The sequence below is a fragment of the Mytilus trossulus genome, chromosome 1 (assembly GCF_036588685.1).
Source record: "Mytilus trossulus isolate FHL-02 chromosome 1, PNRI_Mtr1.1.1.hap1, whole genome shotgun sequence".
NCBI classification, from domain to species: domain Eukaryota; kingdom Metazoa; phylum Mollusca; class Bivalvia; order Mytilida; family Mytilidae; genus Mytilus; species Mytilus trossulus.
In genome coordinates this window covers 66,880,724-67,024,902 of record NC_086373.1, presented here as the reverse complement: position 1 = coordinate 67,024,902, position 144,179 = coordinate 66,880,724, and the positions used below count along the sequence as shown (strand labels likewise).

At 31.2% G+C, this 144,179-nt stretch overlaps 3 protein-coding genes across 8 annotated transcripts; 1 reads left to right on the top strand and 2 right to left on the bottom strand.

Moving 5' to 3' along the window:
* Nucleotides 1–51,664: 51,664 nt before the first annotated feature.
* Nucleotides 51,665–56,585, bottom strand: LOC134690828 (uncharacterized). The gene is made up of 2 exons (XM_063550966.1): nt 56,554–56,585; nt 51,665–52,742 (listed from the first exon to the last, which is right to left on the bottom strand). Exon 2 carries the CDS (start codon nt 52,733–52,735, stop codon nt 51,665–51,667), a length of 1,071 nt encoding a protein of 356 aa, XP_063407036.1. The 5' UTR covers nt 52,736–52,742; nt 56,554–56,585.
* Nucleotides 56,586–74,273: 17,688 nt separating this feature from the next.
* LOC134682914 (EGF domain-specific O-linked N-acetylglucosamine transferase-like) lies at nt 74,274–111,772 on the bottom strand. 4 transcript variants are annotated; one of them, XM_063541855.1, is made up of 17 exons: nt 111,638–111,772; nt 102,025–102,202; nt 99,326–99,423; nt 98,595–98,703; nt 96,178–96,278; nt 95,458–95,562; nt 94,950–95,050; nt 90,025–90,128; nt 88,785–88,877; nt 86,708–86,779; nt 85,832–85,918; nt 84,606–84,674; nt 83,737–83,795; nt 79,934–79,961; nt 79,195–79,286; nt 78,734–78,836; nt 74,274–76,352 (listed from the first exon to the last, which is right to left on the bottom strand). In XM_063541855.1, coding segments are annotated over exons 1-17 (1,566 nt in total). In that variant the 5' UTR covers nt 111,640–111,772; the 3' UTR covers nt 74,274–76,187. The 4 variants fall into 4 exon arrangements, with proteins under 4 accessions (XP_063397925.1, XP_063397914.1, XP_063397905.1 ...); XM_063541844.1 differs by lacking the exon at nt 111,638–111,772 and adding an exon at nt 111,196–111,345; XM_063541835.1 differs by lacking the exon at nt 111,638–111,772 and adding an exon at nt 110,400–111,002.
* Nucleotides 111,306–137,093, top strand: LOC134682895 (orphan steroid hormone receptor 2-like). 3 transcript variants are annotated; one of them, XM_063541822.1, is made up of 13 exons: nt 111,306–111,432; nt 115,550–115,817; nt 116,292–116,399; nt 119,772–119,895; nt 120,552–120,731; nt 121,541–121,677; nt 122,547–122,688; nt 123,458–123,702; nt 126,401–126,566; nt 128,039–128,195; nt 128,665–128,804; nt 129,633–129,770; nt 131,917–137,093. In XM_063541822.1, exons 2-13 carry the CDS (start codon nt 115,566–115,568, stop codon nt 132,693–132,695), a joined length of 2,568 nt encoding a protein of 855 aa, XP_063397892.1. In that variant the 5' UTR covers nt 111,306–111,432; nt 115,550–115,565; the 3' UTR covers nt 132,696–137,093. The 3 variants fall into 3 exon arrangements, with proteins under 3 accessions (XP_063397892.1, XP_063397885.1, XP_063397877.1); XM_063541815.1 differs by having other exon boundaries at nt 116,292–116,453; nt 126,416–126,566; XM_063541807.1 differs by having other exon boundaries at nt 116,292–116,453.
* The last annotated feature ends 7,086 nt before the right edge of the window (nt 137,094–144,179 follow it).

The window sequence follows — 144,179 nt, the reverse complement described above, 5'->3', positions numbered from 1 at the left end:
AATTCTACCCTTGTTGAAAACCTGTGGAGACCTCTACAGTTCCTTAAAACATCAATTATTTTTTTGTAAATTGAGGGCCGTCTCCGGTCACATCTTATAGAGGTTGAAATTTCAAATAATCGTCAATAACTTAAGATATAGAGCAATTTTGTCTTCAACATTTCAAATGTTAAAGAGTACATTTGTATTTTTTACTTCGATTTGAAGGAAACTTATTTCAGTTTTTTCTGTGACAAAGTACAAGCATGTCGGTATTGCAATCATGATGAACATAATCCCGGGGACATAATAAACAGATAGGTATGAAAAAGAAGAGATATGGGGTATTCTGTATCAGACGAAAGTGTAATTACAGTGTTGAATCCCATAAATATTCATAGTGCAAGCAGTATATAATATCTACATTGAGCAAATCGATGAGGTCATATTTATTGTAGAAACGATGGATAAGGCATGTTCAATGAAAAAAATATTTTACTGTGTTAAAAAAACTTCGACTTAAACAATGACTGAAACAATGAAAACTTACACGTTGGACATGAAATATTTTGTCGATGAAGAAAATTAAATTATGTCACTTCTGAAATAAGTTTGTCGATAACGTAACTTATTCTGACAGTAAAGAAACGCGAATTCGATCACTTCTCTGTTACGGGCTGTATGATCATTTCATATTTATAATAGTTGCAGTTTTAGTTATTGTCTAAATGTAGAAACATATATATGCGGAAGATTTGGAATCCTTTAAAATATTCTCTGGATCAAACACTTTTACAGGAACAAACAAAAAGTGATAAGGTATGAATAGAAATCTTAGCTTGATCTGTAGACTAGACAGATGATTGTAATGTTTATAATCTGCTGTTTCACTTTCTCAACTATTAGTTTCACCATTCTTAAATTCAGCAGTGCAAAAAAATTTCAAGCAGAAGACAACACATTTTTTTTCAGCTGCAGTGCAAAATATTTTTTTTTCGGTCAGTTAGGCCATCAAAAATATTCCAGTCCCCCTCCCCAGATAAGAAAATGGTTGTTGCCTTGACATGCTGCATAGCGACTTTAGACTGACTTTTATTTCTGCTGCATTGATTGATTGTTGGTTGCTTAACGTCCAGTGTCAAATATGTCATGCATATTCAGGACGAGAACAAGTTCACAATAAATACACTAGGTAGGTTGATACGAGAGAGGCCATCTGGGATGATGGTCGGGGAAATTTGGACTGCCACTGGAAAATGAGGATATCTTGGAAAGGGACAGAAATTTTGCCTTGCAACAGGCCACCTACGGACCCCTCAAAAGAGTTGTTGCAAGGGTTCTTTACGTGCAAAGAGCGTGGCACTCTCTTTACACGAGGCATTGGATTTAACGTCCCCCTTCTGACTGGACGTGACTGCGAACTTGACACATCCCGCACAGCCAAACGGACGCCCCACTTCGGCAAGCGTTTTACTGCCGGTCGGGAGAAGACCAAGCGACTATATTTCTATACCCCAGTCACCCTTGGGGACTTTCTGCAGCATAAAAAACATATTTGAAAAAGGTAACGTTAATAGCAAACTGATGATAACATGTTTATGGTTCTTAGGACAAAAACAATTATACGTCAGATCTTTAAGCTAGAGAAACAAAAACAAACGCACAGTTTACAGCATCTATATAAACGACTTTCTCTAGAAAGATCATTGTAACGACCAACTGCAACATTTAAGTGTTAAACAAACACTTTTGCTTTAGTAAGAAATTTGTGTCAACAAAAAATTAATTTGAATTTACTATAAAAACAAGTTTTATCACTTTTTTGAACAGAGGTTTATCAAATCTACAGGCGTTCTTCTGTTATCGGAATGTTTTTACCATATAATTATCATAGTGTGCTAGCATCTTAAAATAACAATACATATTTTAACCCAGGGTCATGAAAAACATCACGTATTTTGTTAATGAAAAGGTAATATGTAATTGTTTACAAATTTAAAACCCAGACATACGGTGACCTATAGTTGTTACTGTCTGTGTCATTTGGTGTCTAGTTGAGAGCTGTCTCATTGGCAATTATACCACATCGTCTTTCATTTATATGTCATATTACTGAACTACAAGTGGTTACATAACCCTTTTTATGACAATTGAAACTGTAGTCACAAATAAATTCACACCCTTCTGAAAATGTTCATCACCTACTATCGTTATTCCTTTTATTTATTGTTTGAATGTGCTAACAGAAACGTTTAAAACAACTGTCATATTTCTGACTAGGTCTGTGCACCCTGTTCCTAAATACAATTTGGTAGGTTAAAACACTCTAGTATGACAATTGTTAATAATTTAATAGCATTTTCCCTGTTAATTTCCCTAATATTTAAGCATTAGAAAATAAACGATTTTCTCTGTTTCATAAAAAGAAGTAATACATACATGTGATATAATACTGTAGACAAATGGAGGTTGTTCAAGTGAATGGTATTTTCAAAAAGAAATATAGATGTAGATAATTGTGATTTGTAATTTGATAAAAGTTAACCTTTTGCATGAAGTATACATAGTTTTGTGTGGATAAAATGTCAACATCATATTTAAAGGTTAAATTTGATCTTTAAATTTCTTTTGTGAGACGTTATCTTAAGTTAACATCAATAGAGTTCTTTGTTCAACGCTTTTTTTTTACTATACTACTATATCAATCGAAATGAAAATTTTTGCAGTGTTTTGAGAAATGATTTTACTTTATAGTCACTTATTGTTTGTGAAACAGTTTATGTTTTAAAAGGACGAATTTTCTATATAAAGCCAATAAATATGTGGACTTTTGAAGCCCAAACTTTGTTTTGCCTTACATACATAAATGAAAGATCTAAAACTGTATCAATACAATACGACATGTTTATGAAATGATGGCAAAACTTTTAGTCGACAAATTTTTACTCGTTATGGCAAAAAACTGAACTGTTAATATCTTCATTTTCTCCCTACCCAGTTTACCCCTATTATTTATGATAATGTGGAGCGGTCATTGTTATTGAACATAACGCCATTTGATTGGATTAAGTTATTATTAGTTTACCTTAAAACTGTTTATGCTTTTCATTCTCGACTATTGATTAAATTAGAACGTGCATGAATGTGACAATGACTAAAATGACCTCCAAACTGGACACTGGATGAGTCCATGTTACGTAGATAGTAGATGTTTTTGTGTCCTGTTAAATTGTTCCTTTTAAAATTTTTATACGATGATGACTGGTGTACCCATATTTTGACTATTTTATTAATTGTGACTGTTTATTTAACGCATCATGTAAATGTAGCGGAATTTGATGAGACTGTTATTAAAGTGAGAGGGTTAGCGCTATAGAACCAGGTTTAATCCACCATTTTCTACATTTTAAAATGCCTGTACCAAGTCAGGAATATGACAGTTCTTGTCCATTCGTTTTTGATGTGTTTTGTTTTTTGATTTTGCCATGTGATTATGGACTTTCCAAATTGATTTTCCTCTGAGTTCAGTATTTTTGTGATTTTACTTTTTATCAATGAAAGTATAGATACGAAAGGTAAAAATTGCCAATTCTCCTATTTGCACAATAATTCCCAAATACACAGCAGATGGATCTTTCTTTTCAAATGACAATGACTATGATTGTCCTGAATAGGTCAGGTCATCGTTTTTTTAATCCAGAGTGAAACTGTCGACCAAAAACGATATTGCAGGTTATTATTCGTTTGTTTTTCTGTCATATAATTTCTCCCATTTATTTTTATTGTAATGTTGTCATGTAACATTGTCATTTTAATGTTATAATTAACATTGCCATTAAAGCGGGAGGTTTGGCAGGCCACAAAACTGGGGTCAATTCACCATTTTTTTTTCTGAAATTGCCCTGTACCAAGTCCATTGACCATTGTTATATTGTAGTTTTTTTCTGTGTGTGTTACATTTTCATGTTGATTTAATGTTAATTTCTGTTGTGTCGTAGTTCTCTTATATTTGATGCGTTTCCCTCAGGTTAAGTTTGTAACTCGGATATGGTTTTTTTTCTCTACCGATTTATGAATTTTGAACAGCGTTATACTACTGTTGACTTTATGTTGTATACCAATAACATTATATTACATAATAAGACAATAACAATCAAAACAAAGGAGAAAACAAACGCTCACAAAATCAAAGGACAGTTATAGATAAATAATTATGAATTCATTCAAATCCTGTTTTTTATCTCCATCAATGCAGCAGTAGAATAAGAATAATTGCAAGAGTATATTTCTTTTTTTTGCGTTGGCTTGTTATTTTGAAAATGTGAAACGAATATCCTTAAGGTGTTTTAGAATCACTCTTTGTTACAAACAGAAGATCTTTAATGGTCCCAAAAATGGCTTGTAAATAAACTCATCATAGATACCAGGACTAAGTTTTTTTTATATATACGCCAGACGCGCGTTTCGTCTACGAAATACTCATCAGTGACGCTCGAATCCAAAAAAGTTAAAAAAGCCAAATAAAGTACGATGTTGAAGAGCATTGAGGACCAAATTCCTACAGGTTTTGCCAAATTCAGCTAAGGTTATCTATTTCTGAGGTAAAACAGCCTTAGTATTTCAAAAATTCAAAATTTTGTAAACAGTTAATTTATAGATATAACCATATCAATGATAATATATGTCAGCACAAAAAAGTACTGACTACTGGGCTGGTGATACACTCGGGAAATAAATCTCCAACAGCAGTGGCATCGACTCAGTGGTTGTAAATAAACTGATCATAGATACCAGGACTTTTTTTTTTTAATTCAACCCTAAGAAAACTGAAACCATGACTATTTCCTGTAAAATTTCAAAACCTTATCACCCACCTTTAAACATGAATAACGAAGAACAACATGTAGTTAAAAAGCACAAGCACTTAGGAGTCTTTTTTTCTAATAATGGTTCATGGAATGTCCATATTGATTATATTGTACAGAAATTATACATATGACCTAATATATTAAGGAAAATAAAGCACACTTTAGATAGAATGGCCCTGGAAAAAATATAATTATATCGTTTATAAGACCTATCATTGAATATGCTGATGTTATCTGGGATTCAGGAAATCTTTAATGAAAAAACTTGAAAACATCCAGGACGCCGCTCGTATAGTTAGTTACATGGGGGACTAAGCTCACAAGTACGTTGATGTTAAAGAAACCCAATGGGAGAAACTTTCAGATCGAAGAAGTAACAACAAATTAATATTGCTTCATAAAATTGTAAATAATAAAACTCCAAATTATTTGTAATACTCTAATATAGGTTAAATCACGTACAAAATTTTATTCTGATTGTCATCTTCCGTCATTTATCAAATTATGGAATCATTCACCGTTAAGAGTTAGAAATTGTGAATCTATCTCTGTATTTAAGAAACAGAACGATCGCGTCCTTTAATACTTTTATGCTGGATGTCGAAAAGGCCAAATTCTACACGCGCGACTTAGAGTGAATAGTAGTTTTTAAAACTGTCATTTGTTTCCAAGAAACTCAGTGTCTTCCCCTAAATGTCACTGTGGTGACTAAGAAAATACCTCACATTTTTTTTTATTATTTTGCCCATTATAAGTGGACATAAGACAAGAACTGATACCATCATTTAGAAGCCTTAAATTAACGGCACCATTGGACACCGAATTTCTAGAAAATGGCTCGGATAAAATTTCGAATGAAGAAAACATTAGTTTATTTCTCATGGTACAAATGTTCATTATTAAAACTTAACGGTTTACAAATTAATAACTCACACAATAAATCTGTAAGCATTTCGTCTTATCAGTTGCATTATTTTTCCTTTTCAGTTCATTGTGTAACTCAACTGATAATATCAATAATTTTATCATGAAACAGAGCATGTAGTTTTGAATTATTTGTGTATATTGTATTTGATTTACCATGGGGACAGATTAATATAAGCAATCGTAACATAAATTGGATTATTTCCTCTGATGTTTTTATGAGATAATTTGCTTAAAAAGTGTGTTGAGGGAAAACCATGGTGTATTATATGCAAATTGATGTTGTACCATGATACTTTGCTAATTAGATATGCAACTCAACTAGAATCCAAAGGAAAAAAAGACTTAGCTTCAGCCATGGTATAACATAGTCATTTTCATGTTATTCCATGGCTGAACCTCCACTTTTTTTTTTAAATGTATCCCCCTCTTAAATATTTAGGAAACTGTTAAACGTACTAAAAAGTCAAGATCTTCATGTGTTTTAATTTTATAACAAAAACCAATAAATTATGTGTACCCACATCTTAAAAAACGTTTTTCAAACTATATAGAACTGTTACGAATTCCCCTAATTTGGGAAACAATTATTACTAAATGTTTTTTCTTTAAGTTGTGAAAAAAAAAATGTGGAACTATCATTTCCTTTGCAAAAATCCAATTAAATTTCGATTTAAAAAAGGGGGTACCTATAAAAAAAAAAAAGGGAATTAATATCGGCTACAAATGTCTGTGAAAAAAATATCGATGATGTCACCGTAGAAAATACTGATGTTCATGTTTGTCTGTTATCAGGAAGCTGGTTTAATTTTTATTCCTCAAAAGAAATGTTTAAAAGGTTCATACAAAACTCGTCAAACTTATCAAACTTAGTCCGGCAGTGGGCGGGGCTTTAAAGCGTACAACATATATATACAGCAAAGGGATATATGTAGGGCTGTATCTGTATAGTAAGACACCCAATTGCTTGATAAATGATAATAAAGCAGTCATGGACTTAATTGAAAATAAATGCTTAAATTGGCTTTCCGCGGAAAGACACTTGCATGCTATTCAACGTGAAACTTTCGATCCAAAACGGTTTACTATCGGGGCCTGTTATAGCTGACCATGCGGAATGGGCTTTGCTCATTGTTGAAGGCCGTACGGTGACCTATAGTTGTTAATGTCTCTGTCATTTTGGTCTGTTGTGGACAGTTGTCTCATTGACAATCATACCACATCTTCTTTTTTTTTAATAGTGTATGCATAATTGAATTAAATTAATTTCTAAAACAACGCTGAAATTTAGATGAACATATTTATTTATTTTTCAAATTAGTAAATATGCAAGACACATTTTTCAAAAAAGATTTAAAAAAAGATAGATTAACAATTATTGATGATTTTCATTTCAGGTTTCTTTCGAATAGTATTCTCCTTGTTCCGTCATACCTACAACCTGGATTGTCCTTCCTTTTCACAATGGAAACTACGTGGTTTTGGACGTTGCAATATATCATACGTATACACATGTTTACTGGATGCAAATAAAAACGAATACAGCGAAAACTGTGCGTTTGGTTTAAGTTTACTAGAACCAGGTAGTAACATTTATAAATAAGATTCAATCAGACTTAAAACTTATCTGCTCATTCAATTATCTCTATTAAAGCCTAACATGGGACCTTCATGGGGAGTCGCAGTTAATAATTTTTAATACATTGTTATATAACATTTTACTGTTAGAAAAACAGAAGCAATTGTGTGCGAAAGAAATACGTGGAAGCCTTGCTACCAATATTTGGACAAAGAAATGAACGCCTTTCAACACTTTGTAGATAGCTTAATGCAATTTTACAATAGAACACGATTCGGTAGAATAGATGATTGCATAATCGAAATTAAGCGAGTGTTCCTGACCGAGTACCGATTGTCATTCATTTGTCAATATAAAGTGTTTATGATAAGTCCGTATCTTTAAGGGCGTACGGTACAGCTACAGGGGTGGTGATGACGTAGCTGCGGAACCGTAGCACAAAGGTCCTTATGTTATTTGTATGCCCAACCTACGGTAGAAGAGGGCCATTATAATTTCTGGTCTTTGGGTCCGTTAGTTCTTCCGTCCGTTCGTCCGTTTGTCCCGCTTCAGGTTAAACACGGATGTCATTATGGTTAACGAGAGAAATGATCGTTAAGAATATATAACGGCACCCAAGTATTGAGAGACAATCGTGAAAGTTCTGGTAACGGATCGTGAAAGACATTTAATGTAAATTCTTTGGAAAAATCGCTTCATTTTCAAAACGCGGAACAAATTCAAACAAAAAATATGTCTGTCAAAATGGTTTAACTTCCTCAACATAACTGTGAAATAAGATAAAGAAAACATGCAGTACTTAATGAAAGAACACAAAAGGCGCAATGCATGTCTAAAAAAATATTACAAATAACACGCTTTTTGTACCTACAATGGTCATATTTCAGATTATCATGATATATTTGAAATTTAATCTTTGATGTATCTAATATTACAATAAAATTAAAGTATGTTCTTCCCTTATATGAAAACCTTGAAATTGTTGAATTTCCATCAAACTTGATCGTGACAGATCAGGCAACGTATTATTTTAACGTCAAAGATAATACGTGACCAGACTTAATACTAGTAATCAGAAAGCAGTATTTCTTTTACCATTTGATAAACCTGCAACTGGTTGAAGCCTGTAACTATTTTGATAAGGTTGAACATTTTTTTTTCTTAAACACTTTACCTCGAAAGTTTAAAAAAACAACAACTTAAAACGTGTCTAAAAAGTATGAGGGATTCAGATAGATATTCAACGTTTAAACCAAAATGATATCCATCAAACAAAAATTTACAACAAAACATTTTGTGCAACAGTACATCCTTAAGTTCTTTATACACAACGCAGATACTATAGACTTTAGAATACAAGATCGCAAATGCTCTAATTTCTCGTCTTCTTTACTTATGAAAGTATATTTGTTGAACATCTATAATATCTAGGGTTTTACTAGAAGTGTCAAATGCGTTTAAGATTGTCAATGGTTCATAAAAAGAGTTCAAGGTTAGATGAACCATGCCATACAGATCTCTACAAATATCCCGTACACCAAATCAATGGGTTCCGATCCTTACAGTGCCTTAGAAACCGACAAATATAAAATTATGCTTGGCCAATTAATTCGGAAAATAAGGTCAACATAAGTGTATTAACCCTGATCTCTTACTATCATTCAATATATCAAATACAATTGACGTCATCATGGTCATATATGAAACATGCAGACAGACATGTACACCATACACGAAATACCTTGGCGCTATAACATACAGATATATATCCAAACGGCTAAACAATATAAAAAAATCATTGCCGAATGATGCATGATAATGAGTTCTTTGTTATCTAAAACCTTGCAGAAGTCGAAAATCTACACCTTACAATCATAATAACAGATAGTTAGCATAAAGCTTAACGAATCCGCGATACGGACCTGACCACGACAATGAATCTTCATCCATGAAATGAGGCAAATTCGAGGTCAGGTGAGTTTTGTCTGTCGGATATGTAGCTTATAGGATCCAATATACAAAATATTGGTATCCTTTAACTCGTGATAGGTGAGTACTTCACATGACAATAAAAATCTTCATTCTATAATCATCCAACTATTTTACATTTCATTTTCTGAAAATATTAATACTTTGAAATGCTTAACTCTATTTAGGATGTTGACCTATCTAGCTTTTCTCAATACCAACAACAAGTATTAATTATGATATAGTTGAAGAATAATTTGAACGTTTTCGTAGCATCAGATCTTTCACGATCCTTTTCACGATCTTCAGATCTTCCTCGATCTGAAAAATCAATTTTTGTGTAAATAGTTCTTTATTTACCAATTTTCATATTATGTTTTTACAAAATTACTATAAGAACTATTTGATCAATTAAAAAAGAATGTCCTTATTCGGACAAAAGTAGTTTTTGTAGTCAAATTTCTCAAAAATATGTTTGTTTACATTTTTTATGTCATTGAAATGTTGAGAAGCAATCTGCCTTTTGTTGTTTTGTAAAAACTATGTACTTTTAAAACTGGATATTCTCACATACTGATCATAGTGTTAAACCATTTTGACAGACAGTTTTATTTTGTCGTTAATTGGTCTGTGTAATTGATTAAATTATAATATTTATTGACCTTTCATATGTCTTCTCGATTAAATGTCTTTCACGATCCGTTCTCAGAACTTTCACGATCGTCTTTCAATACTTGACCTCCGTTAGATACTCCTTCACGATCATTTCTCTCGTTAAACCGAATGACACCCGTGTTAAAGTTTCTGGTCATGGTAGTTTTTGATGAAGCTAAAGTCCAACCAACTTAAAACGTAATACACTTGTTGCTTATGATATGCTTTTTCCAAGTTTAAAGCCAAATTAGATATTTGACTCAACTTTCACAATCCACTGAACATAGAAAATGAAAGTGGGAGTTTCAGGTTAAACTTTTTGGTCAAGGTAGTTTTTGATTAAGTTGAATCCCAATCAACCTGAAACTTAGTATACATGTTCCCTATTGTATGATCTTTCTAATTGAATGCCAAATTATATTTTTTACCCCATTTCACGGTTCATTGAAAATGTAAAATGATAGTGCGAATGGGGCATCCGTGTACTTTGGACACATTCTTGTTTGACTATTGTTCGCAAATAATAACATAAGGACCTATAAGCTATGTGTATGAAAACATTGTATTTCAACGAGTTTTCATCAAACTTGATAGTGAAAGATCAGGCAATGCATTGTTTTGATCATGAGAGATAATGCGTGATCAGACTTCATCTTAGTAATCAGAAACCAATCTTTCTTTAACCACATGATACACATGTACCTACAACTGGGTGAAAACATGTAACTCTTTATGAAGAATTAAATTTAAAGCTTTCATTTTTTTCAAAATTCATCACTAAACCTCGAAAGTTAAAAAAAACAAAAAAAAAACGTGTCTAAATAAATCAGTGTGAAAAATTCAGCTCTGAGAATCGGTCTCGTACAATTCAGATAGACCGCCACTATTTAGCAATTAATATGGGTATGCAACGTTGCAACCAAAAAGTTAACAATGCATAAATCAAAAACTTATAGCAAAAACAGAATCTTTCATGAACAATTTGAGATTGAAAGAGAATCAACTTTTGGTGCAACAGTACTTTCTTAAGTTCTATTTAAATTTATACACAACGTAGTTTAATTTATTGTTAAAAACAAATGGATTAGAAACAAGTTTTTCAACATTGTTCCGTCTTCTACATAATATACATGAATATTCAATTTACTCAGTATTCATATAGCACATTACATAAATTTTTAATTTTTCAATAAGCATGAAGACATGAAAAATAGTTTAATAAATCACAACTATTGTTATTATAATATTTATACACAAAAAAATAAAAGAAACGGCTCAATGGATATCAAACGTTCTTATTTTGAATCATCAAACACACCCAAACGATAAGTCTAAAGGGAAAACACCTACTGTTACTAGTGTGTTTTTCAATGACGTAGCAGGTGTGAATTGATTTGCAATGAGCTAACTACTTATTACAGACTAAAGAGTATCAGAGCACAAATGCGTTAATGTGTCGTCAGCTGTACTTATGATATTTGTTTAACGTCAGTAATATTTTGGGTTTAACTAGAAGTCTCACATACGATTAAGATGGTCAATGATTCATAAAAGATGTCAAGGTCAGATGAGCCATGCCATACAGATCTCTTAACATCCCATTCAACAAATATAAGTGATCCGATGCTTACAGTACCTTAGAAACTGACAAATGTAAAAGTTATGTTTGGCCGATAAACTCGGAACATAAGGTCAAAAGAACACGAACCCTGACCGACAGCCAGACACGGATATCTTACTACATTGTATTATTTAATGTATCAAACACAATTGACGTCATATATGAAGTATGCAGACATGTACACCATACACCAAATACCGTGGCTATATAGCATACAGGTATATAAGCAAAAGGCCAAACTACATAAAACGAACATTGCCGTGCAATGCATGATAGCGAGGCCAATGTAATTTGAAACTTTGCAGTAATCGAAAATTTACGCCTTACATTCATAACAACCCACAGTTATCATATAGTTTACCGAATCCGCGATACGGACTTAACCACAAAACTACACCTTCATTCAAGAAATGAGGTCAGGTGAATTATGTCTGACGGACTTGTAGATTATAGGATCTAATATTCAAAATATAGTTATCCTACTGTGGATTCATTAATTATTCGTTGAATACTAATTTTCGTGGATTTCGTGGGTACAGGGGAAACACGAATTTAAATGTTCAACGAATGACTCATTTTCCAAAGGAATGTATGCAGATTTTGTCAAAACCAAGAAATTAAATATCCACAAACATGCAAGTTTTCCCCAAACCACGAAAATTGGTACCTACGAAAATAAATGAATCCACAGTAAAACAAGAAGTGTGATAGGTGAATAATTCTACATGACAATAAAAACCTGCAATCAGCCCAACTATTAAACAAATGACATGTTCACAAATGCACAAATAAGAATGTAATGCAAATAAAAAAAAATATTTGTACTTGTACAAATAAATTCCCCTATTCCCCCGCTTATATCTTAAGTAAGCAATCATATGGATTGTCCTATTGCAGTTTATTTTGGCTCCTCTTCGAGGTCCAGGTTTAAACAAAAGTTTTAAGTGCTGCTTGTTAATTGTAGGATAATAACACTATGCTGACATTTGTGGATAGTATAACACACAATTGAACTCGCCACCAAACAGGAGAAAAGCTCGGCGAGCATCGATTTTCGTCCTGCTTCCAAAGCTCATACAAATTGATTTAATATGTTCCGACAATATACAAAATTACATTGTATCTATATATATACTTTTCATCAATTTCATCAAATAGCCCGCATTTTGTTCTTGTATTAGTTTCATTTGGCCATTAAATTTCAATAAAACCAACTATGTATGTAATATAATTTAGATATATTTGGCAGTCTGACATGTTTGATTTGACCCCATTTTCAGTATTGGTCTTTGCTAAGTGATCGTGATTATGTACTTTTCTCAGATTATTCATTGAGTAATAATATATCAAATGATAAATGGTACATGTACAAAAACGCCTCTTTATTGACAGATATATAACAGTACTGTTTCAAATTATTCATAAAATACATGTACATTTGTACATTAATGTATCATGCGATTGTGTTTTAGGATATGCATTTGTTATACGAGGAATGCTTGATAGAAAGACATGTGAGGCAGAATGGTTTCAACCCTTCCCATTGTTATCTAACATAAGCAGTAGATGTGTATCGCAAAAGTCTCAATGCAAAGGAGAAGGACAGATTGTGTACAGAAATGGAACAACAACTTATGATAGATCATGTCGCTGTAATTATATAGACAATTTTGTATTTGTTACAAACCCAAAAGCAAAATGCTTTTGTATTCCTTCTGAAGAAGATTGTAGCTGTATAAACAAGTCCTGCGCTGTAGACCACTATCTTACACCAGGTAATTACAATATACAAACAAAACCCGCTATCTAAAGCCAGGTTATTATACTAGCTAATTATGAACAAAAGTCACAGAAAATGTTAAACTATAAAAAAGATTTTTCAGACTATTTTTTCACTGAGTGATATTTGTACAATACTGTATCTATGATGTAAGTAAAGATGTAAACACTCGGGGTGTCCAATTTGACATTATTGTGACAATAAGAAGTGAGCAGCTGATAGATTTAGTACCCTATCCTTTTCATATATTTTGAATAACACAAAATCATATCCTATCAAAGGAGTAGGTCCGGTAAGACCCCTTATTGGCCCCAAAATATAGCAGTTTTACAAAATTGTTAAAATGTAATTTTTTTGTTATTCCTTGGACAGTTGAATGCTTCTGCCTCATAAATATGGGCTGTTTTTTACAATACAATGCACATATATCGGGATGTATCACCATTAAGTCATGCTAAATTACTGAAATCTTCAAAATTCTATCATTTTAGTTAAATTTAAGACAGTTTCCGTGTAAAACGAAAGTTGCCGCATTCGTGTTCATCCTAAATATTAAAATGTAAGTTGTATTTTAAAATAATACATAACATATATAAAGATTGTGGGTGAACACGGTTGCGGCTACTTTCATTTTTGACAAAAACCATCAGAAAATTTACGTTTTTTGAGAGATTTTTCATATTTGAGATTGAATCGGATCGTTTTTAATGACTAAATCAGTTAAAATCTTTCACATACACTAATTGAATCAAGTGAAATAGACACTTAAGTGTTTAAAAAGTGGTCAAAAACTTTTGTCAGATGAAACTGAAATTTGAGGCCAAAATGAGTCCTTACCGGACATACTCCTTTGTATAACAGAAATTCATTTATGTTACCTGCGTTATGTAGCAACCTAATAACACCCCCTATATATAGTATAAATTTGATATACGACTTCTGCTGGAAACAACTGTACAAAAACTTCTGACTTCCATCTTTGATGGTAATACTTTATCGATCACGACCTAAAAATATATGCTTTTTTTTTCTCAGCTGCGACGAATATTATTTATTGATTGATTGTTGTTTTATTAACGTCCAGTGGCAAATATTTCATGCATTTTCAGGACGAGAACAAGTTCACAATAAATACAAAAGGTTGGTTGTCATAATGGAGGCCATTTGGGATGATGGTCCTGAAATGTGGACTACCACTGGAAAATGAGAGTATAGTGGATAGGGACAGAAACGTTGCCTTGCAACTAGCCACCTACGGGCCCTCAAAGAGTTGTTGCAAGGGTTCTGAACGTGCAAAAAGCGGGGAGCTCTCTTTACATGACATCGGATTTAATGTCCCCATTCTGACCGACGTGACTGAGAACTTTAAAATACATCCCGCACAGCCAAACGGACGCCCCACTTCGGCAAGCGTTATACTGCCGGTCGGGAGAAGACCAAGTGACCATATTTCTATTCCCCAGTCACCCTTTGGTGGGGGGCGACGAATTAAAAAAAATATATATATATTGTGTGTAACTATCAATCGGATAGTGTTTATCTTACTTCGGCATCTTTTTAATATCTCATTTATCGATGTAACAATGCAGCTAAACATAATGATCAGTTTCTTCATTATTGTTACTCATAAATATGGTGTAAAAATGATTGAGAGTGTACCTGGCCTTCTGACTATGTTCATTAATCATTAAATATATAGTTACCTGCAACCTTAGCATATTGTCTCCGAACGAGTCGTTGCGGGGGACACAGAAATACCATATGTCTGGCTGGTCCTGTTAGAGCTCTCATGAGTACAATCATTGCAATTTTGTTTTGAAATTATCAAGTAAATGGTGTCTATCAGCAATGTCTTAGGCGAGTTTGAAAATTAGTGCAGTTGAATTATGTTCTGAAAGACTTCTGCCCAATGAATACATTATTTGTTTAGAAAATTGTATTTGTAGCGCTTTCGTTTGTTCAATTCTTATCTGAATTTTATAAAACTTGTGTTAAAAATTTATATTAGCAATGTAATTGGCGAGTTTAAATATCAGTACCGATCAATTTTGTCTACCTTAAGAGTTATGCCCTTAACACATTAACTATGACAAGTTGCATCGTTAGGCGCTCTCATCTTTTTTTTCTATTCTGGCTTGATATTTTCATGAAACCTATATATCATCGTTTCATATCAGTAATTTCTGAAACGAGCTCGAAAATAAACAAAACCATCTTTTTTTTTTTTATATCATATACGTTTAAAGAGAAGGAGAAGTTTCCCCTTTGAATATGTTTCTTCTGGTCTTTATATAAGGTTTTACTCAAGTTATGAAATTAAGATGGCTAAATATCTATCTTTGACGTTTACATGCGAGTAAACTATTTGCCCAGTATGCATCAGGAAACATCCTCAAGACGACTTTTGTATGGCAAACAAAATTGCAGAACCTAAAAACTTATACGGATCCTCCAGTTTAAATAAAAAGTTATCACAAATCTATTATGAATCATATTTTGTTTTGCAGATTACCAGTGTTTCCATTTTAGTAACTGGACTGGTACCTTTCAATGCCCAGCGATACAACACGAAGTGTAAGTCAGTAAAACTTTAATTTGCTTAAATTACTTGTAAACTATTTCATGGCAAATAATTTTCATTTGTTCAATATAGGATAACAAAAAGAAAATAAATGGAGCAATACGGGTTCGGATGATGCCACTTATTGTCCCAAAATTTCGCGAGCATCAGAATCGAGCATCATAATCCCTTTCCCTGATATTTAGACCCTTTCTGCAACTTTTAACATGAATCTTACAATAGTTTAAATAACATTCAAATATTTTTCGTGAAATAATAAAAAAAAACAAAAAAACCCAGAGTTTATTGATGTTATTTGATAGGTTTATGATAAATTTAGATTTTCAGTGTGGTCTAATTGGACTTTCTCTTTAAATATCTTGTTTTAGCCTTACTAGAAGAAAGGGGAAATATACTAAACAGATATTCATACTCATCAAATTAGTTATCAAAAGTACCCGACTTATAATTTGATACGCCAGACGCGCGTCTCGTCTTAATAAGACTTATCAGTGACGCTAAAAAAAAAACAAGTATTAAAGAGCATTGAAGACCTAAAATTCCAAAACGTTGTGCAAAATACGGCTAAGGTAATATATAGTAAACGCACTGACAATGTGATTGCAAAAACACGAAAAGACAAACAGTATACAAATCACCAGATGAAAAACTGAATATTGACCAACACTATATATATAGCAAAAAAAAAATATCTTGGGATGTAAAGCAGACTCTGTTCCTCATTTTGGCACTCGTCCTGGTACTCATGCAAGTGCAAATCCACTGATAGGTCTTATCTGCAGTTCACAAACGTTAAAAAGAAGAAGGGATTATGGTAACGACAAGTGGAACATATTAATTGCCTTCTGTCAAACAAATATCCCATTACTGTCATCCAACTTGTGTCCTGGCTTTTTACATTTCGATTCCAAAAAGATTTCAAATAAAGAATAATGTCTCACCTGATATTGATAACTTGTATTGTACAATCGATTTTCATTAAAATTACTAAAATAAATATAAGAAATTTATGTCGTTCCTAGTTGGAATATGATACATGTAAGTAGCAGTCCATATAAAATTTTCTATAAAATTTGTTTGAATTCTCTTTATCATGGAAAACTATTGTATTGGCTAGCTGCATATCACTATTTTATTCGTAAGTTGCATAGCAAAAACTAAAAAAAAAATGTGTTTGTTGAAAGTAATTAGATATTCTGTCTTATTCGGTGAAATAATTTGTGCGTTTTGAGAACCCTTCATTGTGATTGTGACATTAGAAAATTATAATTAACCATCCCTGAAATATAATCAATCTAAGCAATCTTATCTCGGATAAAAAAAAATTATGTTACAGGTGTGACATTTCTTATTTAAGTTAAATGTTTATTATTATTTTGTACACAATTTCTACCTCATTATATAATTAAGGGGTGAATTTACTCTAACTATGCCAATGGTCTTACCACTTTGAAATGACTAGATCAAGTACATATGATCATTATAAATAATGTATTGTTTTACAGGAAGCAAAACATTGTCGTACCAAAAAGAACATTTTCTATTACGGAATCAGTAACAGGTACTTTTAAACATAAGTTGATGGATTTTTTCAAATCATTTTAAATAGCAGTTGGGTTCGGTTTACAAGAACATAAAAATCACCCCTTTGTTGTGACGTTATTTCTCGTATATTGAAAAAAATTGGGACAGTCCTTATCTATCAAGTGTACCGAAAAGAAAAATAGGATTTACAGAAAAACTTCACAGCATTATAACAGCATCTAAACATTCGCATCATTATAATAGCGTCTAAAAAGCATCTGCCGATTTATGTTATATTCTTGAAAGGATTTTTTTTAATGAAAAGTAATCCCCCCCCAAAAAAAACTAGGTTCTTGCAATACATACATCTTCTTAATCTTATTTTGGACATCTCAATATGTGAAACGTTTAAACGCCAATTCGTTAAATATAGACTTTTCAAAATGTAAATTTTCTTATGTAAATGAAGTCATCACTTCTTCTTTTACTGTGTTAATATTTGCATGTTATAATACTGTAGTCTAAGCATACAGTCATGTCTTCATACTTTAATTTTGTTTTTGTGATTTTTGTGATACTATATTAAAACAGATAAATTATGGCTTTTTTAACAGTTATCCTTTTAAATAATAAAACTCATCAAAGTTGCATACAAATATAGATTTACTCAGATATTACAGCCATGTGATGTGTATCTCCATTGTTTAAATATGAATCATCAGTAGTGTTCGATTCTAAACATGTTTAAGCACAAATCAAATCCACTTTAAAAACACAGAAATGAGAATCATCAAAACTGCCTTATCTGGTTAGGGTCTATGATTAAAACAACTTGATTGTTATGCACAGTTCAAAATTTTATAAAGACTAAAGTTATCAATGTTCATTACAATGGTAATTATCATTAGTATCGACTTTAAAATTAAATCAACCAAATTACTTAATTGAACATAATGACAATTAATATACAATCTTTCAGATCCTACTAAAAAGATGAATACAATAGTATTATATTTAGTATCTATAGTACTAGTATTTTTACTGTGTGCAGGCAAGTACTTTTTTTAAACTTAAAGAAATCAATTCCTGATTGCAAAACAATAGCAAAAGCAATCATTCAGCAATCGTGATGTAGAACAGTTTACACATGGCTCAACGACCATCTATTTATTTCGTTCATTTAAAACATGAAGAAAGGAAAACCTGTTTATATTACAGAGTTTCAGTATCCTCTTATAATGCTGAAAATAAATGAAATAGAAACACTTGCTATAGGATAAAAAAACACATTTCTCATGATTTTGATCCAAAAAAAATTAAGTGGGGAATTTTGTTTTGCAATAAAATCTTCTCAGCTTGTAATTTGGTCAATTGCTGTGGTACTGCAAATGTTGTTTGATTTAATTAAAAAATTGAATTACTTTGGTTCTTTGATATGTCAAAACTTACCATGCATTTAGATTTTGATTTTGGTACACGTTTTCGAATTTGTCTGCATTAAATCCAAAGGGTCATAAATGAAGTTTAACAACCCTTTGGTTTCTCGCTGCATTGAAGACCCATTGCTGACCTTCGCTGTTGTCAATCCTTTGGTCGTGTTGTTGTCTCTATGACACAAATTAATAAATAGCGAATACTTGGGGTTCTTTAATTTGCTACTTCTAAACATATATTTATATTTTCGATTTTTGGCCCAGTTTTTAAGTTGGCACAAACTGGGGTCCACATTTTCTTTTGAATACTACAAAGATCTAAAAATTTAAATCCTTTGATATGTTGATTGCAACCATGTTGGTTTTTTTATTTTGGATACTTACTTCCAAAGTTGAATGTCCAATGAAACGTAAATTCCATAATCAAATGACAAAATAAAAGCTCAAACAAATCAAATGAATTGAAAACAAATGTCCTATTCCTGACTCAATATGTAGAAAATGGTGAACTCAGCCTGGTTTTATAGCGTGTTAAACTTCTCACTTGTTTGACAGTCGCATCAAATTCCATTATATTGACAACGATGTGTAAGTAAACCAAACAGACATGATATGTAAAAATGTCAAAAGTAGAGGTAAAGCAGTGTTTAAAGTGGATCTTTGAGGTCGTAATAAGCTTTGCCTTTCGGATATATTATGTATGATAAACCACTGAACATCATGATGATCATAGAGCAAATCAGGAGGTTAACAACGATACTATAACATGATGAATCCGTGAAATGTGTATGAATTATGGGTAACCCCAGAAATTATTCTAATTATTCTAATGAAATTTTAAACAGTAAAACAGGTGGTACACAATGGCATAATAGTAGGACGAATTCTTGAACGTTTAATTGAAATTCATTCACTTGATAAGAAGGAGATGCGGTATATCAATTCTTTTAAATAAAAATGAAAAATATGTTTTTGGTGTTTGAAACCAAAGAATTGATTCTGAAAAGTAAATGGGGAAATGTTCAAGTACATTATTAAATAAACAATTTTGGTTGTAATTCATTTTTTGAAAAAAAAGGAAGAACAAATGAAGAAGCATAATCCTTTTCCCTATGTATCACCACAATGCTTATCGGGGTATTACAAGAATCATCGAGCTTATTCAAAAACAAAATCCTTGTGTGCATAAAAGAAACAATACTATATGTTGAAACATCATCTTAAGGGGGACGAGGTTGAGTACGGTACAATATTTAAACCCGATGAATATTTTTTCATTCAACACAGAATATGTAAATCTCTTGAATCAATCCGCAAACCATTTCCTCAATAGCTTACACCATATTGTCTTGTATCAGTGTATTGATGAATAAAGGGAAGACCCAAAAGATTGTTTAACGGAAGGTCCGATTCATATTTCAATACGAAGAAACCTCTTTTAAGGTCGAGAAAAAAGCGGTCACATGCGACATTTGATTTTTATGTACATGTTAAATCTATATAAAATGCAATACAAATAATTGTCTTATAACGCAGGGTTTTGCTTAATACATGCGATCTATTGAGAAGGTTTGAATGTATATTTGATGAACAGTTATCTGCTGCTGATACACCATATGTGAATTTTACTTCCTTAAATATTTTTGACGTTCCATTTTGTTTATGAAAACGGTCATATCTTAATTTTAGATTTTTTTCATGAAACCTCCTTGCATTCATACAGTTCCGTCGAATGAAGGTTAATCGTAGCTGTCACTTCTATATCAAATCCGAACAATTATTGTCCATTGAGACTTTATATAGTAGGAATTGTTTTCATATTTGTTTGTTTTTATAGAAATTCAGATTATAACAGAATTTTGACTGATTTACCCCTATTTTTTTATTTTTTTCCCTAAAATGTCCTTTATTTTGTTTACACGTCGTTGTCATTATAATGGAATTTGATGCGTCTGTCATACAAGTGAGAGGTTTAGCTAGCTAAAAACTAGGTTTAATCCACCATTCTGTACCAATCAGTAATATGACAGTTAGTATCTATTCGTTTGGTGTATTTGAGCTTTAATTTTGCCATTTGATAAGAGACTTTCCGTTTTGAATTTTGTTTTGAATTTAGTATTTTTGTGCTTTTATTTCTTTTAAGAAAGCTTTGTGAAAACTCGAATCATTTAAAAAAAAACACAATACGAAATCTGACCTGCATATTTTGTTGGATTTAACCAACAACGTATCTTAGATGCTTTCGTAATACCTTTAATACCAGAAGATTATTTACGGTGGTCATAAAGATCATTCTGTTGCAGTTATTTATTATGTTTAAAAATCCACAAAACGTCCGACCATCGAAAGAGTTTTTCTGCCGTCATATACAAATATGAAACTCATCGAAGTTGGAACTTCAGCAGTAATAAATAATAATACTTTTATATAATAATGTATTGAATGTGTTATAGATTTTTTAATCTAGATAGCTCAAATTGGATAAGTTTCGTTGTGACATCTTACCTTAATCTAAGGCATAATGGCGGCATAAACTGTCATATTAACGACATACATTTTAAACTTTCTACCGCACTATAACTTAGTCATGATGTATGAAGGTAATTTAAATTCATTAAATTATCACCCCTTCAATACACTAGAAATACACTATTTATAAGAATTTTGATACTTGTGTGACGATAGTTCTTATATGGAACGCCACATCTGCCTTATGTGGAACCTGGTATTATGTTATGTTGTTCTATTATTCCTTGATTCCAGTTTGTCTTTACATAATATGGTTTTGATGTTTTATATAACCTAAAATAGAATAGTCATTATATAATGATGTTTCGATATTACATGATATGGTTTCGTATTGACTTGATACAGTTTTGTCATAACCTAACGTGGTTTTGTCATGAATCGATGTGGTTTCACTATAACTTAATGTGGTTATGTCATTAGGCAATATGATTTTAACATTACTTGATGTGTTTGTGACATAACGCAATGTAGATGTCTCATTACATGATGTGGTTTTGTTATTTCGTAATGGCTTCAACATAACATAGTGAGGTTTCAAAATTTGACAACATTACACTACATGATGTGTTTGTTTCATTATTTGATTTGGTCATGTCACTCTTTGATGTGGTTATCCCATTAGTACTACGAGGTAAAACCACGTGACCATTTTGGAAAAATATGTTTTATTTTTTTACCGATCTCCATATGTTTGTTAAATGCGCTTTGGATGAGTATCGCTATCCATTAAGTAAAAGTTCAAATTAAAGTACAAGTTGTTGTTCATATTTTTTGATAGAAAAAAGGGGAATGACAGACAAAATTAAGAAAAAGTACTACAACTTTTACAGTAGTTCGGACATAAGGGTGATATCCCAAATCCGCTTGCTTGTTTTTCTTTAGTTCTTAAATGGAAGCAGTATGACTAGTAGAGTAAGTTCGTAAATGATTCCAATGAACACTGTTTATCTTGGTTTTGAAGAATAACTCCTATACAAATTTTTATTGAGTTTTACAAATTTATCATGTCAAAATAGTTTATTTGGCAATACATGTATTCAATGCAAAAAACACCTTATATAGAAATTAAAAGAATATAGTATGATTGTCAATGAGACAACTCTCAACCACATACCAAATGACGTAGAAGATAATATATATGTGTGACTATATGGTCTTTAAGAATGGTCATAGCTTATACCACATAGTAAGCTTAAAAAGGTTTTTGAAACGAAACATATAAACTATTTAAACTAGAAAACTAACGATCTAAATGACGAAGACGCCGACGATACTACCGACGAAGACATATAGTTTTGTTGTATCACACTGTCGCTACAATAATGTCTCAGTTGCGACACCAATCAAAAGACTTGTACTGTATTCTACAAATGAGACACTTTAAATCAACTCACACTTAAGTTAAAGGGAAATAGGGAGGACTTAGCGACAAAGCATCAATTCTATAAAATAATAATTGTCCGGGTTATTCTCTACCGTGTATGTTAATTTGAACATATTAATATTAAACTTTTATTTTTACTAATTGCAGTTTCTGATATACCCCCCACTAATTGATAAAAAATCACTTTTTGGCAATCTGTTTCACAGGTGACGACGGATAGGTTCCAGTTGTCGTAACCACAAACCTGTCATCTTTTCCGCGAATGTAAACTGCCAAATTAAACCAAATCACTGGATAAGTACTTTCACAAATAACAAGACGGGTGCCACAAATTGAACAGAATCCTGCTATTATACACTAGGTTAGGTTAGGGTTTAGCGCTTACATGCATGTTAAACTCCACCGCGTGCACTTTCTTTATTTGCCTGCCCAAGTCACGAGCCTGTTGTTCAATTCTTGTCATTGTTTCATGTTTGTCCTATTTGTTTTTCGTAGATTGTTTAGTTTCATGTATAAACTAGACCATTAGTTTTCTCGTTTAAATTGCTTCACATTTTCACGTGGTGGTCTTATGTGGTCCACTATACGGTGTGTTGAAGGCTGTTCAGTTGTCTATGATTGCTTGCATCCACTGCATTTTAGCTATGATGGATAATTTTCTCATTGGCAATCACACCACATCTAACGTTGTTTCAATTTCTATGTTGTGTTTTGTATGCTGTAAATTTGTTTATCTTTTGTACGCATACCTTACCCTGAACCCTCTTTTCGGAGGCTCGGGCAAAAGCCCTTGAACCCACGATTAACAAACATAGAACTCATATTAGGTAACTCGAATTACAACTCTTAATCGTAATCTAAATGAGACTCAAATAACGGTTTACCTCGAACTCTACGTCAAAAGGTGACTTAAATTCAAAGTTGAAGTCGAATTGAAATTCGGAACTCTATCTTTCAATGTGACTCAAACTCGAAACTTGGTATGTGGTTGAGAGTTGTCTCATTGGCAATCATACCACATTTCTTTATTTCTATATAATGACGTTTTATTTAATGCATTAAATATTACCAAATTAAACTGTTTTGACATGGTAAATGTGTAAACCTCCATGAATTGTTATAAAACTTCTATATAAGTTATTCTATAAGATCAAGATAAAAGAATATACAGAAAAACATTTTTTACCCGTTAAGTGTATCGGTTAATGTACAGTCAGTCAAAATGATGCTTTTAAAGTTTGAACAGAGTTACCAGACCGACACAGGGTTACTAAAGCCTCGGTCACACATTACCGGATAGCTCGAACGGAGACCTAACGGATAAATGTTTTTCAATCCGTTCATGTCCGTAAGACCTCCGTTCTTATCCGTTGAACGTCCGTCCATATCCGTTACATGTCCGTTAAGCGTACGTTTTATCCGTCGAAGTCCGTTCTGTCCGGTGGAAAATTTTGAGCATGTTCAAAACTTTGAACGGACGTCCAACGGATAAAATGTCCGTTAGGCGTCCGTTTTGTACGGTATACGTCCGTTTCGTTTCCGTTTTGTTTCCGTTACGTGTCCGTTATACATCCGTTGAAGGTCTGGAAGATAAATTCACCAACGGATTTCTACCGGACGTTTAACGGATAAAACGGATGTTGAACGGATGAGAAACGGACTTCTACCGGACGTATAACGGATAAAATATGCCAGATTTCTTAAGGTTCATAAATTCTTATTATCCATAACCGATCTTAGAATATAGGCACATCTTCACAATAAAGCAGTTCTTATTCAGGCCAGACACTGCCCTTTGGCGGAATTTTGAAGAACAAACCAAAATCAGTTACATAAAAACATTTTGAATATTTATGCGATATACATGTATAATCATTGTCGCCTTTGATTTTTCCGTATATCTTGTTCATCCGTTTTATCCGATACGCTTCAGTTAGATGTCCGATTTATGCGGTACTCGTCCGTTGTGTATACGTTCGACCTCCGTTCTGTCCGGTACGTGTCCTTTTCTAGTACTTTGCATATCCGGTGTGTGTGCGTTATGCATCCGTTACACGTCCGTTTTATTCGTTCAGTACATCAACGTCTCCCAACGGATAACAATTTTGTAAACGGACAACTTTTATTTTCATCCGTTAGGCATCAGTTCAAGCTTTCTAGTAAGATGTGACCGAGGCTTAAGAATCTTTAATTAATATATAAATTTACAGCTTCCATAGGGAACTAAAAAATAAAACATATTATTTCCATGATGGTCACGTGGTTTTACCTCGTAGTAGTAATGAGATAACCACATCAAATAATGACATGACCACATCAAATAATGATACAAACACATCATGCAGTGTGAAATCGTCAAATTTTGAAACATCATTTCGTAATGTTAAATCAATACAAAGAATTGACAAATCATGACTAAATAACAAAGCCACATCATATAATGTAACAACTACGTTATGTTATGTCACATACACATCAAGTAATGTTAAAATCATATTGCCTAATGACATAAACATATTAAATAATGATGAAACCACATCGAGTAATGACAGACCCATATTTAGTATTATTATACTTCACGTTAAAATGCCATATTTTGATTGGCTAATACGAGGGTGTCATTTTACTCTATCACATAGCCGAGAGGGTGACAATTTTTTTGAATGTTACCCTCTCGTCTCAACCAATCAAAAATCGACAATTTAAAGGACAATGGATTGAATTTACATCAAGTAGTTGAATACAATGCTTAAGTTTGACGTTTTGGATCAAATTTTATTATTTAACTGTCAAAATAAAAAAAAAAAACATCTTGTTGTTTATTTCTAATATTTGTAACGTTGTTATGTACGTGACGTCATAGAAAATCCTTTTGAAATAAAATGTATCTGTAAAAGACAAAAATGGTAGGACGTTCAGTATAATAAATTAAATAACACATAGCTGAGAGGGTGATAGAGCAGATTGGTACCCCTTGAAAAAGCATTGTCAACCTTGGCTTCGCCGCGGTTGACAATGTTTTCTCGGGGTACCAATCTGCTCTATCACCCTCTCAGCTATGTGTTATTTATATAATGACAAAACTATATCAAGTCAATACGAAACCATATTATGTAATATCGAAATATCATTACGTAATGTCAAAACCACATTATGTAAAGACAAACTATCATCAAGTAATAATAGAACAACATAACGTGATATCAGAGCTCAACATAAGACAATGGCGTTCCATATTCTTACATCCTTATAATATCAATTTCGTTTTTGTTTCAGGATTTTTCATTTGTGGTACATGCTACATGTATTACGTATACGTACTTGGGGTCAAACATAAACAAGGAATTAAATTACGTAAGTATAAAGGTCAGAGCAAACACTTTAAATAGGGTCTGAATGCAGCCTCAAGAGTACATTGGTTTTTATAAATTTACAATATATAGTGATACATTTATTATACATTTAAAGTGTTTAATGCAATTTATACGTTTCAGTTCTTCTTTAAATGGAGTGCGGTTTGCACAATTTTTTTGTTAGATTTCAATCCTTCCCTATATCTCTAGCCACGGTAGAATAAACCAAAACACAACAATACAGACAGTAAAATTCAGTTTAAGGACATACAATACAGTTTTGATCCCGTATTAACATTTTGATAAAAAAAAATCCATAGACTATATTTTTTTGACCTATGTAAATCAAATATGTGATAAAAAAAAATATACCTTCATGTGCTATTTTTTTAGTACAATGAGGTAGACATTTTGTATATTTGCTCAAAAATCAGATTTGTGGCCGTATTTTCCCTTTCGAAAGAAAGACATAACTTTTGGTTTTAAAATATACACACATGTTTCTTGTTAGATAATTTGTAATTTCTGTATTTTATAAGTATTCTAAAAACGATACGTTTTTGTTTTATTCAGAAATTACTCAGATTTATCAAATGTGCATATATGTAGACAAAAATATCATTTTTTTCTGTATATTAAAAGTTTCAAAACAATTTCACTATTTACGTTTTTATGAAATGATTTACTGCCTCAATCAAACCAAATTGTATTATATAAAAGGAGGTCCATGAACTCGTTTAAAAGTTTGAATGATAAAAATCAGTCGAAAACTGAATCTTTTCCAGATAGGTCACAGTTTGGCGTCGCGAAAATAACAATTTTCGTTAGCAATGTCTTTACCTCCCCTGTAACTGTATCGTATGCCCTTAAAAGAAATCCGAGACCATTTATATAAGGTAACAGAATAAACTAAGCAAAATGTCAATGATACTGGAAAGAATTTTTAAATCATATATGGTCGCAAATAACGCGAGGTTAGCCAAAGGGGAATTATAAAAAATAAATTTAATACACAAACTAAATTTATCGAACGCGCCTCCATACATTCAGAATATGGCAGTGATGATTTCTGAGTATAGACAGGTTATATTATTTTTAAAAATTTATTTGTCTATGGCATCTTTTGAACAATTAAGAAATTTCTGCACGATTATAAATCACTATGTATGTACAACGTCAGTACTGTTATTGTCATTTGGTGCTAGTATCAATAACCTTTACGTTTGCCTTAAATGTTGCTGGTGGTCATGGATATTGAATATCATGACGATGTGACCTTCATTTTAATAATAAGGTACTTCACTCTCTTGTTGCTAGTACATGAATGTTTGCTCAACATTAGTTCTTTTCAGTTTTAAGGTGGTTTGGGCGTCTTGATTAAAATCCTTAGATTTTTTTTTAATAATTTGGCAAAATGTAGTTTTTATAATGCATATTTCAAATAATATAATAAAACGAATGGGTCACCGGACACTATTTCACGCTACAGGTTGTGCAAAATTGTCAGATTTTGTACAGATAATGTATTGGAATCCAATTTTATGTGATTAAAAGAAAATTGCATCATAGAATTTTAAGATAGAAAATACAGTCGAAAATATGATAAAACAAATAATTTTCTATAGTCATATAAACAGTCATACACATGAATTACATACTGCTCTTAAAATTTGCAAATTCCATTTAAGATCGAGGTCAATTGTTACTTGATATCTCAAAATGCAAGATGGAGGACACCAGATATACCTTATCAAGAAGAAACTCAACTTGAAACTATTATGCCGAAACATCTGGTTTTCAAATATTTTGGTTCGGTTATTGGTGTATAGGCATCAGGAATATCAGAAAATCTGAATCAGTTAGCTACGGCAATGTTTTGTAAAAGACGTTACCAGATCGACAGTTGGTGATTCTGGAGATAGAAAAAAAACAATGTATACAAAAAGAAGAAGGCTATTATATTCAATTATGTTTGTTGCAAATCATCATTTGACCCTTCTCTTCGTGGCACTTAAAATTACTTAAAATGCAAATTTGAACCAAATGATGAAGAAAGAAAAATGAAAAATAAACTTTCTTGTATTATATGCATAATATTTCAGAAGACCAACAGTTGAATATATCAGTTGTGATATTCCGTCTTCAACATTTTCTAATACAAGACAACATTCTTTATTACAAGAAACTTTCAAATAGAAAAATATGAACTGAAATCATTGGTGATTAATTGGATTTATATTCACGAAGGAAAGGGCTTCTCAAACTTAAGTTTGAAGTCAACTTTCTACAAATGGAGGTTTATTTTATATTGTTGTTAACTTTGTTTTATTAAAAAACTTTGACTATATTTGAATGTAATGAGTTGTTATGCCAATGATTAGTATGGTGTGTGTCCTTGTTTTGCTTTCAAAATGCTCAAATGAATCTACAATGATTTCCTACAATGTCGTGTCTAGTTCATATTTTAAAAAACTGTATCAATCTTCAGAATGATTGTTTCACACTTCTTACAAAATATTAATGAACGTTTGGTTTCTGCTCCTGGAATGGTGAATAGTTCCTACAGCTTCGTATACTGCGAATTGTACAGTGAAGTTTGATTAAAACTGTTTTAGAATATAAATATCATGAAGGAAATCAATAATATATAATTCTGCGCTTAAATGTAATTATGATTTAATTATATTATTGATAAAAATAAGGTCAACATATTCAAGGTTGATACGATCCGCAGGAGAGCTTTTCATATATCCAGCACAAAAGAAGACAACATAACAGTAAAGAAAAAAAATAGTGCTAATCCTTGAATACGTAATATGAAAATAAACTCATTTTTATATATAGTAAGAATGAAGGTGTGGTAAAATTGACAATGAGACAACTCTTCACAAGGGACCAAATACCACAGAAATTAACAACTATAGGTCACCATACGGCCGTCAACGATGAACCAAGTCGGTACCGCATAGTCAGCTGTAAAAGATATTAAAGCTATAAGAGCTTAGATTACTACAAAGATAGATATTATCAAAGGACAAATTCGAGGAAACATAAGCTTGACGATGTTGTTAGACCATAAAGAACCAGAAAGTCGTTTGCATTCAAACATTGAAGCGTTTCTGATAAAAGTAAGCTAAAAAAAAATTGCTGCCGAATACAATGTATAACACGTTCTCTATTTTATAGATAAAAATAATTTAAAAAAAAAAGGATGGCATCATATTAATCACCTCTGCAATGCAAATCCAAACTCAGTAAAATGGCACAATTGGGAATAAGACCCAACAGGACATGTACGGCATAAATCAAAGATTCTTTATATACCAAAAGGATATCTAAAACTTAGAAATCGAAGATAATAATACCAAATCATGGCAAATAATTCAAAACACGATATTTGCTAAGCCGATCCTTAACAGCCTAAATAGTGTACCCGTACTGTATTGGGTTCATACATTATATTATCATCCTTATAAACAACTTAATAATGAAGTTGCATCGCATTCTTGTTTAAAAATGATGTAATCCCCTATATATTTCAAGGTTTAAAGACTTAGTTGAACATATATATCGAAAAGAACCTCACAAATTATACCACTGGTAGAGTTAGGTATGCCTGTTTTCTTGACTCTCTGTCGAAATCGACAATAACAGTCTGCAGCTAGTGACAAAACGTATGATTTCAGCTTCTATTTTGTGAACTCTCTATTTCTATGAAGCAGTTTTTAAGCATTGCGTGTATAATTGTAGATAAGGTAACTCAATATAGATACAGCTTGCATTTCTTTTTATAATTTCATTTACAAAGGGGTGCTGTTGAAATGGAATTTGTTTAACCGAGAATTTGATTATCTATTTGATAGCGTATGTCTCCCTTTTAAAACCGTATTTAAGTCAAATTAAAATGGCTTATTGCCAATTGATATTTTATCGTGTGTTTTTCTATGTTATGATGTTATGCTATTGTTTTAGAAAAAGGGAGAAGGTTTGGATCCATTAAAACGTTTAATCCCACTGCAAATGTTTGCACCTGTCCTAAGTCAGGAATCTGATGTACAGTAGTTTTCGTTAGTTTATGTAGTATATACGTGTTTCTCGTTTCTCGTTTTTTTAATATAGATTAGACCGTTGGTTTTTCCGTTTGAATGGTTTAACACTAGTAATGTTGGGGCCCTTTGTAGCTTGTTGTTCGGTGTGAGCCAAGGCTTCGAGTTGAAGGCCGTACATTGACCTATAATGGTTTACTTTTTTAAATTGTTATTTGGATGGATAGTTGTCTAATTGGCACTCACACCACACCTTCTTTTATCTATTAAAGAAGAGGGACGAAAGATACCAAATGGACAGTCAAACTCATAAAACATTCCAGCAGCACCTGCATACGGGGTGGTTTAAAATGAAAAAGACAAAAAGACAAACAATATTACACATGACACAACATAGAAAACTAAGAATAAACAACACGAACCCCATAAAAAACTAGGGGCGATCGCAGGTGCTCCGGAACAAATACGGTAAATAGTCTAATTCGGAAGGTCACATTCATGAAAGGGAAGGGGATTGTAGTTACGACGTTAGGAACATATCCGACATCATTTTTAAACGGTTATTCCATAACAGTCAACCAACTCCTGATGGTGTCCTTAAAATTAACGAAGGGATGATTTTAAATCACCATTTGGAACTCTTGGTTTAATAGCTCTATCAAGAAAATCATGTTATGAAATGCAAGCACGGGAATATCGTATCAACTGGGAGATGTATACCCCGTATACAGGTGCTGCTGGAATTTTGCTACTCAGAAATGGAAAGTTCACAATTAGAAAAAGTTTGGAAAAGTTTTGTTTTCAATCGACCCTCATTGTCAATTTCTAGATGTAAGGCAAGATATGAAGCCGACTTGTCTGTATCTGTAGTATCCTTTATCTCTAATTCAATGGGATAGATGCGTTCCACATAGTCGATCACCAAACTTTGAATTATTTAGTGAAATAACATTATCTATATAGCGGACAGTTGAGTAAAAGGATATTGCTAACTTCTAAACTTTCTTCCTAAGAAGTTCCTGCATGAAGTCAGCCTCATAGTAATAAAGAAAGAAGTCGGCTAGTAGAGGAGCAGTTTGTTCCCATTGGAATGCCGACAGTCCTTTGACAAACACGTCCTCAGAACGTAACAAATATGTTGACAATCAAGAAATCAAGCATCTTGATAATACCACTTTCAGAGAATGTTTTGTTTGAATCAGAGTGGTCCTTTACAAAGTAGGATTTATTCCTCCCTGAGACAAGATACTTGAATCTACGTTGGCCATTCTTTGTTACGAAGCAAGGCAATATTATCGCTTTCAATTTGTCTTTTAGTTTGATCAAATGTTTTAATACTGCTACAAGATGAAAGAGAGTTAGATTGTATGTACTCTAAAAGATTTTGGAATTTTTAAATATCCACATCTGATTCACGCCACCTCTAGAATAGGCAGCTTCACAATAACTTTGAAGCCCATATTTGATTGCTGATAAAATAGATGTTAATAATTTAGAAAAAGGTTTCGTGGAGCACTTGGAAGACCCAGCAATATACCGTTGTTTTTTAGGACACGTATGTAGTTTAGGTCTACACTGGCTTTAACATATCAATAATTGTTCAAATTAAACATTGAAACTACAAGAATCAATTCAGTAATATGTACGAAAAATGAAGGAACCTGCTACGACGTAACTAGTTATAAAAAGTCCGTATCAACTATATGTTGTTTTTGTACCTTTGATGATTTTCGATAGAGGTTATAATTATACTGTTTTTTTTTGTGTTCAAAATGTGTACAAAATAAGTAACCCATTGCCGTTTTCGCTTAAGTTAATAGGAAGTTATCCGGGTACTGAAAACTAATGTGCACAGGGCGGACGAATATATTTTTGATAAATAATGAAATCGACGATGATACCAACAGGACAATTTACGAGTATCATCTGCAGCGTGATAATGTTTTGAGAAATAAGATTTTGTGTACCGGTGGATACATCAAAATTTTCATAAAACGCTATAGAGTTGAATGTACTCATGGCTTTTTGCCAAGAAAGGCTAGATCATAGTTTGCAGGTAGACTTTTTCAACAAAATATCGGCATCCCTATGGGAACAAACTGTGCGCCTCTCATTGCTGACCTTTTTCTTTTTTGTTATGAATCAGATTTTCTTCATACACTTGTCAAAAGCAAGAGCATTAAAGGAGCCAGATTATGTAATTTTACTTTCAGATATATTGATGATGTTCTTTCTATAAACAATCCGAACTTTTCTGATTGGGTTCGATTAATATATCCCTCATATATTGATGATGTTCTTTCTATAAACAATCCGAACTTTTCTGATTGGGTTCCATTAATATATCACTTTGTTAAACTTCATCAGTGTCTGAGCAGATATTTGATGAACCTCTCGTCCTTTTTTATTTGTCTTCCGATATCATGGCGACCCCCACGTCCCAAATGTGGCAGATGACTAAAAAGGCTTAAAAACGAGAAATATGGCTGAAAACACACGAAAAGTAAATTTTATGAACTAACCCAAAACACGTGTTTTATATTATATATATATATTCAACCCTAGACGTCACAATGGCATCAAATTCACCTGAAGCTCCGAGGTCCAGCAAAAGCCCCATACATCAAATTGTAAGGCGGAAATCACAAGCAACTTTTAAGCTTAACAAGGACACTTAACTACTCTGGCGACGAGCATTGCTTATCCGATACTTTAAAATATTGGGTGACAATCCAAATCACGACGTAAAATGGAAAGATTTTGACATTTAATCAAAATCAATTAAATTAACGATGAACAAAAGCCCTTCCAGTGGAAATCACCAACAGATTTGCTGTACAAATCAGCTGTTGAAATATCATTCAATAATAAAAAGTTGTTAGTAGTTACTCTCTTTTCAGCACGACAAATGCAATGATTCAGTGTAAAACTATTGACACATGGTTAGAAAATGAATACAAAGAGATAAGGTTGGTAATTGACAATTTGGTTAGCCAACGGACAAAGGGAGATAATCCGAATGTGGATGAGCTATTTGCAGAGGTAACACTTTATGAACCTTTCAAGGACGAAGAACAAATTAATTCCTCAAACAAGGTGACAGTAAATGTTGATCTTAGCATGAAATCTGATGAACAACGAAGAAACTAGTTATTCAAAAACAGTGTCTGAAAACCTAGAAAAAGACAAAAAAACTTCAAAAACAATGTCTGATAAAGAACAAATAATCATAGTGTCTGAAAACCTAGAGAAAGACAAAAAACACTTCAAAATTAATGTCTGATAAAGAACAAATAAATGTCCAAGCTCGAGATGAATCTAAAGAAAAAGAGATAAGTGATATAAAACAAGTTTTGCACTCGATCGAACGTAACTTAATAGAGAACGATTCTAAAACAAATGAGGTCCTTAAAGTATGTAATGAAATGAATGAAAAGTTCTCAGAAATTACAAAACTTAAATCTGACGTAGAAAAATTAGAAAAAGTTGTTCAGAGTTTAAATACCAACATAAATAGTGAAACTATGTCAACAGTAGCCAGGCAGTTAGCACGGTTCGGAAAAAATATTAAGATGGATTTAGACAGATGTGAAAATTCACAGAAAATATATCAAGATTCATTGGTTGTTCTCAACAGAATAGAAGTAACTCACAAACTATAAGCACAGACTTCAAATGCCGTGAACATGAACCGCGTTGTTGAAGAGTTAAGAGTAAATCAGGCAGAAACAAGAGAAACTAACAAAAAAATAAACAAAAATGATTCAGATTTAAGGAAAAACCCAATGTGTCACATGACACACCAGTATCTCACAATGATCAATCGCAAGATTTTAGAAATGATGAAAGTGAAATTGATCATAAAAAGCTTGAAAATTCTCAAGAAAAAGGAGAAAGTGTTAGAAGTACACAAAATGCAACAAATGAAAATACTCCCAAAGCTAATCTTTGGATAATAGGTTCATCAATAGTTAAAGACTTGAATGGCAGAAGGATATACAGAAATAAAAATACACGAATTAATACACTGAGAGACAAAACAGTATTTAGCGCTACACAATTTATCAAATTAGAAAAAAGTAAGTGCAGAAAATGTACTTTTTCAGGTAGGATCAAATGATCTTGAAAGAAACAAGCTGATTGTGTACTAAAAGAAGTAGAATATCTAGTAGCAAAAACACACATAATACAACCAGCAACTAAGATCATTCTACCTCGTTTTTTAAGAGACCGAGATCAGTCTAAAGAATTTGAAGAGAAAACGACGTCAGTTTAATACTTTACTTAAAGATTACTGTTTTGACGAAAACATACAACTGGTAGAATATAGTAATATGAGAACAACAAACTATACTGATGGAATTCATCTTAATGAGGTAGGAGTAATAAACATGGCTTAATGACTGATAAAGATGTAGTTTTGGGGTGTTTAAAAATTGTTTTTTTATAAATAATCTTTTGTTTAATAGAAGTATACCATAAAAAGAATATGGTGCTTGATAGATTATTATAAGCTAGAATTTAATTTTTGCAATACTGTAAAACAGTAAAATCTTGAAATAGTCGGACATTATAACAAGATATAGTGATATGTTATCACAGTAAAACAAAGAACGAGAAATAATGCTTTATTGTTTTCTATATACATTTTATTTCTTAAAGATTCATGGTTCTCTATATACATTTTACTTTAATAATAATAAGAATATACATGTATATTAAATACTATAGTAAAACTTTATTGTCAAGAAACTTTCTGTATATTTATCTTAAAGTTTTCTCCCATTTAACATGTAAAGTGGTACTAAATTTGTATTATATTAGTTATATTCTTCTTCATTGTATATTATATTCATGCATCTATAAATCCTTTTATTAATATGTCATAAAAACCAGTAAAGATAATGCGTTATACACAATTAGAAATAGAGATTTTTAATTTTTTTCTGAAATACTACAAAAAACCTGAAGGAAAAGAAATAAAAAGGGTTATTCTGTAACACAGTATTATCTCTCTAAAAGATCTGGAATATTTTTTTTTAGATAGAGTTATCCCTCTTTTTATGGTACTTAGCTTAAATAAGTTTAATGCCTTTTTATTTTAATGCATACTTTCAAACAGATGTATGATACTACTATGTGTTTATAAATGTAGAATTACACATGATTATAATAATGTTATAGATATATCACTATGCTTAAAAGCTGGTTTTCAGCCATAAATTTCAATTTTGGATTTATAATGAATCAGAACTCATTAATTAAGCAACTAACTATATCTGCATGGAATATACATGGTCCTGGTGATAAATCAAATGATGATTTTTTTCTAAACAGTATAAAAGGTGACATAAATATCTTCTTAGAAACCTGGAAAGGAGAATGTAAAGAATATAATATCCCTGGCTTTAATACCTATTCTAAAATAAGAAAAAAAAAGAATAAAGCAAAAAGACATAGTGGAGGGATAATAGTATACTATAAAAAAAAATATACTCCAAAGGAATTTCCCATATTCAAGAAGGTACAAATTCACAAAACAGGCTATGGCTCAAATTAGACAAAAATGTCTTTGGCCTTACATAAGACTTATACTTGTGTGCTGTTTATATCCCCCCTGTAAATTCCACTCATTATGAAAATGACTATACCCAGTTAGAAAAAGAAATAAGTACATATTCAAACAAAGGACAAATTGTCTTAATAGGAGATTTTAACTCCTGCACTAGCAGTAATCCAGATTTTATAGAAAATGATGACCCAGATCTATTTAATCTATATTCTTAAAATATGTTACCTCAAAATTATGATGTGGATCAATTTTTAAAAAGAAATAACCAACTTTGATAAAATACTAAATGCACAGGGTAACAATCTTTTAGAATTATGCTTGTCATCAAGACTACGTATACTTTACGCGTCTGGCGTACTAAATTATTATCCTGGTACCTTTGATAACTTTTTACGGCAGATACATTTGGTAATGCAACATAACAGTGTGTGTTTGTGTATGCGACTTTTTATGTTTCGTTGTTCCTTATAACCTGAATCTGTACTTTAAAGGATCCAATCAGTACGTTATTGTTCTATAATATATCATTATATCATATTTCCATTATATATTAGAAAATACGTGGAACCACAAATGTCAAAATCACGTAATCAAATGAACCATTTTGTGGATTCTTAGACTATTTTAAATCTCGGTCTATTTCTAATTAATTCTTACATACATTTGATTTTTTAACCCTGTATGCAAACATTGCCCACGTGAAATTTTGAAATTGTTTGTATAAACATTGAAAGACAAAAAAACCTGTGACGTTTAAATTTTTCTGATGTCAGACACTCGAAACTGTTTCTTTTTATATTTTAACGCGATGATGACTGCTGTACCCATGTTTTGACTATTTTATCTATTATGTCTGTTAAGTTCACGCATCCTTGTAAATATATCGGAATTTGTTTCACTGTCGTACACAGGTAGATGGTTAGCGTTATAGAATCAGGTCTTATTCACCATTTTCTACATTTGAAAATGCCTGTACCAAGTGATTTGAGACTTTCCGGTTAGAGTTCAGTATTTTTGTGATTTTACTTTTTTTCAAATTTATGTTTCATTCAGCCACAGAGCATGCATTTCGTCCGTATATCTCATTTGTAAAATTGTACACGAAAGACCAAACTGTGCATTAAATGCGTAGACCAAGTTACGTTTTACAAGTATTGAAATCTTTGGTATCTGGTTCAAGGTAATGATAATCAACCGTGCTTAAAGTTAACTTCAAAAGTGAGGCAAAGAGAGGTTTAAATAATTTTTAAATTAGAGATGACAGGTACCAAAGGAATATTCAAACTCATTAGTCGAAAACAAACTGACAATGCCATGGCAAAAAAGAAAAAAGACCAAACAACAATAAATAAAACAAAACTAAAAAAAGACTTAGCAACACTTACCCCACCAAAAACCCATAATTGTGAATGAATGAGTCATAAAACTGTGAAATAAAATGATTGTTATATAACAGAAATAGACGAAACTGTTACACTACACGATACATGTAGGTTGATTAAAAAAAATTCAATCGATATCTAACGCTTCGCTACCAAGCACAAACAATTATATTCCGAGTAATCCACAACAAATTCATTTGAAGCAGTTAATATAATATTCGCTTACTAATCCGTTTGAATTGAATTACGTTTGTCATTTCGGGGCCTTTTATAGCTGACTATGCTGTATGGGCTTTGTTCAATGTGGATGGCCGTACCTATTGTTGTTAATTTCTGTGTATTTTGGTCTTTTGTGGAGAGTTGTCTCATTGGCAATGATACCATATCCTCTTTTTTTGTAATATTATATCCAATTCCTTTAAAACAACTTACTGAGTTTTACCATGCAATGATTTTATAACAAACTCGGATGCTGTTTTTTTTAATCAATATCGGCCAAATGAGCCATTTTGTAACTAATAGCGCCCGAAATATTTAATACTAGACTCAATGAGTTTTAATATGTCTCAATCATTTAAGTATTTTCTAACAGCAAGTTTTAATTTTAATGTTTATAAATGTAATCTGGGCAACTGTGGACAGCTTTTCTTGTTGATGTGAACAGGGGATATATTTTTCAGTCGGAGAGGCGGATTCAATTTGTATATCACGGAGTAAAAAATATTTAGTATATCATTGTTCTTGATCTTCTTTAAAGTAGAAATAACTTATGTCAAGTAACTGCCATTATATGCATGGTCATTTATATACTTTCAAATGGAGAATACGGGACAGTAATCATAACCGGAATTTTGTTGAAGTTTTCTAGGAGACCGGTAATTTTGTTATTTTACTTCTTGAAGCATGCTTAAAGCCTTAAATGTTTATTTCCAAAATACCATACTTACATTTAAGAACTGGCAAAAACCTGAAACCCAAATACTGAACTCCTAAGAGAATCTAAAACGGGACAGTCTTTTATCAAATGGTTGAAATAAAAGTTCAAAAAAATTAAACGAATGAAAAATAACTGTCATATATCTGACATGTTACAAGCATGTCTTGTTAAGAAAATTATGGATTCAACTAGTTCAATAGCTAGCTGAACTTCACTTGCATTACAGTCGCATGAAGACACATTATTCGTCGAAATGCAAATTGTTAAAAATAGACACCGCAATTAAATTCTTTATTTGAATATGAAGAATTAAATTTCTAGTATGTCTTTGTATCTTAGGTTCCAGAACTTCACTGTTTTGTCCTGATGTTTTAGAATATTTCATGAATAATAAAATTAATGTAGAAACCTTTTCCACATTCAAATACCATTTTAATGGTAAAGATAACTATTACATGTATTTGAATTGTTTCATGACGTATGTTATTCAAGAAGTAAGTGAATAATTAATTTCAATTAGTGTGCATACCTTTTAATGACCTTTTTTTTTAGACAGAAAAGAAATAAATACAATCAATGTTCATTTGTTTAAGACATTATTTTAAAAATTAATATATTGATAATATGTAACAAAGGCATACTCATAATTTTCTTGATATTCTTTTTAAATGAAAACTAGAATAATAATAAAAAAAAACCAACAAACACAACGTTTCAATGACAAGAAACAAAACCAACATTTCTTTTAGTTTAAACATATTTATTCATCATGAATACAAATATATCATCATACAAAATAGCTTATATTAATCCGTTTCCTTGAAATACCAACTCCAGTTAGCTATTACATAAGTATAGCATGCAATGTTACAATAATATAGAACAAGAATAAATAATTAACTATATAAAGGAAAAAGAAAAGAGAAAAACAATTTATTTTAAAATAATAAAAAAAAAATACAACGAAAAAAGAAAAAAAAGTATATTAAAAAAAAGGAAAACTACACTGAAATACTACACACATGTTTAGATGAAATGCAACTTAGTGAGAACATTGAATAACAATTTAACTTGTAAATCTCTTGCATTTTAGTAAAAGAAATTGTACTTTTCAAAACATATCTTTTATCAATATTCACCGACGGCATGGAACCAAGGTCTGCAATGTGTTCATAAGTGCATGTCTCATGCGTCTGTTTAAACATAGAAACACGAGTACAACAGCTGTGATGTTGATGATATAACAGACGGTTTTTAAAGGGTGACCATAATGTCTTGAAATACTAATAATGGGACTAATTCTGTCGTACTGAGCGAGTTTAATACTAGGATTAAGTCTAATACAAAAATTGGTAAGCTTGTAATGATATAGACAACCGAACTGAAGAAAATTGCCTTTGGTAAGTTATCAAGACTTGTATCCGTGTTTTGGTTGTTTTGTAACTGTTGTCGTTCAGCATTTCTCTTCTTAATTTGATACGACAGACCAGTTACAAATTCTATATATATTGCCACTGGTAGGAAATCTTTTACAACAAATTTAATTATATTCCTATATTCGCCCAATATTTGATAAGGTATAATCCTGCAATAAAATTCTATATCACCTGTTTTAGTATTTTTTTCATAATCTTTAAAAAATGTATAGTCGATTTGTGTTACAAGTATTAAAGGAATTGATAAGCACGACACCGTAGCAATACATGAAATAATCTTTGCCTTGGAAACCACAATAAAGGATCTAACTGAAAAATAAAAGATGGCAAACTGTTGTATTGTCATGAATACCTTCATCCGTTGAGATATTATATACAATGATTGTGAAATGAAAACGGTAAAAATGCGGAAAACTTCACAGAATTTAAATGGTATATAGTCATTCTTTTCAAAGCTTATAAATACCACCCAAAATGGAATCATCTGAAACAGGATACCAGTAAGCTCAAATAGTGCTTGGCATATCAAAAACATATAATTATTGAAAGTCTTCTCTCTTTTGACAATTAACACCATACATATAAAGAACGCAACTGAGACAGCTACAAGTAAGGGAAGTACATAACTAACGTATATCAGTTCTGGTTGTGTCATTTGTTGTTTTGGAGCGTACCATACTCTCTTGCGTAGATCTTTGTTTATTTGCAAGTGTTCTAAAAGCTTCTTCAGCCCCTGATTAGCTTTATCAACTGATCCCATTTTTAATCTGAAAAGATAATTATAAAAATAGTACAATAGACAATGAGAAAATCCTCAACCAGATATGAGACCAATAACGTAAAAGTTAACTGTGACGAAACAGAAAATTTCCTTCAAAATATAAGTTTCAAGTGGAAGAAATATTCTGTAATAAATTCAACTGGAACACATATTAAAGTATGTGTTCCTTACGGAGTAAAAGGTATATAATATATGTTCCAACATTATTGTATGATATGACACTGTTTTAAAAAAAAATGTCACGAGGATCTTTCGGTCATTAGGAGGAACAAATAAACGTTGACAGTAAACCGTCATTAACGAACAATAACCAATCCAAACAAGAAAACTTATGACCTAATTCATGGAAAAAATATAATGAACAAAATATAGATACATCCAAGATCATGATAGTGGTTATTAAACAACTTGTCAAAATCAATTCTATTTTGAACAGCTACCACAATAAAGTACATAACCTTTTGATGTTGATGAAATTGTGTCATAAAACTATTATAATTTCAGTATACAAATTACATTTTTTCGACTACAATCGCATGCCCATCCTTAACATAAAGGACATTTGATTAGATATAACTGATGGATTACCACGCCTTTAGTAAACTGAGGTCTTATGAACTTAGCCTTGCGTCCTGACTCGACCAAAAACTTCGTCTACCGTCGAGCAGTGGGCCAGCATTACCGGCTACTATGAACTGACTTCCGATAGCTGTCAATATGAGGGAAAACATGCCAGATATATTTAGACACTCAGTTGGGAACCAGTATTTGATATTTAAAAAAAGATATATATTGATATCTTTAATTGTTTCAGTATTAATAGTGTTGAGTAACTAGCATGAATTGTAGATTAAGTTTGTAGTCATTCCACCTGAAGAAATACAAAGAACTCAAATTATCATACAGGATGATTTTTCTTTTTAATCAACATTGCCTGGTGAAGAGAGTGTGAGAGAGGGGTAGGAAGGGTGGCATCCATAATTCCAAGTGGAAAAGCTGAATTCCGAAATCCCGTTTAAAATAAAGCATTTTATATCGAATTACGAAAAAGTACTCATCCATTCCTGAGTCCCAGTAAGTGTAAATCGAGAATTCACACAAAAATATAGATTTCAGACTTCTGCTTAGTATTAAAAGTAATATGTCATGTTTTTACTAATGAAATGTAAAAATGCGCACGTAAATATGCTCTTCGCTTAATGATAATTTTGAGTTCTAAAGAAAACATATGTATACAAATATTTGGCAATTGAACATGGCAGTCGGCAGGATTTAAGAACATCAGTTGTTCGACCTGTTAGTGAAATATATTTTTTCACTCTTTTGATTTTTTGAAAAATGTTGTTTGTGCTGTACATGCTGTAATAAGACCACTCTACAACAAAATATGTAACATGCACACGTATACAAAAATAGACTTATCTATACTTATTTCGTTTGGGCTTGATTTATATTTTCCCTCCGGTTTATATAATCCGTTCATCCTATTTTGACTCTTTAAGTTTCAATAGTCTATCCTCCATTGAGTCAATTACTTTCTCATCCCTAACATCAATGAAGAGACACTAATTGTTGAAATCCGGATATGGTGTAAAAATTTAGCACCTCATGTTGTGGTTTACCATTTTTGCCACAACTTTATTGTTTTCTACTTGGTATTAAATTAATACAGAACTCCATTTTGTTGCACCTTATGATCCATTTATTTGTCAATCGTTAATGGCAGTCAGAAGGGTTTAATTACATCAGCTGTTCGATCTGTTAGCTTACTGTGTTCAAAAAGCTATAACTTTGTCGTTTAAGAGATATTCAGGTAACTGTAGTACCATTAACTTATCATAGATTTCATTCTCAAGATTGTGAACATCATACGCGTGTTTTGCCTTCAAAAGAATCAACCATTCCGCCCGAATAGGAAAAAATAAAAGCATAATGAAGTTCGGAGTTTATCATTGAGAGCCCAATGTTTTGTAAATTTGACGATAAATGAATGTTTATTTCATCATACAGAGTATAAAAACGCTGCAATAGTCTGTCTCAGATATTTAATAGAAGGTTAAATTAATAAAAGAAAACAAATCGAGCCATTATTGCGAAATAGGTCAAAAGTTCGCGAAGGGTTACCATTTTGTTATTTTTTTCAACAGGCCACACAATTCTACAATTTCATATAGAAATAATAATGATATTACTATTACTTCAAAATAATATGTTTGGCATAATGTAAACCTTGTCCAAATTTGTCATACAATAAAGGTATCTTACTATTTTTTAATTCTGTAAAAGAGAGACGAAAGATACCAAAGGGATAATCAAACTCATAAATCGAAAATAAAATGACAACGTCATGGCTAAAAATGAAAAAAAACCAGACAAACAATAGTGTACATGACACAACATAGAAAACTAAAGAATATGGAACATGAAACCATGCACGTATCTATCCTCATTTACAAAGTTGAGAGCCTTAAGAAGAAAACTGTAATTAATCAGAAACATATATGATAAACGCGTGTGACCCATATAATTTTCGTACATCTCGTATATCTCATTCAACATTAAATTTGTTTATTCAAATGAAAATTCATTGAAATTGCGGTAGACACGCGTTATAAAAAAATGAAACCTAAATACAAACCTGCGATACACCTTTTCCCTTGTAATGTACTTTCGATTAATCATTTCGGATCACCTGGTTATTTTCGTCTAATATCAAGAATGGAATTTGAAAGGATGTGAATAAGAAGATTATGGAAAAATGTTATGTTAAATTATTTTTTACAGAATAGCCATTGTGCAATATTACTCAAAATACGAATTAGTATTATTGATGATGGTGTTCTCCTCTGAAATATACATGATCTGTTTGACACTGGATATAAAGCAAACCACAACTAATCGAACATTTCTTTTTTTACAAAATCTGAACCCCATCACAAACGATAATAATTATTTTCATTTGTGTATTATTTCTGTGCCTCACACAAACAATTTTAAGCTTGGCCTTTCTTGAACTGTCAATTTTCTGATTGTACCTTGAAGTTCTTTATTTTATGTATAAATAGTTAGGAGCTAGTAGCTATAATTCATAACTGTCAAAACCGATTGGCACTTTGATCTTTAATCTTCACCACAACATTGTATAACAGCTGATGGAATGATTTGCAAAACCATCATTCTTTCACACTACTTCAAAATGAAAACTTACAGAAGAGATTTTTTTTGTATAAGAGATTTAGTATATTTTAAAGCGTTTTCCAAGTTTATGCATATAGTTGGATGTTTCTATGACAATACTATCGCCTACAATGCCTGGAATATTATTAATATTTCCTAAATACAAGAACACTTTTATAATGTAAGCAAAATTGTATACATTCATTGCTATATATATCGAAGTTCATTAAAACGAATTTGTAAACATTAGCAATTTTGCAAATGGGTGGACTACTTGTTTCCGTGGCAACACATTCAATGGCAAATATTGCAAAATTGAATATATAATTTTTAAAAGATTTTATTTGTTTTTTTCTAGATTGAGTCATTATTTTTCTTGTGTATTTTCATCATCATGAAAACAGACTGAAATTTCTTCATAGTCAGCAGTTTTATCCAGATAAGAGAAATAGTAATTGTTTCTTTCAAGTGGTAACACCATTATCGGTATACTATACCAGCATAATCATTTACATATACACATGTGTGTATACAGTGCAGCTAGATAAGTGTGTTTTTTCCTACTTTTGTGCACATGTAAGAAACTAACTTAAACTTTTTTTAAATTGTTTTAAACTTGTGTATCATCATGAAATTGTTTCCACAGCAACACAGTTTAAAAGTATTGTTCCGTTTTGTATAAATATGTTAACAATTTTGAGGATTACAATAATTTATTCATTGTTTTCTCTCTGCAAAATTAGGTTTTAAAACATTTATTTTTTTTAAATTAAAAAAACAATTTGATCAAAAGAAAAGTAAGCATTTTTAATCCATGGTAACAAAACAATCAGACCCAATAACTTTTTCGCATCAATAATAAGATAAGAATATGGTATTTAGATATTATTGGTTGACTTTAACTCAAATGTCCGCCAAAAAAATATAGTGAGCGTTGAAAACTGTCATCAAAAGAGTATTTTTTACCTATTGAAAGCCACATAAAATGGAAGGTATATGTGATTATGATTGAAAATGGATATGAAAATATCAGTTATCAAATTCCATTAATAAAATGCATATATTTAATAAAATCATAAAAAAAATATTCTTTCTTTAAATCATTTATTATGAAAAATATGTTGAAAATAGCCATCATAGATATTCAAAAGAGGTAAAATTGGTTAGCAACCAAAATTTTGCCATTTTTTGTTTGTTCCATCAAGACTAGTAAGTGTGTGAATTTGAGGATAATCCATGATCATGCGTGCCACACTCTCCATGTACGTGTTTGAGTACTAACAGAGAATTCCAACCAGTGTTAATGCACAAAACATGAAAATGAATTTGTAATGAAAACGGTTAAATCAAACAACAAAAATGTAGAATATGTTCCATGTGATCTGAAAAGTATGAATATACATTTGTAATTATCATTGTAGAATTTTCGGTTTATGACCACAAATATATTTGGTAGTCATATAAAAGCAGCTTTACAAACAACACATTGATGGCAAATAGTTTAATTTCAGACAGTCGGATCATAAACTTGATGATTTAGCCATATGAATGTCCAAGCGATTGAACAAAACCACTGGATTAGTGCTCTGCTACAATTTTGAGAAATCTTTTGGATAAAGAAACTAAATGTTCTTCATTCAAAGTACTAGAGGTTTGATAGTAGTGCTTCTTTTTATTAGAATTTGAAAGAAATAAAAATGTTCGCATCTAAGTACATACAGTTTTTAGTTATTTTTGTTTTATATGGTGAACCATTTTCGATAACAACAACCTTTAAAACTTTACCTGTGCTACTGAGGATTATTTTTTCATATATCAACGACACTGGTTGGTATGTTGGTAAAGAAACACGCATGTGGTGTGCCCAACTATAAACTTGGTAAATATGATGAATTTGGCACACATTTTTATAATATTCTTTTATATTCGAGCGCAACTAATGAGTTACATTGATATACAATTGCGATTTGCGTAATAGTATTTAGTCTGGTTACAGGTATCTTTGATTAAGTATCCTACACAGTATTTCATGCGCAATATTCACCTTGGATTTGTACTTGTATAATCAACACGTCCAAACAACACGACGAATGCCACAAGTTGTGTCATGTTTGCTTGTAAAACACATCAACAATGTCAGAAAAGAAGTCCTTATTAAGAGTGATTTGGAATAAAATGCTCTCAGAATTAATGCTTATTAATTAGATCTGATTAAACTTTGTACTAGATTCAACGATGTTGTACTTTAAAACTGATTGACAGGTGTAACTTACATTTGTAACAAGGATTGTTAACATAACAATGTCTGTAATGTCCATAATGTCAGCATGCTTGCGATGTCTTCTATATAAGATTTACTTGGGTTAACGTCATGATTTCTTACATTGCTTTTCATTTAGAAATACAGCTATAATTTAAGGTATAGCTTTGTCGTCCGTAAAATCGGTGTTTTACGGGGGTCCTCTACATATCCTTTTAGAATTCGCACATATATAGTCTTCATTTTATTAATAGAGTTTCCTTAATATTTTCGTGGAATTAGCGAGAGAAAAAAAGCTGCTTCAAAAGCTTTTAGGTAAAGATTTGTCGTCTGTGAAATCGTAGTTATACAGGGGTCCTCTACATATCCTTTTCATATTCCCACACGTATAGTCTTTATTTTATAAATAGAGTTTCCGTGATAATTTCGTGGAATTAGCGAGAGAAAATACTGCCGCAAAAATATCCCTGTTTAGAGCAGGAAAATAAGCTTCACCTGTATCAAGATCTTATTTGTATATGTGACAAAAATGTAAACTAAGTTTCCTCCTTGCAGTAAATTTTTGTAATTCCTATACTTGACACGATAAAGTTTTTCTACGCTAATACATGTGTGCCCTTCACTGTACTTGTTCAGTATTAATTTGCAATGCCCTCACTCAACACTATTTTTGATTTAACCTTCCATCCGTTTGGATATGAGCGTCATTTATGAATCTTATATAATAGTAACACGGGTCTGGGGTAACGCATTATAAGTATGGTATTTTTATCAGTTTTGAACTACTTGCTCGATGACACTTTCGTGCATGACAAATGTCCACGAGAAACGTTCACGACACCATAAACAGGTTAGTTGTCCACCAATTTCAATGGTACGTTTATTTCGAGTGAATTTTCCGTTGACAAAATCTGAAATGACTCGAATAGCTATCTAGGGTACCAGGATTATAATTTGATATGCCAGACGAGCGTTTCGTCCTCATAAAACCCATCAGTGACGCTAAAATCAAAATAGTTCTAAAGCCAAACAAGTACAAAGTTGAAGAGCATTGACAATTTAAAAAAATGATCATATAATCAATATTCATGTCAAAACCGAACACCGACATGCTGACTACTGGGCTGGTGATACACTCGGGGATGGAACGTTCCCCAGCAGTTGCATCGACCCAGTGGTGAAACACTATGATTTGTTTACCACGGGGATGATTAAATATTCTGCTGTTTCGTACTTGTTTTTACCTTTTAAACAGTTTTTGATTCGAGCGGCAATGATGGGTCTTTGTGTTGACTCTTAAAAGCGCATCTGATGATCACAACTTAAATCCTTGTATATAAACTTGATGAATTTGGCACACGTTTAAAAAAAGATTATTTTTTATCCAAGGGCAACTTGTGAGTATGATGAAGACAAAAAAGCGCGCGTGGCGTAAAAAATGTTAGCCTAATATTTTTAATTAATCCATGTGAGATATTCACCTTGGGTTTATTTTTATATGAAGCGGAGTTCCTTCAGATATCTGACTAAACCAAAAAGACTAAAGAATCCAGGTCATTTGATTTCACATTCAGATATATGATGATCGTTTTTCCATTAACAATTCAAACCTTTCTGATTCGGTTCATATATCCCATAAACTAGAAACAACAGACACGACTTTCTTCGTCAAATTTTAAGACCTCGAATTTGACATACACGGTCATTTCAGTACCATAATCAATGACATACGAGAGGATTTGATTTTAATTTATTAATTTCCCCACCTTAGCAGCATTATACCAACCTCACCTGAATATGGGATATACATTAACCAACTTATTCTGTATTCAAGAGCTTGCAGCTGCTAGTCAGACTTGGTTAAACGTCAATAGTGTCTGAGCAGAAAGTTGATGAACCAGAAAAGTCTCGTCCATTTTTCTAAAAAGTATCATCGGAAGGTATGAAAACCTTTTTAATAAATATTCTGTATCAACTTCACAATTAATTCACAAAAGTCTCAAAGTATACATTTTGGGTACTGACGTTGTTTATTATCTAAATAACGTGTTATAGTAGTATTCTTTTATTTGTCTTTTTGAATATTTCTTTGACCATTCAGTCTTTTTATGGTTATATCCCTTTGACGAGACTCGGCACTCATACTGCCCTTCGTTGTGTTATTATACTATGATAATATTTTGTATTCTTGTCTTTCATTTGTACTTATGTGCTTTGTTTGCATGCGGTTGCCTTTTTTTCTTTGTTACATATTTATTTGTTTTATCGTATTCAAAATTACATGTATAACACAATGTGATATTGACTGTTGTACCCCTGTTTTTACATTTTTACCAATTATATAGTTAGTGTTTTATTTAGGCATCGTTGTCAAAATATGCAACTGTTTTCAAAAAAGAGGTTTAGCTAGCTATACAAACAAATTTAATCCACCATTTCCAACATAAGAAAATGTCTATCCCAATTCAAGTCAGAAAAATTACAGTTATAACAACCATTTGTTTGATTTTGTCATTTCATTATGGACTTTCCATCTTATTTTTTTTAATTTATTTTGGTGCTTAGTATTTTTTGTGATTTTACTTTTATAGCACTAACATAAGATACACGACGGGTAACACACATGGAGCAGGATCTCTTTACTACTCCGGTGCACTTAAAATCCCCCAATATTTTGCAGGGTTCTTGTTTCTTAGTCATTTTAGTTTTTCTCTATGTTGTGTTTTGTGTACATTTTTTTTCTGTTGGTAAATTTTCTTTTCTAGCTTTGGCGATGTTTTTATAACCCCATGCTCGATTGTAACTTTAGATCATTCACATTTGGTTTTGGCAAAGCGATGTCAGTTTGTTGCTGACAAGAAAATCATTTTGCAAAAAAACGTACAACGAACAATAAACAATGACTTTATTTATTATCAATTACAACATATGACAATAGATTTTAACGTATCATCTTATTTTACATGTTTTATGAAACCAATGTGGAACAATCTGTGCACATGATACACAATACAACTTATATCATTTAACGTATAACAGTATATAATTTAAAGTTAACAGTAAACATTTTCTATATTATAGAACATACGAACATCATTCTGATGTGAGAAACACGAGTCTGTAGATAGACATATGTTAGTTCGTGTCTGTGTGTGTTACATTTTAATTTTGTGTCTACATTCTCTTCTTATATTTAATGAGTTTCCCTCGGTTTTGGTTTGTGACCCGGAATTGTTTTTTTCTTTCGATTTATGAGTTTTGAACATCTGTATACTACTGTTGCCTTTATTTATAATATACACGTTTTAATTAACAGGCAAAATTAATATGACGTACGAGTGTCATCAGACATTATGATATGACATGTGTTAGTATGTCTCTAATTACTATTAAGGAAAACATTTGTAACTGTATATCATTCGAATATGGTTTGAAGAGTTTATCAACAAATCATGAAAATCACTAGCCTGCTCCCACAACAACAAAAAATATTATTAAAAATATAAAAACAGTCATGACGCTTTATCTTTTGTCAAGATTTTGCTTGAACCAAAAAGGAATGTTTATTAAAAACCCTTATAGTTTGATACCAAGTTTGGTGTTTTACTTCATAAACATTTGGCAAAAAACAAGTAATTATTTTCATGAATTTAAAATCAAGACACATATGACAATAATGTATAACAGAAAAGAAAAGAAATTACATCACCAAATTATGTTTTAAAAAATTAAAGAGGTGTGCTATTAGTAGATGTTAACATTTTTGTACCTTTATTTTTGACATTTTTATCTACTATGTCTGTTTGTTTTGTTCAGACATCGTTGTCAATATAATGGATTTTATGCAACTGTCATACAAATGAGAGGTTTAGCTAGCTATAATACCAGAATCCATCCGCCATTTTCTACAATAGAAAATGCCATTACCTACTCAGCAAAATGACAGTTGTTTTCCATCCGTTTAATGGGTTTGAGATTTTAATTTTCCTATTGGATAAGAGACTTTACTATTTTAATTTTCCTAGGATTTCGGTATCTTACTTTTTACTTCTTATTGATCTTTTTGGTGTTCAGACTACAGTGCATACTTACATGTTTACAACACATAAGTGAATGATATGACTTATATGGCATTCTATTACTGTTGGTATTATGCGAATAAGACATAGTTAAACTTCACAAGTTAATGATATAAATACTCAGTATATGATACATCTTAAGGATGTACACCTCTGAGGAGCCAAAAATTTCAAGAATTAAACTTTTTTTCTTAACCTGATTTTTAGGTTTATAAGACTGTAACAAAACAATTGGTGAAGAAAAAATCATATGGTGGTGTGCTTCTTTTTTTGCTACGGCCCTTTGAAAATGCCCAATTTTGATGATTTCACTTTTCATCGATTTTTACCTATTTTTGGGCTATTATCGTGAAAAAAATCACAGTTCCACAATTAAACTTTTTTTCATACTTTCCATAAAGATGAAGTGGACCAATCTGAATAAATTTAACTTACAAAAACTATAGGTAGGTGTTAATATAAGAAAGTTTTATCATATTTTGATGCTTTTTTGTGTAAAATTTACCATACTGCCAATTTTGTATTTTTATGATTTTTCTCATTTTAAAGAACAAAATGCATATTAATTCAACTTTTTTGTTATAAATGATTGAAAAAATACATATCTAAGAAATTTGAAAAGACCAAAATGAGATGGGATGTATATTATTCTTGTAAAATCATTTTTTTGTATCCCTCACCCATTTTCTCAAAATTTTGACTAAAAATACTGACTTGAATGGTCGTAAAATTTGAAAACTGGATTATTCAAAAACCGTTCATGGTAAATACACAATTTTTTCACAGAGTTATGTTTGATTATAATATTTTTAAAATTCATTGATATTTTCCACTTCTATCATATGTTTTGGAAATAATTTAAGAACGAGATTTCAACGAGACTGAACGAGACTGAAAAGTCAGAAGAATACATCCTCAAGAATACTTTGGAATACATTAAATATATAATTATATTAAAAATTAATTTAAGGTGGTACCTAACACTACAGGGAGATAACTCTGTAAAATCAGCTAAACGTTTAATTACGTTGTGTTATTAAGGTAATATTAAGCTTCTCAATGATCAAAATAAGTGTTTGTCAAACTGCTATATAACCAGTGTATTTTTTTTGATAAAACGGTTGGTTCAAATGTTTTGAATTTTTTATATTGTTGTCAAATGGTCAAAGTAAATACTTTGTCAAAATTTTATGAAAATTAAACGACCCAAATTAATTTTAGTTAAAGTGTTGGGTACCACCTTAACTGAAGAACTTTCATTAATACCCTCCTCCCTCCCAATCTGTCGACAAATGTCTTGTGTTTGTCTTTAGAAAGATGTAAATGTTCTAATATCTCCAGACGTCTTTTAAACAATTTCAGAAAAGCTTGCACAGATATTTATGTCTGTTTATTTGCGTGTTCTTTTCATAATTAATGTAATACTTGAATACAGTAATTTAAAACTAAGTTATCAAAGTTCAATTCACCAAAAATTACGCTGTATTTATTCAAAAGTATTTTAACTCCAAAAATTAAATAGCACAAATTAGAAAGCTCTTTCCAAACTTGTTTTATTTCTATACGTTCAAAAAATGTATGCTCTATAGTATTTATTTCTTTAGAACTGGCACTTCGGTATCTTTATTAAAATGCTTTTTTTGTGTAACAAATTGAATATCGGCATGTCATGCATCAAATTGATACCAATATTATTCTTTTGAATACTATAGTCATATTTCATTTGATCAAGAAAAATATAAAAAAGATAACGCCATGATGTAGTGTTTCAACGACAAAAACAAAACATAGACGCTCATTTGTTTAATTTTTCTAATTCACCGAAAGCATCGCATCAGTGCACGAAATTTGTTTATAAGCGTTTGTCTCATTGCTCTGTTTAAACATAGAAATACAGGTACAACGGCCGTGATGTTCATGAGCTGAAAGACGGTTTTCAGTATAGAGAGTGCAACAAAAGTATCCTCAATTTCGTAGAATGATACAATTTCTGTTCCGAACGAATTGAAAACTGTAACAAGATCTACCACAAAATGTGGTAAGCATGTAAAAATAAAAATAAACGAACTAAAATTAAGAGCCTTTGCCAGGCTTTCAAGACTCATATTTGTACTTTGGTTGTTTTGTAACTGTCTTCTTAGAATCCTCCTCTTATGAATTTGATAAGAAAGTCCAACACCAAATCCTATATATGTTACTAATGGAAAGAAATCTTTTACGACAAAAGTAATTAAAAATCTGTATTCCCCAATTATGTGATAGTGTATAATCTTACAATAATATTCTATGGCGCCTGTTTCAGTATTTCTATAATATGCTTTGGCAAATTTCATGTCAAATTTTGTAACAACTATTAACGGAATTAATAAACAAGGGACTACAACAATGATAAATACAACTCTTGTCCTAGACATCAAGCTTTTAGCTCTCACAGAAAAATAAAAGATTGCAAACTGGTGTATTGTCATGGAAACCTTCATCCATTGGGATATTATATATAAGGATTGTGGAATGAAAGTTGTCAACGTGCGGTAAACTTCACAGTATTGAAAGGGTATATACTCATTATCAGAGATTACAAACATAATCCAAATTGGAATAGTTTGAGCTGTTATACCCAAAAGATCAAACAAGGCTTGCAATAATAAAAATATGTAAGAAGGTAAATTTTTCTCTTCTTTAACAATTGCTATCAGGCATATGAAGAAACCAAGCGATACAGCTACCAGTATTGGAAGAATATAAGTTATATATGTAATTTCTATGTCTGAATGTTCTTGCTTTGGAGAGTACCACATGTATTTGCGTAGATCTATTTTTGATTCATATATTTTTGCCTGTTCCATGTATTTTTTTAATTCTTTTGACATCCAGTCTAGGGATCCCATCCTCAATCTGAAAGGATAAAATGACTATACATAAAACTATATACAGCAAACATTAGGTTTTGCAACACAAACTCTACGCAATACATAATTGTCTTCACTAATTAACAAAATTTGGATGGTGTGCATAAAACATTCTATGGGAGATATTACAACTAACATTTGGAAACCTTCCTTTAAGTTATAACACGCTATCAAGAAAAATATAATAGGAATTGCAAGTCTTTGAATTTTGTATAAACTTGAAAATTAAAAAAAAATATCATGGAAGCACTGCTTTAATTAAACGAATCATAAATTTTGTTGTTAAATTTAGTTCGTAAATGATCTGTTAATGCTATTTCTTATTGTTAGTCAAGATGCAAAAACCAATCAATAACTATAACAGTATGCTAAAAAATGTGTACGCAAGACGGGTGTATCGTCTTCAAACGACTCATCAGTGGTGCTTGAAGCAAAATACTAGTATGGGGAAAGTCGAATCCTATGCAAAGATGATTAGCATCCAAAATCGAAAAGTCCAAATACGACTGTCTGTCCAGTATCTTTATGAGATCCATTTCAGTGAGATTTGTATGAATAAGCGTGCTTTATTTACAGGATACGATTTGTATCAATTTATCTTTCATGAAGTAAAGTTGGATGGAGTCAATTTTAATTTTCTTATTGGCTTTACATTTGGAACGTTATGAGAAGAAGCCAACGCGTCATTTAAACAGTATAAGACCAATAAAAAAGGAAAACACAGTGAACAAAAAAAAGAGTAAAACGATCACAAAAGAAATGCAGCAATAATAATACACTACACAGAAACTATGTTCAGTAACGCGACCACCTTAAACATTAATTTCGTTCCGTTATCAGTTTTATTTTCAGTCATATACAAATAAGATTGACATATTGTGAGGGACTATTCCTTAGCGGGCAACAACAGATTTGTCATGGGTGTAAAAAAACACCAAGTGTTTGTACTTATTGAGGTGTATTGTTCAACAACGTTAAGATGTTCATGGTTCATTATAAACTGGTTGTTCTCACCTAGTCATTGATTGTGAGAGATGACTTCAAAATTACCATCGGTTTTCTATTATTGTACAACTGCAAGTATTCAAATGAATCTTTTTTAGTATCCACATATAATCTATATCGCTCTTTAATTAGAAAGTGTCGCAATAACTATAATACCCGATTTTAGTTGGTTTTGGAGATATAGACACCTCACAAGTTTCTAAAATGCTCATCCGTATGAGCAAAACTAGTAAAGTCAATGCTATGTTTTATAGACCATTCGTCAGATCCTGTAATATAATGTTGTTTGTACGAACTCATTTGTAATATCAGTATCACCATATGTTTCCAATCGCTCCTATAATATTCCATACCAAATGTTGATACTTAAGTGACATAACAAAATCGACCTATTATTTTTTTCTCTTAAGTAAGCGTCAAGGAGAATATTATTGTTATGGCAGTAAATTGTCAGCACTTAATTATTTCCTGAATTACCAAGTAAATGCGATTTACAAACAAGACACCGGGTTTTTTCTAAAGTGAACATTGATTGTTTAAATATTTCTCAGTGATGTCCTGTGTTTGAATTTGTTGGTTAGCTTTTTGGTCATGAATGTTTGTCTCTAATATTTAATTAACTGTGCATTTGTATTCAGATATCATACGTTTTTTGATTGAGTTAAGTCTGCCAATTGATATTTTATCGTATGTTTTTCTATGTTGTGATGTTATGCTATTGTTTCAGAAAAAGGGAGAAGGTTTGGATCCATTTAAACGTTTAATCCCGCTGCAAATGTTTGCACCTTTCCTAAGTCAGGAATCTGATGTACAGTAGTTGTCGTTTGTTTATGTAATATATACGTGTTTCTCGTTTCTCGTTTTGTTTATATAGATTAGACCGTTGGTTTTCCCGTTTGAATGGTTTTACACTAGTAATTGTGTGGCCCTTTATAGCTTGTTGTTCGGTGTGAGCCAAGGCTCCGTGTTGAAGGCCGTACTTTAACCATTAATGGTTTACTTTTTAAATTGTTATTTGGATGGAGAGTTGTCTCATTGGCACTCACACCACATCTTCCTATATCTATATATAGAGCCTATACTTTAAAGAACTATGTTTGATTGGACAGTAGCAATATATCACTATGTTGCAACATGTAAAGATTGTCGTTAGAAAAGCTTGTTCAAATGAGCAGTTATGATTAGAAATTGTCACAGTGTGTGTTCGACCACTAATGTCAATTGAAACTTTGCAAACTGGTTTCATGAAGGCGTCTTGACCGGATTAATGTCTTTTTATAATCTGATATATCATTTAATAAAAGAAAGGTTTTTGAAACAAAACTGTAAATAGTTTTATGTGTTGTTGTAAAAATTGAAAACATCACGCTAAATAATTTCATGCGTTTGGAGCGCTTTTCTGAAGTAAGTCATCATCAGGAACGCTCAAGCCGATTATTTAAAAACCGAAAATATATAAGAACCGAAACAGTTGAATCTCTCTAAAGTCAAATTTGTCTGGGGGAATTGAACCCTGAGTTTCGGTGATTGCTGTCTTGTCTAGATGGTAACTCATGCAAATAAATCCAGAGTTGTGTATCGAATACACTGCATTTGGTACGATACGATATAAAGTATTTGGGGGCATGGACATTCTTTTTTCTTTTCTTTTCTTTCTTTGAAGGTATTTTTTTCTATCAAGTATTCTTTCAAAAGTCGTTAAACAGCGGATTCAGTAAATGTTACTGTGCTTCATTTGATTTGGTTTTGATGTTATTTAGGAAATATTCTCATTAATAAAATAAAGGGAAAAATAATTTCTGCCAATGAACTATTTGGGTAATAAGAAATACGACATGTATTCTAGTATTATTTATCATGAACGAAACTATAATATGTGTTGGTGATCTATGTATTTGAACACAGCTTATTAGATTTCTCTATCGCGTTGTTCATTTAAGTTTTGAAACATCGATGTTCTTTTGACCTCTTCTTATGGTGTTTTTAATTCTAAATATTTATTCGCGTTTTCCGTGTAGATTTGTAATTGTTAATTTCTAATTTGTATACCACTTCTGTTGGTGTTATTTGTGGACAGCTGTCTCATATGGAATAATAATACATTTCGTTATTATAATGTTTTGTTTAGTTTAACGGAGTTTCATTCCTGTGGTCAGTTTCTTTTTTACTTATAATTTGAATGGCCCTTTTGGTATCTTTCGCCTCACTTTTACAATCCCATGTTGTTTCACCATTTATGGCATCCCCGAAACCGACTTATTCATGTTATTGTCAGACTTTTCATTGATACATAAAACAGTTTGGATGCCAGAATTTTTACAGGAACACCTACCTCTTCTAGAGGATTTAGCTTTATGAATCACAATCTTCGTTGTAAGTGCAAATGTTTAAATAACTGTTATAGGTATTTTGTTTGTCCGTTTCTTTCTTTTTGTCATAAGGATTATGACTTTTTTCCTTTTTTTTTTTAAATTTTTATCTCTTAAAAGAGGGGCGGGCAGTTCGATGGTTTTTGAAGACTATGGATATTAAATTATCTTTTTCTGTTGGTTGATTCTAATCAATATTATCTATAAATCAATTACATGAATGATATCCGAATTTTGGCAATTATATTATATACATTTGAAATTATTACAGCTTGTACAATGCGGAATATTTAAAACATGTTTAAAACAAAAATGCATTTATAGAATTGACGAGGGGTTTTACTTTACTTAAAATTTAAAAAAAAAATCTAAATAAATTCGGGTGTCAAAAAATGTGATGACTTATACAATATTTGCACAAACCTTTAACTGCGTTTTTTCTATATAGGTTCTTTTTGATGGCGTTACTAAACAATGGGTCACTTTGTCTTTTATATCATATTTAGGGCAGATGTTCATTTGATAAACGAATAGAAAATCACTAGAAATGTTATATACTTTTAAATCAAACTTTAATACTTATATCACACCTCTAAAAATCGTGAAACAGTTTCGGATGACTTTTATACAACACACAAATGTATTAGTCATTTTAGTTTTCCTTATGGGAAAACTGCTCTTTGGTTCATAACCCAATCGTTATATTCACTCCAGTAACTGGTGTACTCTGACCGTAAGAGATACCTATTTGAATTGAGTTATTTGATCCATGGTCCCTCGACGGGATGAATTAAACACATTTAAAAGAGGAAGTATCATTTTTAATATGTCGATATGATAATTATTTTATTCAAATAAAGGATCGTTCAGATTGTCGACGTGTGGAGACTAGATCAGGGTTCTTTTTAAATCAAGTAATATACATGTATAGCTAGACACATATAAAGATGTATCTAGTATAGTCACTAGATATTCATTTATTTTCAATTCAGGTTTAAAATAATGAATTGACTTATCGCGAATATCACGAAAATCCAAATTTATCCTACAAACACATAAAGTACAAGTTTATTTTTTAAACAATGTCTTGCAAGGGGACTACAAACGAGCAAGAATGAAAATAACTCTATCATTACCACGTTGGGTTGTTTGAAACATACTACACATCTGCGTTTCAAGACACAATCTATCAAAATGAATGGATGAATAAATGGGAATTTACAAAGGTGTGTTAAACAAAACAACTAAATGTTATAACAACATGATAATAAAAGTAATTTTGGGCCCTTCATAGCTTTTTGTTCGGTGTGAGCCAAGGCTCCGTGTTGAAGGCTGTACATTGATCTATACTGGTTTACTTTTATAAACTGTTATTTGGATGTAGCGTTGACTCATTGGCACTCACACCACATCTTCCTATATCTTTAATTGTATTTATTGACAAGTGTCTTATGCAAACAATTAGCCGTATTTGTCAACTCCTTGGAAATGTTAATTTGCAACTCTTTGTATCTCCTATTTGATTCGGTATTCAATCCATCTCGGTTATATTTGAACGCCTTAGGGTATTCCTTTGTAAACGAAACACGCGTCTCGGGTAGCATAAGATAACTATAGAGTATCGGTGATCATCTCGACGAGATTGTTTTTTTCGCTTGAGTCGGGACGTCGAAAGACAGAAAGGCAATCGAGTTGAGATAAACAATGATAATCTTTTTATCGCTATTTTACCTATGACGACGTTGGAAACTTCATGTTAATTTCATGTCAATTTCGATACCATCGGTACGTGCATGCTAAGTTTCTTGCGATAAATTTCCATCTCATACAAGAAGCATGACATGAAAATTATCACAAAAAAAGATCAAAGGAAAAATGCACAATAGCGATAATACATGATATTTTTGATAAATTAAGAAAAAAAAACGCATGTGTCGATACCTCTGCTAGTGAAAGTATAATCATTGAGAAACCAGTGTTCGGCAGGCTAGTTGTCAGAACTTCCGCTGTCGATATACAATATCAAAGATTCGTTTATTTCCAGTAGAGATTCCGTTGACAAATCCTGAATGACTCGAAAAGATAAGGTTTTGAAACCGTAACACTAAATCGGTTAGCAATATTCAGTCCACATTTTCAACATTTTTGTTGTTTATCACTCTCTAACTTCGTATCTAATTTGGCTTTCCATCTGTGTAGATTCTTTCAAGTGAGATGTTAAGCTAGATATAAAACCTGGTTCAATCCACCATTTCTACATAAGAAAATACCTGTACCAAGTCAGGAACATTACAGTTGTTATCCATTTGCTTGAACTGTTTGAGCTTTTGATTTTGCCATTTCATTAGGGACTTTCCGTTTTGAATTCTCCTCGGAGTTCAGTATTTTTGTGATTTTACTTTTTCGCCACTGATGAGTTTGATGAAGTTGATTAGCACAGTTGGCCTTATTATCAACAAGTATGGTATATTTGATTTAATACCTACAATTTTGTCCCTAGAAGAATTTTACCTCTCTTTTTCTGATCCAAAAACAAATAAATTTGAAACAAACTAATTTCGGGGCCTTTTATAGGTGACTATGCGGTATGGGTCTTGCTCATTATTGAAGGCCGTACGGTGACCTATAGTTGTTAATATCTGTGTCATTTTGGTCTTTTGTGGATAGTTGTCAATCATACCACATCTTCTTTTTTATATATGATCCAAAATACTTAATGTTTATAACCTTCCTTTCGAATTTGTGAGATAAAATTTCTTGACTTCCACTATATGAAATATTGTCTCATTATACACAAATTTATAACATTGAATAACCTCCCTTTAATTAACAAAACACATATTAATACTATCCATCTATGAAATATTATCTGTAGACATGTGTCCGTTTCAGGGCATTGTTTCACAGTCTGGGAAAATATTTCATGATGCAAAGTCATAAAATATATATTTCATTGAACACTATTTGTCATTTGGTCTCTTGTGGAGAGTTATTTAATTGGCAATCATACTTTATCTTCTTTTTTTTAATGTTATTTTTAAATATGAATGATACCTTTTTAACCTATTTTTGTCAAACGATTCACAAAACAGCTTTATCATTTAACATATAACTGTTTATAAAATCAAATAAATAGAATTATTTTTTTAAGATTCAATAGTTAACGTCTTCTATATAAGATAGGAGATGACAATCTAATATGAGATATATCTTTATATCGACAGACAAAATGAATATGAGATACACATGTCTTCAGACAATGTAATACGAGATATATGTGTGTAATTTATCTCTTTGAAATGTGTGTTTTAAAGGGAAACACCTCTAGCCTGCTCCCCTCCCCCACACAAAACAAAATACCCAACTGCAGGATGAAAAACATATAATATTTTATACATAGTTGATGAGTTTCCCTCGATTTTGGTTTGTAACTAAACTAATTCGTGTTAACTACTGTTGCCTTTATTAATCAACTAAACATATCTTGATATAACTATATATCTGGGTTCAATTTGGTGTTTGCACCAAAGAGTAAGATTGTTTGCAAAATAATGTGGAATCAGTGCATTATTTTATAAACATTTAGTAACGGGTGCCACATGTGGAGCAAGATATGCCTACCTTCCTGAGATCACCCCCAATTTTGTGGGGTTCATGTTGGCTAGTCTTGATTTTTCTTTGTTATGCCTATGTCATGTAATTTTATGTGTCTGTTTGTCTTTTTCTTTTTTAGCCATGACGTGGTAAGTTAATTTTCTATCTATGAGTTTGAATGTCCCCCTGGTATATTCGCCCCTCATATATTAAAAGTTAAGTAGATCTTTCTGAGAATATTCCTGAATTGAGTACAATATGTAAATATTGCAATATATATAGTTGTTTTCAAACTTCGAAGCAAGACGAATCATTAATATTTTTAATTCAAAACGAGTAAATACGTAGTGTATTAAAATAATGAAACACATGAAAGAAAACCATATAAATCAACCAATAAAGTCTCACAATGCAAATGAGGTAAGTGACTACCATACGTGATAACTTGTTTTGTCAGGAGCCTGTTATTCAGTGGTTGTCGTTTGTTTATGTGTTACATATTTGTTTTTCGTTCATTTTTTACATAAATAAGGCCGTTAGTTTTCTCGTTTGAATTGTTTTACATTGTCCTATCGGGGCCTTTTATAGCTGACTATACGATATGTGCTTTGCTCATTGTTGAAGGCCGTACGGTGACCTATAGTTGTTTTGTTTGTGTCATTTTGGTCTTTTGTGGATAGTTGTCTCATTGGCAATCATACCACATCTTCTTTTTTTTAATACCAGTAAAACACATATATCGAGCAAATAAATAGTATGAGTAATACTCGTGGATCTCAAGTTATATTCAATATAATAAAGAAGAATATACAATAAAACCGACTTGCTACAACATTTAAACGACATGAACGAAAAATAGACGTTCGCTAGTTTATTTTCTTATCGTAGGCACGGTACCAATGTACGAAATTTATTCATTAGTGTTTGTCTCATGCCTCTGTTTAAACTTAGAAATACAAGTACAACAGCCGTGATATTCATAAGCTGACAGACGGTTTTCAATACAAAATCTGCAACAAAAGTGTTCTCAATTTCTAAGAATGTTACTTTTTCTGTTCCGAACGAGTTATAAACCCCAATCAGATTTGCCGCAAAAGATGGTAAGCTGGTAATAACAAAAATAAACGCACTAAATGTATGAGCTCTAGCCAGGTTTTCCAGACTTGTATCTGTACGTTGATTGTTTTGTAACCGTCTTCTTAGAACCCTCGTTTTCTGAATTTGGTAAGATAGTCCAACACCAAAAACTATATATGTTAATAATGGGAGGAAATCGTTTACGGCAAAAGTAATAAGACTACTGTATTCTCCGATTATATGATAGTGTATAATCTTACAATAATATTCTATGGAACCTGTTTCAGTATTTCTATAAAATGTTTTGTCAAATTTCATGTCAAATTTTGTAACAACTGTTAGCGGAATCAACAAGCACGTGATTACACCGATGCTTAATGCAATTCTTGTCTTAGACGCCATGCGTTTAGCTCTTACAGGAAAATAAAAGATTGCAAACTGTTGTCCTGTCATAAACACCTTCATCCATTGGGATATTATAAGTAAGGATTGCGGTATGAACACGGTGAATGTGCGGAACACCTCACAGTATTGATAAGGTATATAATCATTCTTGTCAGAAATTAAAAATAACAAGTAAATTGGAATACTTTGAATTGTTATACCCAAAAGGTCAAATAAGGCTTGCAATAATAAAAATATGTATGTCTTGAAATTCTTCTCTTCTTTGATACCTGATACCAGGCATATGAAGAAACCAAGCGATACAGCTATCAGTATTGGAAGAATATAAAGAATATAAGTAATTTCTTTCTCTGAATATTGCTGTTTTGGAGAGTACCACAAATATTTGCGCAGATCTATATTTGTTTCATATAATTCCGCCTGTTCTATGAAAATTTTATTTTCTTTTGTCATCCAGTCTTGTGACCCCATATTTAATCTGAAACGATAAAAAAAGACTACTACATGTTATCGAGTAGTCATATGAACGTCAAATACAATTAAAATGATTTGTTTTCCAATTCTTACACGAGCAACGCCTTTACAAACCTGTTGACTATATTTACTTAATCAAAGTGTGCTTCTTTTAATCATAGTTTATTTTTTGTTGAAATTCGTTTATGACCTCGTATCTTTGCTTTTCTCGGAATTGCCTATTCTGACGTCTTTACAAAATGCCGAATATGCCCAAATAACGTCACATACAATTCACACATGTTTTGTAGACCAATTTGAATAAGGAATGAATTTGTTTGCATAGTGAAAGTCATTATAGATAATCGGCTCTTCAGCTTGTATAAGGTTCTGGGTTTTGAACATGTGTACCACAAGCATTACTGAAGAGTTATTCTAATTATCGAAATACGCAAATAATGCCATAAAAAAATTGAAACGGATTACAATATTTTACCCAGTAAAAAGTTAAATAAGAAAATACCGAACTCCAAAGAAATTTCAAAACGAAAATTCCCTTATTTGAATGAAAAACAACTGTCCTATTCCTGACTTGGTACAGGCAATTTCGTGTGTCAAAAACGGTAGACTAAACCTGGTTTATAGCTAACGTAAACTATCACTTGTCTGAGAGTTTCGTAGAATTCCATTATATTGATACCATTGTATCAGCAAAACAAGCAGACATAATTGTTTGAAATGTCAAAAATCGGAGTACCGTCAACATTATGTTATAATCTTAAACACTATAAAAAAAACAATTATGTCACCAAAGGGAATCAGAAAAGTATATATGCACTTTATAGACGAAGCACTTAAGGGTGTAGACCTTAGTTCAGGGAGATAACTCTTTAAATCAGTTATGCGTTTGTAAAAGTCAAGTATCATCAATGTTTTTTTAAGCATTTACCTGAAACCGATTGGTAATAATCTATGTAACCTAGAAGCTTAGAATATATTTTGGAAAATGGTTGACACAAACGTACTGATGATTTTAAGAGTTATTTCCCTTAACCTAGTTCTAACTCCTTAAGCAAAATGTAAAGGCAGGAATATGAACAGTGATACACAATAACACTTCTATAAACCAAACCACGCCAAAAGGATGGTACCAAAAATTGACTTAACAGTAAAGGTATTAAATTGTTTGTAAGAAAACTTGTGTAATTTTGGAGTCTACATATAATACCCATAGAATATCCATATATTTGTGAATACCAGTGTAGTGAAGGGAGATCCAGTTCTTCATCTTTGGTTGCAATTCCCAAGGACCATAAAACATTATATAATAGTTCTTGAAAAACTGGTCATTATCGTGATATATGGACTGCCCACAGAAAAGTGGCATTGACTAAAATACTGATAATGACTGAGCCGAAGAACTATTATGTTTATTTCATTGAGAAACCATGTTTTGGAAAAATCGCATGATTTCAAAATGCCTTAAGCAAACTCGCTTAGTTTTATTATTTTTATGGCAAAGAGTGAAGACCAGTCGTAGTAAATTCTGCCATTCATTTTAGTGCAATTTTCAGTTCATAAATACTTAATCAAGTTTTCTAAATTTTATAATTAACGAAAACATATAATAAACAATTCAACAACTTAAATATAATATTGAAAACAGGAAAATGTTTTATTAAAGGGACATATCTCTTCTAAAAAGAGAAACCACGCCCCACCGGTCATTAACAGAGAAATCAAGCCCAACGGTCATTATCAGACGTAAACCACGGCCCACCGGTCATTATCATGTAAAAAATTGTTAACAACCGGTTTTCTGGTCCGTTTTGTTCTGTTTATGACCGATTGAATATATTACTGAAGAATAATGAATGTCATGTGGCCCCTTTTTATCCAATAAAAGAAACTTATTCTTAACCGATATGAAATAAACATGTTATGTTATGATTTACTCTCAAGTAATCGTCATGGGAGTATAAGATGGGATCAAATATTTACTTTCAAAACTTGGTTCCGTAGTTGATATATAGCAGTTAATAATATGATTTACAAACAAGAACAGATTTTCAGCATAAGTTAGAAAATAATTTGAAAATAAACTATTGAGGAAAACAAATAACAAATATGAGGTCTGTTTATGTACTTTTTGAGTTGTGCACGTTATTAATTTTTTTTCTAATAGAAAATAAAATAATACAATAATCTATAAATATCATGCGTTTGAAGCGTGTTTCTGGTGGATTTTCATCAAAAACGTCTTAAAAGTCAAATGCTTTAAAGCCAAAAGCTGAGAACCGTAACAGGTTGTATGACAAAAAAGACTAAAGAATGACAGACGAATCAATATACGGTCAACCTTGCCTCAGAGAGTAAAAACTTTAGTTTCTTAATTAATAAATTAATAAACGTACAATTTACGCAACGTTTGTTATTGATCATCTCACTACCATGGTGATGATACAGTCGGGTCTAATAGTGATATAAATATTTCGTAGTTGTTAGTTTCGTCACGTCTAGGTGTGTGTAAATTTCTTAACTTGTTGACTGTGTCACTACTAATTCTGATTTACTGATTGATCAAATTTAACATCATTTCCTCAATGTGTTTGTGTTTTGGTAAAAAAAAAAAAACTGTCACTTTGGCAATAATACTTCATAATAGTGGTGTAAGAATGTGTTTCCATCGGCGTAACTCCATTCCTGTTCTCATTTCTCAGTTAAAAGAAACATTGTTCGTGATTGACAATATTTAGTATGATTTGTAAATGTACAGATCCCGGTAAAGAGTAATATTGGTTGTCTGTTTGTTTTTCTATTGTCTCTTTGCTTGAAGTGATGTTTATGATTGCATCCTTGTTGATTATTCAATTGTTATATCTTTTAAAAATCAGACAATTTGGTGTTATTTACGACTCTCGATTATCATAACTTTCATTTTATTCTGGTTAACAGATTTATGTATTTGTAAGTCCGGTTACATGTTAAATATCCGTATTTTACTTATACGGCAATAAGTGCAATTAGACATTAAGCTTAAATCATATGCAAAAAGCTAACGCCTAGGCAGTAAGTATATTGCCAAAATATTGCTAGTCATTAGTCTTAAATCCTAGGATTTAAGCTTAAATCCTAAGAAATGTGTGCAGGCATTAAGCTATATGCCTAAAAATAAATGCGAGTAAGTTAAAGACATTTGTTCATTTAAATAAAAATATATTTGTTACATAATAACATTTAGAGAACTAGGTTTATCAAAACTGTCCTAAGATTGGTCCTTTAAATTTATATTCTGAGGGCAAAAATTACGATAAAGTAAGGACCGACTTACGACATGTCTCGGCATGCACATCGAAGATATCTGAGCTTTATCTTTGAGGATAATCCTTGCTAGGATGTTCTAACCGCTGTCCTAAGTATTGGCGTAGAATAAAATAATTTTGATAATATAATTGTACATTTTTAAAACTATTTGAAACAAAAAATACGTAAAAAAATAACTACGTTTTATATATGAATTTAATTGTAAATAGTTAAAATTAAATATATAATCGTACATCTTTTATATAAATACTGAGTACTTCAAATATCTTATTTTATTACTGCAAAAAAACAACAAATAGTTTGTTGATGCAAAACTACAGGGTCCAGTTTCATCCTAGATATAAAAAAAGAAGATGTGGTAAGGTGCCAATGAGAACTGTCTACATGAGAAGGAAATAGAATCACACTAATAGAATATTTAAACGCATCAAATAATAATTTGAAAATATGAAAACTTGATAGTAATTAATATGTGTTGAAATCATTTTGTTATCACAAGTTATGGAACTGTTAACCCAAATTTTTTATTTATCCAATATAAAAAAATGGATAATGGTGTGAGCAAAAAATCATATCTTAATGCTATCTACTTTTGAGTAGTTCAAACCAGCTCGACTAGTGAAGTGTACAAATTTTCAAATAAATATTATAATTATTCAATAGAATCGCCCCCTTTTGTAATTGTATACAATGGCTTTTTTAATTTTAAGTCTTTTTCATTATTTTGGTATACCACAAAAACATGAAAAAAGTATGAGTTAATTCTGTTTTTTCTAACTGTTAAAATTACTTTTTAAACATACTTTTAGAGATCTGTCAAATGAATGTATATTTATATATGTAATATTAGAAATATAATTTAGAAACGACTTTATATCAAGAATAAATCACTATATATGCATAAATTCCACATTTTACTTCTTGCATAAAATTATGTTCGGCAAAGGGATAAATAATCATCATCTAATTTCAGGAAATAAGCTTAATGTCTGAAAATTTCAGGCAATAACTTAATGCCTAGGCGTTAGCTTATTGCCTAGTCATTAAGCTTAAATGCCTAATTTCACTTATTGCCGCTAACATATATACATAGTAAGTTAAGTAGGTCTTACATTTATGATTACTAAAGTATCTACTATGGGAAATCAATGTCAATTAAAAAATTATATCGCTCTATCGAAATATCGGATGAGTCGAAGTTTTCTTGTGGTTCCGAATTTTACTCTAAATAAATAAATGTATTTCGACTCTCGATGAGTTGAAATTGGAGAAGTTTCGAATGACTCGAACAAAATTAACTGACCAAAGGTAAAAACATTCAAATTGGATTATTGATCATGAACTAATACACAAACATTACCGCGTTGATTGAGATGAATTGACTGGTAATTATGTAGTTGAACAGATGTATTGACAGATGAATATCTCACTGTATTACAGTGAAACATGACATTCAATAGAATCTTGTATAAACCGAAAACCTGTATAAACCAAACATGTTCATGAGCACCGTCATATCAAATTATGTGCGTTGTTAACCTGATAAAAACCAAACATCTGCCAAAACCGAACAAAATCTTAGGTCTCGAAAAGGTTCGGTTTAAACAGCTTTCACTGTATGTATTGTTTTATGTCATTTTTTCCACGGTTGTTTACCTAAAATGATCTTTGACCGTAATTATAAATAAGTAGTGATACATTGTTACATGTTATGACATTTTGTTTTAATTTTTCTTAAAATAATCAGTCACCGTAATCATACACTAATGAATTTCGTTTTTCTTAGCTATGACGTTGTCAGTTTATTTTTGACTTTGATATTTGGATGTCCCTTTGATCTTTGATAAATATGTTACGTCTCTCAACGACATAAAAGAAAATGAAAGAATTTTAAATTTGAAAAAAAAAAAAATTGTATACGAGAATAAACAATTTTGTCAACTTTGATTGGGAATTACTCTCTCGGCAAAAAAAACAAAGGAAAACTTGCATACTGAACAAAAAAGATATATATATGTGACGAAAAATCATATAATTTAATTATATTTAAAACGCCATTACATTCAGATACATCGATCTCAGACCAGTATATCGATCCCTTATCCATATTCATCTGAATTTCTTCTAGCCTTGACCAAGGTGTTCAAGAGTTGTGTCCCTTGGTCTGTCAAACTTCCAGTTTTTGTTTAAGTCAAACAACGGGTATCTCGAAATATCTCACTTATCTGCATAATTTCATTATAACGAGAGTCGATTGTATTTTAATTAGTTGAAATTCAGTTATAATTTGAATTTGAAAGTTTGATTTGAAAACATTATCCAAATAAATGTATCTGCCCTTATACCTAACCATTATATGAACAAACCTAAACTATGTCTTTGAATGCCTCTTCGTGTGTTTCCTTTAATGGTACACCTATATTATTTGATTACCAGATCTTTTATATTCTATGTTTTGGGCGGATATTCATTTGATAAACAAATAGAAATTCAATACAAATGTATTTCCAACAGTATTTGAGAACCATGTGTGTATTTAATTCATGATTAATGTTATACTTATATATCATATAACTTAAAGTCGCTAGACAGTTTCAGATTACAAAAATCAAATCCTTCATTTACGCAACAAATGTTTCATTTGCGAGTAAAAAGTAAACACTATATTTGCACCATTTACAGATAACATATAAAATTGAGAATGGGAATGGGGAATGTATCAAAGAGACAACAACCCGACCATAGAAAAATACAACAGCAGAAGGTCACCAACAGATGTAACGAGAAATTCCCGCACCCGGAGGCGTCTTCCAGCTGGCCCCTAAACAAATGAAAGATAATGATTTCATCATATGAATATCAGGCACAATCCTTCCCGTTAGGGGTTTAGTATTATACCATCATAACATATATGAGAAAAACTTAACCCGTGTCATGCCAACAATTAACTGGTTTGTTAATAAAGATGTTTAGTTCCGATGCAAAGGCCCTATAAGTGAATCAATATTAACGCCAAAATATGCAATCTTTAATGACGTGACAACAGGTGCATAACTATATCCCTTCTTAATAATTCTATTTAAAGGTTTTGTTAGTTTCTGCGGTGAATACTGACATTTTTGTGCTTTATAAAGAATATTTCCATAAAAAATTGGATGTGAAATACCTAAACGTATTAGAAGTCTGCATGTTGAGCTATATTTACGAATGATGTCCTTATACCGATGAAAAAATTTAGTGAATGTTTTGCCAATTTGTCAATATGCGATCTCTGTCACATCAATTTAAAGCCAGTTCAGATACAGATACAGATCTCTAACCTGTGGGTGTCATTTTGCTCATATTTGAAAAAATATAAGTTTATATGTTTAACTTATAAATTAAAATTTTGAACAAAACCAATCTGACACTGGTTAATAGGTTAGTTGCAAATTTGTTTTTGAATGCCTTTAACATATTACATAGATCTTCTCTTGTGATAAAAAAAAATCATAATAATTGTGTAATTGGTGTTTAAGGTAGATCTTTGATCAGATCTAAATAGTCATCATTACAACAAATTCACAGTAGATATGCTGTTTATTCTTAGCTGCTAGATGTGATGTTATTAGTTTTCATTCAAATGTGTTTGGAATGTCATATTACAAAAAAGAAAAAGTCAAAAACAAAACAAATGCCTCTTGATACTGAACATAGTAAGAAAAAAAAAGTGCATAAAAGTGGCAATAGCATAGAAATGGTTAAAACTGAAGTATTACAAACTTTGAAAAACCCAAATTGTACAAAACCTCATAACCAAGAAATGTAGAAATCTAAATTGTATATAAATCAAATGGAAGGTTAAAGTTTCCACCAAAGTACTCATAATTAACAAGGGCAATATTTATAATCAAGCAGGGCAATATTTCATAATTAACAAGGGCAATATTCATAATCAACCAGGGCAATATTCATAATCAAAAGGGCAATATTCATAATTAACAAGGGCAATATTCATAATTAACAAGGGCAATATTCATAATGAACAAGGGCAATATTCATAATGAACAAGGGCAATATGCATAATGAACAAGGGAAATATTCAAAATTAACAAGGGCAATATTCATAATTAACAAGGGCAATATTCATAATTAACAAGGGCAATAATCATAATTAACAAGGGCAATATTCATAATTAACAAGGGCAATAATCATAATTAACAAGGGCAATAATCCTAAATAACAAGGGCAATAATCATAATTAACAAGGGCAATATTCATAATCATCCAGGGCAATAATCATAATCATCCAGGGCAATACTCATAATTCTCAACAGTAATATCCTTTTATTGTGTGGCAAAACTTTCATAGTGATAAAAAAAGTACATACATGATTAACATACACATTTCTCATACTAAAGAACAATGTCATACTTTTTTTTGTTTAATTTTCATTAAATTCTCATTGACAATTAACTGGTTTGTTAATAAAGATGTTTAGTTCCGATGCAAAGGCCCTATAAGTGAATCAATATTAACGCCAAAATATGCAATCTTTAATGACGTGACAACAGGTGCATAACTATATCCCTTCTTAATAATTCTATTTAAAGGTTTTGTTAGTTTCTGCGGTGAATACTGACATTTTTGTGCTTTATAAAGAATATTTCCATAAAAAATTGGATGTGAAATACCTAAACGTATTAGAAGTCTGCATGTTGAGCTATATTTACGAATGATGTCCTTATACCGATGAAAAAATTTAGTGAATGTTTTGACTAGTTTGTGATATCGAAAACCCTGGTGTTATAATTTTTCAGTAATACATAAATTTCTCTCGTTAAAATCTAAAACATTATTACATATACGAGCGAATCGTACAAGTTGAGATGTATAAACACCGTAAGATGGTGACAAGGGAACGTCACAATCTAAAAATGGATAATTAACGATAGGAAATGAAAAATCATCTCTTTTATCATAAATTTTAGTATTAACATTTCCGTTAGTGATCTAGATATCAAGATCGAGGAAAGAGCAGTGGTCATTGTTAGTATTAGCTTTATTTAAAGTAAGTTCAACAGGATACATTTCTTAAGTATACACACTGAAGACGTCATTATTGAGAGCCAAAATGTCATCCAAATATCTAAAAGTATTATTAAATTTGTTTATCAGATGTTGTTTCGATAGGTCTTTGCTGATTTTTGTCATAAATTGTAACTCATAGCAATACAAAAACAGGTCCACAATAAGTGGTGCACAGTTAGTCCCCATTGGAATTCCGATAACCTGACGATATACGAAATCTCCAAAGCGAACAAAAATGTTATCTAGTAAAAATTCAAGGGCATATATAGTATCAAAGCATTGTCCAATTGACAAAGTTTTTTGGTTTATTGCTACTATAAAATGACCTAAAAGAGTTTGAACATATATATTCACATTCTGACTTTTTTTCTTAATGAGAATGTGAGGCAATGTGGTATACAAGGTAGAAAATCACCAATATAAGCATGCAATGTATCAAGTACTTCCAACGAGTTCTTGACACTCCAAAAGTAATTAATTCCACTATTTTCGAAAGCCTTATTTGAACAATTTATTATCAAGTTTTTTATTGTACCAAGTTTACTAGTAAGAAGAATAGACAATTTAGTTGTGGAACAATGGCTTGAAGACGAAATAAATCTACATTTGTAAGGTGTTTTGTGGAGCTTCGGAAGCCAATACATAGTTGGGACTTTCATTGTATTTGGTTCTGCTGGTAAAGCGGAAGCTAAAAGTTTATGTTTGTTACAGATGTCGTTTTCTGAAAATGGAGTCAGTTGGAATGTTGGTGAATTGGTAATTTCTTTTTTCAGAACCTCAATGTAAAATTTACTTCAAACAATAATAATATTATTAGCAGCTTTATAGGCCGGGACATAAACACATTTTTTGGCTAGTTCTTTTAGTTTAAGTTTGATACGAGGAATAGATTTATTGTGGTTATTGTTATTAATAATAAAATGTTCTTTAAAATGTTGAAAACGTGTATCAACTATGTTCATTACTGAATTGAAAAAAAAGTCCAAAGATTTTTTGTCAGCTTTTTCCCGTTTTATCCATTTCAAACAGTAAGTACGGATTAAGTCGTGAATGATATTACGACACTGATTCCAATTAATAACTGAAGGGTGACGATATTTATGTTCTTTACTGAGGAATGAATTTAACTTTCGGTCTTGAACGATGTTAAGATCTCCTGTTATAACATGGGAAATGGGTCCATAAATGTATGCGGAATTAATACAATTACATGAAGTAGGTGTATTTTCACTGATATTAACATCTTTACACAATTGGTTATAGTTGAACACAAATTTTCGAGTAGATTTCTAGTAAATATAACAAATAAGAGGGAGCTCAGTATTGTCAAAATATCCAGGAATTTGGTCTTTAACAGAATGGTCGTTAAATATACCGGCAATATTTACAAAATCAAAACCTTTATTGGCATACTTTATTTTAATAAAATGTTATGATCTTCAGGGCGATCAATTTTTGGAAATAGTTTAGAATAACAATATGCCATAGTAATTTAAACTATTTCATACTTAGAACTGTTATATGAAATTGTGTTGCAATTAAACTTATTGAAATTTATACGTATTGAAATTTAGATATAGGCAAATAACAATCCAATTTATTTTCATTTTCATATAGTTGATTATATATATTAATGGTGAAATGTTATATGTCATCTTTAAGATATTCTGTTTGATACATTATTTTGGAAGAGTGTGTATACAGAAACTAGAGGCTATAAAGAGCCTGTGTCGATCACCTTGGTCTAGGTGAATATTAAACTAAGGACACATGGATTCATGACAAAATTGTGTTTTGGTGATAGTGATGTGTTTGTAGATCTTACTTTACTAAACATTCTTGCTGCTTACAATTATCTGTATCTATAATGAACTTGGTCCAGTTAGTTTCAGTGGAAAATGATGGTGAAAATTTACAAATTTTATGAAAATTGTTAAAATTTGACTATAAAGGGCAATAATTCCTTAGGCGGTCAATTGACCATTTTGGTCATATTGACTTATTTGTAAATCTTACTCAGCTGAACAATATTGCTGTTTATAGTTTATCTCTATCTATAATAATATTCAAGGTATTAACCAAAAACAGCAAAATTTCCTTAAAATTTCCAATTCAAGGGCAGCAACCTAACAACGGGTTGTCTGATTCATCTGAAAAATCTAGAGCAAATAGATCTTGACCTGAATAACAATTTTACCCCTTGTCAGATTTGCTCTAAATGCTTTGGTTTTTGAGTTATAAGCCAAAACTGCACTTAACCCCTATGTTCTATTTTTAGCCATGGTGGCCATCTTGGATGGTTGTCCGGGTCGTCGGACACATTTTTTAAACTAGATACCCCAATGATGATTGTGGCCAAGTTTGGTTAAATTTGGCCAAGTAGTTTCAGAGGAGAAGATTTTTGTAAAAGTTAACGACGACGGACGACGACGGACGCCAAGTGATGAAAAAAGCTCACTTGGCCCTTCGGGCCAGGTTAACTAAAAAAGATCTTACATCCAAACAGAAAAAAACCTGTTTGAAATATCGGTTTCTGAATTTTTATTTGAACCTTGAATTACTTGTGTGTGTTGGATAAGGTAAATGCCTCTTGAAGATAGTGGCTAATGACCGGTTAAAAGCTTAACTTCATGTTTTCACACCTAACAGAAGTGATGAAGCTCAGAACTATTTATGCTGATATTATGAAGAAATTTTATCCCATGACAAACAAATTTCATTTCGGTATTCAATAAATGTTTAGCAATCCGATACCTATGAAGTGTTGGTATATCAATTAGTAACATATCTTGCTGCCTTTCTTTGACACATCTCGTCAATATGCGATCTCTGTCACATCAATTTAAAGCCAGTTCAGATACAGATACAGATCTCTAACCTGTGGGTGTCATTTTGCTCATATTTGAAAAAATATAAGTTTATATGTTTAACTTATAAATTCAAATTTTGAACAAAACCAATCTGACACTGGTTAATAGGTTAGTTGCAAATTTGTTTTTGAATGCCTTTAACATATTACATAGATCTTCTCTTGTGATAAAAAAAAATCATAATAATTGTGTAATTGGTGTTTAAGGTAGATCTTTGATCAGATCTAAATAGTCATCTTTACAACAAATTCACAGTAGATATGTTGTTTATTCTTAGCTGCTAGATGTGATGTTATTAGTTTTCATTCAAATGTGTTTGGAATGTCATATTACAAAAAAGAAAAAGTCAAAAACAAAACAAATGCCTCTTGATACTGAACATAGTAAGAAAAAAAAAGTGCATAAAAGTGGCAATAGCATAGAAATGGTTAAAACTGAAGTATTACAAACTTTGAAAAACCCAAATTGTACAAAACCTCATAACCAAGAAATGTAGAAATCTAAATTGTATATAAATCAAATGGAAGGTTAAAGTTTCCACCAAAGTACTCATAATTAACAAGGGCAATATTTATAATCAAGCAGGGCAATATTTCATAATTAACAAGGGCAATATTCATAATCAACCAGGGCAATATTCATAATCAACAGGGCAATATTCATAATTAACAAGGGCAATATTCATAATTAACAAGGGCAATATGCATAATGAACAAGGGAAATATTCAAAATTAACAAGGGCAATATTCATAATTAACAAGGGCAATATTCATAATTAACAAGGGCAATAATCATAATTAACAAGGGTAATATTCATAATTAACAAGGGCAATAATCATAATTAACAAGGGCAATATTCATAATTAACAAGGGCAATAATCATAATTAACAAGGGCAATAATCCTAAATAACAAGGGCAATAATCATAATTAACAAGGGCAATATTCATAATCATCCAGGGCAATAATCATAATCATCCAGGGCAATACTCATAATTCTCAACAGTAATATCCTTTTATTGTGTGGCAAAACTTTCATAGTGATAAAAAAAGTACATACATGATTAACATACACATTTCTCATACTAAAGAACAATGTCATACTTTTTTTTTGTTTAATTTTCATTAAATTCTCATTGACAGATTTTCTTTTTTTTTTAAATTTGCCAACAATTCTTTCAACTATACTTTGGATATGCAAAAGATAAAATTATCAACCCAAATTTAAAACTCATTAAATATTTCATTAACACTTTATTACCTGTAATTGCAAACTAAATTTGATGTCAAAACAACCTCATAAACTGTATTTGCAACTATAGGGAATGGAGGCAATATGGCACTCTATATTATCTTGTGATTACATTTTATTCAGGAGATATTATCAAAATCCGTCCAATCACTGTTACATTCTAATTTCTAAGCAAATGAACCATGGAAAAACATAACATTAAATTTCTAAAACCTACATAAAACTATCAAAGGAAATCATTAACAAATTAAAAACAATTTTTACATGTAAATAAAATATGGCAAATAGTGTTAATAGCACCTTTGTTATACAAGCTGAGTTATTTTGTAATTAAAATCTTATCTAGAATCTGTTCAAATTGTACAGTAATAATGTTAGCATTTAGATCACATGATTCAAATTATTCAGCTAATATCTCATCTTAATTGGGGTCTCATTGGGGGGTTCTGATTCTGGATCCCACTTACTGTTTTGTCAGATTCCAGTATCCCTCTCACACTATGTACGTAAGCAATTCTCATATTTTTTAATTTCACATATCCCGCTGGACTTCATTTCCTGTTTTCAAGGCACAATAATTTGACTTTCACTTGTCACGTTTACAAATATCAGCAATCCAGCGTCACGCTTAGATTCCAATGAGACCAACTTACATAAGTAAGTTCTACAAACTCTATACAATAAATCTAACAATTAATTATCTAAATACTGAAGGTTCGTATATTTTTCTATGGCATTTTTTTTTGGATTGAGGAATATAATATGATATAATTGACTGAATTCTCCTAATATGTATGGAGATAAAGAATGTGTCATAGTAACATTGCTTTTGTAAAGTAATGGCAGATCTAGACATTTTGAAAAGGAAGGGGGGGTCCCATACCAGGATAAAGGTGGGGAGGTTCCAACTATATGTTCCTATTCAAATGCATTTATCATCCAAAAAAAGGGGTTCCCACACAGGATATTCCCCCTCTCTGGATGTGCCTCTGTCAAGGAGTGTGATGTTAGTTTTTTTTTTATTGTGAATCAAACTAAATGTTTTGCAATATCTGATTTTTATCTCAGAGTTCTTTTTCTTGACTCATTTTCACACTCAGGCTCCATTTTCGTCTCTAATAACCCCTCATTTAGATTATCAAAGTAAACAATCTGTATGTATGCAGGTGGCCATTCAGTTTGACAACTTGAAATTGCTACATCAATCTTATACAAAGCCCTACTGAATTTTTTACATTTTCCTTATTACTTGAATAACTTTTAAAATTCTGTGTATACACATAGCGATATAATTTAAAATATTTTGACCAAAAAGGGCCCATAAAGCTCTAAACCATTAGAATATATGTATAACATACAACCTCTTAGAATAAAATATGCAAATATGCAATATTAATATAAAATAAAACAACAATAAAAAAGTCATATGGTCCCTCACACATATCCAAGGCAAACACTGGTTATTTTTAAGGCACTGGTAAATTTCATATATATAAAAAATGACACTAAAAAAAACTAATAAATTAACAAATGCAATGTGTAATTTTTCCTTAAAAAATTATGTAAACATAGTTTAAATTTTTATATTTAAAAGCACAGGTGAAATGGAATGAAAAATTGCACTCTAGACCACAATACATTGCCTTTAATATTAAAAAAAACTGCAGTAAAAGATATATTTTTTGTATACTTCTCTTTATCGTCCGATAGATGTACACAAACTTAACAACTGTGTATTGATAACTGTGTTTTTGACCACATCTCTTCTTATCTTGAGGTTTTTGATTCTGTTTTCTTTTTATTTATTTTATCATAATTATTTTTTTTAAACTAAAAAAAACTTTGATTCAATGGTTTAAATTTAAAATTTCAGACTTTACTTATATCAACTCATAATATGTGTTCTTTTTTTTTCATCAATCAAAAACATAACAGATTTTCCATAAAAATGGTTCCCACAAATAATAATACTTAAGCAAAAAAGTCATATACAATTGATTGTACAGTTTGGTCATAGTTCATCTTTAACATTGCTGTATTTTTCCTTCCTGGCCTGGATAAATGAAGGATGACTTCTGACATGGTCTGCTGCCTTGGAAACCAGTCTCATGAACTCTGACACATCAAATTCATAATTTGTAAACTTTGCATGGGCACCTAAAGTAGGATGATGACCCTGAAAAAATAACAAGCAAACTATATAACTTTTAAAATCTTAGTTACGGACCAAATTGTTAAAAAAATGTTTTAAACATTACAGAAGCTCAATCCTATGCTTTTCTCGTATTCTGTTTGTATACTATAATCCAACTTATTTTGTGAATTTTGCCAGTAGAAAAATATCACAAACATAAACTGTTCCGAATATGTTAAAATTTCATAGTTTCTTATTCAACTACTTCATAGAAAGGAGGCATTACGGCCTGGTTTTGGCCCATGTACTGTTTTCCCCAAAACAATGCAAAGTGGAAAGGGATTAATATAAGTTGCAAAACTTGTTTCCCAATCCACTATAAAACAAATATGTTTAAACTAATGAAAAATAAGAACTTATGCATTTTTCTATCTACATTTCCATCTTGGAAATATCATGTGCAGCCCAGAAACAACAAAATGATTTAACTGAAGCTTTATTTTAACTATTGACATAATCTAACCAAATATGAAGATGTTTCTTGGGTGCGCACATACTTTTTCAATCTAAAATATACTTAAAATATGATGAATAACGGGGAAAATCACGAAAATTTACCAAATATGCAATTTAAGTCTTGATTTGTTGCCATGGTAACTTGTTAAATGTCAAATTTAATTAGTTTTTTTTAATACCTTGTACCTTAGTTAAGTTTACAGTAATTTAAGTATATGTATGATAACTTTTAAATTTGCAGTATTTTTGGGTCAAATAAGGGCCTTATTGCCACTAATCCTTAAAAAAATCACAAAATTAAATTGCCTAGAAAAGGGAGAGATGATAAGTTGTTTAACAGTAAACCAATTCTATTTATCTGTGTTTAAAGGACATATAAATTACATGGAATGCAGTGTAAAAATTCTGTCAGGGGAGATAATTCAATGAACTCCATTGATTTTTCTCCTATTTTCCGGAAAATATTCTTCAGTAAAAAAGGCAGTACAGTAGACTCCACCTAATCGGATATCGGTTAAACGAATATATCTGCTATTGTAATATTATTTCAAAACACCGCACCATTCCCTATACATTTCAGTCAAAATACATCGGTTAATCGAATATCGGTTATTAGAATATATCGGCTAATTGGATAAGAATATTCATGAAATATGTGTGAAAACCATGTACAATCGAATATTTTGAAATAATTTCATATTTTTCTCGACAGGAAATGAAGCCGGAAGTTACGCCATTACGAAGTTTAAGAAAAACAAAAACTTTAGTACAGAAATGTTTCATTTTTATTAATAAAAACGATCTTATATAGTGAAATAAAACATATTTTTCTTGTTGTCTTGTTTATTTTATGAATCTGGTGTTTTTATTTTGCCTAAGATGTGTTTGTTATGTGTTTATCCAAATGTGATCGTTATCATTTACTTCACAAACAAGACACGACAGAAATGATAAAACTGAGCGTGATGTTCATCAATGTTTATTAAATATGACTGAAATGTACCTCTTCTCAACAATTTATTAAAATATATATAGAAGTCCCGTGTAAAAATGAGGAATCATGTGTCAATAGCATATCCCAGGTGAAATAGAAAGTTTATGTAACTTTTACACACGGACGCCATTTTCCTAATTTACATAATATTCAGCCTTTTATTTTGAACCACGACAGAAAAACAAATTAATTTTACTCATCTTGATTTCCAATTTTATAATCATAAAAGTAGTTATACATGTATTACATGTACTTGAATTTGAAATGTGTTTCATAAATGACAAAACTGTAGAAAATTAGATCCGAGTTCGATTATAGTTAGAAGTAGCTATTAATAGATTTACCTGTGGCCTACTTCCGAGAATTCATAGTTATTTTTAGCTTTTACCTGTTTTAACACACACATGTAACAAATCACACAAAAACAACAAGTCTCATTATTTAAGGGGTACATATTTTATTCAGATAATCAACACATAATTAAAAAATCAATAATAGACTGACAGATAATCAAAATACATTATAATCAGCTGATTTATCTATTACTCAATCAATCGAATTATCCGAACTTGTACCTGAAAAAACATCGAGATTAGTTAGAAATTTCCATTAATACAGCAGCTATGATAGCTATTGGTATCTTAGGGTTGTATCTATCAATTTTGAAAAAAAACTTGGAGGAATATACGTTCATCGGCTAATTGAATATATTGGACAAGCGGATATTTTTAGTTGACATTTTGGGTATCCGATTGGCCGGAGTCTACTGTATAAGAAAAATTACTAATTTTATGATTTCTACCCAATAATAAGCCAATATAGAAAATTAAATGTAACTGATAAGAAAATATGTTTCTTGCACCAATTCAACTAGCAATTATCTTTAAAACTGTATTTTGGGTAATTTTTTTACCTCATCTTCTTGAATTAATTTGTCTTTTTTCTCCCATGTCATGTATTTGACACCTCTAAGTCTTGCCAAGTCACTGTAACATCCATCATCCTCACAATTGTATCTAAAAAATATTTCATAAACAACATCATCAATCATATAAGTTTTTAATAATAATTTATTTTATAAATACATGTTTCATTAGAATTCATAAATTGGCAGTCAAAAGAGCAGCAAAAAATCCAGAGGCCACCAATGGTTCTGCAGTACAGTTAAAGCTGTATGGTTGCCTATAATTGCTTACATCCACTTCATTTGAACTTTGGTGGATAGTTGTCTCATAGGCAATCATACCATATTTCCCTATTTTTATAGATTTTTATAAAGAAGGTTTGTATGAACCTTGCACAATAGAAAATTTCCAGCTCAATTCTCACCCCTAATGGCCATTGTAAAAGCTCATGAATTTATACCATACTTACATTTCCATGACAACACCCCAGTCTGGTTGAAAAAGGGCATGTGTAAGACCTGCACCATGCATACCAATAAATATATCACTGTTGTGGGAAACCTATTAGAAAACAAATATCAAATTAAGGAAATGTAAACGAGTTCAAGGTGTTTTTAACCCAAAATTTAACATATCAAATTAGTCAATTAATACTAAAATATGACTTAACAATTTTAAGATGTTAGTTTTAAGAAATCTGGGATGAGACACAAGTACGACAACCTAGTAACACACACAATCAGAATTGAAGATTTTTGGCTACTTTTTTTAACTTGACATATATTTAAACATATTGGGAACATATAAGAACTAGCAATTATTTTCTTGCAATAAAAAAACAAAACAAACACAAGTATTCATTCACTATAAATCAATGCACTAAGTATTGTTAGATGCATTTGTTTGAACTTATCTACTAACTGAGTGGCCAAGTTTGGTTAGATTTGGCCCAGTAGTTTCAGAGGAGAAGATTTTTGTAAAAGCTAACGACGGACGATGACAACTGACGACGGACGCCAAGTGACGAGAAAAGCTCACTTGTGCCCTTTAGGCCAGGTGAGCTAAAAATTAAACAAATATCAATAAAACACCTTTACATGCATGTAGATTTCTTTTAGTGATTTTTTGTTGGATTGTGTCTTACACATGGTCTTATATTCATATGTATTATTATTCCTTTAATTATAATAACTAAAATATAATTTTACCTTAATCTGATCCAGGAATGATAAATCCCTGCAAAATAGAAGTGTGATTTTTTTTTTAAATGTTTCACATACAATACTAGTGTTTCTACTTCCAAATTAGTTTAAAAATATTTCATTTGCTAAATTAGAGCAAAATGATTTATACACAAGTAAATTAGACTTATGAAGTCTTCTCCATAATACAATATAAATAAATACAATAAAAGTATAATGAGCATGCATAGTATATAGCAAACATTTATAGAATATAAAAGGTAAACACAAAAAGAGAGAGAGAAAAAAGAAGGAAAGATGGAAGTCATTTAATTCTTTGATGATGATGTTCTGTGCCAGTATGGATATGGCTGTATGAAGGTAAAAGAAATCTGTTAGACCTTTTGATGAAATTTTGAACAATATGTTTGTGAATTCAGGTATTCTTTCTGGTTAAAAAGTTTGAAGTTTAGAAAAGTTAATAGTTTTGTACATTGTACATGTATCTAAAACAAAGTTTTCAACATCCTACTACTAATTATATTTACATAATGTCTTCTTTTTTCATCCGTTTAGCAAACAACAACCATTTTATCCTTATTTAAAACAAGAGTGCACACACTGAAATGTCTCGCCTTCTTTACTTATCATTGATATTATGTTGATAGTCCTAATAATAAAGCTTTATTACAACTGTCACATAAACTTAACATAAACCAAGAAAACTAAACATTGACCTTTGAACCATGAAAATGAGGTCAAGGTCAGATGAACCATGCCAGGTAGGCATGTACAGCTAACAATTCTGCCATACAACAAATAAAATTGACTTATTGCTTATAGTTTAAGAAAAACAGACCAAAAACACAAAAGCTTAACACTGAGCAATGAACCGTAAAAACTGAGGTCAAGGTCAAATAAAACCTGTGCGACTGACATGTAGATCATGAAATATTTCCATACACCAAATATAGTTGACCTATTCGTATAGTATTAGAAAAAAAGGCCAAAACTCAAAAATTTAACTTTGACCACTGAACCATGAAAATGAGGTCAAGGTCATATTACACCTGCCAGGGAGACCTGTACACCTTACAACCATTCAATACACAAAATATAGAATACCTATTGCATACAGTATAAGAAAAACAGACCAAAACACAAAAACTTAACTATGACCACTGAACCATGAAAATGAGGTCAAGGTTAGATGACACCTGCCAGTTGGACATGTACACCTAACAGTGCTTCCATACACCGAATATACTAGACCTACTACTTATAGTATCTCAGATATGGACTTGACCACCAAAACTTAACCTTGTTCACTGATCCATGAAATGAGGTCGAGGTCAAGTGAAAACTGTCTGACGGGCAGGAAGACCTTGCAAGGTACGCACATACCAAATATAGTTATCCTATTACTTATAATAAGAGAGAATTTAACATTACAAAAAATCTGAACTTTTTTTTCAAGTAGTCACTGAACCATGAAAACGAGGTCAAGGACATTGGACATGTGACTGACGGAAACTTCGTAACATGAGGCATCTATATACAAAGTATAAAGCATCCAGGTCTCCCAACTTCTAAAATATAAAGCTTTTAAGAAGTGAGCTAACACCGCCGCCGTAGCAGCCCCTGGATCACTCTCCCTATGTCGAGCTTTCTGCGACAAAAGTCGCAGGCACGACAAAAACCGGGTATTTTTTCCCATAGCAGTCCCACGACTAAAGTTATTTTATTAATTCTTTTGAATAATGTAAATATTTTACAGACTTTTAATGGTCAGTTACAAGCTTAGTACAGATAAGGGAGGAATAGTACATACAAAGTGATTCAGGTTAAAAACCAGTCTACTGTGGAGTCATTTATTTTGGTGGGCACCAATTATCGTTGGTTGAAAACAAATAGTATTTTTGTGGTTTTGACGTAGTCTGCATGCCAGCCTTCAGAACAATTATATTTTACTGAACATTCACATTTTTGATTCACATATACCCACAAACATTGGTATCCCACAAATAATAATTAATATGGCACATGTACCATAGTATGTGTGAATGCAAGTGATTTTAATTGTTCACTCAAAAATATCTCTTTGTATATTTAATAAAAAATTACAGGATAGAGTTGTTAGACAAACTGTGAGTGCCTTCTATTACCAGGAAACCAATGCTTTACAGTGATGAGGGGGGATAGGACCTTTATCGGGACTCCGGGATTGGGTATTTTAAAGCTCAGGATTTCGGGATTGACCCTTTCGGGATCCGGGGATTCTTTTTTCGGATATCGGGACGTCAGGATTTACTTTATTTAAATTTCGGGACCTCAGGATTTTGTGTTTTTAAGCCCGGGAATTCGGGATCGGGACCCCTCCTATCCCCCCTCAGTGATTCATTCAAACAACCATTTTTGACAGGACCACCTTACCTTAACTAAACAAATGCTGGTTTAGAAAGAATATATATATGTTGTTTTTTTTTAAATGTTTCATTGCTATATTTGACAACTAATGTCATGAATGTTAACCAACTAATTTTCGAGTGCAAGTTATTTCGTGACTTTCATGAGTAGAAAAATAAATTGTCGTAAATATGTAAAACAGTGGTCTTTTCTAATTCAACTACATCAAACAAGGTTAAGAATGGTGATATCAAATCGCCGCACAATTGGATAGTAAGGGATAAACACGAATAAAAGTATACACGAAAATAAGTTGGTTTACAGTATCATGACAAATAATTTTATTGGTGGACAAAACTTGTTTTAGTAATAAAGAATATGAGTCTTTTGTATCATTATAGAAGTGGTTGATCTACTACAGACTTGACCTCTCTAGATCTGTGCATAAGTCATTATAGACTGAATTTTTATAGTTTGTTGAAAAGTCTTCATCATATTCCATAATGTTTTTTTTTAAATTTTTACAAATATGTTCAAAAGAAGTACTGAATACTACATGTAATTTCACTAAAGTATGAGCACAAATTAAAGGTTCTACATATAATGACTCATTAAAAGTTGTTTCCTTATTATCCAGTCTCAAATATTACAAGCATATACAGGACAAGCAACATAAGAATAACAAATAATAGATATGTGATCATATGCGAAAACGAATAATCACATTTTACATTAAATTCTGTAAAATATTACATATTATATATCCATCCTATCTAAGATGAAAAACAAAACATATGGCTGCAGCCTGCATGTCAATCAATATTAAAACATGTAATGAAGAAAATTATTGATTGATCTACTGCAGACTTTTTTTTTACTGGTGTTTAACGCCATTTTCACCATTCTTTGTTACATCATGGTGGTAAATTTTTATTGGGGGAGAAAGCTGGAATACCCAGAGAGAACCATTGACCTGAGCATCCCTGCAGGAAAACTGTGTCCAGTTGTGTAGGCTTTTTAATCAGTGTTTTTTTATGATGATTGGTCTAGATAGGCAAAGGGGGCTTACATAAATTAGGCTTTTAGGTTTCTCGTTTGAATTGTTTTACATTTGTCATTTCAGTGCCTTTTAAAGATGACTATGTGGTATGGGCTTTGCTCATTTTTAAAGGCTGTATGGTGACCTATAGTTGTTTATTTCTGTGTCATTTTGGTCTCTTGTGGAGAGTTGTGAATCATACCACATCTTTTTTTTTATATTTACACAAATCTGTTTGAAAGCTACTATATTTTGTTTCTTTACCAAGACAAGCTATCTGAACCATGTGTTCATTGTTTTTGTTTTTTTGGTGTTTGTATGTCTAATTTTGTTTTTAGTAATCAGTTGGTTGTATGGTCTATTGTACTGTCCAATAAATACTTACAGATTAAAGTCAACCTTTCTCACATCAAATTCACCTACAGTTTTCATGGCCTTTACTAACTGTCAAGAGAAATGTAAACAAATATTTTTATTCCATTATGATTTATGTTAGGTAAGTTTTTCTGTATGAATTTGAATTTGAATAAAACAGCATGTTTTCTTGCAGGAGAATTATATTCACTGCACAAAAGTCACATGCTTTTACATGTATATATACTGCAGCTGTGCTATTTGAGCAGTCAAAATGCATTGACTGTATATTTATATGCGATATACAGTCACTGACTGTATATCAACTTGTTTATGACTTTGACAATTCGTTTCCATAGAGTTTTAATTATGATGTCAATAAAAAGTAAAATCACAAAAATACTGAACTCAGAGGAAAATCAATACGGAAAGTCCATAATCACATGGCAAAATCAAATAACAAAACGCATCAAAATGAATAGACAAGAACTGTCATATTCCTGACTTGGTACAGGCATTTCTATCTGTACATTATAGTTTTAAGATATAAGGCAAAAAATGCAAAAAAATGGTCAAAAACATCATCAAAGGGTTACAACTCTTATAAGGAGTCAATTGATGGTTTTGAAAATATTATTTAATCCTTGCTATTTTTTGCACAGTTTTAGAAAAAAAAGAAAAAAAGAAAAAAGGTGCCAAAATCAAACATATGAAATATCTAGAGAGAAACAGTTCTTGTCAAGTTTTCAATGGCTTATATCTTGAAAACAAGCACACAGACTCCTTCATTTTTTTCGTCTTTTTTCTATCCTTTATTTATATAACTTTCTTGTAAAAAGCTGGTTATTTTGAACAAAAGTATTAAACAAACATCCTTCAAATATTTTTTTTTTAACTTACCTGGACCTCATTTAGAATCTTCCTGTATTTTGTACTTCTTGATAAAAGTGTAACCCTTATTTTCTCTTCCTGAAATAAATGAAGTGCAAATGTATTGATGCTGCATTCATACCTTTTAGAATCAATATTTCATTTGTAGGTGTAGAAGGGTGGAAAAAGATTACAGCTATAAACGATTAATTCAACTACTGCGGAATTCATTATGATTAGTGGGATACCAATTTTATGGATTTCTCAGTTGATGAATCCACAGTAAGCTAAAAGACCACAATAAGGTGGGTTCAAAACTTATATAGTATCCTTTGTTTTTCAAATTTTTAATGCTTGTTGACCTATTTATATTTCTTTATACTGTGGATTCATTATTATTTGTTATTTGTTGGATACCAATATTTGTGGATTTTGTGGGTATTAGTAAACCAGGAAATTAAATGTTCAACAAATTACTCATTTTCTATAGGCTTGCATGCAGACCTCAACAGAAAAACACAAAATCAAATATCCATGTCAGAACATACAAGTTTTTCTTTATCCACGAAAATTGGTACCAACGAAATAAATGAATCCATAGTATATTGTTATTTCTTGATTTGTGGTCATTGTGGATGCTGTTATCACATTTCTTATATTCATTTATATTCTTCTTAACAGAATTTGAAACAAAATAATAATTTCAATTGACTCAAAAACTTGTTTTATTTACTTTTACAGTAACATTTGAACATACAACCCAACCAAGATGACATTTCATGTATAATTGGTTCATTTATTTAACACTTCCAAAGGTCTATGTTTGGTGTCATGGGTCAATACTGTTCCTGACCTGAATATGCATAAATATTTGCAATTCGCTGTTCAGTAAGCTTAAAAAATCAATCAATTACAGTGGATTCCATTGAGTGTGTAGCCAAAGGTTCTATCTTTGGTTACCTTGCTTGTTAGCTGAACCATGAAGTCATTATAGGGTCAGGTATACTAACCTCCTTTCAAAGTAGCATAGTCCAACAGATAAATTGATTGGTTTTCTGTCCGACTAGTCTATTTATAAAGTAGGGTAGTTTACCTAACCTAACAATGACTTCACGGTTCAGCAAACAAGCTAGCTAACCAAAGATATTACCTTTGGCTACACACTCAATGGAATCCGCTGTAATGCTTTTGTAAATTTTATATTTCCTAAAAATACAACACAATGCATAGAGAACAAATCACTGCCTTATACTTACCAAGGGACCCTCTTGTTGGACATCTAGTCTGTGCATCAAATGCTGATTAAATGCTCTGAAAAAACTGCTACTATGGCAACCAGGAATCTATAAAAGTATGAAAGAAATTTCTGACAATCACATTAAACATGTCAAATGCCTAAAAAAAAATCAAACAGAACTCCAACCTCTTAAAATTGCATAATTCATAGTTGAAAACTCAATTATTTCCAATAAAAATGTTTTCTAGTGCATATGTAAACTTGATTCACCAATATAAATAAAGCTGATTGTGTGCCAAATTTTTCTCTGAAATCAATTCATTTTATATTTTCTTGAAAGAACAAATCTTCATACTTTGAAACAATGCATTGCACATGAATGTGAATGTAAGCATGATAATCTACATTTGTGCAGACATCAATTATTCCATAAACAGCTGTAAACACATGTGTAAAAAATAAAAGATAATCAAAACGATTGCAGAAAATGTTGTGCTATCAGACAATCATAGTGAATATATACTAAAAAAAAACCACTTAAATGTGATGTGTGCCACTTGTAGAGCAGATATTCTGCTTTCCCTTTCAGGGCACCTGAGATCAACCCCAGTTTTTGGTGGGGTTTACATTGCTCAGTCATCACTTTTCTATGTTTTGTTTTGTGTAGTTTTTTCTTTCTTTTTCCATGTCATTGATTGTCTGTTTTCCAGTTATGAGTTTGGATATTCCTTTGATATCTTTCAACTCTCTTTTGTTATTATTTTTGTTTTTGCAATTTAGAGAAATTTTCAGGTAAAAATACCTCTTAGGTCAAAGAATAGATGACAGTAGAAAGCTAAACAATAATACGTACCAATGGCATATTGTAATATAATCCATATCTAAAAATACATACCAATGGCATATTGTAATATAATCCATATCTCATTCTAGGTAATAAAGAAAAAACTGCATCTTTGAAGCACACCTGAAATAACATAATTGAAATTTAGTAAAATAATGCAAATGCTTGTGTACAATGAAATCACAGGTGATTCATGCATTTTTGTTGAACTGGGTTATCTATTTACAATGAAGTCCTATTGCTCATATAATTTAACAAGCAAGGAAAAGAAGAAAAAAAAATCATTCTTATTCCTAATAATAGAATAAATCCATGATGTGTCACCCAGTTTTCACGAATGAAATTAACAAGGGGTAAACCATTCTGATTTATTGATGGACATTGAGTTTCAAAAATAATGTTGTTCGCTGTTGAAATATATCTACTGCTACAACAGAATTTTATTAAAGAATTGGCATCTTGAAAATATTACAATTGTCCTCTTGTGAGAAAATCTGTCAATAAGTTATGTTTTAAACTAAATACAGCCCTTTTCCACATTAAGCCCTTTTTCAGCTGAAATTTTGTTGCCCTATTTAAAAAAAACACATCAGATGCTCTGTTTGACATGACCGCAGAAATCGAAACCTGAACAGCAAGTATGGACACAACATTCAAGCTTGATATGGCTCTTAATTTGGATTGTGATTAAATAGTTGACAAAGAATAGGTTTCTGAGACAGAATGAATGTGGTCTAAGAACTTAAAAAATTTAAATTGGACATTTACCTATTATGGTCCAATATCCAAAATCTAAATAAATGGTTAGATTAAGCAAATCAAAGAACCCAAAGAATTAATTTTTTGATGAATTTTTGGACCCTTTAGAACTCAATGTGGACCAAGTTGGTAAAGGTCTCAAAATATCAAAAATCTAATTACATGGTTAGATTCAGCATATCAAAGAACTCCACATATTCATTATTTGTTGAAATCAAACAAGTTTAATTTTGAACCCCAATTTGGACCATCTTGAAAACTTGGCCCATAATCAAAAATCTAAGTACATGTTTAGATTCAGCATATCAAAGAACCCCAAGATTTCATTTTTTGTTAAAATCAAACTAATTTTAATTTTGGACCCTTTGGACCTTAAAAAAGACTAATTTGAACATGGGACCAAAATTTAAGAATCTTAATACACATTAGATTTGGCATATCAAAGAACCCCGATAATTCAATGATTGATGAGATCAAACAAAGTTTAATTTTGGACTCTTTTGGCCCCTAATTCCTAAACTGTTGGGACCAAAACTCCAAAAATCAATCCCAACCTTCCTGTAGTGGTTATAAACCTTGTGTAACAATTTTATTGATTTCTATTTACTTATACTAAAGTTTTTATCCAGAAATCATCCCTCTTCAGACGACGCTGAAGGTGATGACGACGACAACGACGATGAAATACCAATATACGACCATTTTTTTTTAATTATTTTTGCACTTGTATACAAAATGTTGAAGATCTAAACTTGACATATTCTAGCTATATCTTATCTAATGAATATATATACTAAATAAATTGCTTGTGAAACTTATTTTTTTACATAATATCTTTTAACTATTTTTTTTAAAAGCAACTTCACAACACAAGTCAAATGGCTCTATACCTATGTATTTATCAAAGTTGTACAAAATCGAACATGTAAAGTTGTTGTTTATAGTTAACACGTGTTTGGTTAATTATAGTAAGGTCGGTTCGATTAGGATATTGAGTTCATGCACGAGTGAACTCAGGTGGTTTAAAGTCATTCGAGCCATTGCAGTCAAAGTGTACAGTAGCATTTTGCAAAATAAATAATATTATTAATCATATTATTTATTTTCAGATTTGTGGACCACAAGTATGGGGAAACCAGTACCAGCTGCTTAATAGCTATATATTTATATGAACTTTCAACAATATTATACTCATATTATATTTATAATAAAATGTGCGCTTGTCTCTGCAAGTGGCGTCTCCCATGTAAGAGTTTGTGGTTATTTGATAAATATTTTATGTTCGTTTGAGTTTACGAATTAGAATTTAAATATAAATTAACAAGATAAAACAAATACTGGGTAACTGATTGATTATATTACAACTAACCTTCTTACCATCATACTGACTTAGACGAAGGACGGGATAATCTGTAAATGCCTTCCATGTCACATCAAAGAAATCTCGATAAATTAAATCACTCTGAAATATAAACAATTGCCTTTCATGTTACATCAAAGAAAACTAGATAAATTAAATCACTCTGAAATTATAAATCAACTAATCATGCTAATAGAGAAAAATTATCGTCCTCAACAATTTTTATTTATAATATATTATAATAAAATGCTTCGCTGAGGGCAGCCTGATATGACTGCAGAGGTCAAATCCTGAACAGTTTGGGCAAATTTGGACACAGTTTTCAAGCTTGATACTGTTTAACTGGATTGTGATCATTTTTTGGTCATAATATAGGTTTCTAACACAGAAAGATCCATATACTTAATCACAAGTTATTGTCTGGAAACTTGAAAAAATGGTTGTTTTAGGCCCTTATTTTAGTTACCCTTAATTCCTGAATGTTTAGGTCAATTACCCCCAAACTCAATACCAGCCTTCCCTTTGTGATATGAAACCTTGTGGTACAATGTCTGAGAGATCTATATCCTGACAATCAAGTTATTGTCCAGAAACTACAAAAATGCTTGTTTTTGGCCCTTTATTTCTAAACTGTTGGCACCATAACCCCCATAATGAATCCCAATCTTTTACTTGTGGTATTAAACATCATGGTGCAATTTCAGAGCAATTGAAATATTTATACACACTTTATTATCCTGAAATTAGAAAAATGCTTGTTTTTGGCCCCTTCAGGACCCCTAATTTCTAAATAGTTCGGACCATAATCGCCAAAACTAATCCCAACCTTCTTAGGTGGTAATGATCCTTCTTTAAAAAAATCATAGATTCCATAGCATTATACAACACCCCCCCCCCCCCCCCCCCCCAAAAAAAAAAAATTATGACCAAATTATCTTTTTTCACAGGGAAACAAAAGGAAATGAGCCAGATACAATACTTTTAAGGAATGTAAAACTAGTGACAGAGTGTGTCAATTCAATATACATAAAAGACCTATATGGGCTCTCAAATCAAGTAATCTAGTGACAGTTGAGAATTTGAGTGTATAGCTTAACCTTACACCTCATGTATTGCAAGATGATATATAGTACCAGTGTTATTAGATATCTTTTCATTTCATCATGCAAATCTATGCATTAAAGAAAACAGATGTTTACATATTTTTTCTTTTGTCTTTTCATGGATTTATATTAGTACATGTACTTACAGTATCCCACATAACAATATTTACATCTGTAGAAAATGAGTTGTTTACATGTTGTGCTGCATAAATATTCACAAAATCACAGAAATGATGATAAAGGTTCACTCCTGGAAATGAGAAAAAAAATAATTTACAGACTCATAAATGTAGTAAATTAAATGAGGTTGAGCCTTTAATTTTTACTGGATCATTTAAATTAGAAGTGGGATAGATAGCATGTACAGTATTTGAAAACATTAGCATGTACAATAAAAAGTACATTCACAAAAATACTGAACTCAGAGGAAAATCCAATCGGAAAGTCCATAATCACATGGTAAAATCAAACAACAAAACATATCAAAAACAAATAGACAAGAACTGTCATATTCCTAACTTGGTACAGGAATTTTCAAATGTAGTTTCAAATTAACAATATTTGCAAACATTATAAAAGAAAAATAAGTGTTTATCAGTTGTTAGAACAATTTTTGGCTAATTGCTAGTATAAACTAATATGTCTTTATGACTCAAATGACTTTTGGTGAAGAGAAACAAATTCAACATATATGTTGGTCACCTTGAACCAAAATAACCCTTCACATTTAAATGTGAATTATGGGATAAATTCAACAATTCTAATACATAATAATTCATGTAATGGCCTCTTTCATTCTGTAATATTTTTAAGAACTCTCCAATACATTAATTTAAATGCAAGGTTAAATGTATCACTCAACTTTTGTAGGTCAGTCACTGGAACCTTAAAGGGAAATCACACTATTGTTTATACGCATCGCTATCGGCGCCGCTATAGTGTCGTAACTATATTATGACGTCGCCGTTTTCGTGTCCGTCGTAAATGTTGCTAATTTAAAAAAATAGCGAGCCGCTCGAATGGACGTTCCACTAAAGCAGGAGAAATGATAATGAATATATCATATTTTTTACAACTGTTAAAATTAAATTAAAAATACGTGTCCATAAAAGAGGGTCTGATTGTATTAGGGTAAATTTACGGAATACAGAATAATGGGCAAATACTGCAGAATAAAAGGCAAAAAAACAGAAGATTAGAGAATGAAGCTTAAATATGAAGAATAAAACATATTGGTAACACAAAATAAATATTGATAAATGAATGACCCTCTATCCAGACCCTTATGATAAAAAGAACATATCAATACAAAACACCTAATCATCATGCATGCATAATCAACACTAAGAACAAAGGAAACTCATAGCATATTCAATATAATTTAGTACCTTCTCGGACCAATTTCTCATTTTCTCGAAAACGAAGTCGGTGAAAAATATTTTTCTTTGGCAGCGATCGTCGCGATGCGGTATGTAGAGTTCATGGTATATTTTCGGAGTGGAAAGGAGGTACAAATAGACTAAGAGTAGCAGCATGTAAGCGTACAACTTTCGGAATCTGTAGTTTTCAGTCCAACAGAGGGTTGTAAATAGGAACAATGAGTTTCGACAGTTTTCATATCACATGCATGAAACGTCATAACTATAGTTTTCTATACTACATGTATAAATAATTCATCAAAAATCTCATTTCACATTTATATTTATCCGGCGCAGCCTGTCGGGTTAATACAAAGCAGGGTCAAAATTAATATGTTCTAGTTCTGAATACTTGTATGCATTAAACTTGCCACTGGACGTAAATTGTGTGTGAAGTACTATTTGAAATCGTTATTTATTTCACATGTGACGACAGAAATTATTCAAATGTCGTCCATCTTTCACGAATGTTTCTTTAACATCTAATGTCTCTCACTTTTTTTTTGAGAGGGGAAGGGGGGTCAATGAAAACAAGTGATTTGTAGAGTCATCATATTTATTGAAATATTCAATTCAAAACGTTAATAAAATAACGAAAATCATCCATATTTTACATCGGTTGCTGGCTGTCTAAATAAAAGAACATTTAGCACCGTATAGTATTGTACATGATACCAAATCTCTCTTTGATGCTTTGTTCAGGCTAACATAATTTGGACACTAAAAACATCATATTTTGTAGTATTTCTTCAAACTTTCATTAGCGAACTGTAGGACCAGCAAGTTAAAAATAAGGCCGCTAGACGTCAAATAATCTGGGAATATCAAACACTATGCATAGTTATATATTTTGGTTCTATTGATCACCTACACCAAAAACAATAAAATGCTACGCTGAGCGCCGCCTGATACGCCCGAAGAGGTTGAACAGTTTTGGCACGTTTGGAAACAATATCCAAGCTTGATATATATACTAAATTTGGACTGTGATCAAATTTTTGACATAATATAGGTTTCTGACACAAAATAAATATGGTCGAAGGTCTTAAAAAACTATTGTACAATTGGAGATTAATTCTTCTTGACATATTTAAAAAAAAAAATGAAATTTCAAAAATGTGCAGTAAAAAAGTATTGGAGCAATTACATGTACCCCCAACCTCAATTTGTGATATGAAACCTTGTGGTACAATTTCAGAGAAATTCATTACTTCTCAATGTCATATAAGAAATTAATGAAAATCAAAACGGAATTTACATCAATAGATAGAAACAAGTTATCAAGTTGTATGAACAATGATAAAAGCATCTAAAAGTTAGCGTACGAAAACTGGAAAATCCCCCCTTTTTAATGAATAAAACCCCATATCTCGGAATCGTAAAATCGAAAATCTATAAAATTATAAAGGGAGCTTACATCAATCGATATGAACAATGCACTAAAGTTTCATGAAAACTGCTGAAAGCACTTATTGAGTTATTGTCCTAAAACTGAAAAAAACACCTTTTTAATTGTAAAACCCTATAACTCGGAAACATAAAATCTAAAATTCATAAGAAACGAAAGGAAGCTCACGCCAATAGATACAAAATAATCACCAAAGTTTTATGTCAATTGGTTAAAACGTACGACATGTTGACGACGGACGGACGGATGGTACGACGGACGGACGGACAACGGTATACCATAATACATGTACGTCCTGTACACGGGGGTATACAAATTTAACACGTACTATACATTTGGCTTTAATAGTCACACACACACACACACATGAATTTGTTTAGAGTTACATGTCTCACAGAGTACTGCTTTACTGTAACCAACACACTAATGGTCCGTCTGGAGAAGGAATATTCCACTCATATAGACAAAAGTTTTGTGCTGATGATCATGTAATGTTCGCCACTGAAAATTTTGCAAAATTCGTGAAAACAATGAAAAAAAAAATTAGTAATGCTAGTTCAGATCCAAATGTGATCACTTGCCTGTCGATAGTGATACAGTCAGATTGTCGGATTCCGACCATGACTGAAAATGACAACTAGTTTTGTAATACAAAGGTAGCTGATTAACCCCTCAATTTTTGGTTCTTTAAAAAAAAGACAATATGATATAGCAGAGAGTGCTTAAATTGACACACCGATTCAATCAGTTATTTTCAAATACTATCATTAATCAGTATTGGCAAGAAAAAGTACATATACCATAATGAAAGATAAATGTGATAAAAGAATATACATTCAAAGAAAGAGAGTTGCACCTACAGAAAATAGAAACTGCAATATTTCTTACTCTTTATTTAAGCGGATCTCAAAATGTGTATGTACTCTGTCCAGAAGTTTTACTCTATTTAACAGTATAACTCGGAAGTTTCTAAGAGTAACTCTAGCTTTAACTAGAAATCAAACTGGAATAAATGCGGACTCAAAATAAAACTCGAACTAAAAATTTACCTGTAAGTCGAACTTAATTTGGTTTGATTATATATATTTATATACATTTTTAGCGTTATGTAATTACGGAAATGTTAAACAATTTCAAATTTCTTCCGAAAATGGTGTCATTAAGGGCTATTTTTTAAAGTGTCGAGTCTGTGGATTTTTAGACACGGCATATAAGGTTTTATCTTCCCGGTGCGAATATACAATTTAGTGAATTTATTCTGTTTGTAGTCTAAATGAAATGTGTTACTTTCAGTCCGTTCTTCAGTCTTCCGAAGTAAAAGATTCTTTTTTCTACAAGCCGTAAAGTATTTCTTTAATACGGCATGAGGCAGACAATCGGTTTCCCTATACAACAAATGCAATAAAAAAATGTAGATGACTTCAACTTTGACAATTACTTTATAATAAAATGTTACTGTATCTAATGTTAAACGTTTCGATAGATTGATAAGAAATGCTCCTGTGCTAGCAACGTCGTTCTATAACGTCAGTTATAGTTCCCGCCAAAAATCGATAATTAGATTGTTTCCGATTTAGCGGATTAAAAACATCGGTGACCCCCCATTTTTATTTATGGTTTTAAAATCTCCCCTGAACCTGCAACTTATGCAGAAGTTTGAAGGAAAAAACATTAGTAGATTTTTTTTATTTAGAGAAAAATCTTTAATAAATCGAAATTTAAAACGGCGGGAAACGTTCAAAGGCCTTGAAAAATAAGGAAAATGAGAAAAATAAATGTTTATCATGTAAAAGTTACAATTGACTGTTTTAGTTTTACCAGTAAAACATAGTTTTTCAATAATTTTGCCTTCAATTAGCAACTTAGAGCGCTATTTCTATATTTCGGTATAACGCGATTCTTTACTTTTTGATGACGTCATATCTCGAAAATAACATCGGTGACCCCAATTTTTTTTTCGCCTAAAATATTGTAATAAGTATGATCTTTCTACATGGTAAATTTCAATGATTTATTATTAGTAGTACAAATAGTGTGATTTCCCTTTAAAGAGGGTAATACTTTAAAACAGAGGCTTAGAATGATCCAATGTATTCATAACTGGTGTGACAATATCAAGGATTGCTTAAATCACACTTTTAAAGAAAAGGTATTTTTTCAAATGGTAAACAGATTTATGAAAATATACTTCTAAAAAAATATGAAAGACTTAAAATACCCCTTCTAAAACTAATCCAATTCGTACCTGCGTCTAATTTAATGAGTATGGATGGTTTATCTATGGTAATATCACATTTGTTTTCTGGATGGAATGGTAAGGACGTATAATGTTCTAATTCTGCATACCTGAAACAAGAGGTACATTGTTTTATATATTCTGGTATAAAATAAAAGGCACAAAGAGTCTGTAATATTTAAAAAAATGATTGATGTGTTCTCCTTACCTAAGAAATATAGTCCACATATATGTTGAACACATTTCCTAGTTTGACAAACTAGTGTCTCATCCCTTAAGCATATTTCATCAAATACAATATGTTTAAATTAATACAAAATTAAAAAAATTAAAAAACTTAAAACTTGTAAGTACATTTAGTCTATAAACACAATATCAACTGGAATTCTCAAGTAGTCAGGCTGCTGATAGACTTGCAGTTAATTTAATGTTTTCAATTGAATGCAAAGAGTAAAAACAGTTTTTGAAAGCATTTTTATTTTATATGAAAGGCATTTTAAAAAGAAAAACATTGTACCATGATTGTAAGGGACTTTTATGTTCACTTTGCTCCCTCAGTAGAGCTTGGTTCAATTTACACTTCCCCCCTATCTCTCCATCTTTGAACACATCTTCACGAAATCTAAAAAAAAAAGCAAAACAAACATTTAATTATCAATTAAAAAAAAAATTTGACTACCCTTTTTTTTACTTTTTCCAACGAAAGTCTTTATTGCAACTTCAAGTTGTTAGGATTCTGTCTCAATGACAGACCCCACCCCCTATTTTTCATGTTGTGAACTTTTAAGTTTTGATATTGTGTTTTGTAGTCTGTTCAGATTGTTGTTTGAATTGTTGTTGGTTTTTGTTTTGCCATGATTGTGTTGGTCAAGCTTTCTTTGACTTATGAGTTTCTTCCACCTTTTATTTTACATATATCTCTCTATCTCATTGTTTATTGTGGGTCTCATTGGGGTCTAAGCGTGATCCGGGATTGCTGATTTTTTGTAAGTGTGACACGTGAAAGTCAAATTATTGTGTCGTGAAAACAGGAAATGAGGTCTAGCGGGACCCGGGAAATGACAAAAAAATGAGAATTGCTTACGTACATAGTGTAAGCAGGATACGGGAATCTGACAAAACAATAAGCAGGATCCGGGATCAGAACCCCCCAATGAGACCCCCTTTATTTATTCCTTTTAAATTGCATAAAGGAATACATCTCATTTATTAGTTTAAATACTGTCAAAATATTTACCTTTCATTTCCCTGTTTCAGATGAGCATTGGTAAAATCAAGGTAGAGGTTTTTAGCTCTACAGTAACGCGTATATCTTGAACATTCTAAGAGAGAATCCTCCTAAAATTGATAAAATACCACACATAAGCATTTTTATTGTTTGTCCAAATTTCATTGAAGATGCTTTTTTTATGAATGTTAAGACTTTTGTGACTGTCCCAAATCTGTAATTCATTGTCATTGTTTGCTCTCTTCAATACTGGTAATTGTTTTTCTGTTTATTGATGTAGTATAAATAAGAAGGCTGGTTTTTGCTTTGAATTGTTTGCTATTATTTTACAGTTCACTGAAAGGTATGGGTTTGTTCATTTGGTTAGGTCATACAGTGACCATTAATGTCAATTAGACTTTATCATAACTTGTCTCATCCATAATAACATCACATCTCAATATATCTAAACTAGTTTGTTTTTTTTGCTAAATTTTATTGAAAATTTTGGATCCAGGAAAATCATATCCCTTTTCACACTGGCATTTTCATTAATTTGAAGACAATGAAGACAGAGCAAAATTTTTAAGAAAATGGTCATTCAAAAATTTCTTGGTCCTGATTTAGCAAAAGAACTACGGTATTTTAATATGTCACAATAATTTTAAAACATGTATAGGTTAATGGGAAGTGGAAATTCATAAGATAATCATGATAATAGACTCCATAGGCTGAATAAGTGTTAATATTAATTTTTTGTCAATAAATTGGGTGAAAATCTAAAATGTCACAGAAAATGTCTCGTCTTGTAAAGATGACGTGAATTTCAAAATTTAAATTAGGTCATAGATTTGAAAGGCCAGGCCTGGTTCAACATTTTCATAAATCTATAAAATATACTTAACATAAAAAAAAAAAATTCAAGAAATATAATTAGTGCCCTTGTTTGATGGAAATAAATGTTATCTAAACTTAGGCATTGTCAATGGTTGCAGCCATCTTTAAATTCACTTGGAATGTTTTTTATATTTTTTATAGCCACACCAATGGCAGATAGGGTTCAGGGGTTTTGTAACTTTGTCACTTTAAAACCCATCAAAACTAATGAAGGTGATACTTGACAAAATTATAAGCAGCAGCCAGCCCCCAATAAGAATTTCCATAACATTTTCAGAAAGAAATCAGCAGGAATATAAGGATATTTTTACACAATGTATTAACTCTTTATCAAGGATGTTGAATGTCACTGACACAGTTCTAACAATAACACAATATTAAAGGTCTTTGAGCTTTTTTGAAACAGAAAGTTTACCGTCTCATAAAGGTTAATGACCATATGGTCAGGATTATCACATTTTTTTTTTTCATTTAAAAAAATGTTAAAGTATTTTTACAAAATTTATCACTCCTTTATAAAAACTGTTGAATGTTACTGGCACAGTTTTAAGAATGACATAACTAAAGGTCTTGAAGCTTTGAAACAAAATCTTTCAGCATTATTCTGACCTATTTTTTTGTATGCAACGGTCTATTCTGACTTAACCCTTTATGTACAAATATATCAAATAATATGTGGTATGATTGCCACATTTCAAACTGAGACCAAATGTTATACATGGTAGATGTACGAAATTATAAGATGCCTGTTTTGTACATATGTCTTCATTTATTCCTTGCCAAGATTTTTAAGTGAGAACGACGACTGACTTTTCAGAGACCTATTGTTGACCTTTCAGTAAGAAGAATGGTTGACCTTTCAGTAAGAAGAATGGTTGACCTTTCAATGAGAGGGTATAGTTCACACTGCAGTGAGAAGAATGATTGACCTTTCAATGAGAATATAATTGACCTTTCTGAGACCTATTGTTTACCTTTCAGTGAGAGGGGAAAGTTCAACCTACAGTGAGAAGATTGACCTTTCAATGAGAACAATGATTGCCCTTTCATGGACCTATTGTTGACTTTTAGGTAAGAAGAATGGGTGACCTTTCAGTGAGAATTATGGTTGCTTATGTTTGACCTTTCAGTGAGCATGATTGTTGACCTTTCAGATAGAAAGATGAGAAAACTTGTCAACAGTGCTTTTTAACACATTTAATTCAGTTAATGTGAATCTAGAGAATTCATTATCAGGGAAAGTGAAACTGTTGTAATTATTATCTGTTCATGGTCTATAACATCCAATAGTGTACATTTACTGCTGATTCATTATCATTCATTGGATACCGATTTTCATGGACTTTGTTGATACAGGTGAACCACAAAAATAAATGATAAATAATGACACATTTACTACTGGCCTGTTTGCGGATTTTGACAAAACCACAAAATTAAATATGTAAAAAAAACAAGATATCCTCTTAGCCAAGTCAACCTCCCTATTTGGATGTACATTCTACTTATAATGACCTAAAATTCAAGCCAGAATATTTACCGAAAGTCAGTACCTCACTTTCAGGCTGACAGATAACTTTAAGCTCATTTTTCCTCTCCTTCATGTAACCAAAGTCTGCTGCCTTCCAAAACTCATGAACTTGTGTTGCTTTATCTTTTGCCCTGGAAAAAAGTAAAAACTTTACAATGAATAGTTTCTTATGGTACCAGTATATTGTACAGTTTCTTATGGTACCAGTATATTGTACAGTTTCTTATGGTACCAGTATATTGTACAGTTTCTTATGATACCAGTAAAGTATCTTAACCTCACCACTAAAAAATATTCATCACAATATAACTATGATATCTAAAGGTTCACTTGTGGAAATAATTTTAATGGACTTTGGGGGTGAAGGTCAACCACAAACTTAAATGTTTAACCATTTTCTTCTGGCTTGTATACATACTTACACAAAATCAAATATCCATGAAAATTGCAATCCCTGGGATATTCTTTACTTAAAAAAATAAAATTGATTAAATCTTTAATGAGGGGGGAGTAGGAGGGGTCCTGATCCCGAATTCCCGGATTTATAAAATGAAATCCTGAGGTCCCGAATTTAAGTAAAGTAAAACCTGACGTCCCGAATCCGAAAAAAAGGATTCCTGGATCACGAAAGGGTCAATCCCGAAATCCCGAGCTTAAAAAGACCAGATCCCCGAGTCCTGATAAAGGTCCTATCCCCCCTCTTTAATGGAAGAAACAAATAAGTAATCTGATGTCACAAAAGTGAATACCTACCATCCTCGACTTCCTCCTGGGCAAGATGGAGCAATCATTCTCTGATTTGAGGGACATTTCTCCTCATATCCCCAACACTTCTGAATCAATAAACTGTCCTAAAAACATAACAGATCACAAATTAATTTGTTATACATTGTATATTGATTTCTTTACAACTAAATAAACAAGAAAGCAGAATATGAAGATATATCCCAAAAATGAAAAAATAAAAAAGATGGCTGACTTGATACTGACACAACATGTGGTGTGATTAAACCAGACTGAGTGCTAGGTGCATGTCAGTGATCTGTACAGAACTCAATAATATTAAATATATTATCTTTCCTTAAAACAGAAGCTGAGAATTATACTGCAAAAAATTCAATCCTCAGTTGGTACTTGTATAATTAATTATAAGGTGTTTTTTTTCCAAACAGACTAAGTGACTGCATGCCGGATCAAATCATTCAACAACCCATACAACATATATTAAATAAAACATTAATAATTACAAGCTGATTATTTGTTATGGAAATGACAGACAGACAGACAGACAGACATTCAAAGTTTTTTTCATAAAGATTTTTTACTCTATGCATTTTATTTACATGATTTAAGTACATGTCCCCAAGTATAATAACAAATTGTCTTAAACACTGTGAGTAAGCCAATACTGTCAATATTAACCATGACCCCTTGAGAGAAACTAGTAGCAGTAGACATATCAAACTTTATTGATATTCAACTTACTGTTCAGTGCTATATATATCCTGTAAGATCAAAACCACATAACAACTCCAGGTATAAATAGGACTTTTTGTTGTTCATGTATATAAAAATCATCATTTTTCACTTATATATTTCAGATTATCAGAAATTTCAATTTCCCACCAAGTTCAATTCAAAAAGGCCAATTTAAACTGTATAGTTTTTAGGACAGGGTACATAGCACATGTTTGCAAGGACACAAAAGTGTCTTCAAATTTACATTCTATACGTTAATTATCTAAAGTATCCTTTCAGACTTGAACATGTGCACCATGCTCAAGCTCCATGTTTCCTGAACCTAAATGGTGCTTGAAGATTTTGTATAAATTCACTAAAATTTCTGTTTTTGGCCATCTATTAAAGTCTCTATGTTTTAAAAAAAAACATTCTTTTTTTTTGTGTCACTTTTTCACTTGTTTATGCATCAACTTTAAACACTTATCATTTAGAAAAAAAAGTTTCTGAATATTAGAGGGGCAAACAGGGCCCTACCCATTTAGACAACTCCTTTTATATTTTTAAATGAAAGAATTTATAAAGAATCCCTATCTTAAAGAAATCCTGCAATGATTGAATTGGGCTAATGAAATTTGTTTAGTTCTTGCATTCTATCATCAAGCAGTTAAAATTACACTTTATAAAAGAGGGACCTTCAGAATGCACAAAAGATCAGTCAACAATTGGTCAGAATTAAGACTTTAAGTCAGATGCCTTGTGGATGACTCTTTGAGGAGTCTGTAACATAGCAAACTGTCTATCCAACATACTCCTCTCCACTGGCAGTGAAAATTGGTGTTTTTATACAATTGATATGTATAAATTGTTAGTTTATTCTCCTCATGAATATGCATGAAATATTTGTCACTGGACATAAAGCAGACTTTACAATCAATCTCAAAAATCATTTTTAGCCATAATTCATTCCATGCATTCCACATACACATGATACATGTTGATGATTGACATAATTATATATATATGTTTTTTTAAATTTTCAAAGAGCTCCTGAATTGTAATGCCAAAATGGACTTGTGTTCAACCACTTGATAAATTAAATATCTTTGAAAACTTACCTTTTATCTGAGCCCTTTTCAACATCAGATTATTTTTTTTTTAAATGTACAAATTATGTAAACAAAAAAAACTGAAAAAATTGTGTAAAATTGAATAAAATGATTTTTCTCTAGATATAAAGACTCAAAATCACATTCATGAACAAATTCAAAGCAAAAACAGTATGTTATAAATGGAGTTTTCATATTTGTTTTTAGTATCGTTTTATGGAATTCAAAATAAATGTTCATCAAATTATTTCTTTTCAGTCTAAAAGGTCTCAATTAGGAAACAACGGACATACATGGATAATAAAATAAACAATTAGTCATATTATGACAAGTTTTGTTATCAATAGAAATAACCTCTCATTGACCTGACAATGTTTATATCTGAACTCGTTCTAACCTTTTACACCTACATAAACCGGAATTTAAAGGTAAAATCAATGTACATGTATTATTAGATTATGACCTTATTACAGGATAAGATTTATAGGGATAATCTATTAATGATCAGGGAATTCTTACACTCTTTTAATTTGTGACCTCTGCTGACGTTTTCTTCCTTCTATTCAATATTTTCATCATCAATACATGCATCAATATGAGGTAATAAAATATAAAACAGATTATACATGTTTTAAATACATGAAATAGTCATGATAATACTACCTCATTAAAATTTGAAACTCGTTTCCATGGCAAAGATTATGCATATACATGCTATAATAATTAAAGCATAATAATAAATTGGATTTTAATGGATGATACTAGATAGATACAGGTATACTGAATGTACTGAACCAATCTGGAAATCTATTCCAAATTTAATAAGAAATTAAGTCAAACATTGCCAAAAACTTTAAATAATCAAAATTTAAAATAAGGACTCACCTGAAATGGACATTTTTCATCTCTTTTGCATTCTTCTTTAATATCAGGATTATTGTTGAAAAAATAAGGAATGTGTTCCTCTGGTAGATTTAATGTATTCCAGCTAAAACAGATGACTGCATCGACTGTTAAGATGAACAAGTATATACTCTTTAGATCTACATCATGACTTTTCATCCTAGAAGAAATATATATGGTACATGTGTATTTTTAATCACTTGAACTAAGAAATGTGTACAATTACATAAAATTGTGATTTTATAGGCAAGCACATGGTTATTGCTGCATTAGCAAATTCTATTATTTAGTAAGGTGCATTTTAAGGAGTTAAAGTTTAAAATTTTACAATATAGGTTGTTACAAACTAAAGATAGATGTTAGTCAAAATTAAAAAAAAAAAATTGGCCTGCATTAATCTTAAAAAAGAAATGCAATATTTCTTCTTTCACAGAAGTGAATTATTTTTAATAAATGGGGACGAAAAGAGGTTAAAAGAAAGCAAAGTACCCTTATTCAACCCTCTTTCAATGATAAATGTTATGACTTTGTCTTGGAGCTATCTCGATAAGTAATAAGTAATGTCTCCGTAAGAATTATGACTCAAATGCAGAATTATATTACTACTGTTATGATGATCATAAATACTGAGAAAAAGCTGAAGGCAAGAGATGGTTCAACTATCTTTCTGAAGTTTGGTGATTTAAAACTTAAACCTTCAGAAGCATGTAACATAAAATATTTTGCAAATTACTGTGAGCAATTTAAAGTACGTTTATATGCACTGTAACTAGAGTGCAATGTCTTTCGTCTATTAATTAAAATGTGTTTTATTGACAGCTTGTGGTGCATGTTAGGCCATATAAATAATGTGTCTGGTTCTCTGTAAAATTCTACCGAGTCTGAGTTTAATCTGATGTCCAATGGCTGTTTTACCAGACAACCTGAACATCCCAAGGCCCCAGCTTGTCTGACAAAACAGCCCCTGGACTAAGCTCAGGCTTAATTTTTCCATGGTATGACCTGTGCACTATAGCTAAGGTCCTTTAGCTGTTTTGAATACTGTGAACCAACTCTTGCATTTTGTCCTTTCAAGCCAATTTCTAAGGGATTGATTTTGATGATTATCTTGAATTTTGTTTGAGTATTAATTTCGATTAAGCTCTAAGTTTAAAAAGTACACAACGCTTTTAAACCCAATTATTCATCCACCTGCAAAACTCGTAAAAATAAGTTGGTTTACATATATTCCACAAGTTACTACCGTAATGATGTTATGTCAAGAAAAAAATATGAAAAAGCTAGATACCACTTGCTTGACCTAAATACTTAACTTAAGAGTTATGACACACCTGTCATGCATAACATGTAGGTCAGGATGATTAAAATTTTCGCTAAGTCATTTTTTTACAAGATGATCAATGAATGTAGTGGTAAAATTTCAATCATTTTGTACTGTTGTCCCACTGTCTCAGGTAAAGGGAGGGTAGGACTCTTCAAAACAATTCAACCCTGCCACATCCTAGACCTGTATATGTTTGTCCCAAGTGAGGAGCCTGTAATTCAGTGGTTTTCTCTTGTAGCTGTGTAATATACTAGTGTTTCCTTCATTATGCTGCATGGGCTTTGCTCATTGTTAGAGGCAGTACAGTGATCAATAGATGTTAATGACTCTGTCATTTGGTCTCTTGTGGGGAGCTATCTCATTGGCAATCATACCACAGCTTCTATTATTGTATATCAATAAGTCATCATGCATTCCTCTACAATATTGAACAGAGAAAATGATTAATCACTCAAGCTGTATATGTAGGTTAAGATGACTCAAATACAGTTGATCAATATTATATACATGGTATATTAACATGTTGTAAACGGCAGTGGTAAAATATAATTAATTTTGAGAAATGGGCTCAAGACAAAACTTCATCATTCTGCTAATCTGGATTGTAAAATGAAGTTTTATGCACACAAAATACTTTTGTTGCTTGCATTCAAAATAAACATGATGAAGTAAATCAAACCAAACATGTATGATCCCGCTATTTTTCATGATGTCATCAGAAAACTAAAACTACATTTGTATTGCTTGTTTTATTAGGTTAACTTAACCATTAAGCCAAATGTACACACGTTCATAAAGCAATTTATGCATGTAGTTTGTTGTAAAAAAAGAAAACAGATAAAAGATTTACAAAATTACTGCATTTATCAATTTGATACATGTTTTCACAAAGAGAATGGACCACATTCATCTTTGCATTAGATCTTTTTCTTTTAAGAGTCTGATGTTTTCAAACAAAGTTAGATGTTAAAGTTTATTTTATGTCAAATATTGCAGGTACATTTATTTATCTATTTCCATGATTTAAGAGTTAGTTTTGTTAACAAAATGTATGCATCTGCCTTAAACTGCTCTTCACTGCATTGGCCAATATGATTTGATGTAGGGGAGCTAACCCAACCACATTTAAATGCAAGAAATAAGAGGTTCCATATATTTATTTTGTACTCTAGAAATCCAGACCACTTGAACATAATTAATTTGTTTTTATTCAATTAATTTTTGAATTAGGTACAAATACATTTGAACATGTAATTGCATAACAATATGCAAAATTTCATTTTTGTTAAAAATTTAAATAAAAGGGGAATCACATTGATAAAGAAATGGTATGTCTGTTTCCTGGTGATTTCTTCTTCTTCTTCTTCTTCTTCCGAATACGGGAGTAGACTCCTAGGTAGGAGTGTAAAACTTCCCCGAACTTGTGTGCTATGTACATATGGACTTAATTTAAAAAATAATATGACAAAGAAAAATCGTTATCAATAACATATATACATTATGTACAGTGGCTTTAAAGTTTAATAAGTTGCTGTGGATCCTTAAAATGTTAGAGTGGATATGCCACTTTTGAAGGATTCCAGGGTGTCAGACATACCTATTGCTTCAGGTAGTGAGTTCCAGTCCGAAATAGTGCGAGGATAAAATGAAAATTTAAAGAAATCTTCATTTGCTGATATTTGCCTAAATTTATGTTTCCCCCTAGTGTGTCCATCAGATATTGTTAAGTTGTCCTTAGGAACTTCAACTAACCCCCAATTTATTTTATACAGCATAGTTAATCTAGCCTTTTTCCTTCTTAATTCCAATGATTTTATTAAATTTTGAAACTGCTCCAGGTGATCTGTCTTTATAATCATTGAAGACAAACCTGGCTGCCTTACGCTGTACCTGCTCAACCTGAGCGATGTGTTGTTTTTTGTACGGATCCAAGACAGGGGAAGAGTATTCGACGACCGGACGGACAAGTGATGTGTACGTAAGGTTTTTAACCTTATGTGTGCAGTTTTTTAAGTTCCTACGAAGAAAACCTAAGGTTTTATTTGCCTTACAAGTAATATTGTTTATATGTGTTCCCTAATCAAGATCATGGCTTATAGTTACGCCTAAATATTTACTGTCTTTTACTGCTTCTAAAATATGATTATGCAATATATAATCAAAAGTGGAAGGTTTACTTTTTTTAGAAATATGAATTACATAACACTTCTCAGGATTAAAATTCATTTGCCAATCCTCTTCCCATTTTACTAAACTAGACAAATCTTAGAGTGATAACACTCTGATTTATGACCTAATCTTCCATGTCTTATCTTATATAATAATTGTCTTATCATACTCCGTTCATACATGTATTTATTGAAAGTAAAAAGAGGTATTCCAGAGTGAATCCCCATATATTACTATATATATATTATAGATATAATACTACCCAGAGTCATTTGAATGGTTTTTACACTAGTAATTTTCGGGCCCTTTATAGCTTGTGTTCGTTGTAAGCCAAGGCTCTGTGTTGAAGGCCGTACATTGACCTATAATGGTTTACTTTTTTAAATTGTTATTTGGATAGAGAGTTGTCTCATTGGCACTCACAACACATCTGCCTAAATATCTACCAAGAGTAATTTTAATCGAATAAAAAAAAAACTATAACCATCAGTGTTCTCCCCAGGCCCTTAAAGGACCACGGGCCCGCGATGTATAATTTTCTACCGCGGTGGTATCGTTCTTGCCGCGATGTATAATTTTTCTCCGTGGTGCTAAAGTTTTCGGTAAAAAATTCGTATAAAATCGGTAAAGTTTCAAATGACTTCAACTTTCAGTGAGGGTTAAAATTTTACATGAAAATTGACCAGTTCTAACCAGTTTAATCCAGTATTGACTGGTAGATTGTTTACACCACGTGATCGATTTACCTGTTGAGGTTAACATTGACGATTGGATTTAATCGATGTACATGATTCTCTTGTGTTTTAATTAATTAAGAGATCATAATTTTAATAACAGACTTGTAATAGGGGACAAGCAGACATTTGTGAATGAACTCTTTTACGCCAGTCTTTAGTCAAAATAATTTGACTGTTATAGAAATTAATTGTGGAGTTATTTCCCCTGATTTTGCTTATTACAAATAAATGCTCCTCACATATAATTTCTCATTGAAAATTAAAATAAAGTACAAATTGAATGCAAAATTATATTAGAATGTTAAATTAAGGATACAAAAATTCTTAGAACATACCAACAAAAATGTTTTGCAAATTATTTTAGAGAATGATACCTCTATTGATACACAGACATTTTGTCATTTTATATTAAATATATTTTTCAATTGGTCATGGATAGAAAAGCTTTTTGTGCCTAAACCACTTATATAATGATAAAAAAAAAAATAAACCACTTATACAATTGAAATAAAGTATGGAAAGTAGTTTTCAATTTACTGAAGGTTCTGTAACAAAAATTAATCTTGTTCAAAGTTCATTGTCATTGGTCAAATCTAACATAGGAAATGTGTAGTAAAACTACAAGTATTGGGACAAAATGGCTTGATTCAAATACAAGAAGTGACTTTAGTTTAAAGACTAATTGTGCTTTCTTTTCTTTTTCAAATATATTAAAGTATACAAACTTTTATTGATTTACTTTTTCTACCAATAATGTTCTGACCCAAAGTCCATACAACACAGTACCACAGTAAACAAAACAAAGGCAAAAAGGTAATGACAAAAACCAACAAGAAAATAATAAGCGACGCAACGCGACACAAAATATTGTAAAATTCATTTCGTCACGCGTTACCCTGGTGCTATCCAAAAATCCTGGGGAGAACACTGAACCATGATGTAGGATTTTGACTGAAAACAAAGCTACAATGTACCCAAAATACATGAAGTTATATGAACAAAAACACCAAGAATTATTTTTACTAGAAACTAACAAGTGATTTAAATGAATTAAACATTACCCAGTTTGATTCTAATTTAAAAAAAAAAAACTAAGAGAAATATCAATTCTAACTCAAAAAGCCTACTAAGGCATTTAAGAGTGATTTTTACTGGGGACAAAAATTACCAAGTATGAGTTTGACTGTCCCTTTGGTATCTTTCGTCCCTCTTTTAATTGAAAGAAAGTGGGACCCCCCCTCCACGGAGCATAAAAATACCATAGGCATGTCGATAGGTATCCTTACTTAATGTCTGGGCCAATAGATTGTACCCTATATATCTATTCATTCTTGTATCATGTCTACCCTAAGGGAAGTACTTCTTATTCCAACTGATATGTGTTGAAAATTTGAATCTATAAAATTCTGTATAATTATAGTTCAAATGATAAAAAATATCTATAACATTAAATCAATAAAAGTAACACTAGATTTATGATTTAATTGCATAAATGGAATGCAACTTACCTCAAATATCGGAAATTAGTTGTGCAAAGTAGATATATGTCATAAAGTCAAAGAAAAGTTTAAAAACACCCAGTGTCTAGTCAACTTAAAGGAAACTGATTAAATTCTAATTGCTTTGATATCCTAACAACCAATAAGGAGTAAACACATTTATAGATTTAATGAAATACATATATATCAGAAAGTCATATTTATATCATCGAGGTCAACATGGACATTTAGAAAATGTGTTACAAATGTATTTAAAAAAGCAAAAATATCTAACCATAATCAGAGATACACATTTAGTCTTATATACAGTATCATCTGTCAATTCATTCTGTTTACATAACTTTAATTTTGTATTTACAATGATTTAAAAAAACAATTTATTTTAGGTTTTAAATTGAAGAAAAGTTTACATCACAAAAAACAAGGATAAACCTTTTTTTTATAAAGAGTAACTTTTGTGATGAAAACTGACAAAAATTTGAAAAATATAAAAAATAGTTATTTTCAAGATTTCCTGGAGTTATGTACCTTAAAAGACCAACCTAATAACTGCTTTTGAATATAATTCATTAAAACTTTTGCTAGTTATTTGAAGAAAAAATAATGTAAATGTCCTCCCAGGAAGAAGGAAATTCTTCCTTGACTTCACCAAGTGCAGGGGCAGTTAATCCTGCACGATTCTTCACAATGGCAGAAATGTTTCTTTCATGTACAAATCTAAGACTAGATTTATTTCTAAAAATCTACCTGTGAAACAATTATTACAATTTCAACTTTAAGGAGCATATATAACTTTTTGGGGCTACAAATTATGAATAAGCTCAATTATCAATAAAATCAGAATTTTACATACATGTTTATCTGTTTACCCTCAAGAACATAATCTGTCATGTTGGTAAAACAAATACTCTGTAAAAATATTCAAAATCTTTTAGCCTATTTTATAAAATCCTATATTATTTTTATATGAGAGAAACTTTTTTCTAATCTATATTGTGTGGTCAGCTCCAAAATATGTGCTTTTAAACATTTTATAAATTATAATCCTAAAAGTGGTGATTTTTTTTATTATAATAAAAATAATTCACCATTGATATGATGCATTACTTAATTTAAGAATTGGTGGCATTTGTAGATTTGAATTCAAAAATTATAAATAGTGATAGTTACATGTACATGATGTAAGAACCAGTTAACCTTAAAAATTCATGCAAAAGAGGATTATATTATAAATATATGGAGAGCTTACCCCTTTTATTCTTGATATACATTTTTGTTCATATACACTAAGAACAATTTCAACTTCAACCCATGATCTTTAGGGATCTAAAATCATATGGCATGCTTTATGAAAAGTATGCAAGGGGAGATAACTCAATAATCTGCAAGTTTAATATAATCCCATTTTTCATTATCATTTTGAGCATTAGGCAGTAGGAAAGAAATATTTTTTTCATTTAATGATGTATAGAAATAAGTCAATAAAACATTAATATTATAAATTTGTAGCCATCTTTTTTTAGGTGAATAGCAATTTTATTCAAATTCATGACTGCAGATATATGAATGTCTATTTAACATGTTTAACAAACTAATCATTCCCCTTCAAACACAACAAAACATGCTATTCATTTACTATTGATGTTATTTCATATTCAATGACCTAACCCTGTGCATTTTTCTCAAGTGATCCTTTAATACATAGTGATTGATTGTTGGTGATTGTTGGTGTTTTAAATGCTGTTTTTAAGAGCAACTTTTAGGCTATTTCAATGTGGTTTATAAGGTTTTATGAGTGGAGGAAACCAGAGTGCCCAGAGAAAACAACTGACCTTCGATAGGAAAACTGACAATCCTTGTCAATTAGTCATATGAAACCACAATTTAAAAAAATGGATGCAAATGTTTTTTATACATGTCACCAGTCACTCATTTCATATGACTTTAAGATTGGATTCAAGTGCACCTGCACCTGAGAGGTTCCAACTCACAACCTCAGTGTTGACTGGCTAGTGATTACAATAGTAGAACTACTTAGACCACTTGACCACAAGGCCCCTCATAGTGATCGAACAATTAACCTTAACTGCTAAAATTCTGTCTGCACAGTCAACCACTAGTCTGATGCTTCAGACTACTCTAGTAAAATTTTATTTAGACTTGTCAGTTTTTAAAAAGTTTGTCTTTAGTATTCCTTGACCAGCAGTGTGCTGGGATATCAACATGTTAAATAACCTTTGCATCTTGAAAGTCTTAGATTAGGGTCGATCATTAGTTGTTCCTACAAGTATATATATAGAATTTAATTTTGGATATAACGTGTCTTCTTATTGGCTGATGTTATTTTGTTATCAGCCCATAGACATAATTTAGTTATGTGACGTCTTTGAACGTTTTTTTCATGGTTTTGAACGATTTAAAATGGAATTTAGAATTAAATTATAAGAAATGACTGTAATATTTTTTCTGTCTATTCGAAATAACATAAAAAATGTGGTGCACACTGTTAAATAACTCTGCTATGCACGTTATTAGTGTGCACCAAATTTTTTATGTTATTTCTTCATAGAAAGAAAAAATATTACAGTCATTCCTTAAACATGTTAAATATACAAAATATGGTTTTACCTTATAGTGTGCATTTTCCTAAGGCATCCATGTTTCTTACTAAACCAGTAGCCCTATATATATACATATCTTGCAGAAAATTCCAATTATAGTAATTGTTAATTTTGATTGTTTTTGTCCTGAAATAGTCATTGATATGTGTTAGCTAATCATGCCACTTGCTGAGGGTATTATTGGAATTTGATTTTGTGTATATTCTTGTCGCAGGAAGGGATTAAAGCAATAGAATTAAAAAGCCATCCAAGATGTCATAATAATGTGAACTACTTATACTACTGAAAATGCATGAAATATTTGCCACTGGATGTGAAGCAAAAACAATTTCATTTATCAATACACCTTAAGCTATTTGTCTGCCATTACTGGATATCACACAGGTTCCCGAAAAATGTTGACGCCTTAACACAAAATATCTGACGCCACAATGGAAAAGTGAGTGTTGTATGCGCTAAAAGTTCAAGCCGGTGGTTAGCTATAAGGTGTATAGTTGCGGAGCGGGTTCATATTTCAAATTATTTTAAAGTGATACTTTAAACTGCACCAAATGTTTTTCCATATGATAAATCTATGTTAACTTCAAATGGTTGAAATATGGCAAGGAAAGATACAGTTGTCCGTCAAGCTCGTCTTACAGTCTTCAGATCCTACTTTCGTGTGATTTAGATATACCATATAGATTTTAAGTCTAAAGATTTATATCCCTGTTAGCTATTTGATAATAATTAATATTGCAAGAAGGGTTTTTAGTGTTATATACGCGGTATTGTTATCTTGTATGAGTTGTTATGCTACTCACATAAAGAAAATCTCTTGTTTATGTTTTCACTGGAAACGTGGAACAGTGCACTTCCTGTTTACTGCGCAAGAACAGGTGCGCTTGCCCTTTTGTGATGTCACGCTGGACCAATGAAATTGAAGAATTCAGGTGCGTCGCGAGGTGTAGGTCACAACCCTTGACCTTTATACGTCTGGCACGGAGTTCCAAGTTGATGTTGACATTTACCGGCCAAGAAATAATTTACATTCTTCAGTTGTAAGTATACCATATTTCTAGTGATATATATTTTCACAAAAATCAACCCTAACGTTTTTAAAATCTTACATGTGGCCGACAAATAAGATTTTGTTCGCGAAGCCATGCCAGCCGCCATTTGACAGATTTTCTGCGATTTTTTTTGTAAGTTTCTTTACATGCTGGATTCTGAAATTGACACCTATCTTCGTATTTTAATAATAACATGAATCGTTTGAGACTTCAACTGGTGTAGTGTCGAGCTTTGTTTCTGCAGTAGACAGACTGTCATTTTCGGTGTAAACATAACCTTTCAGTTTGTTCCATGTGAGGGAAGTGCATGACCTTTCGATGTTTCGTTCGATTGACTCGGTCAGGGGTTTCATTTCGCGATTGCATAGTTTCCCCGTTATGAATTGTCACTCTTAAAGATACTAATTAATCAATTCATATTTTAATTTATTTAATCTTATAGTAATAGAAATGATAAAGTGAGAGTTAATAAAATAGGCCAGACACTCGACAAGCCATCGACCTTTGTCCTTTTGCATATGCACTGTACCGGCTGGAAAATTGGGTCATTTGCATATATTATTTAAATGAGAACTGTCTGGCATTATTGATTACAATGCATGCAACAGTCATGATCAGTTGCTTATTAGTTTTACATGTTTGTTTCCTGTGCTGTCTTGAAGAAAATGGGTTTTCTTTTACAAGAGATTAATTGATAATTAAAACATTCTCAATGAGGTTTATTGTGAATGTCATTGATGTTCAGTGGCAAATATTTCATGGTTTTAAGAGATTGAAGATTCAGAGAACAACACAATGCTACAAGTACTATACATTATTATTATAAATAAATCGTTTATGGTATAGACATTTCTGTAAACTTACTTTCAAAGATGTTGGTTGGAATTTTAAATAAAATAGACTTCAATAAATATTATCTCAACAATTACAGTCGACAAGAATGACTATATAGTCATGTCACAGTTCATTGTGGTTCCTTCCTGCAGCAACAAAAAATAATATAAGGATCAATTTGAATCTGAAGTATAATTTTTCTTCTTAAACTTACAATAACATCATGGTTATCAGCTGGTGTTAAACATGTTAAAAAAAGCCCCAAAAACGTTTGAAACTTGATGCATAAATCAATGGAGGTGTTAAGTTGTGTCCAAATAATTTACCTAGATGTGTTGTACATGTATAGCATTTATACTACATCAGTCATGTCAGTAATTCAGTAACCCATGTCAACAACACAAATATAACAATATGAACAAAGGACTCAATTATGTCCAGCGTACACTGTAGTATGAATTAGGGTAAAGACTCAATAGTTTTGATAAATGTATGGTCCAGGGTTCTCGTTAAGGATCTGTCTGGACTCAAAATCTGTCTGGACTCACCATTTTCTAAACTGGTGAGTCCACAGATTCATCAAGATTGTAAAATTTTGTATAAACTAAACACAGTTAAACACAAAAATCATCGTTTTATAGCACAAGTTTGAGAAGTAATCTGAATTTAATGTCATTTCATTGGTCTGTTAGGCCATGGAGGATAAAATATTACATTATATTGCAATAAAATATATTCTGCTTGCTGTTGGACTTACCATGGCCAAATCATGACGAGTCCCTGGACTCGCCTTCAAAAATCCTTAGCGAGAAGCCTGTGTACCATATCGTACAATGGTACTAATAACATGATTTGTGTCTTTGGGTTGCTGTCATATTGCCCTCTGTGTTTTCATCCCCAAAATCAACACAAAAGACGATATTGCTCTTTTCTTTTTATTCTGTACGTAATGTGCAAGCTTGTTAATTTGAACATTTTATTGTTGTAAAATGAAAATATGAATATGTTCCTGTACTCTAATTTTCCTACTCTTTTAAAACACATTTTACTGGACATGACAAGTATTTCAGTGCACTGTTTAGAGGTCAGTGAAAAGTAGACACTTTGTTCACATCAATGGAAAGTTTTCAGGCTTTTGAATTTCTTGTTTAAATAGATTCATCTACATATATACATATAACTCGTCTAGACATCAACCCAACAATGTTAGATCTTCCCTCGCCGGGATTCGATATATATATATATATACAGTATATGATAGAGAAATGAGAGAGTTTACATTTTTATACGACCGCAAATTTTGAAAAAATTTTCGTCGTATATTGCTATCACGTTGGCGTCGTCGTCGTCGTCGTCGTCGTCGTCGTCGTCGTCGTCGTCGTCCGAATACTTTTAGTTTTCGCACTCTAACTTTAGTAAAAGTGAATAGAAATCTATTAAATTTTAACACAAGGTTTATGACCATAAAAGGAAGGCTGGTATTGATTTTGGGAGTTTTGGTCCCAACATTTTAGGAATTAGGGGCCAAAAAGGGCCCAAATAAGCATTTTTTTGGTTTTCGCACTATAACTTTAGTTTAAGTTAATAGAAATCTATGAAATTTTGACACAAGGTTTATGACCTCAAAAGAAAGGTTGGGATTGATTTTGGGAGTTTTGGTTTCAACAGTTTAGGAATTAGGGGCCAAAAAAGGGCCCAAATAAGCATTATTCTTTGTTTTCGCACAATAACTTTAGTTTAAGTAAATAGAAATCAATGAAATTTAAACACAATGTTTATGACCACAAAAGGAAGGTTGGTATTGATTTTGGGAGTTTAGGTCCCAACAGTTTAGGAAAAAGGGGCCAAAAAGGGACCCAAATAAGCATTTTTCTTGGTTTTTGCACCATAACGTTAGTATAAGTAAATAGAAATCTATGAAATTTAAACACAAGGTTTATGAATATAAAAGGAAGGTTAGTATTGATTTTTGGAGTTTTGGTCCCAACAGTTAAGGAAAAAGGGGCCCAAAGGGTCCAAAATTAAACTTTGTTTGATTTCATCAAAATTGAATAATTGGGGTTCTTTAATATGCTGAATCTAACTGTGTATGTAGATTCTTAATTTTTGGTCCCGTTTTCAAATTGGTCTACATTAAGGTCCAAAGGGTCCAAAATTAAACTTAGTTTGATTTTAACAAAAATTGAAACCTTGGGGTTCTTTGTTAAGCTGAATCTAAAAATGTACTTAGATTTTTGATTATTGGCCCAGTTTTCAAGTTGGCCCAAATTGGGGTCCAAAATTAAACATTGTTTGATTTCATAAAAAATTGAATAATTGGGGTTCTTTGATATGCCAAATCTAACTGTGTATGTAGATTCTTAATTTTTGGTTTAGTTTTAAAATTGGTCTAAATTAAAGTGCAAAGGGTCCAAAATTAAACTAAGTTTGATTTTAACAAAAATTAAATTCTTGGTCCTCTTTGATATGCTGAATCTAAACATGTACTTAGATTTTTGATTATGGGCCCAGTTTTCAAGTTGGTCCAAATCAGGATCTAAAATTATTATATTAAGTATTGTGCAATAGCAAGTCTTTTCAATTGCACAGTATTGTGCAATGGCAAGAAATATCTAATTTCACAATATTGTGAAATAGCAATTTTTTTTTTAATTAAGAGTTATCTTTCTTTGTCCAGTATAGTAAGCAAGAAATATCTGCAAGAATTTTTTTTAATTGGAGTTATCTTTCTTTGTCCAGAATTAACTTAAATCTTTGTTATATACAATATACAATGTATATTCACTTTTTACTACCAACTGATAAATTTAAATAATCTTTACCATTCAGTGATAACAAGCAGTTTTTTTACATCTTAATATTTTATGATGTATTTAAATGAGTAGTAATTGTTGCAAACTCCATTAGAATATTTTAATTGAAATTAGTTTTGGAATAAGGGAAAGGGGGATGTGATTAAAAAATTGGGTTCAATTTTTCTCATTTGAAATTTCATAAATAAAAAGAAAATATCTTCAAACATTTTTTTGAGAGGATTTATATTCAACAGCATAGTGAATTGCTCTAAGAGAAAACAAAAATTTTAAGTTCATTTGAAATATTCATTCTGTGTCAGAAACCTATGCTGTGTCAACTATTTAATCACAATCCAAATTTAGAGCGGAATCCAGCTTGAATGTTGTGTCCATACTTGCCCCAACCGTTCAGGGTTCAACCTCTGCGGTCGTATAAAGCTACGCCCTGCGGAGCATCTGGTTTATTTTTGTTTTAGCTGTGGATGCATGTAAATGTCCTCCCAGGACGAAGGGAATTCTTCCTTGACGTCACCAGGTGCAGGGGCAGTTAATCCTGCCCGATTCTTTACAATGGAAGGTGGCGGACTAGGAGAGAATATTATACATGTGATAAATCCTGCATCATTAGGATCGCTATCTGGAGCTACAACTGTTGCTAATTCTGCTCTTCAAGCAGGGAACATGCAGACCATAACAATACAGCCAGGAACTTTTCCTATACCAATCAGTTTAGCTCAACAAATGGCAAGTCATGCATGATAAATTTTATCATTGAGAATTTTAATGTCGGTCATTAGGATTATATTGAATTTCAAAATTATGTTAAAACATTTTTGAAGCTACGTATACCCAGCCTACAGATCATGAAAACAAAAACAGTTGATGATTGAATTAAATAAGGAAAACAATCACTTTTTCATTGCACCTCTGTAAATTAATATTTAAACGATTAAAGGGGAAACAGGTGGTCATTTTAAGTTATAAATTTAAGAGGCATGGGATGAAATTGCATAAATGATCAGCTGTTTGTTTATATATGACCACTTTCATGAATTTAACTGTTTTGGTAAATGAATATCAATATGGCATTTTATGCTACTTGGACAATGTTGGAGCCACTATATATAGATAGAATGTCAACTTTATACATGTAGTATTATGAAGATTTTTCTACTCAAACTACTATTTTTTAATTCTCAAATTTTTGTTTTCTTACAGATTGGTTCACAAACAACAGTTACAAATGGTGGACAGCAACAAATAATTATGTCCTCTGCTGACTTAGCAGCTAAATTAAAGGATGGATTACCTACACAAGTTCTACAGGTACCAACTGGTGGCTTCTCAGCAGCAAATGTTGACTGGGCTGCTAAACTCAAGGTACTTAAAGTGCCAAAAAGCCTGTATTGATAACAGTTTTGTAAATTTAGAAACTATTGTGTGCATATATTATTGCAATTTTGTTACAATGTATTTTACACTAAACATGCTAAAATGATTTTTTTTTTTTCATTTTGAGAAAAATCCTGTTAAACATGTTAAATACACATGAAAAACTTCAAAATGTGATTTTAAATTATTACAATCATAACCCCGTCACTATGGTCATATTTTTCACAATAGAAAAAACATTGCAATAATTTCTGAATTTACAGACAAGTGTTCACATTATTTAGCTTTCGGTAACATATATAAGTAACTTTTTGAATTCCCATTTCAGACATCCTGTCAAACTAATAGTTAATTCATTTATGATCAAAGAGGAAGAAAAGAAGATGATTCTTGTATCATAGACACTCAACAGCTGAGGAGCATTGAGTCTCTGACTCTCGGTTCATTGTTCTCCCCACAAATTCCATATACGTAAAAAAAAAATTGACAACATTGAAAATAAAAGAATGCTTTTCACCAATCAGAAGACAGTAAATAAACCAAAAATATTCTTTATAAAGCACAAAGGTGTCAGTATTCACCTCATAAACTTACAAAACCTTTGAATAGACTTATTAAGAAGGGATATAATTACGATACTGTTGTCAAGTCATTAAAGATTGCATATTTTGGCGTTAATATTGAGTCACTGATAAGGTCTTTGCGTCGGAACTAAACACATTTATTCTAAAAACAGTTGTTGGCATGACACGGGTTATGTTCTTCTCATATATGTTATGATGGTATGATACTAAACCCCTTACGGGAAGGATTGTGCCTGATGTTCATATGATGAAATCATAATCTTTCAGTCAGTTTAATTGAAGTCTGGAGCTGGCATGTCAGTTAACTGCTAGTAGTCTGTTGTTATTTATGTATAATTGTCATTTTGTTTATTTTCTTTGGTTACATCTTCTGACATCAGACTCGGACTTCTCTTGAACTGAATTTTAATGTACATATTGTTATGCTTTTACTTTTCTACATTGGTTAGAGGTATAGGGGGGGGGGTTGAGATCTCACAAACATGTTTAACCCTGCCGCATTTTTGCGCCTGTCCCAAGTCAGGAGCCTCTGGCCTTTGTAAGTCTTGTATTATTTGAATTTTAGTTTCTTGTGTACAATTTGGAAATTAGTATGGCGTTCATTATCACTGAACTAGTATATATTTGTTTAGGGGCCAGCTGAAGGACGCCTCGGGGTGCGGGAATTTCTCGCTACATTGAAGACCTGTTGGTGACCTTCTGCTGTTGTTTTTTTATTTGGTCGGGTTGTTGTCTCTTTGACACATTCCCCATTTCCATTCTCAATTTTATCAAATTTATTTATACATTGTTGTTCAGCAAATATAGAATTAAATTAAATTGGTTATCCAAGTATTCAGAGTTCGCGAAAAATTCGTTTTACCCGTCGGTCATTGGACCGACAAAGCAAAATTATTTGTCAGTCCTACAAAATTTTTGCCAGTCCTAAAAAAATCTGTCAATTTGATCCTAATATAAAATAATAACATATTTTATCCAAAAATATCTTTATTATTATATTTAGTTTTATTTTTCACAGCCAGGAACAAATTAATAATGAAGGACACGTTCTGTTCTTCTGATTGTTCTTATAGTCATCTTAACTATCAATTTCAACAACTGAATCATTTTCTCAGTATTTGTTATCTCCATCTAAGATTTCAATCGCCGATTGTTTGCCAAGAACAAATTAAGCAGGCCACGTGTAGATCGGCACTAAGTTTTCCATAGGTTTCCGCTTGTCTATAACAGGAATCCAGTACCGTAAATAACCTGCAGGTCAGTGTTCTCCCCAGGCCCTTAAAGGACCACGGGCCCGCGATGTATAATTTTCTACCGCGGTGGTATCGTTCTTGCCGCGATGTATAATTTTTCTCCGTGGTGCTAAAGTTTTCGGTAAAAAATTCGTATAAAATCGGTAAAGTTTCAAATGACTTCAACTTTCAGTGAGGGTTAAAATTTTACATGAAAATTGACCAGTTCTAACCAGTTTAATCCAGTATTGACTGGTAGATTGTTTACACCACGTGATCGATTTACCTGTTGAGGTTAACATTGACGATTGGATTTAATCGATGTACATGATTCTCTTGTGTTTTAATTAATTAAGAGATCATAATTTTAATAACAGACTTGTAATAGGGGACAAGCAGACATTTGTGAATGAACTCTTTTACGCCAGTCTTTAGTCAAAATAATTTGACTGTTATAGAAATTAATTGTGGAGTTATTTCCCCTGATTTTGCTTATTACAAATAAATGCTCCTCACATATAATTTCTCATTGAAAATTAAAATAAAGTACAAATTGAATGCAAAATTATATTAGAATGTTAAATTAAGGATACAAAAATTCTTAGAACATACCAACAAAAATGTTTTGCAAATTATTTTAGAGAATGATACCTCTATTGATACACAGACATTTTGTCATTTTATATTAAATATATTTTTCAATTGGTCATGGATAGAAAAGCTTTTTGTGCCTAAACCACTTATATAATGATAAAAAAAAAAATAAACCACTTATACAATTGAAATAAAGTATGGAAAGTAGTTTTCAATTTACTGAAGGTTCTGTAACAAAAATTAATCTTGTTCAAAGTTCATTGTCATTGGTCAAATCTAACATAGGAAATGTGTAGTAAAACTACAAGTATTGGGACAAAATGGCTTGATTCAAATACAAGAAGTGACTTTAGTTTAAAGACTAATTGTGCTTTCTTTTCTTTTTCAAATATATTAAAGTATACAAACTTTTATTGATTTACTTTTTCTACCAATAATGTTCTGACCCAAAGTCCATACAACACAGTACCACAGTAAACAAAACAAAGGCAAAAAGGTAATGACAAAAACCAACAAGAAAATAATAAGCGACGCAACGCGACACAAAATATTGTAAAATTCATTTCGTCACGCGTTACCCTGGTGCTATCCAAAAATCCTGGGGAGAACACTGCTGCAGGTACATCTGAAGACCGATGTAAACACGTATTGGAATTAGTTGCGATACAACTAATTACCGATAAAAGGGAACTACAACGCAGTTTTTACATCGGTCATCAGGACCGGCACTAGGTTTCAAAATACTGGTCCGATCCATATTTTGGCGAACTCTGAGTATTGCCATGATATTTTTTACAATCACAGACTCAGAGTTGTAACCAAAAACAAGCTTCTAGTTTTTTGTTTAGCATAATAAAGTAACAATCAGTATATGGGAATATTTATATTTTTTACAGGAATTGCAACATGCCCAAAGAATTGACAGACTGAGGGATGAGCAGGTTCAGATTAGACAGAGAACACAGTTAAAGATAGAGACTAAGTTTGATCCATGTGTAGTATGTGGAGACAAGGCTTCAGGTATGTTTGGTATCATACTCTACTCTGTGAGTGGGCAGAGTGGTGGTTGTATTGCAATTGCCTTGTCAATGTATCTTATGTCTGTGGACGAAACAAAAAAATATTCAGTTTAAACTTTGAAATTCAGATATTTTTTTACTGTATTTCAGAAATTATTGCAATGTTTTTGTTAAAAATGTAACTGCATCATATTTGCAGTAATAAATAGCACTTATAAAATCAGAAGTGATTTTCCTTCCAAAAATATTTGCAATTTCAGAACTTTTTTAAAATTTCTTAGTTTTGCCAGTGATAAAGTTTTCACAATTAAGTGCATGCATTGATATCTTAATTCACAGTATGAACAAAGGGACACAATTCAGTCTTTATAGATATCCACATTATGAATATTTCAAATTTTCTAGTTTAAGCAACTGCTATGTATACTTCATTTAATAGAAAAAGAAAGATTAAAAGAAAGACACTGTTAAACCAAGTCATATATTCTATACTTGAAAGAGAGAATCCAACAACTGCACAAAATAATTTTTTTATAAAGAGATGATTTTAATAATGTAATAATGTTATACATTTATAGATTTGCTGATTTGTGTTATCAAGTCAGATTGATTGGCTTACAGTATTTATAGTGATTTGATTTTTTTTAATTATTGCAGGGCGACATTATGGTGTGATAAGCTGTGAAGGATGTAAAGGTTTCTTTAAGAGAAGTATACGTAAACAACTTGGATATGCCTGTCGTGGTGGAAAGGATTGTCCGATCAACAAGCCCCACAGAAACAGATGTCAGTACTGTCGACTACAGAAATGTTTAGCTGTAGGAATGAGAGCTGAATGTTAGTTTATAGGTTATGCTATATATTGTTTTTCACAACATTGTGGAGAAATATGAAATAACTACATTCCATAGTTTTTGTTAACACTATAATTTTACAGTTCATGCAGTTTAGCCAAATGCTAATGCAACCACAAGGCATGAGAATACCTTTTGTGTAGTCAATATAAAAAATTTGTGGTTTAACTGCCAATGAGAAAACTCTTCACCTAATGATAAAGAGGTTAACAACTTTAAGTCACTGTACAGCTTCAACAGTGAGCAAAACCCATTAAGCATAATCAACTATAAAAGACCCCAAAATGACAATTGTAAAACAATTCAAATAACGAAGCTAAAAACCTGATTTATGTAAAAAAAAATATACAATGAATGAAATACAAATATGATATGTAGAACCTCTAAAATATTGGCTCCCAGATTGTTAAACACTCCTGTAGTATTATAAATAAGAAAGGTTATTTTTGGCTAATAAGAAAGTAAACTAATATCAGGCATGATACATGTATAAAAGATTTCTAATGTACACTTACATCTGTGAAAATTTCACTCATGTGGGAGTGGGTGCACTAAAATTACTTATTATTGTTGGTTAATGTTTTTTGAAAAATGTTAAAATATTTCAGTATTCCTCTTTGAAATATTTTAAAATTGAAACAGAATATCAAAAATAAAAGCTTTATTTCAATGTTGAGTGTTTGTTTTTCGTCATTCTTGACTTGTGCATTGTATAATTTTTATAACAGACTTTTTGACTACTGAAAAGACACATGTAGATTAAATCTTGATTAATCTTTATTCTTATAACAGCTGTCCAGCAAGAAAGAAAACCTCCACCTGAAAAAGATATCAGGCCACCAATGGCTGTTTCCACCTCTACACAGAAGATTTATATTCGTAAAGATTTTACCAGTAATTCAGCCTCTGTTCCTGTTTTCAGTCCTAAGGTAAATAATATTTCTTATAGAAATCATAAATATTATAACACTTTCAGCTAATTGAATCCTGCTTATCAAGTTCAAGATAAAAAACATATTTTTGTGTCAAATCCATCCTTCAGGAATATAGGATCTTAAAAAGGAGTCTTGGTGTTAAAATCGTTAGAATAAAAGAATGATAAAAGAAAATTCACATTCACCATTAAGCGCACAAAAGAAAATAAATATCTGCACAGGAAAAAGGGTTAACTTAACTGTATATAAGCAAACAGAAAGAAAGGAACATAATGAGAAGAAAAAAGATTTTATGGACATCTAATACCTTCCAAAATTTACATTAAATACATGAAATAAGACTAATAATTTAGTTATACAAGTTTTTAAAAATATAAAAATAAGTAGATGTGGTATGATTTCCAATTAGAATAGCTATCCATCAAAGTTTAAATGAAGTGGATTTAAGCAAATATAGCCAACTGTATGTTCTTCAACAATGTGAAAAACCCATAGCATAAATTCGGCTATTAAAGACATGACAAGAAAAAATATGAAACACTTCAATTTAGAACATCCGTCTCAATTATTACAAATAAAGCATGTTGAACAGATAGAATTTCTGATTCCCCTTTCCCCGAGCGCATAGTTTAAAACTTAAGTTTAAAAAAAAAAAGGAGTTAGCTTTCATCAAGTTGAAGAATAAACATGAGGGTCAAGTAGCTATATATAGTTGGCCAAGCTTTGCTAAAAGACAGGGACAAAGTTACAGGATTTATATTGTTCATACTAATTTTTGGTCCCTTAAAATTTTTCCTGAGGAAATTTAGTAATAAAATTTACATTTTAATTATAAAAAAGTATATATTTGTTTATAAATGCAGTTTGAGTACAAAGGAGAACAGCAACAGAATAACAGTGCCTCATCAAATTTACTGGCCAACCTACAAGAAAGGATCGTGGAAACAGAACACGGGACAGTCTTGCTGGGGTCAAGTCAAGCTGTCCCAACTACCGCCAATACAGGTAGAATAAGAATAAATAGACCAATACACATTGAACAGCTAGTTTTATACACTTTAAAATCAATCGGGCTACAAACCTAAAAGTTATAACAATTTACTACAGATTGAGATGCTGTTGAGTGTTATTACAATCTTGGTTGATCTGTTAGAACATGTGCAACAATTGATTGGTTATCAAATCAAGCTTAAGCCATTCCATAAAAAAGAATAAAGATTTTCGATTATTGTATCAAGGCAATTTGTAAATGACAAGCCATAATTGCTGTTGCAAAATAAACAGAATAATTCAATTAGCCTTGCTATTAAATGGCCAGTCACTACACTTGAAGTGGAAATTATTGGCCCCCCACTCAACATCATGAAAGATTTCTTTGCAACTACAAAACATCATGACAAATTATTTTGTCTCTACAGAACATCATGGCAGATAATTTTGACACTATCACCATGAATAGGGACGATTACCAAATAGTTTTATATTTAATTTGTTTTTAACAGAAAAGCAAGAATTATCATGGAGAAGAAAGAACAGAAATATAGTACACAAATATATATAAGACAGTTTAATTTAAGGTGAAGATGAGTTACTCCTTTAAATATATGCTTGGTTTAAATTGTAGTTAAATAGTTGAAATCATACTGCAGTCTTGTGTCCTGTAAAATGTTATCACAGACTCTTGAAATAAGACATTTATTTCTAAAAAAAATAAGATATTACAATGATTCTTCATTGATTTAAATCATGGTGAAAAATGTTTATTTTTGTACAGATCTGAGCACCCTTGCTAATGTTGTTACAACTTTAGCAACGATGGGTAAAAATAATGAAGAAAATCAAGATCAGAATCTCTCTCAACAACAGCCGCAGATACAGATCCCTATCAGCTCGTCTGCTGGCCCAGCACAGAGCTCAGTCGCCAAAGCGTTTGACACTCTGGCTAAAGCTGTTAATCAAACAAGTCAGGTATTCACACAGGGTGAACCTAAAAATATACAGAATTTGTTGTCTGCTATGGTAATTATGTTGTTTTTATTTTTATTTTTTTCTGTTGAATAGTTATGAATTGGAGAAGATAACTTAAATTCTGTGTAGATAGGTTTTTGATTAACACAATATGAGCAAGAGTTACTTCCCTTATGTCATTTTGATAGTTTGCATGCACAAATTATACTGACCACTAGACTAGAAAAAAAATGTCTGACAATTTTAATTTCTTTTAGGCTGGCTTGATTCATCAAAAAGATCTATTAGGGGTCTTGTATCAGATTTTTTGTACAAATTTGTTTGGTCCAATTTGAAAACCAATCATTTATCTTTCAAAAAATGGTGACCAAGGGAGATAACTTAGACTCAGATTATGTCATAATGGAGCCTATCTATTGAGAAAAAAAATCTGGTTGTGAAATTTTGCATTTGATTAATTTTAAGCAGAGAAGCATGCACCACATAACACACAGTACAGATAATTGACTTATGGTTGTTCAATTTGCAATGGCTCTGATCAATTCTACTTTACTAAAATGTTACATTTCAACAGCATGCATTTTTATATAATTTCTCAACCTTAATTTCACCTGTCAGTATAATTTTATTTACTGTTAATATATTAGTTTCACATTTAAATCATTGAAAACTCATATAAATCACAATTTGTTTTATTGCAATCACATGCTCATGTTATCATTTCTATTTATGCAGCAATTGAATGATATTAATTAGAAGCTATGTAGTATTTAAATATCCAAGCAAAGCTATTAACAAAATATAAATCAATATAACCAATTTTTCAAATTAAACAATACTTAGTTGTCTTGTAGATAATTTCTGTAGTTTTTTGCTGTTTGGCTTTATATAGAGAGTATTTGAAAACTTGATAACTCAGTTTAGTTTTTAGTTAACCAACTTGGCAACTAGAAAACATACACAGTATTAAATAAAGGCGATTTGACTGCAGCAAGAACATGCAAGATTCTAATTTCCAAGCATACCTTTTTTTTTCTTTGAAGTGCTATACCAAAATTTATTGGGTAAGGGTGGATAGAAAGCATTTCAAATTATTTAAATCTGAATGTTTAGATTTTGTTCTAATTTTGTGAAAATTGCTGGTGTAAGTTTTAAAACAAATTTAAAATGCAAATGTAAATTGCAGCAAAGTTTATGGGCTAAATATGAAAATGAGTATTTGGGAAATTCAGTTGGCTTACAGTTTATATAGGGTTGGGTTAAGACACGGTGAAAGTAAAATGAAAATATTTATAGAGGATTATGCAAAAATCTTTATGTTCTTGCTGTTGCAATTCAACAGTTTAACATGGGTTAACTGTACGTGTGTTTTCTTAATGGGATATCAATTTTTATTTAATTTGTAAATGGAATATTTTCACTATTTAAATTTGAAAAAAAATGTGAACAACATTTCCTTCGTAATAGAACATATTGACAGACTGGAATGTTGTGAGTTATGTTTATTTACAAAAGCTTAATTTTTCTCGTCAAAATTTTGTTCAGATTTTAGTGGGTTGACAATGCTAGTATCCATACCCTGCATGTTTTGGTGTTATTTTCTGCTTAAAGAATGTTTGCATTGCTTACATGCAGCCTTTGGAAGGTTTGTCTCAAGCAGTTCATGGTAAAATTAAGTTATAACAAAGAATTCAATAGATTTGTATTGGAATTTTTTATTAAACCATCTTGGATAAATATTGCTTCATACTGATTAAAATTTCAACTTTTTAAAATGGCTACTCAAGAAATAATCTTATTGTGAAGCCATGTAATATTTCCTGAAGGACCTAACATTAACATTGCACAAGTGTAAGTAAAGCCTCTAACTATCAACATAAAAAAAAAAAATAGTGACAAAAATATGTTCTTTACAATTTGTATGCCCCTGCTGCTAGGTGAAAGGGAAACTAAGTGTTTACCCTTGTCTTTCTATACATTTGTCCCAAAATCAGTTTCTGTTCTACAAATATTTTTGGCTCAATCAAATGTAATGAAACTTAAACACAATACTGTTAACCATAAAACACAGATCAAGTTTGAATTGATTTCAATGTATCATTACTTCTACAGTTCTATAGTTATGTCCCTTTATAATCTTACATGTTCTGTGTCCCATGGACACATTTTCCGTTTATTTTTTCAGCTTTGCTATACATTAAACGGGTTATTGCACAAATATAAGTAAATATTATCCCTTAGTGTATGGTATACATTGGTTCATGCAATAACCCTATAGCAATAGGAAATTTGGGTTAATACAACTTTTCATATATATCAAAGCATTACATTTTCTTTTTAATTGTATGGGTGGGGGTAATAAAAAGGAAAAAGTGCCTCCTAACCAGCCTTCATTGAATTTAGAAATAGCCCTAACTTTTTGTTGGAGGTTGACCTTTTGAAAAAACTTTACTAAATTTATGAAATTTTTAATGTGTATTCAGAATAGCTTATCAATCTATTTCGATTCAAACTAAAAAAAAATCTTACAGCATATACTTTTTCCATGACTGTAAAATTCTTTTTTTTTAGATTAATTATTCAAAACCAGTTTTGCTGAAAATGATAACTTTATATCATTGTTTAATGTCAGATTTTTTAAATTCCACAAAAAAACTATCACATTCATGGTGGGAATACAGTATTGTGTCTCTGGACAATGGTTTGAATGAAATAAAAAATTTAACCCAGATATTGTTTTTAATTCCAGAACTTTTCATTACAGAATATGGACCATTCTAATTTGGTGAATGATAGTTTGGACCAATCAGTATCCAGTTTGGACCAGTCTTCGTCAAGTTTAGACCAATCATCTTTGAGTATGGATACGTCTGCTATGACTGCTGATTACAACAGAGATTATGTAGAAATAGAGGGTAAAACGAATTTTAATGACTAACAAAAGTGCTTGAAGAGAAATATGCCTTAAGTATGCACTGACATTATTATGTTGTGACGACTGTTTCATAAAACACACATGGGACCAAAGGATGGTAGATTGAATTTGTCACTATATCTATGGATGGGTGTGAAATCTTATGTTGTACAAGTTTAAAATGTATGCAGGTCTCAAATTGATTATTTAAGTGCTTACTCTATAATCAAAGTTCCTTCCCTGGGTACCATGTTACATTTGTAGTTTAGTTTAGTTTAGTTTAAACATATTTGTTTATAGTGGATTGGGAAACAAGTTTTGCAACTTATATTAATCCCTTTCCACTTTGCGGGTGCGAGTGCTGCCTTGTAGCGGCATTAGCCTACTCTTTTTCGAAATCTACAAGGGTGTCTTTAACGTGCAAGAGATATGGCTCTCTCTTAACACAGGTCAGCCATTTATCGTCCCCTTCCGACGGACTATCATCGTTTCCTCAAGACCATACTCGCAAATGGTGTCAAGGGAGAGCCGAAAATTGAGTTCCTGAAATTTTCATCCCGAACGGGAATCGAACCAGGAACCTTTGTGATAGTAGTCCGATGCACTAACCACTACACCACGGCTCTCTTACATAAAAAATACATTTGTATCATGTTTGTAGAAGAGGAAAACATATGATAAGGTCACAATTTTACCCATTAAATTAAAAGTGAAACCGTAAGAAATATATCAGATTATATCCATAAAGATATTGACAAGATATTAGCAAAACAGCACTTATAAGTCCCCTACCGACAAGGTTTGCACATCATCTGTCTGTCAGTCCAGCAAATCAGTTTTCTACTCTTTTTATGCCACCGCGGTAGCAGAGGGGTGTTAAGTTTAACCCTTGTTTGTCTGTACATATGTATGTATATATATCCCAAAATTGTTTTCCGTTCTCCAACTATAGTTTGCCTCTACCAAATGTTATGAAAATTATGCACATTGCTTATTACCATAAAACACAGATAGAGTTTGAACTTTGGTAGTGTCACTTTTGCCGTTCTTTAGTAATGCCCTTTACTAATGGAAAATTGTTGATTTTTTTGTTTCTGTTCTTTAACTTTAGTTTGTCTCAACCAAATGTTATGAAACTTATACACAATGCTTATTAACTTAAAATACTGACCAAGTTTAATTTTGTTGGTGTCAATTTTGCCATTCCAGATTTTATATGCCCATTCACAAATGGAAATATTGATTAATTTTCCCTTTCCATTTTCTAACTTAATTTCCTTGGAACTAAATGTTATAAAATGTATACACAATGCTTATTACCACAAAACTCTGATCAAGTATTAATTTGGGTAATGTCACTTTTACAGTTCTTGATGTACTTTTATAACATTATCCAAAAGTTTGGGCATCATCTGTGTCTCATAGACACATTCCTTGTTTATTTATATTCATTATTGATTTAATATTTTTCAGGTCCAATTCTGTCATCATCCAATTTCCAGTTTAATTTGACCACACCTTCTCCAATGCCTGCTTATTTAAATGTACATTATATTTGTGAAAGTGCTTCTCGGTTGTTGTTTTTATCCATGCATTGGACAAGATCTATACAGGCTTTTCAGGCTTTAAGGTGAGGCTTGTGTATTTTGATGAGTGAATAGATTTGGAATGTACAGAAATGATTAATTTCTGTAGAATGTGGAATAATTCATAGGTCTAAATAAAAACATGAAAAAACAATAAATGAAAAATATGGAAAACAACAATATAACATGTATAAGTCATAAAGGAAAAAAAGAAATCAGATCACAAAATACTCAATAAAAAACTGAAGTTATTGAGCAACATAAACTTTGTCAAAATTAGGAAATGAGCCCAACAAGGGTAAATAGAACCTGCTGTGTCCACACAATATATATATATATATATATGAGTGTGTAGCCAAAGGTAATATCTTTGGTTAGCTTGCTTGTTGGCTGAACTGTGAAGTCATTGTTAGGTAAGGTAAACAACCCTACTTTAAGAATAGACTAGTCCAACAGAAATGTGACAGTAGGACATACATATCAATAATGTTTTATTTTAATTATGTTTTGTAGTCAAGATATACAGACTGTATTAGTCAAGTCGTGCTGGAGTGAGTTGTTCACACTTGGTTTAGCACAGTGTTCACAGACCATGTCTCTGCCTACCATTTTAATGGCTATTTTAAATCATCTTCAAACAGCTTTGCATCAAGGTAAATATCAAGAAATTTAAATGTATGCACTACGTACATGTAGCATAGCAAAAATGTGAAATTCTATATTATAAATTTTTCACTGTATCCAAAATGTTTGGAAAATTGTTTGCTTATTTTATACAATTTTTGTTAATTGATATCAATCAGTCTTATAATTTAATTTCACAATATCAAAATGGCAAAGATAGTTATTTTTATTCAACATGGACTATCAACATTATGTTGATTTATAAGTAAGTGAATTTGTTAATATAATCTAGAAAATTAAGTGCAGAAAGGTCACGATATGGCTGTAATATGTGATTTTGTAGTACTTCATTTTAAAAGGGCACTTACCATCTACACTGTTTTCAAAACAAAGAAAAAAAATCTTTTAACACATTTTTTTAAAAAGGCCAAATATTGATAGATTGTAACATAAATTATGCAAAATAAATAAAGCACATCATTAAGCTTACCAAAATTTTTTCATTATGTTGTTATGTAACTTCACAGAGTTGATGGCCTTTGGCAATGACTTTGGTAGTTAAAAGACTTCTATGTTATTATGTATTCCTCATAGTTACTGCCCTTTGGAGGTTTGAAGTCTTCAGAGTTTAGTCTTGTTGTTGATACCATCATTAGGCCATTGATTATCTTACGGGATAATTTGTTTCTAAGGTCTTCATGGTCTTGAAAATACTTGATTGAAACAAAAATAAATTCAGCAGTGCATCCTTATCGTGTATCATCTATGTATTACTAGTAGTATAATCTATGTTTTAAATGTGAATTATAAATGAGAAATTTCAAGTTCCATGTATTTTTTTGTTTTAATTTTTGTAGATAAGACATCAGCGGAGCGTATTAAGATTGTTATAGACCACATACTGAAGTTACAGAATTATATCCAGTCCATGCACCAGTTAAATGTAGATACAGAGGAGTATGCTTATCTGAAAGCATTAGTGCTATTTTCTCCTGGTAATTACATATTTATATAAAATCATTGCAGTATCTTGAGTTGTCAAGCTTTTCTTTCTCCTATAACATATTGAAACATTGAAGATGTCGTTTTCTCTAATTTTTGTACTAGTTTCACATTTCCTGACCGGTGTGAGAAAAATATTTCTCCTCACTAGTGAAAAATCTGTTCTCTGCAAATGATTAGTCGAAATTTGATTATGACGTCTAAATGTTTTGTTTTCTTCTGAATTTTCCTATTGTTACGTCATGAAAAAAGGCGACAATGCCTGATGACGTCGCTTATAAAGAGCACAAGTTTTTGAAAATCTTTAAAAAAGAACAATAAAAAAGCATAAGAGAAACAGATTCCGACACTATAACTCGTGTATTACGATATTTCTCCACTCTTGACAGTTAAATTTTATTATTTAAATGTCTCGAGTGGAGAAATATCGTAATACACTTGTTGCAGTGTAAGAATCTATATTTATCTGTAATAAAGAAATATCTTTATATGTTTTATGAGAAACAATCTCTTGTTAGTAGTGTTGTCAAATCGTACACTTTTGCCTAACCGGTTAATCGGATAATCGTTCGACCGGTTAACCGGTTAACCGGTAGTTTTAGTTGGTGTTTGAAAGCCTTATCAATAGTACCCTACAGATAGATATAAGATGTTGTATGAGTGTCAATTTGACAACCTTTCATCCAATTCATTAATTTACGCTTCTAGAATTTAAGTTTGTCCTTTGGTACTATAAGGCTTGTCTGTGGCGATTCCTGGCGAAGTTTGACTTTTAATAATCAACTACACCGTATCAACTATAGAGTTTGTACCAATTTCAGATTAAACGATAAAAAAAACTTTTTGATCTCGTAAAATTGAATATGTCTGAAACTGATAATTCTTCCCTTTTGAATTGTTGTCTCTGAAAAAAGTGTGGAATGTTTCAATTTGAATGATTAATTATAATTAAGAAGATGTGGTATGATTGACAAAAAGACAATTCTTCACAAGAGATCAAAATGACACAGAAATTAACATCTATAGGTCACTGTGCAGCCTGTTTCTTTACTTTGTTTGCATGTTACGCGTACTATCACATATACATTGCTTACATTCACATTGGTTTGCATTTCACAATTTTTGAATTAGTATTTCGGTGACAAGTAAGACTAAGCCTTGCACTACGGAGGTTGCACATTTCGATGTAGGTTCACATAATATTAGATCAGAAATGAAATAATGAATTAAATCGTAAAATTTAATCGGACTACTGATTTAGAGTTACTGTTAAAAAAACATGTATACTAATGATGTTTCTTTAAGATTCTGCCCCGAGCTGATAGACATGTTCTAATTAGTTATATGGTTATAGGATTAACAATAGCAATCAATATACTGGACAATTGATCTGTCAAATTAATTACCACGACTAAAAATCTTCGACCAAACATAACTTTTAATAATTTTATCTCAAATTTATATGAAATCTTATCAAAATTGGAAAAAAGTCCGGTTAACCGGTTAGCGTTTTTGGTATTCGGTCTTCGGTTGTTTGACCGGTTAACCGGTTAATCGTTGACAACACTACTTTTTAGCTGACCACCTTTAGATTATAAATTGAATTTGACTTTGATGATAAGCTATTTTATCATTAAGATATATTTCGACTACAATGATTTTTATGCTTAAAATTGTCTATTTCATCATGTACATGTGGTAAAATCTTTGTTTTCAGAACAGAAAATTAGTTTATTAAAATCAATGACAGAAATGCATATTTAAAAATTAATTACATATAAACAATAAGCAGATATAGTATGATTGCCAATTAGAAAATCCTCCAATGGACACCAAATGGTATGGACAAAGCTACTATATAGGTCACCATATAGCTACACCAATGTGCATAACCTATGCCCTATAAAAAGTAGTAAAAGGCCATGACATGACAAAATATGAAAACATTTAAAATAGAAAAATAAACAGCATGATTTATGTTGAAGTACAAAAAGATAAACAATTATTTTAGACAACAACCAATGACAGCAATAGAATTACAGAACCCTGATTAGGAGACAGGCACATATAAAAGAATGTGGCAATGTGTTTTTCAATATTTAATAATTGCAGAATTTTAACATATTCCATGTATTTCAGATAATCCCTCTTTACTGAATGCTCCACAAATAGAGAAAATCCAGGATATGATCCAACAGGAATTAAGACAACATGTGGAACGGACACATCCATCAAATCCCGACAGACTTCCTAAACTACTTCTGAGGCTTCCTCCTTTACATGGGATGACTCCGAGTATCATGGAGGAACTATTCTTTGCTGGTCTGATTGGTAATGTGCAGATCGACAGCATTATACCGTATATTCTTAGGATGGAAACTGCAGAATATAATTCACAAATGGCTGGACAGGGTCTTTTAGGATCTGCTATGTCGAACGATGGAAACGTGACAATGGCTGAGCCAATTGTGTCTTCGGTGCTAACTCGACCAGCATCATCGAAATTAAACTCTCAGACTTCTACGGAACAGACAGAATCTCGTCAAGGTTTTTATGTGGATACGTCGCATGCCTTATCTGACAAAAGTATAGCCACTTCATTAAATCAGTTGGTTACATCAGCTGGACATAACATTGAGGCCCCACAGTCGTTTTATGTGGATACTTCTTTGTCTCAAAACAATGAGCATACACAGAATCAGTTCCCATCACAACAACAATATGTTGAAATTACACAAGCTTCTAATATGGATACTGCTCGATCTGAACTGGCGCAGAGTGTGGAAGCTGCCATTGGCTCCCATGCTGCTGTGTTGCTAGGGGTACCTGTTGCCTTGGCTGCTGAAACCATGGCAACGCTTCAACCAGTGCCACATTCATCCATTTCTGTTTCATCAAATGGGTCTTCACAGAATTAAATTGTTAAAGATATGAGATTTATATATTGTTTTCATTTTTATGTCTATTTTTTGTTATTTTATGTTTCCTTTGTCAAATCCAAGCATTTTTTATAGTGATAAGTGTCACATTTTAAGATAAAATCATCTGAAGCCACTCTTTTATCATAAGAGTGTTATATTTTCTATATATAGTGTCAAATGTTTTAATGACTATTAACATGATAAGACGATTATGAAGAGAGGAGGAGATATGGTTTGGATGAATCCATTTCTGATGTTTAGATTTGTTAGACGGTTAAAAGGACGGTCTACATCGAAAAGAAAAGAAAAGAAATATTGACATTCAAACTTAAAAAGCTTCTTTAATTAGACTGAGGTTAATTTATTTAGTTTTTATAACTAAGTGAAGTAAAAGATGTTTCAAGCTCGAGAGCTAATGTTATTTGATAGATTTATTATACGTTTTAATTTTCAAATTTAATAGCAAAAAAGTTTTCATACTTCTTCTTGTTGGGTAAAAGTTTAAAGGACAAATGGTTTTCATGTTTTACATGGTTTTAATGGAGACAAACATCAAATCACTTATATTAAAAATATCATATTGGACCATGTTTACCAATCATGATTTGCATACAATTCATTTTTTATGCCCCGGCTGTAGCAGAGGGGACATTAAGTTTTACCCTTGTCTGTCTGTACATATGTACGTTCCTTACGTCCACAATTGGTTTTTGTTCTCTAACTTCAGTTTGTCTAAATCAATGTTATGAACCTTATTTACAATGCTTATTACCACAAAACACAGATCAAGTTTGAATTTCGGTGGTGTCATTTTTACTGTTCTTAAGTTGTGCCCCTTTACAAATGGAAAAATTGCTGAATTTTTATGTTTATTTTCTATTTCTTGAGGTTGCCCTAAAAAAATGTTATTTAACTTTTACACAATGTTCCTTACCACAAAAAACACAGATCTAGTTTGAATTATGGTATAGTAACTTTTACTGTTTTAGAGTTATGCCCCTTTACAAATGGAAAAATTGCTGAATTTTTCATTTGTTCTCTTATTTTATTTTGCCTCAACTAAATGCTTTGAAACTTTTATTGAATGGAATTTGAAAATAAATAAAAATCCTTATTGTATGGTAGTGCCTTTCAATCTCCCTTCTATTTTTGTATTCTAAGACTAAGAATGCCAGTAAAAAAAAAATTTGTTGTTCTATAAATGTCTATAGTAAGATAAACATTTCATTGATATTATCCTTTACAATCTTTTTTGGCTTCAGGAATCATTTATTTTATGAAATACGGTTTCGTAAATGTTTGTGTAATAGTGTCCTTTTTAATTTGCGAGGAATACACTTTGATTAAAGATACCATTGAAACCTCATTATTTGTTTTAAGAACAAGATGACCTGATTGTTTGCTCTTGACCATATGATAATGTGGCATAAAATTGAAAGGAAGGAACATTTTGCTTCAGAATATTAAGAATAACATTTTCATAACTTTTTTATTTAAGGTGGTACCCAACACTTTCACTAAAATCAATTTGGCTCGTTTAATTTTCATAAAATTTTGACAAAGTATTTACTTTGACCCTTTGACAAAAATATAAAAAAAAATAAAAAATTTGAACCAACCGTTTTATCAGAAAAAATACACTGGTTATATAGCAGTTTGACAAACACTAATTTTGATCATTGAGAAGCTTAATATTCCCTTAACAACACAATGTTATTAAAACGTTTAGCTGATTTTACAGAGTTATCTCCCTGTAGTGTTAGGTACCACCTTAAGTAGATAAATATAAATTATTTAATAAATAGATTAGTTTAAGGCTGAAAGTTTAGAATTTAATACTATTACGAAATAATGTAGAAATTTATGAAGTTTTACAAGCATAACAGAAAAAATAGAAAATTTTGATTGATCTTATCACAAAAAGAGGTATCAAAAAGTACATCTACACACTCACACAGATAAAGATTTTTCAATGGTGTTCTCAAAATCAGTGTAAACTGTTCATAGAGTTAAAAATTGTGATGAAAGGAAATCAAAATACTTTTTTTTATGCTGCAATAAACTATTTTTTACTTCATAATGAAAGATCATTGTTTTTGTATAAAATGAATCATTACTCATTAAATGAGGAGAATATTATAATATGGTATTTTTTAGCTTTTGTAAGTTTTCTGTGTAACAGAATATTTTGCTTGCTGTATAATGCAATTTGCTTATTGTACCAACAGCTTATTTCATTATATGATTACATGTTTTCATATTGTGTTCCCTGAATGTACCATTGTTGGTTTCATTGTGAGAAACAGTGTGGGTGAATTTAAGGGGGTCAAATTTTCTTTAGTTTTGCTGAAGGATCTTGGCTGATACTGAAATATTTTTCATTTTGTACTCCTCCATTGTCAAACAACTAGGGATGTTATTTACAGTTATCATAACATTTCCATAACTTGAATATTTAGGTGAGAAAATAAACAACCATATCAAATTTTTTTTTAAATAAAGATCATGAATATGAGCCTGTATACTTGAATTTGTAATGAAACACAATTTTGCTAGGAAAATAAGAATTTTCAATGATAGAACGTAACAAAAGTATTGATAGAATAACAAGAATGTGTATGCTAGATATTTCTATGTCAAAAAATAAAAATAAACAAAGGGATTCATGGGCATTTTTATGTGATTATGAATTGCTACTGAAAGTTCTCAAGGAGTTTGTGAAATAACTGAAATACCATAATTTTTGTTAGGTTGAAAATCTGAATAACAAACATCATCTGACAAAAGCTGAACTGAAAATCAGGTGGTTTTTTCATTACTATTTAAACCAGCTGAATTCTGTATCTTTCACCAATGGTGATATTACAAACACAAAAATTTATTTTTGACCAACACATTTTTGAACTAATAACCATAATAAATGAACATCTTCATGTGGGAAAGAATATCTTACATATTATGATATACATTGTGACAAAAACTGATTTATTTATAATGTTAAACTTTATTTAAACCATTACACTTTGTTCACAGACAAACAAAAATATATAAGGGAAAGATAAAAAGAAAGGCAAAACTGTCTTAAAAGCTTTATTTGTAATTCCATTATTAAAAAAATAATTAAACAAAAATAGATGCCTCTCTAAGGTGAGCAAAAGTAAACTCACAATGTTTTATTGAATATTTTCTTTTGAGAATATTTTTGAATTTCAGTTTGTTGTATTGTATATTTAAATGTTTTTACCACCATATCAGTACATGGTGTTATTAAGTTTGTTGTTTTATGTTCAATGTAAATTCCAAAACATAAAGGGATGGGGGTCAATTGTTTTCCTCTGTTTAAAGATCTTAGACTTTCTTCTAATAACTTACAAATCCAAATATTGAAACATCATAACATGTATTTAACAATTATATAATGGTTTATTTAATATTTTCCATTGATACTTAATATTTTTTCAAATATTTGTCAATTCAGCAAATTAATTTACACAATATTTAAACTGTTTTGGATCTCAAACTTAAGTTAAACTCTGTTTAAATGAAAAGAAGTCCTTTAGGATTGCCACTGATCTGAAAAATGAATTTGAAGGTTTTCAGATAATTAGGATGAATCTTTTGATAATTAAAGAAACCAAATCATGTAAACATAGTTCTCTCTTTAAGTTGAAAATTAATGAAAAAACTTTACAGTTTGCTTAATTAAGTAGTCCTACATTTAGGTGGTATTGTCTCATCTTTGTGATTTTGTAAAATCATGGGTATTAAAAATAGTTATATAAGCTGCTCATGTTTTAAAGTGAACTATGACTGGAATGAGGACAGTGATTTTTGTGAATGGAAGATGGACTTGAATCAGATTTTTTATAAGAAAACGGTGAATTAAAAAAAAATCCCTACTGTCAATTTAATTCTGGAGAAGGGATTTTTCTCCCAGACTCTTTTGAAAATATATAAGAAACTACTGTTTTAATTTAATTAAGATATAAAGTAAGGGACCAACTATTGAAGTTGGAAATTATATTTATTTCAAATTTTTCTGTTGAAGACAAAATACAGCAGGCATGAAAATAGCAAACAATTGAATTTTGATAATGTATTAATCTCAAAAGTGTACTCGAAACCCTTATTATTCATCACTATAAAATATTCATTAACTACTAAATTAGGAAAACTGAATGGTTAAGTAAATACTGGTAAATGTCAGAATAAGATGAGTGAATATATGATTGTTGTCTTTGTTAAAGAGAGACAAGTAAAAGGTGAATGAAATGTGCTATTTCTCACTGTTAATGCATTTTCTGGCAATTCTTGCCATTGTTCTGTTTGTTGTTAATTTTCAGAGTATATTATTGTCTAAGCTGCAGAAATAAAAAGAGAACATTTTGACATTGACTTTGTTTCTTTGTGTGATACCTGGTATGCTACTCTGAACTGGCAGTGTATTCCAAGTGACATGTTTTTGTTAAAAAATACTAAATCCCATTTTTTAGAGCAACCACTATTGTTTATTGGGATCAAGTTTCTTTTAAGTTTGATGGTGAAGCATTGTTTTTCTTATCTGAAAATGGGGTAAAGTAGTTCGTAAATGAGTGAGTCATTCATAATTGTTCATCTGAAAAGTTGGGAAAAGTTGTGTAAAATCTTATGATTCCAGACAATTAAGGGTTTTCAGATGACCAGATGCAAACTCCACTAAGGCTATGTAATAGAATTCGGTTATTACAGATTTTCTTCTAACTGGCCGTTTAACCATTTCTGGCGTCCGTTTGGTTGTGAGGGAAGTAAAAATTTCAGACATGTCGTGGCAGAATGGTGACATTAAAGCGATTGTCATGGTCTTTGTACTTTGAGAACCTTTGCAACACCCCTTTAAGTGGTCAGAAGGTGGCCTGTTGCTATGCAAAATTTTCACGAAATAGCCAATTGTGCATGAAATCCACCAATCAATCAATCAATCAACATCAATCACTCCAAACTATTAACACTAGTAAATAAACCAATTGAATGGAAACTCATTTTTATCTGAACAGCTCTCATAAGACTGAACAATACAGTCTTTCACTTACAGTTCAGACTTATCCATTGCGGTAAATCCAGACAATACTCATACAATAAATTCAGCTATGTTTATTTATATTCAAGCCATAGAGTAGCTATTATTTACCTGTACCCAAACACTAAATTCTCCTAAAAGGTCATTATCAATGAAGGGTTCAATAAAACCAAAAATGTCAGACTTTTCAGAACTATTAAAAGATCAAAATGACCGTTTAGATCAAAATGAATTTAGACAATGTTAAAAGTAAAATCACAAAAATTCAAAAAGGAAAGTCCCAAATAAATTGACAAAATCAAAAGCTCAAACACATCAAACGAATGATTCACAACTGTCATATTCCTGACTTGGTACATGTATTTTCTTATGTAGAAATGGTAGATTAAACCTGGTTTTACAAACCTCTTACTTGTACAACAAATGTATGACAGTCGCATCAAATTCCATTATATTGACAACGATGTGTGGACAAAACTAACAGAAATAATAGGTAAAAATGTAAAAAATAGCGGTACAGATGTCACCATTGTGTTATAATAGTATCAACTATAAAAACAAAAAAATATGTAAGAAATAGCACATTTTAGATTCAGATATTTTGTAGTAGTAATACTGTTTACGAAAAAATATACTCAATATTTCTAATTCGGTAAAGAACCACATTGTGGAATTACATTGTTGACAAAAGACAAACAAATATATTCTAGATACAATATTGAATATAAGAGACTGAGGAGCACACATCAAAAACCGGTAATGACTTCAATTGCGTCACATTAGAATACACATGTGGTACCCACAATATTACTCCTGTCAGTTTCAACCCAGTGATAGGGATAATTAGGTAGATTGGAACATATCTGTTCGTCATCTGTGAAACATAGATGAATTGAACTTTACCACTTGGACCTCTTGATAAAAAGCTTCTTTTCTCAGCAGCAATCAATCGTCTATTAAGGAAATGCAAACCCGGGAATGTCAGATCAACTGGGAGAGATATAATCTGTACGTATGCGCTGCTGGATTGTTGCTACATAGGGTAAGTTTTAAAACAAATTACAAAGCAATATTTTTACAGCGGTTGAGCTTTCACTAGTCTTCACTAACCTATAGATTAACAACTTTCGGTTATATTTATAGAAGCTTCATTGAAGTTGGAGCACGAATGCGCAGTTAATTAATTATATTGATGTGCCATTTGTATGCAAGAGTGACATTCCTTTGTATTATGTGTCGATTCGAAAAAAAAGTTATGCGAGTATTGTCTCCCTTTACCAGGTTCATTATTTTATAATTAAGTATAGGTTTCTGATTTAATTTTAAATAATTACAAAATGTATCAATTTAATATATGTTTTTGTTATTGGTGTATCAAAGACATTGAGGCACGAACATAATTTCATAAATGTGAAACGTTTAAAATGATAACATACCAATATAAAGAACCAATCATCATTTTTATAAAAAAAAACTTTAAATGAAAGCAGAATTATTTATCTCCCCTTAATGATAGATTGTTTGGGAAATGAACCAGAGTTATCTAATATAAATCACAGAGAGGGACTAGCAAGCAATATTTAATTGTAGCTTATTTAAACAATTTCCCTCTATAAACGAATGTTATTTTATACAAATATATGAGCTAAATCTACAAATTTTATTAGGTATTATGAATTTTTATTACAATAGATTAACATGCTACATTATATACATACGTATTCATCGACAATAACAAAACTCGCGAAAAAAATACATTATAAAAAAAAAACATTTAAAGAAAGCAAGAATTCGAAAAGTGGCGTATATCTGCTTCATTTGGTCACATTTGGGGACATTTGGAAATCATACCACAGAATTGTGTTTCTATAAATCACAATAACTCGATCAACTAACCAAATATTATACTGTATCATATGCTTTGCTGTAAATTAATTCCTTGTTTTGAATACGGTAGTTATTGAAAGGCAGTTTTAAAATAGCATATACTTATTCCGAAAATGTATCAGATAATTGAAATTGAAATACTTAAGATAAATTTTAATTTTGTTTCAATATGAAAATATTCAATTAACTTCTATCTTTTTAAAATTGATAAATATGAACTTTGCACCATTTTGTTATTGGAACGCAACATACAAATCGGAAATTTCCAAAATAAATTTTACTTTTGGGGAAGGCTTGAAAATGTTTGTATATTTTCCAATCAGCACAGTGTTTCAGTGATAACAGCTAGGTCCACGTAATTGTTTACAGTTTGTTTTAAAGTGTATATGTCTGGCTGATATTTATTATATTTCATTAAAGAAAAGAAACTATTTTGCAAGCGTTCTTCTGTAATTCCAGATCAACAAACCAACGCTACTCATATCAACGGCCCTTTTTCTATAGGACGAGAATACACTTAATTAATATATCTAAATCAGGAACGCTCAACCCCTAAAATTGAAAATAAGTGCCATGACATATGAAAGATAGGTCATATCCAGAAAAAGGCTAATAAAACCAATAAGCAAATAATATAAGGTTTAATCTTATAGATTTAACAACGGTACATTAAATAAAAAGACGATATAAATCATGTTAACATCGAATTACTGACTACTGAAATGATGATACTTTCAGAGGCTTATAGTCCACCAGCATTGGTATCAACCAGCTATGAATGAAAATAACACTTCATCAACTTACTGCGCGTCTGTAGAATATACCGGTATATTAATAAACGTAGATCGACAAAAAGAATCCTCGATGCCACAGGTGCTTGGGTATGTGATACATATATATATGTTAGCGGCAATAAGTGAAATTAGGCAATAAGCTTAAATCCTAGGCAATAAGCTAACGCCTAGGCAGTAAGTCTATTGCCTAAATGATGTTAGGCATTAGTCGTAAATCCTAGGATTTAAGCTTAAACCCTGAAAAATGTGTGCAGGCATTAAGCTTAATGCCTAAAGAATAAATGCGAGTAAATAATAGACATTCATTTATTTGAATAACAATATATTTGTAAAATAATAACATAATGAGAACTGGGGCCTGTTTATTGAAACTGTCCTAAGATCGATCCTATAAGACATTCTTAGGACAGAAATTATGATAAAGTTAAGACCGACTTACGACATGTCTCAGCATGCACATTGAAGCTATCTGAGGATTATCTTAGCTAGGATGTCCTAACCGCGTATTGACGTAAAACAAGTGGCAAATGAAAAAAAAATAATACTGTATCTATAGCCAACAACTTTAATTTAAAACCGACTAATTATTAGAAATAAATATTAGTTTTAAATTATAATAATTTGTACATGGTAAACTCTATGAAACAAAACATAAGTAAACAATATAACAACGTTTTATAGTAAAATTGAACAAACTAACTGCAAATAGTTAAAATTTTACAATATCAGAAAATCATGCTTTGAGGGAGCTGAAATGGAAGTCACTTTCTCAACACTCCACAAGAGACTGGAAATAAAATCATTAATAAGATATGTTACCTATATTTAATAATAATCTAAAAATATAAAATAATTTTGTTATCACAAGTTGTGAAACTGTTAATAAAGAAAATTTACTTATCATATAATTTTGTTTGAAAAATCACATTTTAATTTTGTCTACTTTTGACCAGTTTAAATCAGCTCGACTAGTGAAGTGAAAACATTTTCAAATAAATATCAAAATTATTTTATAGAATCTCCCCCTTGTTTAATTGGATTATAACAATCACTTTTTAAATCTTTTTAATATTTTGTAATATTACAAAAAGATGGAAAAAGTATGTGTAAATTCTGTTTTTTTAACTTCTAAAATTACCAAATTTGAAGATCTGTCAAATGAATGTATATTTACACATGTTATATTAGAAATAAAAAAGTAACTCTGTTATATCAAGAATAAATCACCAAATATGCATTCATTCCAGATTTCACTTATTGCCTAAAATAATGCCTAGGAGTTAGCTTATTGCCTAGGATTTAAGCTTAATGCCTAATTTCACTTATTGCCGCTAACATATATATATATATATTAATTTTATTTTATATATATATTAATTTTATTTTGTTGATTAAATTATTCGATTTTCTATATTTATAATACATATGTATTATGAATATAGAAAACTGAATATTTTAATCAACAAAAAACAAATTAAAAGAAACATATGTATAATATACACAAGCGCCTGTGCTCGATGCAGCGAACGCTGCCATTGTTTTTTGAGAACTCTTTAATATAGTTTTCTTGACAATCGTCATTAGTGAAGTGTTAAGTACAGCTCTTTGTAAAATGCAGGCAGAGGGTGATTCATGACCCTTTCAAAAAGACATGGTATTTTATGACAGTAGTAGGATTAACCCCTGAAAAAAAAATTTGGAACTTTTTTTCAAAAAATTGTACTGGTTGCCATGGTAACCAGGGCAGTACTTTTACCTAAAATGGAGGGCTAAATATGTCAAAAATCAACAAATTTCAAATGTCAATATATTTTATTAGGATTGACAATAAAAATAAAACAAAATATGTTTTGAGCAAACCAATTCATACATTTTCATATTATATTATCAACATTTAAGTAATCGATATCAATAAAATGAAATAATAGATGTGAAAATGTGAAAAAAATGCAAATTTGCTATTTCTCAAAAACTGTGATTTTTTAGGCTTAAGATCGTTTAATTTCTTCAGTTACCAGATTCAATTACTTAATTGATGCTGTGCATGATACTATCCAAAGTATACTTGTTCAACAAAAACTTTTAAAATTTTGGGATCTGCGCCCATTTTTTGTTGCAATGGCAACAAAAATCTCTTATTTTTGAAAATCTCTAAAAATGTGAATTTCACTTCTTTTCCAAGAAAACCTATATTTTGTCACAAAATAATAATATAAAAATAAGAAGTGTGCCTAATAATGATTTAAATATAGATATCACAGAAAGCTCTTTAAAAATTTGATATATTACAAACTTCTGTTGCCGTGGCAACAAAAAACTCATATTTGAAAAAATTGTAAAAAAGTGAAATTCCCTTCTATTTTCAGTAAGATTATATTTTGTCATTTGATAATATTATGCAATTGGTGGTGTTCATAATAATGATTTAAGTACAGACACTATTTTAAATTTATTTAGAAAAAATAATTTTAGGACCATTTCAGTTTCCATGGCAACAAAATCTATGTTATCAAATGTTGAAAGACACATGAATAACACTACTTTTCCTGGTAAGATTTTACTTTGTCACAAAACCATAACATGAAATTGATGTTGTGCCTTAAATTGATTTAAGTTTAAGACACATATGAACCCACAACAAAAGGTAGGATATAAAACCTGTTTTTGTTGTCATGGCAACAAAAACCTTAAATTTTGAAAATGTAAATGAAATGAATTTAACTGCTATTTCAAGTCACTAATATTTAAAACTATGCTTAATGACAATCAATATAATAAACAACAACGGTTTCAAAATGATATTTGTCTCCTACTGATACTTTTAGAGCTTCTGCTCTTCACAAAAGAACCCCTAAGGGTGACTGGGGAATAGAAATATGGTCACTTGGTCTACTCCCGAACTACTCTTACATTATCAACAAGCAATTATATTTCTCTATATTTACACTTGATTTCATGGAAGGGTCATTTGGCAGGGGCGGATGCAGCCATTTTAAAAAGGGTTCCTAACCCAGGACAAAAAGGGGGGGGTCTAATTACATGTCCCCATTCAAATGCATTGATCGTCAAAAAAAAAGGGGGTTATATCATAAATTTCACGCATGTCTGTCATTTTCTAATTTTAGTTTGCCTCAACCAAATGTTATGAAACATATACACAATGCTTATTACCACAAAACAGAGATCAAGTTTGAATTTAGTTGGCGTCACTTTAACTGTTCCCGAGATATGCCCGTTATGCGTTACTTTTCTTTGTTTGATACTTTAAAAGTTGTTAAAACCGAGAACCAGATCAGTTTCATAGGCGGATCCTGGGTGGCCCGGGCCCTCTTTTGGGAAAAATTTGGTTGATTATATAGGGAATCACTGAAGTGTGACTGGAGCGTCCCCCCCTTACAAAAAGTTATGGATCCGCCTGATTAAGTGAAGAAATTTCTAAAAGTGACCATTTGATCTTGAAGGAAAAACTTTCTTGACAACGATTTGGACTAACTTGAAAACTGGGCCAATAATCAAAACCTAAGTACATGTTTAGATTCAGCACATCAAAGAACCCCAAGAATTCAATTTTTGTTGAAATCAAACAAACTTAAATTTTGGACCCCGATTTGGACCAATTTGAAAACTGGGCCAATAATCAAAAATTTAAGTACAAAAATGTACATGTTTATATTCAGCATATCAAAGAACTCCAATTATTCAATTTTTGATGAAATCAAACAAAGTATAATTTTTGGACCCTTT

What these genes read in the sequence shown, in the direction of transcription:
- LOC134690828 (XM_063550966.1), bottom strand. Translation starts at nt 52,735, where the DNA reads ATGGGATCCCTAGACTGGATGTCAAAAGAATTAAAAAAATACATGGAA.
- LOC134682914 (XM_063541835.1), bottom strand. An exon ending in CTGAAACAGGGAAATGAAAG is followed by an intron (nt 95,563 to 96,177) that starts GTAAATATTTTG and finishes TTTTTTTTTTAG; the next exon opens with ATTTCGTGAAGATGTGTTCA. An exon ending in AATTAATTCAAGAAGATGAG is followed by an intron (nt 76,353 to 78,733) that starts GTAAAAAAATTA and finishes TTATTTTTTCAG; the next exon opens with GGTCATCATCCTACTTTAGG.
- LOC134682895 (XM_063541807.1), top strand. Translation starts at nt 115,566, where the DNA reads ATGTCCTCCCAGGACGAAGGGAATTCTTCCTTGACGTCACCAGGTGCA. An exon ending in ACTGGGCTGCTAAACTCAAG is followed by an intron (nt 116,454 to 119,771) that starts GTACTTAAAGTG and finishes TATTTTTTACAG; the next exon opens with GAATTGCAACATGCCCAAAG. An exon ending in CCCAACTACCGCCAATACAG is followed by an intron (nt 122,689 to 123,457) that starts GTAGAATAAGAA and finishes ATTTTTGTACAG; the next exon opens with ATCTGAGCACCCTTGCTAAT.